General features: G+C 38.5%; 1 protein-coding gene across 5 annotated transcripts; it reads left to right on the plus strand.

The window, feature by feature from the left end:
* Positions 1–9,862: 9,862 nt before the first annotated feature.
* On the plus strand, positions 9,863–80,485 carry HNF4G (hepatocyte nuclear factor 4 gamma). 5 transcript variants are annotated; one of them, XM_032222783.1, is made up of 12 exons: positions 9,863–10,107; positions 29,363–29,522; positions 58,554–58,725; positions 59,161–59,208; positions 61,681–61,775; positions 69,669–69,775; positions 71,874–72,032; positions 74,476–74,563; positions 75,572–75,724; positions 77,026–77,262; positions 78,166–78,285; positions 79,867–80,485. In XM_032222783.1, exons 3-12 carry the CDS (start codon positions 58,580–58,582, stop codon positions 79,983–79,985), a joined length of 1,272 nt encoding a protein of 423 aa, XP_032078674.1. In that variant the 5' UTR covers positions 9,863–10,107; positions 29,363–29,522; positions 58,554–58,579; the 3' UTR covers positions 79,986–80,485. The 5 variants fall into 5 exon arrangements, with proteins under 5 accessions (XP_032078674.1, XP_032078676.1, XP_032078673.1 ...); XM_032222785.1 differs by lacking the exon at positions 29,363–29,522 and having other exon boundaries at positions 78,214–78,285; XM_032222782.1 differs by lacking the exon at positions 29,363–29,522 and having other exon boundaries at positions 9,864–10,107.
* Positions 80,486–144,179: the final 63,694 nt, after the last annotated feature.

Genomic DNA, 144,179 nt, shown 5'->3' on the forward strand with positions numbered 1-144,179 from the left:
GGTGTGTGTGTTTATTAATACCCAACCATTTGAGTGATATTGATTTATCTCAGCCCTAGGAAGGAGGCAATGACAAACCACTCCTGAAAACCTTTGTCAAGAAAATTGTAGGGACTTAATTCAGGCAGTTGCCATGAGTAAATACACAAATGAAACAAAGTATGCATTTAGCTTTATCTTATCTGACTGACTGTATGTTCTGCAGAATCACCATAAATGAAGGGTGCCAAATAAAATATATATTTTAACAATTGATTGAAATATAATTGCGTTCCTCATGTTACAATCATGAATCTTAAAAGCCAGCCCATTTTGGCAATCTTCCAAAGTATAACCAGATATGAATTCTGGAAGATTAATTCCAAATACATTTAATACTTTCAGCTGAACTTTATTGTAAATATCACTGAAATAACTGGCTCTTGTTTTATAGTACTACTTTAATTTAATTCATGACATCTCAGAGAATCATCTAAGAAGCTATTTGCCCCTGGAACCGTCAATGATTACCAATCACTTCCTTCAGGTGAGAAAATAGTTCTCTTTATCCTGTTTCCAAAGGCAATAGATACAAAATATCAAATTTGGTGGCTTCAGGTAAGATGGACAGTAAAGGACACTACTGACAAACTTAGCAACTTTAAGATAGATAGACTTCATCTCCCAAAATCCCCAGCCAGCATAGTTGGCTGGAGGATTCTGGGAACTGAAGTCTACCTCTCTTAAAAGTTAGCATGACTGAAAAACTCTAGACCCATTCATATGCCTTTATTGGTTTTGCAAATGTAATTCTCATTTTTATGTATGCATCTTTAATCTGAGCTATTTTGTCCACATTCATTTATTACTCATTCATTTTTGATACTTCCTTTTTTTTATTTAGCACGCAAACGTCTTAAATACCCCTTACCACCACACTTTTAATGCTTATTTTATATTTCTCCTAAACTGCAACCTAGTGCTAGGTGCCCACCAGCCTGGGGGGGGGGGAGTCAAAGAGAAATTGAGGAGGACAAATAAAGGGTTTCTTCAGGGCAGGCAGAGAATGTCTGCAGCAGTTTGCCTCAAGTGACTCCTGCAATTATTACAATTTTTTTTGAAGGCCTGCTCACATTGTGTACCCTTGCTTAAAAACTATTCTATTTAAAATCACACTGGTGAGAGTTGCAGTGTGACTCAACTAAAGGCGGGAGAAGGTTGTAGTATGTTTTCCATATACTGTGATATATGCCCAATTATGCCTCCTTATAAACCCTAAATCAGGAAATGCGAATTAATGTATTTTTGCATGCAGACAATTTGTGCTGTTGAGTGCAATCCCAAATAATTTGCAGTGAATATTAAATAGACTGTATAATACCGTAAGACTTGAGGGCTTTTGTCTGTCTCCAAGTCAGCCTGTAGTTTTCTTAGCAAGCCTTTCAAAAGTGGTCCCTAGGACTGAAACACGGGTGGTTTGCTGCTGGCGTTGCTGCTGGTTTGCTGCACCTGCACACCAGATTGCAAGCTGCGCATGTTTAGAACATGAAAAAATTACTAAAAAACATGCCAGCAACAGCAATGGCAATCGGGGTACCTGTTCGGGGGCATGGCCAGCCTGGGTCGCTGCCGGTTCTGCGACCAAGGGCAAAATAATACTATCGGTTTGCCTAAACCGGTGCGAACCGGTAGCAATCCACCTCTGGACTGAAAGAATGAGAGACTTTGTACCTAAGGTAGGACTAGAACTCACAGCATCCACATTGAAAGTTTTACTACTACCCCTCACTGGCTCTCAATCATGATTAGGGATCTGAAAATGAATGTATATGTTCAAGATGGTTATATTTCACAGGCAAAATGGAGTACAACTGCAAGTTCTACATAAATAGTGAAAAACTATGGCAAATGTATGAATCTGTGTACCTAAACAGAATATTTGCACTAGGGTGCAATTCCAATTTTTCTCCCTAATATATCTACAGAGCCCACAAGCCCATTTGGAAATAAAGACTACGCTTCAATGCTTGCTCTGAAGCTTTTCATTTATTTTAATTACAACTGTATTTGGCAAAAAGGTAAGGCAGGGAATTTTGCATACACTAAATTTAAATCTCGCATTGAAAGCAAAGTACTTTTGGTTACAATTAACATTTTATAATGCAGGGAATTGTATATTCAATGAGAAACACACAAGGTGAAAGTTCAGACGAATATGAAGTGCACTTTTTTTTTAACAAATACTTTGAATGCAGTCTAGATGATTTGTTTTTGTAATAGTGACCACTATGATTTCTCAAATGTAAGCCAAGGAATAAAAATCCCATGCGTATTGAGGGTCTGGAATATATATATTCCATCAGGCATTTCACACTCCGGTTTTGCCCATTTTCTGAAATATTACGGTAGTCCTTCTCCAAGATGGGCCTTCTCTAGTCATCGGTTTACTTTAAAGAAAGCTGGCCTGTAGTTTGCAAGAGTAACCACTAGATGGCAGGACTAGGTCTCTGAATATCTTTGACGGCTGAGTCTCAACGGCGCTGGGAGTGGGACGCATCGCCTGCCCTCCGGTCACACTTGAACTTACTGCTTTGAGGCTGATGAACTGCCTCTCTCGACGGTTTCACTTCCGCAGTTCACGATTTATAGAGATTGAGAGGAGCGCTCTCGCTCTTCCAGCCATAGGGAAGCATGCGCGGGGGCTCCTTTCCATCGGAACAGCCCTCTCCTCCTCGGGCTCAGATGCGCGGCATCAAACTTATGCAAATGCAGGCTCAGCTTCCATTTTATCCTGGAAGCCGGTCTTCCTGAACGGAGTGCTTGATATTGGCACCGTGGGCCATCCCTATGGGCCCCGGCAAATCCCAGGGAGATAAGACGAAGGGCGGGGCGGGGGGGTTCCTCATCCCTCTAAGTCTTGTGATCTCTAAGCGCCTCGGTTCTAAAGGGAGAGGCGCCGTTTTGACGGTCCTCGCGGCGCGAGTAGCAAGGCGTTAATTAGAACAGAAGAGCCGAATTCAATGCCATGTACCGAAGCGGGGAAATTGTGGGATTAAATGCCCCTTGACGTTCAAAGAACAAAGCAAAACATGGACGACGGGCAGAACAATTTGGCGTCTGTCTATAATGTTCGGATTGACTTCCTCGCCCATCGACCTCAGCTCGGGAGGCGGTGGCAAGGAATTGTGGGAAGTGCAATCTGGAGGCGCCGAGCTTGAAATATGAACGCTGTAAGAGCAATGCTGCCTCCTTGCACGGAGGAAAGGAGCGCTTGGGGGACAGAGCTGGGTTTTCTCCTTGTGCTCGACGAATCCGAGGATTCCGAGACGGGAAACTGTCGATCTAAGCCCGCTATCTGCGGGGTCAGAATTTTGTTTGAAGGCAAGTTGCCAACTGGGCTTGCAAGATTTGTTCCCGTGGGGAGGGGGGTCAGGGAGACCGTGGATTTCAGGTCAGCAGAAATGCCTGACTGTCTCCTAATTTGTTAATAAATATCTTGAGACGCAGAGGAACTGTGCTCAGATTTATGTCAGTCTCTTGGGGGGCGAAGGGGTGGGGGAGCCGCTCCAAGAGCCCTGCTGCAGGTGCCTGATGGTCCAGTTACTTCACGCCCCGGGTTGTTTCCAGCGCCTTCCGAGGAAAAGGCTGGGTTGGCTCCAGGGGCATCGCCGCTTTCAAGTTTCCCGCAGATAGTTGCCAAGGCACCCTCTCGGGTGTTTTGCCTCGGCTTTATTGCACCTGCGATAAGGGCTCATAAAAAGGGGGGGGGCTCTTATCTGCCGCCTAGCAATCCGCCCCTTCTGTACTGGCTGGGCAACGGTTCCCATCGCTTCAGTGGGCGAAAAGGTTAAGGTGGTGGGGAAGGAGAGGTTCCTTTCGAAGAAACTGGGAGAAAGGTATCTCGAAAAGGCCAAATGACCACTTCATCCCCTGCGTGCAAGCGAGTGGCTGGAGTCCCCGAAAGTCACACCACTGCCCATTTATTAGAGATACCACAAGGCTCTCCATTTGGGGTTTTTTGGGAGTATGCGTGTGACCCTTCGACAGATGTAACCAGCCTCTGGCAACTGTCTACTTTCAGATGAAAATCCCTCCCCTCGCAAATGTTTTCTTGCCAGAAAATATGGGCCGAAAGCGCCCCAGTCCGGGATAATTTTTGTCTCATGACTCCCCGGCAGCAATTCTGCAGGGCGAGCAACGACACCTCATCTTGGCCCACCTGACTTGGAAATCAAGTCTCTCCAGAACAAATATATTCGTCACCCCCGCACAGTCCAAAACAGTTCGAGTGAGCGTTGCGTTGCCACATCAGCTACCCAGTGTAGCCGCGCCAAGGCGCAAGAAACAGGCGCTCCCCCTCCCTCTCTCTGTGTTTGGCAGCTTCTCTCCCAACCGTGAGAAAGTGTCAGCTAATTTTTGCTCTTCTTCAATAATGGACCTCTTGTCCCTTCGGAAAGGAACGACCACAGAAAACGGGACGCCCTACGAGGTTAGGAAGTCACTCTCAGCGAGCCCTATAAATTAAATAACAGGGGCGATACTCCAAAGCCACTTTCCGTTCGTGTGAGCTAAAAGAGACCGTTTCCCCCTCCCACTGCCAGTACTTTTATTTGATGAGGAGGTTTCTTTGAAGACTTTGCCTCGCTCGCGCTAAATACTTGTGCTCCTCCTTCCTTCACCCACGGCTCTAGCTTCCCTCTGTGCTTTCACCCGTTAAAAGAGGGTGACTGTCCCCAGGATTTATGACAGCCTCTTGCCCAATCCTGGGTGATGGGGCTTACAAGCTCCTGCCACGTGAATACCCGGAATGATGACAGGGTGATGTGAACATACTTGGTAAACAGCTGGACTTCGACATCATCGTAATCTTCATCATGTCAGGGTCCAGCTGTTAACCGAGATCATGGTGGTGACGGTGATGATCCCGATTTCTCCTGAATTGCTTGAGGATTAAGGTGATTAATTTGGGTAGAATCGGTAATCTTTGTTTAAACTGCACATTTACAGATCTGTTATTAAAAGACGGGTGCTGGAATCGAGTTTTTAGAAAACCTATCGCAATTTCTTGGAATTTGGAAGTCAACTCTTTGGGAATCCGCGAGACTTTCTTCCAAATAAATGGGTTTTGAGAAAAGCTCACAGCCCCTTCCAGTTTTCCCAGTATTTTAGCTGAGCTTGGATGAGACTGAATCAGAGATGTGTAGGTTGTGCATAATATTATTCCGTTGGCCCTCATTAATTTTATTTCATGATCCGTTTGAAATAAAACAACAACAAAAAGATAACGTGTTGATTTCCTTTCCCACGAACTCATGAAACAAAAGAAGACGAGCACGATTCGGAATTTCTTGGCTGAGCTAACCAGGCATTCAGTTTTCAAATTACTTTTTTGGCGCTGAAATCGCAGCACTTTTCTCATCGGGGAAAGGCGAAGGCTTTGGCTTTGCTTCGGCCATTGGCCCTGAGCGCGATCTCCTTAGGCTCCCAAAGGCACGCGACACAACGCTCCCGGCGGAGCTCTTGCAGTCCAATCCCATTCGCATGAATTGACGCAACCGCCCACCGTTCAGCTTGCTGGGGTGGAGTTTAATTGCATGTAAGAGTGGCCCGGATGGCTGCCTTCTGCCGCTTGAGTTCGGCCACCCAGGCGCTCAAGTGCTGCAGGATAAGGCGCTCGCTCGACAAACCACTCCACTCCGAGGCTTTCCAATCTCGTAAAATAGACAGCTTCCCCTCGATATCGGGGTGGGGGGGTGGGGGGGGTGTTATCTCTCCACGTTTAGGATCTTGGTGTCGGTTCCGAATTACTAAAACCGGTCAGGCCTAAGCAACACTATTAACTGGAAGGGGGTGGGGGGGTTTTAGAGTCGCCTCCAATGTTGGGAGACTCCGTATCCTATGTGACCCTGAGGATTGGCCAGCGTGGCTTGGATTGATGCCAAAGGAATCCGTCACTACCCGGAGGCTGTAAATATTCTCCGAAAGTACCTTAGAAGCGGCACGCGAGGCAGAAACTGCACAGGGGGAAAGGTAGCCTTAAAAAGCACCTTGATGGAACCGCTTCAGAAGTTGAATTTGGTCTCCCAGTTGTTCTTCCATGGCATTTCCATTTCCCCATCTCTTAATTCGCTGCAAGAGATGTAATTCACCGCTCTAAAAGGCGTATTTTAAAATGTAACACACACACACACGTTTCCCAACCTGGAGACCTCCAGGCGTTTTGGGCTGCCATTCCTATAATCCACCGGAAATTATAAGATTTCATCCTACTTGTAGCTGGTGAAGTACAGCATATGTATAGCATACCATCTCCCTATCACAGATACCAGCTGAGTAGATCCATTAAGCTAAACCACAGTTCAGTTAACAATGGTTTGTAAAATAAGCAACAATTCGCCAAAGGGCTAAGGAATAAATCAGTTTACAAGCCATGGTTGAAAACCCCTCGCTACCAAAGCACATTTCGACGCGGTGTGTGACGCAGCCCCTTAGCACCGAGTGCAAATCTATGAATATTTATATGAACAATGATTAGAGCAGTGTTTCTCAACCTTGGTGACTTTAAGTCCTGTGGACTTCAACTCCCAGAATCCCCCAGCCAGCATAGCTGGCTGGGAAATTCTGGGAATCAAAGTCCACAGGACTTAAAGTCACCAAGGTTGAGAAACACTGGATTAGCTAGTGTTTTCTGAGCATTCGCAGAGTGTATTTTTATCCGACGACACCTCCACCTAGGGGCCTGAACAAATCGAATGGTCTGTAACTGTATAAGACTTTTTAAAATGAGGTTGTTTTCAAAAGAAGGCATCTCAAAAACCTCATGTTTTTCCACGAAGCAAACGCTCGGGCGGTTTGAAGTTTACATTACTCTTCATTGCCCGATTAACCCACGGGCAAAAAGAAGACCCCCCCCCCGTTTCTAAACCAGGCTTCCTTTCCCGCCTCTTGCTAGCCTGTTTACTTGAAAGTAAAGCTCAGCTAGTTAAGGGAGCCCGGTAATGTTCCAGCCAACCTTTACCGCCATGAAATTGGGAGGAAAAACCCCACACAACGGCATAAGTTAAAGATCACCCTCGGGGAGGAAAACCAGCTCTTCTATGCCCCGTTCTTCGCCTTCTCGTTTCCCACCCCTGGTGGATATTAGCCATGAAACTTCGAGGTGGCCCGGCCTGCTTAAATCGCCTCCGAAAGTAGAAGAGCCTGTTCGGGGTTTAATTTTGAAACAAAACCACAGGTAATCGTCGCTGGCAGTTACTGAGATTCAGCCAGGGGAGATCAAATAGCTGTTTACCGCGGCCGCTCCGGTTAGTAATTTCTGCTGCCGCCCAGTCAAGATGGGAAGGTGGGATGGGGGGGGTGGGTCGGGGTGGAGAGAGATTATTCACTGTAAAGCGGACAAGGCAGGTTTTCTGATTAGGCCAACTCCACAGCAATACTTCGAGATGAAGAGTGCTGTTAGACCGGAAAGCCTGCTTCATTAGAACTCGGGGAATAAAAAAACAAAAACAAAACCCGCGGGTATTTAATGCACACTTCACCTTTATTTTCCGTTCAAGTAAAACACACTTCTTCCTTTTACGCCGGCCATGCACATATTTCAGATGCGTTTTTCTGGATATCTACACAATATTTACGATTGCGGGGGGAGGAATGGGGGATTCAAGGCTGAAAATGCCCACCTAAACTCTCCTAAATTTCTCTGAGATTGCAAGACTTTTCACTTTCTTCCTTTTATCCCATTTGCTCTCGAATATGTCCGTCAACTGGTCTTCTGCTTTTATCTCTCCGCAAATTGTAGGGGATTTCTCCTGGTGGATCGAATGCGGTACCTGGCCCTTAGGAGGGAAATGATACTGTCCTGGTTGTGGCGTGACCTGCCCTGGGAAGCCCCAAATGCTCTTCTGCAGCTCCTGAAGAGGTGCCGCAACACCTTAGCAAATACCTTATCAGGTATCTTTCCAGCAGCAAAAGCCAAGCTTGAGCTGGCCAGATGAAAAATTGGGTTCATAGAAGATGCTAAATTTAATTGGCTTAGTTTGTGTTTAGTGGTGTGGAGCGAATCGGCCCGAAATGCGAGCCTCAACTAGTATGGTATTTAGATAAATAAGGGCAATGTTAAATCCTCTTCGCTAAAAGCTCCTTTAAGACTGACACTGAGTGGCAGCTGCTACTACCCTTTGAAGCATATGAGGGGCGCAATTTTGCCCCTGCTGAAGCCGCTCCGATACTTTTAAGGGTGGAAAGGTGGGGCCACACATTTGTATCCGTGCAGCGATATAAAGTATGTATTATGGCAGAGGGTGGATGACACCATAAATCATGTCGGAGGAATGTCACAGGGACCGAAACGCTGGTTTACTGGGGTCTGCATTTTGTAAGTTTCACCTAGGCTCGAGTTATTTTTTTAAAGCAGTCAAATTATTTTACTTGCTTATCCATGTCGTATCGAGTTGGTAATCAAGCGGTCGAACTTCGGAATCAGACTAATTAGGACCACCACACATCCGAGATGCAAAAATCAGGACGAGATGTTAAGAAAACTAGCTCTCCTACTGTCATTTAGGGGCTATGTGTGTATCTGCAGCATAACCCAGGGAAGTTAATCCTACAGTAGCTTTGAATGCCAAACGTTGGAAGACTCACCGATTCTGTCAAATCCTGATGCCAAGTACTAATCTAAAGACGAAATCCAAGCCCGTTTAATTCCCACTAAATCAAGCAGTGTGATTAACAGTTACTAGCTCTATCCTGGCTTCTTTTTAAATGTGCATCTCACGAAGGAACTGATATTTTTTTAAAAAAATAGGCTAGAATTTACATTTATTAAGTTTTAGCTATTAATAGGTTCGTTGGAATCTGGTCGTTCAAACCTCTCTAGGTCTGCGCAGATATAAATTCTATTAATCCTCGATGTACTGCAAAGCCTAGGCTTGTTGTAATTCGCTTACAAATTATTCTTATCCCACCCCTGGCAGGGGACAACTCTGGCTGGCAGAACACCTACGGAATTTGGGGTTCCTGCCCGCTAGCTCCGAATGGAGATGGGCAGCAGAATGGGCTCCGTCCAGCCTTGCAAAGCGCTGGACGAAACCCGTCGAGTCTCGCGTTTGATTACACAGAAGTCCAGTTTAGCATGTTCCTATGTATTAGCAGTCCGAAAGCGCGTCAAAGGGCAAGTAGAAAAATAGGGACCACATTTGGTGGGAAGGCAAGAGCAGTTTAGTCATGCCGGCCACATGACCACGGAGACGTCTTCTGACAGCGCTGAAACGGAGATGAGCACCGCCCCCTAAAGTCGGGAACGACTAGCACATATAGGGAACCTTTACCTATGTGTACAGTTATTGGTTAGACCAATACATGCCTGCCTTTGGATGCTATCGGCATTCTTCCTGCTACACGCACGCACCCCTCACGCTTTTGGTGTATTTAACGGAAAACTACTTTCAGGACAGGTAAAAGCCTAAGAGAAACCAGACAGGCGCCTAGCACCCTGGCCACGCCCACAGCTCCGTCCAGGAGGTCACTCTGCTACTCCTGCAGCCCTCGGGTAGTGGCTTCTTGGGCTACCCTCTGCAAAGCAACTTGGACGAAAATCTCAGGAGACGCCAAGAGTCTCACTTTCATGAACGCACACAGACCTTGTTTAACCCTCTCCCACCTGCGTCGCTTGGCAGCCCTTGGAGAGAGGTTCTACTCCGTCTAAGCACAGAACCGCTGGATTTTCCAGCCCAGGCGAGGCTCAACGTCGAGCACAAGGCGGACAGGAGCTCGTCCGTGGGGGAGGGGGGAAGGGGGGGGGGAATGGCTCCCGGCATAAGAAACTGAGGCCCAGCCGACGTGCGGGAAAGCAAAAAAACTTTCAGTTTTCCGTGTGCGCCTAGTTACTGTTTAACATCCCCACCCACGTTTCAGTTTGTTTAGTAAATCGATCTGAAAGCGCCTGCTGGGGCCCCGTCGCCATTAAGCCTGGTTCCTATTTTTATTTATTTTTTCCTTCCCTCCTCCGGGATAGATTTGCGCTCGGTGGCTGGGCGAGCGAAAGCCAAAGGCCCGCCGTGGGAAACGGAGGGGGAGGAAGCGCGGATAATGCTCCTCAGGCGTCTCTAAGCTGCTTCGCCCCGCCAGGTAAGTTTTTATTTCCGCCGGCGCCTCTCATAGAAAGACGAGAGCAGAGCTTGGCCGCCTTCGCGCCGGCGCCTTCGCCTTGCCCGGAACTACGAGGCCTTTCTGGTCCAGCTGGGAGCCGGCGGAGCTTCCAGTGCCTCTCGCTGCCGGACTGCTCGGCGGTGACAAGACGAGAAAGAAACGAGAGCTTGCTTTGCCTAGCCTAGCCTACCCAGGGTCTTGAAACGGCGGGACTCACTGCAGCCTCCTATTAGGGAACGAAGGCAGCCGGCTCTTGCTTCCCTTTCTGGCTAGAAGGGGTTGGATCCGCTTCTCTCTCAGAAAATACCTGCTCTTTTATACTGAAAGAAGTTTTAAGTCACTTGGGTTTTTAAAACAAGTTTTGGGGAGCTCCCCCGCCACCCCGATAACTTTATCCACTTCCGGTGGGAAGTGTTTCATACTAGATCAGTGTTTCCCAACCTTGGCAACTTGAAATGTCTTCTGGGAGTTGAAGTCCGGACATTTCAAGTTGCCAAGGTTGGGAAACACTGGAGTAGACTGTTAAGGAGAGGTTGCCCCATGATTTAGGCAGCTTCCTCAACAGTGCAGAGATTTCTAGTTATTCTCAGGGCGTTTCCCCAACTCACTGTAAATTGCACTGTGGTTAGGAAAGAATAATACAGTTGTGCTTGCCTCTACCTGAGATCCTGCAACAAATGTTGCCTCTTAGTGTTCTGTTAGGGGCCAATGGCTCAGTGGCTAGACACTGAACTTGTCTATCAGAAAGGTTCGCAGTTTGAATCCCTAGTACTGTGTACAGAGTGAGCTACCGTTACTTGCCCCCGCTTATGCCCATTCAAAAGCAGTAAAATGCAAGTAGAAAAACAGGGACCACCTTTGGGGGAGGGTAACAGCGTTCCATGCGCCTCGGCATTTAGGTCATGCCGGCCACATGACCATGGAGATGTCTTCGGACAGCGCTGGCTCTTCGGCTTTGAAATGGAGATGAGCACCCACTAGAGTCGGGAATGACACACAATATGTGCGAGGGGAACCTTAACCTTAACCTTAGTATTCCGGTATGCATTGTCCTGCCCCTGGTTTGGGCCTTGTTTCCAGATTTCGGCTTCATTGTTGTATATCTATTTCATTTTCTGAATTTACTAAATGCTGCTTGGATATATAGCAGGTGGTGGTATAATCCTGCATACTCCTTGCACTCGTTTTAGAATTAAGATTCTGCAGCCCCATATTTAGGGCAAAGAGGTCTAAATAAATAAAGGCACTGACAATTGAGGAAGAAAAAGTGAGGGACCATTACATTTGGTGGATCTAAAGTTATCCAAAATAAACCCTTTTCATAAATGATTATTTTGACATGCAGATCTTTCAGAGTTTGATTAATTCTATCAAGTTACTTCTATACATGATAGCACATTTGCATGAACCTCCTTGCTGTCTGATTATGGTTTTAAAAAGCAATTATAAGATTATTTAAAACAATATATTTTTAAAACAATTATATATTTAAAGCAATAACTAAAGATATTGTTTTTCACCATTCAGAACTACCTGTAGCCCAAAATGGCTGATCATTCAAATCAGTGTATTTCATTACCTCCCACTCACATACTTTTTGGTTACATTTATTTCCCAAAATAGTAAAAGCAAAACTGATTATTTTTCTCTTCCTGTTTGTCTTCTAGTTACAAAAAAAAGTGAGTTGGCTCCAAGTCTTATCAACTGCTTTTTAAGGATAACTAGAATATTAATACCCAGTATACATTATCTTCAATGTAACTCTTAAACGACTTCTAGAGGTTTGTCCCAGGATACTTAAGGGGTGCTATATTGATGTAGTATATGAATTATTTAAAGGAGATGGATGAAAGAGTAGATGATAAAAAGGCCCTGCAGATGCCATTGTCAAATACCTTTCATTAAGTCCTCTTCTTTTAGCCTGGTATTTCTCTTTATTTTGATTCAACCTTCATTTAAGGCCCTCGAGATCTTAGAGCGGTATTCTCTGCTTGTTCTTGTCACAACAAGTTTATAGCATAAGTATGTGAGTTTTAAAGGTGAGCGTCCCATTCTAGATAAGGAATGAGCAATGGGTAGGTCCTACCTCTTTGATATTGTTGACCTCAGTTTCATTGTCCTAATTCCCATGGACAATGAAGGCATATGGTGGGAATTGCAGTACCTCAGAATCAGGGGTTCCCATCCTGTGATTCCTCAGCCATCTGGGTCCTTTTTCATAATATTGTTGAAAGCACAAAGTACAGTTTCAAGATAGGAAATAGGTAAACTGTGGTTAGGCCATGAAATATGTATAAAACAATTTTAAAAACTTCAAAAGCCACTTACAAGGCCTTATGTCGTCCAATTAAACATGAATGCACCAATTATTTCTGCAAACAGGAAGAAAAGCTGTTCAACTCAAAACTCTAGTGAGACTTTTATAACTTTGTTAACTCGAAATTTACAAGTCATTCCACCTCTAAAAGAGGTTGATTGTAATGACAATGTTGGTCAGGCCAATCTATTCAATACAGTTTTAGTTCAGTTTTTGTGGATAGCAATGGTTGCAGTCCCCCATTCACAAGTTGAACCACAAACTGCTGAATATTAAATTTACAGTAGATAATGTTGAATTAGCATTATGGTAATCTAAAACTATCCCTATCCACAGGACCAGATGAATTATGTGCTTTTTTTTTCCTGAAAAAGCTTCCTACTGTCCTACCTGAACCTTGTGTACATTTTTGAAGTATTGTTTTGAACTAGTTCTCTGCCTGATCTATGGTCATCAGCTATAGTTTATACCAATCTTTAAAAAGGTTGAATCTAGACCAATCTCTTTGTGCTGTGTTACATGCAAAGTTATGGAATCAATTATAAACCAATCCATTGTTCACCACTTAAAGACAAACAAGTTACTGTTTGACAAACAGTTTGGCTTTAGGAAAAACTCATCCTGTAATTTACAACTTTTGCACTGTAAAACATCTGGACTATATGTCTTGATCAAGGTAAGCTGTAGATGCAATTTACCATATTTTTCAGAGTATAAGATGCACCATGATTTTTGAAGAGGTAAATTAAAAAAAAGTTTTGCACTCTGAAGGCTTCCCAAACCCTTTACCCCTGCATTGCAAACCCCTTTTTTTGCAAAAAAAAAAAAAAAAAAAAAAGAGCATGCAGAGGCTTTGGGAGGCTTGCAAAGGGGACGGCGTTTCAGTAGGCCAAAAATGCTGTATTCAGGTATAAGACACACCCAGATTTTCACCCTCTTTTGGGTGTCTCTTATATTCCGAAAATATGGTACATAGATTTTTGTAAGGGTTTTATTACAGAAGTACATGATAAACTGAATTAAACTTATGGCATTTCTTGACCTTTGCACAAGTAGATTGCTGTTTTCCTGTCTAATAGACTGCAGACAGTCAGAATAGGGAACTCGCTGTCTAAACCTAAATCAGTTAACAATGGTGTTCTGCAAGGCAGTATTTTCGGTTCCACACGTTTCTTGCTCTATATCAGGGGTAGTCAACCCTTTTTATACCTACTGCCCACTTTTGTATCTCTGTTAGTAGTAAATTTTCTAACCGGTTCCACGGTAATGTTGTTTTATAAAGTAGGGAAGTAACTTTACTTTATAAAATGTATAAAGCAGAGTTACAGCAAACCCCTACCGCCCAGCATGAAAGCTGGAACACCCACTAGTGGGCAGTAGGGACCAAGTTGACTACCACTGCTCTATATCAATGATTTGTGTGATCAACTTAAAAGCAATTGCGTCCCTTTTGCTGATGATGTAAAATTATTCAATACTACAGATAATTCTGCTGTTGCAAAGTGATCTCGACTATGCCACAAATTTGGCAACTTCAAATTTTGATTAATAAATGCTCTGTCCTACATATTGGTAAATGTAATCAGAATGTCAAGTATAAGCTAGGTGGAATTGATCTAGCAGATGACACTCACTTTTTCAAGGACCTACCGTAGGTGCACTTATCTCTGATGATTTATGCTTCAAAGTTCACTAACAGCATTGCTAAAAAAAAAGCAGTAAGAGTTGTAAATTTAATTTTGTGAAGCTTTTTTTCTGGAAACGTTGCTAATTAGCTAGACCAGTGTTATATTGTTCAACAGTTTGGCATCCCCGCCATATATCTGACATCAGTACAATCGAGCGGGTTTAGATGTTCTTCACAAGAAAAGTCTTGCACTCTTCTGTACACCATAGAATTCCCTATGCTACTAGGCTTGAAATTCTTGGATTCTTTGGATAACTTAGAATTGTCTCACTTGTGGCCAGACCTAGATATTGCATACAAAATTATACGTAGTAATGCTTTACCTATAAATGACATTTTATCATGTAATTGCAATAATACGCATGCGAAAAACTGCTTTAAACTCAATGTAAATCGTTCTAAACTTGACTGTAAAAAAATATGATTTCTGTAACAGAGTTGTCAAACTCTGGAATGCTCTACCTGATTCAGTTTTCTCAGCTACAAATTTCACAGTTTCAGTCACAAATTGTCTTCCATGGACCTTACTTCATACTTAAGTGGTTGTTAGTAGAAGGAGGTGTGTATGTGCACTAACGTGCCAATTGTCCCTGTTATTATATTTTTATTCTTTTATTCTTGTTCTCATTTTTGTTTTTTGTTTGCAAATTCTAATAAATAAATGAATAAATAATAAATAAATAAATAAACAACCCCCCCCCCCCAACTCTTCAAATTCAGCACAGTCCTCATGCATTATGTGCACCACACCTGCTGTATTAAGTGATTATTATCCACTTCCTGATCTAATCTAAATCATAACGTGCCTCTACAGTACCCTATTTTTGCACCCTTTCCACAACCACCTGCCATCTGATGATATTCTCTTTCTGGACTGAGTGACAACTTGTCCAGCTTCTGGAAGAAACACCAGCTTGCTTACGGAACTATTTCTGTCTTAAGGACAGCTCAGTTCCACCGTGCATGCACATGCACCTCCCACCGGCCAGTGATTTTCAGATCTTTGCTGTGCATGCGCGGGGGGGGGGGCAGCACATGCAGGCACGAGCATGCGAGGGGGTGGGGAGCACAGAGGAGGTGCAGCGCACGCATTGCATTACAGGTGTGGGCATCCGTGCCCGTGCTGTCGCGTGTGCCCGCACGCTTTCAGCACGCAATGACAAAAAGGTTAGCCGTCAGTGGCGTAAAGTTACCACAGTACTATTACTCAGTATTGCAATGAGAAAAGGGATACTGTCTTTTATAAAACTGACCAAGCAACTTTGCCCAAGAAAGACTCTGGATCTCATGTGGCATGTTGGTAACTCTGTATAGATACACAGTGTAATAAGCATGTCTAGAAAATTCCTGAACGTGAAAGAATAAGTTGAAAATAGAGGAACTCTGAATAAACATTTGGAGGAATACTTCGTTATTACTGTATTAATGGAATTTACTTTGAATTAAATGTATTTGGAATTTAGAACTGATGACATGAAAAAATAATTCCTGGTTCTCCAGTAATAATGTCTTTTATTCATATAGTCACCTATTTCTGAGGAATCTGGAGTTCTAAACTCCTTGTAGATAAAACCCATTCTTGTATATGATTGATCAGAAGCAAGTCCTACTGGGTTTAGTTTGGTTTGTTCCTCCAGAAGATGATTTTGCATTTCATGTAACATCAACAGACACAAAAGTAGACTATACACTATGAAATATTCAGGTAAAATGTCAGTTGTGGGGAGGGTGTTTTGAATGTTTTATTGATCATCCCATTCTCTTTTTCTCTTCTTCCTCTTGTTGCCTTTTGAAAATGTGTTTAAAGGGAGTTAAGATGGAAAAAACTTGAAATGTTCTTTTGTAACCTCCTTGCTTCCCATAATTCCTCTGTCACTCTGCAGCTTTGAGAAAGGGGGGAAAAACCACCACAGTTAGATGCTGTTTTCATTGCTTACTACTTGCTTCCCTGTCTCTTTCTTCCTGTCTCACAGATGCACAACAGTTCTGCCTGAGGCACACCTCATACACATTAAAAAAAAATCAAGCATAGGACAAGATCCCAATGCATCTATTTTTTTCAGAACATTGTCTTTCATTTTGTGCCTTGTGCAATTGGAAAATGGAACCATTTCTCTCTCCCCCCCCCCCACACAATGTTCATCAGACTTGATTAGGGATAGGAAAGCAGAAATTGTCTTTCCTCATTTAACACTGAGTAAACGTGGAAGAGCTGATCTGCTTTCAAATTAACAGAAATAAAGGTTGCATTTTCTACTGTGGGATGAAATCCCAAGTGATATGTAGAGGGAAATAAGCTATTGGCCAGTTATTGGCTGTTATTGTTGTCCTTCAAGATAGGTTGGGCCGGGAGTTTCTCAACTTCAGCAACTTTAAGATATGTGGACCTCAATGCCCAGAATTCCCCAGACAGCATTCTGGAAGTTGACATTTATGTATCTTGAAAGCTGCTGAAGTTGAGAAACACTGTGTTGGATTATAACTTCTGTCTTTTCAGTCTGCAGGGGATGATGGAAGTTTTAATCCTATGGGTTTTTTTGATGCCACTTTGCTGAAAGTGTTACTACTTTACGCTACTATCAAACCTCAAAGTAGCAGAAACCATGCCTTCAATTTTTAGTAGCATGGTCAGAAGGCCATAGATCTGTGGTGGTGAACCTATAGCACATGTGCCACAGATGGCATGCAGTGACCTCTCTGTGGGCATGTGAGATGTCACCCAGTTCAGCTCCAGTGCACATGCACATGCATGTACGCCTACCGCCAGCCAGTTGGTTGTCAGGTCTCTGCCATGCATGAGTGGGTGCGGGGCACATGTGAGGGATGCACACATGCATGGGGGATAGGATGCATGTGGGGGGCGGGGTGTATGAGCAGGGGCGGTGCACGCATTGCATTTTGGAGGTTCAGGTGCATACTTTGGGCATTCAGTCCGGAAAAGGTTAGCCATCACTGCCATAGACTCTCAGGGTTCCTGAAGAGACTTGGAGGGCATGGCGTTCTCATTTTGGCAATTGGCCAATGTGACTCCATAAGGTGTAGAAATTAAAGCTACTTAACTAATTTAATAAACAATGATTCAGTTGTAAGACGTTACTCTGTTGCACAAAAAACACAGCTATTATGAAAGTAGTCTCATTAGAACATCGCATCCCAAATTTTGGAATATTTTATTTATAAAGTTTCTATGTACTTTTTAATGCTATTCACTAGCATTAGTAGGAATAGCACCCTGGTAAGTAGTACTGAATTTCTTCTGGATTCTTCAAGTATATTTAAATCATTATCCTGTTTTTGTTTTGTTCTGCAGATTACCTTCAGTGTATCACCTATATAAAAAAGCTCAGTTGCATTGAGATTTATTTATTTCTATGTAGTGAGGTAGTATTTGATTGAAGAGTCTAACACTACAATGTTGGGAACAAGCAAATTCCAGAGAATTTAATGAGATTTATTGCCAAGTGAATATAGCAGAGATTCAACAGGTTTTAGTGGATGGAGAGGAACAGAATTATGGTGCAGAATATGCAAGGGTAAAATACATACAGACAGATTATGATTTTGGAGCATCTATATTTTGGGAGTTGGTCTTTATTTTTAAACTATATTAAACATTTTTTAGACTTAGACTACATTTTTGGACTTTCCTGATTCAGTACAATGAAAAATACTGTTTTAAAGAGAGCTTTAGTGCCACCAAAAATGCTCCTTACATTGGAGCATAGGATGGATGTTTTAACTATGAATTTATGCAGTGTCTATTTTCCTTTTTTACTGAGGTCCCCAGGTGGACTTAGGCAAACCATTATCTTGAAGCCTCTGTTCTCCATTCTTTAGCATGGAAGATGATAATGGTTTATTCACAGGGTTGCATTACATTTAGAAGTGTGCTGAATTCTTGAAAGGCAGTAATAACATACCATTCTGCTGTAATTTCATAGCTGCTGTTCAAGAAGGTCACTCAAAAACTTTTTTTTTTTAAAAAAGGCTTTTTTCTTGCTTTATTTTACTCATGGATTCCTGAAACAGAATTACTAAGATAAAGGGAAGTTGTTGATTTTCAGATCAACCAATAGATGATGTTACAGTGGCATATGTATAACTTTAATTGGGATTTTCTGTTTTCTAACAGGGCTTCCTTTTTCTTTTTATCTATCTATGCAAATATAATTTTATAACTTTTAAGAAGTGTCCAGGTTTATTTCCCTATCCAGGAAGGCTTTTTATTATCTGTCTTAGTGGTAGATGGGAGGTTTCTGGACAAAACCTATATGGCAGCAAGGAAATAAATGAATGAACGAATGAACAAACAAACCTCTGACCCATTGCTACTATCTGGTGGTCACCAGGATTTTTTATGATTGGTCAACCCAGGTCTGGTAGACATTTTAAAGACTGAACTTGCAGTTTAATACTGAATACTGAGCCAAATAATAAATGTATGCATATTTCTTTGGGTCTGGCTAAATGTAATGTGCAAATCCAGCACTTTTTAAACCATAGTTTTTGAAATCTGAATTCTATAAATGATGCTGTAATCAATACAGATTACTTATAAAAACTGAGGTGAAAAAAAAAATGAGGTGACTGGATGGAGTCAACAAACAATGACAATAAAAACTGTAGCTTAGCGTGTTGTGCGAACTAGACTATACATTCTAGGAAACATTTGAAACAAAACCCAGCATGGATTAATGTATATGAGTCAAACTATTTTCTGCTACCGAGATTTGTGCCTTCCTTCCCATCCTTATTTATGATGTTTTTTCCACTACTTTTTTTTTCTATTCCAGCTTGGTCACATGAATTTTGGCATCAGGATCTCGAAGGGCTTTGGGATTTGCAAACTGGGGCTGGAGGTTTTGTATTCCTTCTTAAGAATAGAAATGCAGGCAAGCCTCAGAATGTTTGCACCAAACATTTTTCCTGACTTCCAGGAAGCGTTGCCTCTCTTAATTCTGCATAGCATTGTAGTTCTTGCCAGTAGAGGAATTGCTGCAAATTTTTATCCCAGTCCACATACTCTCAGGTAAATGTATATTCAAATACCACCAGAGTATCTAAATCCTAGTCAATTCAATAGTTTTGCATGCAAATAAAATTCATAAGGTTACTTGGAATGGGAGGATTTTTGCAACAATTATATTAAAGCTATATACTAAACATTATGCTGAGAAGCTGTTGCTTTCTCATTTTATGACTAGTGTTTCAGAGAGTCCAGAAAGAGTTGTGAAACATTTAGTATTTCTAAAAATGCATTTTATTATTGCATAATTTTATTACAAATCCTAATCTATGGATTAGATGTACAGAGTAAATAGGTAGTATTCACTATGTTCCCATTTTTAATTGAATTATATTCAGACAACATTACTAGAAAATAGATTCAAGGATAGCTTGACAAGGAAATGACAGTGAGATGTTGAGTGACATGCCATAAAATGCTCATGTGTTAAGAAAAAATATGAAAAAGAAGTAGTGGGAAGCAGAGGAGAGAAGAAAGATAGGAAGAGAGGGATAGGAGAGAGGGTATGGGGGGAAGATGAGAATAGGGAGGAGTGGAATGAGGAGAGAGGAGAAGGAGAAAGGAAGGGGAAGTAGAGTAGGAAAGGATGATGGAGGGAAGAAAGGAGGTAAGGAGGGGGAGGAGAGAGGCAGAAGAAAGTGGTGTATGGAGAGCAGAAGAGCTAATAATTGTTTTTTATCTTTCTGGGAGTTGATGGCAAGAGGAACAGATGTAATTCTTACTTAATACAATATGATATTGGCTATGTAATAGTATACATGTGATTTATATGTTATGAAAATGGAAAATAATAAAAGTATTTCAAACTTCAAAAAAAAGTCAGAATTGATCTGAAAATATTAAAAAATAAGGTTCAAGATTGATGTAATTGGACAAATGCTAATTCATTGATGTGATTTCCTTATAGAATAACTGGCTTTTTAAACATGTTTCTAAATAAAACTAAATTTGTGCCTGTTGATTGGAAGAATATTTCTCTTCTACAAAGGTAGCCAAATAGAATGCAAAAATAATAGGGGTTTGCAAATTGGTTGCCGAAAGCAATGAGAATAATATGTGAGGATAAATGGAATACTTAGTAAATCAACACAGATAAGGTAAAAAGGTAGGCATGTGTGATATCATTTGGTTGTTTAATGTATTTATAGAAAATTGTAAGAATGCTTGTGATGACATTAGACACATCAGTTGGAAATGCAAAAATATGCATACTCTGTGGAGTTGATTAAGAACTCAAATGATTTGCATTGAGATTAGATGACATAACAACGAGTAAGGATCTAAAAATTAATATGTGAAAGTCCAAGGTAGTTGTCAGGAAAAATTGAAGAAAGGATTGCAGGTAAAAACAAAAAACAACAAAACAACAACAATAATAACAACAGCAAATAGAAAAACATGAATACTTTAGTTCAATGTTTATTAGAGATAGACAATCAATGGAAACATTTTACAGAATAAAAAATGTAGTATTTGTAAGGGATGTATGTTTATTGAAAGAGAAAATTACTGTGTTTAAGAGTGTTATTTTGCTTACTTTGTTATATATAGTTCAGAATTTGGATAAAGAGAAGCAGAAAGTAAGTTGAATGTAGCAGAAATGGGATACATAAAAGTACTTAAGAAGCATGTGCAGTAAAAGAAGAAGAGATAGAGTCAAGAATTCAAAATACATTATTTTTAGGGGCCATTCAGGGGTGGGTTGCTATCTGTATTACTGCCGGTTTGGTGCATGCAAAAATTTTGCATGTACACACGCACACTAGACACACACTATGCATGCATGCACATTTGTGCAAAATAGATCTGTACATGCGCAAAATGTTAAAAAAGAAAAAATAAATTTGTGCAATTACAGGTTGTCTGTGCTTGCACAGAACTAAAAATCAAGATGGCAGCCCCATAGGAGAACTGGTTCGGGGATGTGGCAGATCTGGGTCGCTGCCGGTTCCAGCAACCCAGGCTGCCAAACCACTACCAGTTTGGCTGAACCGGTCCGAACCAGTAGGAACCCACCGCTGGGGCTATTGATAGTTTGATCCTCCCTGAATATATCCAGTCTCCCTTTAAAACCATACAAACTGGTTGTTGTTAACGTAGCTACTAGCAATGAATATACACTTGGTAAAAAATAATGGCAGTGTAGAGAATGACTCAGTATTCTAATATTGTAAGAGAAAATTATTTGTATCATCTAACCTATATGTGATTTTAAATATAGCACTTTTGTCATATTTCTTTACCTTCCTTTGTTTCAAACAGAAAAACTCCAGTTGCTGCCATAGTTTTTTAAAATAAAATAAATAAAGAAGCCACGCCACCCCCTATTTTTGTATATTTTTGCTCCTTTTCTTTTTTTTGATGTGGTAACTGAATTTGTACCCAGGTCAAGTATGTACTCACTACAGAGTTGCAAAGAACATTATTGTATCAGTGAGCCTGTTTTTTAGTTTCTTTTCTAATGATTCTAAGCATTGATTTCTACCAGAGCTGCACATTGGTTGACATTTTCAGTGAGATGTCCACCCTGACTCAAGAATCCCATCTCATTAATGTATAGGCAAAATCTGCAATTTTTATGCTAACAGAGATTGCATTTGCCATTTAAAAGTCTACTCATTAGGAGAGATTTTTTAGGGTTCTTGCACAATTCCTCTTTTACTTTTTCCACTTTGAATAGTTTGGTACCCAATGCAAATACGGCCACTTCAGGGCTCAGCTCTAATTCCAGGTTGCCTATATGCAAGTTAAAAACACTTGAACTCAGCCTTCCATTTTGCATAACTCACCAATCTGAGAATTATCTGTTTATTCCAATTTCTTGTTCTATTAGCAGTCATGGCAGTTAATATTTATATAGAGAAAAATGACCTGATATAAGATTCTGCTAATACCCAAACTAAAGACTGATGAAAACTGGATTTTCCATCAAAGGAAAAGCAGTTCAGCCTATTTCATAGCTTAAGCAAGAGAAAATATGCAGAAATTTGAACTTGGATTTCACTATAATAGAACTTGTACTTGAGAAACAGCAAGCTGGAATTTTTATCATAGTTCTTGGATTTTTCTACAGTACAGCTAGTCCTCACTTAATGTCCACTTGTTCAGCGAGCATTGCAAGTTATGAATAAGGGGGATTTAAGGCAGGTCTGCATAGTTATGGCCATCACATGATCATGATTCAGGATCTTGGCATCCAGCCTACTATTATGGTATCACAGCATAACCATGATCATGTGATTGCCATATACAACTTTCATTGCTGGCTTCTGAAAAGCAGAGTCAATGGGAAACCTGGCAGTAGATTGGAAATGGCAGTCATTAACTAGAAGAGGCTGTGACCACATTGGATTTGGCAACTGGGACTGCTCGATCAGTGGAGGGTTGCAGGCAGTACAACCCGGTATGGGCGTACTGGTGTCTGCTGGGAGCACTGGGTACCTTTCCGGTATGGTGCTCTGGAGGGCCCATCCACCTGCCCATGCTCCTTACCTGTATTTGAGCTCTTCAGTGTGTCTACACACGTGCATGGAGTGTACGGCGCCTGTGCGACGCTCCGCCGAGCAGCTGGGGCATTGCGGAGGTATCACAGGAGGTAAGGATGCATGTGCGTGCTGCACGTGTGTGTATGTGTGCTGCACATGTGCTGCACCTGTTCATGTGGTGAACACAGGGCCCTGTTGCACTGTACCAGTTGCACCGAGATCCGGAACCCACCACTGTTCTGGATCTGCCATTGTAAATTGGTGCAGCTGCACCAATGGAGTTCCCAGTCCCAATTATCATTGGTAATGTTGATTGATTGATTGATTTTTATTTATATATTTATAAGCCTACATTGGTAAACAATTGGTCAGATAAATTTTAATTTTTTGTGTGATTCCAACTTAGTGAGAAAGAAGATGACAGCAGTTGACAATCTAGGAGAGTCCTTGTCCTCTTAGGCCATGGTAGCTAAATTTGCTCAGTGTCTTTAATGAGGGATTTGTCAGGAATTTATTGAAAATCTATGTATACAGTATCTATTGGTTCACTCAGACATCTCTCTCTCTCTTTCACACACTGTCTCTCCATATATATTACTAATAATTTAAACTCCAGTCTATATAATATGAATTTTCGGTCAGTCTAAGATTACAACTTTGGACCTGAGAGCAGCAAAGAATGTGATTTATCCGCTCACATAAAAGCAATTGAAAGGAAGGCTTTGGATGCTAAGTTGCTTGCTTCACAATGTTTTGGCTCATTGATCTTTTAACTTTATTTTTTTAGTAGTATTAATGGTAATTTTATAGGTAGGTTTGCAGTTTTAAATGATGATTAATTTCTTTCTGACATCTTGTTTAAGTGAAGCCTGTATGAGAATCCATCCTTGCATCGCAACTAAGCTGAAATAACAGGTAGAAGTTGTTCCCTATTACAGTGACATTAAGCATGAAGTAAAAGCAGGGTTGCATATCCAGTATCTGCTTTATGAAGCCAATTCTTGTTGCTACCTGATTTATTGTTCATGTAGCTACTTTATTCCAGTGCTTATGCACAACCCTACAGGATGAAAGGATTGTTATTGTTTGGCTGATAGGTGAATTTTCCTAGAACGTTATCACTCTAACATAAAATGCCATTCTTTAAACAAAGGAACACATAGCATTCTCATTTTATTTGTGTTATATTTTATATTAAAACTTAAAGTTCAATTTGATGAACACCAGATGCCCATACTGAACTTTGTAGTACACAAATCTAAGTAAATATTCTCAAGGTTGGGTCATGAATGCATTATTATTGTGAAATTCTGATATGATAACATAACTGCCATAATTGACAGGTGGATACATCAAAAGCAAAACACAAGTGTGCTAAATTTTTGGGTATTTTGTAGATATTTTAAAATATAATTCAATCACTGCGATCGAATCAGGTTTTCACTTTACATTTTCTTTCTTCCTTTTCCCCCCTTAAAGTTAAATTCAGGTTGGAATAACACATATAATGTCAAAGCTGAAATCTATCAAACTGAAAGAGCCAGGCTACATTTTCAACCCTTTTCCAATTGTCAATTTAAGTTAATTGAAAGCGAAAGGTCTCGGATTCAGGATTGGGCCATTTAAACACAAGCGTGCTGCTTTCATTTCGTAGAAGGGCAATCTCCCTGCACACACGTATTTTTAAAAGGTTCATTCATAATTCTCCCTTCACACTTCTATTGGAAATGACAGAATTCATTATTTTTGAGCTTCAAACTATTTTCCTCCAACTTGGGTGATGAATTGTATGAGATTTACTTCACAACATGACATGGCAGCCCTTGAGATTTTAAAATACTGTGAGCTAGCTGCCTGCCCTTTGTAACTTCTGAGGAGCAAGAGTAAAAGAAACTTTAGGCTGGCCCTCTGCGTCTTAGGATCTTAGGACGGATCACAAAGTAGTTTTAGGCCATCATGCGAACCATAATTTCAGAACCTTCAGCACCAACAACCAGAAGCTTTTGAGGGACAGGTTGTCCACTTTGTCCTGCTTTATTTCCATGGCAGTAATGAACCCAGCTAGTTCCTACTTTCCCCAAATATTCCAGTTGTATATTAATTGTGAAAAATGGCTTATGATTTGGTTTGGTATCTTCAAATTGTTCCTGAAAGATATGGATATGTAAATATATGTGTATAAACAATATAGAAGGCTGTATTTTTTAAGTCTGCCAACAACCGACTACTGTTAATATTTTGATGATGAATGTAATGGAACAAAATAGATGAAGTTTATCTCTAGGTTTTAAATCCATTTATATTGCCTTATTGCCAGTTTCAATTCTACAGAAACTTAAACATTTAACTTTATTTTCATGGCTATAGGTTATTTTTTCTGATTTTTCTTAAGGTTTGCATTCTATCTTTTGGACAGTCTAAAATTTGAGGGCTTCTAATGTGCCAAGGGTCCCAAAACTATTTCCACCAAGTTTCCTCCTCTACCTCTCTGTCTCTCATACACATACACATATACTTGAAACTGGAAAATAAATATGTTGCAAAGTTTCTGGACTGATTATTTGCTAAGCAAACAGGAATGCTGTTATTCTTATTTGCATTTCAGTCCAGCACTTAGTATAGGAGTGAAACAAGTCTCTACTTTACCACAGGAGCGTGCAGGTCAGACACAGACACATGTTCTAAGAGCTCTGAAAGTGAGACTTATTAGATTGTTCCAGATAAACAACTTAAGTATATATCAGTGAGCTGATTAACATAATTATGATTAGCATAAGTGCACCAGCATGCCTATCTTTCCTATCCTAATGTCCCCATTTATTTGTACCCCTTTCCTGTGTTCTTATTCATGTTTCCTCTTATTCCTGTTATCTTGTACATGAGTGACAAACTAACTAACTAACTAAATATTTTGAATACTGTAAATACTGTAAATAATATTCAGATTTTAACTGGGATATGACAAGACATATGTACTTCACAAGGCATTCATTTTGATTGTAGGAGCCAACTGGGAAGCATTGTGTATGAAACATTGTAGCAATTCGTCTCATGATGTTTGATTGGTAGCATTTCATTTCTTTCCTTCATAAAGGACAAATGAGGGAAGATATATGGCTACTCTTCAATTATACGAACCCCTCATTCCAGAGTACAGGTCATGGAATCACGATAATAAATTAAGGAAAACTTTCTAATAGTAAGAGCAGCTTGACAGTTGATTCCCCTGCCTCATTAGTGGGACATCTTCTAGCAAAATCTGAATAGACATTTGCAAAGGAAGCTTAAATTTGGATTCCTGCAATGAGCAGAAGGTTGGATTTAATGGCCATGTGGCCCCGTCTGACTTTATGCTATAATAATCAAAGTGATGGGCATACCTTGATTTTCCTTTCTAAATTTATCAAGTGTACAGAATTGGCTGGATTAGTAAAATAGAGTTGCCAATAACTAGACTTGGACAGTAATATTTCTTCCTGTGGTACCTAGCCGCGTTTCCAGATTTGGTTCTGGATGCTGTATCAGATCTAACATCAGATTAACAGAGTTTGAAGGGACTTTGTGGGTCAGCTAGTCGAATCCCCTGCCCAAGCAGGAGACCCTACACCATTTCTGACAAATGGCAGTCCAATCTTTTCTTGAAAGCCGCCAGTGATGAAGCTCCCACAACTTCCAAAGGCAAGCTGTTCCATTGGTTGATTGTTCTCACGGTCAGAAAATTTCTCCTTATTTCTAGGTTGAATCACTTCTTAATTAACTTCCATCCATTATTCCTTGTCTGGCTTTTGGATGCCTTGAAAAATAGTTTGACGCCTTCCTCTCTGTGGCAGCCCTTCAAATATTGGAACACTTCTATCATGTCTCCCGTGGTCCTTCTCTTCAATAGGCTTGCCATGCCCAGTTTCTGTAATCCTTCTTCATATATTTTAGTCTCCATTCCCCTAATCAACTTGGTTGCTTTTCTTTTTCTAGAATCTCAACATCTTTTTTATAGTGTGCCGACCAAAAATGGATGCAGTATTTTAGGTGTGGTCTTACTAAAACTTTATAGAGTGCTATTAGTACCTCACTTGATCTTGATTGTGTTGCGTCCTCCTGACTCAGCCAGCAGCCAAGCCACCCCCTGCCGCAACCTGATTGGTCCAGGCACGGTTGGCTGCCGGTGGGAGAATTGCGCCTCTCCCATTGGCTGGCCGCCTGACAGCTATCCATATAAATAGCTGTCAGGCGGCGCTGTCCCACGCGTGAGTCCTGAATAGTTGTTGCTGTTAAACCTGTTGAATAAAGTTCTGGAAATCACCTCACACCTCGCCATCCCTCTATTAATGCAATTTAGGATTGCATTGGCTTTTTTGGCTGCCACACACTGCTGGTTCATATTTAGCTGGTTGTCCACTAAGACTCTAAGATCTCTATCATAGTTACTGCTATTAAACCTGGTTTCACCCAGTCTATATGTGTACTTTTGGTTTTTCTTGCCTAAGTGTAACACTTCACTTTTCTTTACATTGAATTTTATTTTGCTAGATAATATATTAAATAATAATATTTCTTCCTATGGTACCTAGTCTCATCTCCAGATCTGATTCTGGATGCTGTACTTCAAGGAGGATTAAAACATACGAAAGAAACTTGGAGGATAGCATAGTATAGCATAGCAGGAAGAAATTCAATAGATTTAATCTAGGTCAGGGAGCTGACTTAGGATTTACTCAAGGCCTGAAGGCTGGATCTGGTCCATGGGGTACTTAGATCTGGCCCACAGGGCTGCCCTGGAAACAGTGAAGGATTGGTGCCTCTGCCAGTGGAAATGGAGGTCGGAAAGGCCTTCCCAACTGTGTTTTCAGAAGGCCATTGCAGCTGAAAATGGAGCTCATGAGGACTGCAAGCAGCACTCCCAAGCTCCATTTTCACTGGCAGAAGGATGCAGGAAGCCGAAGCAGCTAAAATGGAGCTCATGAGGGCCATGGATGGTACATTCCTTTTTCTCTGGCAGAGACCATCAAGCTGAAAACGGAGCTCAGGAGCCTGTTTTCCATGGCAGAGCACTCGGGCCACCATAGGCGCCCCCAACACAAGTGACGTCGAGAGCCATGCCCACCATGGCCACACCCACCTCAGCCCACCAAGGTCAAACACAACCCTTATATAGCCCTCACTGAAATCGAGCTTGATGCCCCTGGTCTAGATGTTAATGACCTAGTTAAGAAAAAAGTAAATTTCAGTTAAACTTTAGGAAACAGTTACACCACTTCAGCAATGAAGTTAGTTATCTTGGAAGATGAAGGTAGATTCATTTTTGCTAGGGGGCTTTATGTATCAACTAGATCAGTATTTCTCAAACTAGGCAACTTTAAGATGTGTGTATTTCAACTTCCAGAATTGGCTGACTAAGAAATTATGGAAGTTGGTCTCAATGCAACTTAAAGTTGCCAAAATACCAAGGAACATTGAACTAGGCATATCTTTTTGTAGAGGCTCTGCTTTGGATAGGGAAGTAGAAATAAATGTACTGAGTCTGAGTGCCATATGTAGTGCTAATGTTTCATACTATTTCATTCTGTTTTCAGTGAATCAGTCATAGCATCAAGTGTTTGGGGGTATCTGCAGGTTTTGATATATGGATTTTGCGCATACCTTTGCCTAATAGGTTTTTCCTATGCAATTTTCCTAAATATCTGCAATATCCTTTTTTTCTCATAGAAGCACATTTTATGCATATTATATTTACACAACCTTCTCAAATAAGTGCTGCTTTGCACAGACTTTCCTTCACAATAATAATGTATAGCAGAAGACCGTTTACTGTTGCTGCCTGTGATGTGGCTAAATACGTTTTGGAAAATTGTAGCATGTTGAGTAATACCCATAACTAGTCGTATCTGTAAGGCATGGCCATTGTGATAGGTGATAGGTGGATGAATCACACTGTTATAGCTACCATCTTGACTTCTTAAACCCTTGTCTTTTGCGTAGTTAGCTCTAGATACCCAGCATAGAGCAAGGAGGAAGTAAGGATGGGAATTCCAGGAGTTAAGTCCACACGTCCTAAAATATCCAAGGTTGAGAAATACTGGGTTAGTGATCTGGACTAGTTATATTCATTCATCTGTAATTCTCCATGCCTGTGAGCAATAGGGTTTGGATATGTTCATGTTGATGTCCCCAAATGGTTGCAGTACACATTCAAATTCAGCATCATTCATGTTCTTCAAGAAACAGTTTATAATACAATATTATCCCATGGCTTCCAACACATGACTCATTCTTTGGCACTAACTTGTTTTTTCCTCCATTTATGCACCTTCTAAATTAAGTTGTCCAACATTGATTTCTTCCAAGAATCTGCCTGTTTATTTTTTTTAACTAGCCCTGATGTATTTTTTTTCCTAATGTGGCTAAAGAATTATGTGTCTTATATTTTTAAAGAATCTAAATCTATCAGTACCTGGATGGAGGGTTGATGTGTGAGATGAGATAGGCCATTGACGATCTCCTCTCACTGACGAGAAGCATTTAATTCTGTTATTGGTATATGACATTCTAGATCACTGTTGAAAATCAATAAGCTGCTAAAGGTCAGCCTTACAGCTTGACCTAAATCCATTTAGAGCCACTTTATATACCTCATTAGTAATGTAATTTAAAGCTAAAATGCCTTACCCACATACTGTTATATAGTGTCATTAGTATGTTTATTTTTATTTTTCCCGTCACAGAGTGTCTTGATAACTCTGTACGTGCCCAGTGGTCTCTAGACACCTACATTTACAGAATAAATAGATCAGAGGTTTTTGCATTGTGGTCCAGAAAGCTTTTCCTGCTGGTTTGCAAACAACTGATGGATGACTTGATGGTATATCTTCTTCCTTATTTACAGTGAGTAAATTGTATTAGTAGAAACTAAAAACCCATTTAAATTTTTCCCTTCTCATATTATCTATATGAGTAATTGCAGTAATTTCAAAACAATTATATGCACTTTTGAGCATGAGAAGTGAGCTTATGCAGAAATGTCTGTCTACTATAAAATAATTCATAGTACAACTTAATAACTTAATAATACAAGAACATCTTTGCACATATCTAGTGAGTTTATTGAAAATTCCAAGGAAGTGCATCCTATTAAGAATCAAGTGATGATTAGCATTTTATGAGAAATTATTCTCTCTGCTTCTTCCAGATTATTGACGTATAATTAAGTTGGATAAAAAATGATTTCAGACATTTGTTTATTTATTGAACACGGGAATAAAAAGACTTATAGAATTTGAGTAGGTTAGCTTTATTAAGAGATATATTTGTTCCTATGAATTGATCATGTGTTATCACGATCATATAAAATCTTAGCAACCACACAGATACATTTTTTTTCTGTGATGATCTGTCTCTCAAGTAGCCCTTCTGATCATCTAATGGAACAGCCGTTGCTATTGTCACTGAGTCCACCCCCTAGTGCTTGTTGTCCCTTTCTTTTTCCTTGTCATAGCACTAGAGCCTTCCCAAGAAGGCTTTGAATAATCTCTAAAAGTACCCAGATGAACCATTATGAGCCCTGCAGTTTTCCCCAGTGGTGCAATTCAGGCCTAACTGCATACAGTCCCCAAACTCTGCAGTTAAAACTCACAGAAGTGCAGAGTTAAGGATGATATGGGGCATATGATATGGCTTTGAAAAAGCTGCTTATGAATGGAAAGCAGCTTGCTTTGAACCATTTATGCATTTCTGTTGAAATTTCCACTTTTGCAGCCCTGAAATGGCAGAAATATGCACTTCCCATGCCCCCCCCCAAAAAATCCAGAGCATTCTATATTAAGTTCTTTTGATCATATTTTGTTAAATGCCTCAAAATTCTTTTGTATAATTAGCTGGTTCATTATCTTATTGTGGATTCAATAGGTGCTCCATCTATTTTCCCCCAGTTGCCCAGCCATATTTATTGGATGTGGTTGCAGAAAATATTCTTCATTCTAACCTGCCATCTTCTAGATCCCTTTGACTACAGTTCCCACCATGTCCCATCAGCATGAATATGAGTGCAAACCAGGGAAGGTGTAGTTTAAGGCTCCTAAAAACACTTTACAGTGGTCCTTAACTTACAAGAGTTCATTTAGTGACCATTTGAAGTTATAACACCACTAAAAAATGACATGTCTTTTTTTCACTTGTATAACCATTGCAGAATCCCCACGGTCATGTAATCAAAATTCAGATGCTTGGCAATTGACTCATAGTTATGATGGTTGCAGTGTCCCAGGATCACATGACCACCTGTTGCAAACCTCTGACAAGCAAAGTCAATGGGGAGCCAGATTCACTTAACACTGGTGTTACTAACTTAACAACTGTAGTGATTCACTTAATAACGGTGGCAAGAAAGGTCATAAAATAGAGCAAAACTTTGTTTAACAAATATCTCACTTAGTAACACAAATTCTGGGATCAGTTGTGATCATAAGTAAAGAACTATATTTATCAGGGACAGGTTGTAATTGTTTTTAAAGCTAATCAGTGGATTTTGTTATACATAGCAAGTTTGTTCTACCATTTGGCAATTCTTCAGAACCTCAAGAAAGCACTTTTTTCTCCATTGACAAAAGTGTTTACCCTATGTGTGTAGGAAATGCTTTGGAGACTTTAGTTTTATAAGAACACATTATTCTGGAATGGAGGAAGGCTGATATCGTGTTAGAGAATTCATCAATGATCAATGATGCCAGTGTCTCATGTAATTGTAGTTGCATATGTTTTATTATTTTTCAAATAATTTTAATGAAACACAAAAATATGTGAGTATGCTGTATGCGTTGTATCTGACTCTGTTTAAAGTGGGAGAACAGAAGATTGTGTGATTAGCATTTCGAAAATGCGGGTATCATATTAGACCTGTTAGATGAAGAAATGGGTTTGTTCAGTGGTGAAATTCAGTTTTTTTTACTACCGGTTCTGTGAGTGTGGCTTGGTGGGCATGGCAGGGAAAGGATGCTGCAAAATCTCCTTTCCCACCTAACTCCAGGAGAGGGATTCTGCAAAATACCCATTCCCCCCCACTCTGGGGGGGGGGGGAGGATATTGGAGCCAGCCAGAGGTGGTATTTTCTGGTTCTCTGAACAAGTCAAAATTTCTGTTACTGGTTCTCCAGAACCTGCCAGAACCTGCTGAATTTTACTCCTGGGTTTTTTCTACATGGAGACAGATGTTTACATATTCTGGGAAATAGGTTGTTGCAAGGCAAAATTTATGAGGACAACTCCAGATTTGTTCTGCATCAAACAAATTTGCTGAAATCATTGGGTCTTCAGTTAAACTTCTTGACTTAGTAGATTCGGTCTAAGTATAACTCCTAGAATTTTCTAGGATGGAATTTAGAAATTCTTCCTGGCAGGAGAAAATATTTTTTGTTGGTTGCTTGTAAATATTTGCCAGTCATATCTGCTGAAACAATTGTCCTGATGGCCAATATCATGCCAAAAGAGCTGAACAGAGTGAGTGAGTGAGTGAGTGGATTATTTCAATAAAAGGTTGAATTATGCTATATCCAAGCCTTCTGGTGGCCAAGAAACTACTTGCATTGTTGGCATGGTGTTAGTCCATCTGTAGATTGTGCTAATTCAACATAATCGAGAATTCTGAAGCCCCCTGTCAAATACAAGTCACATTGATCATGAAATTAAAAAGATTAGGATGCAGCCTAGGTCCAGTCAGTTTAAGGTTGTTTCAGTCTCATTTAGGATTCAGCCTCCTGTCTGGATCCAGCTCATAGCTTGTGTATTTCAGTTCTTTCCACATTGTATTACCTGGGTGCTGAGCTAGCAATTGGTATTAACAATCTACTGCATTTGTAGGAGATCTCATTTTATTTAATCCTTTTGTTGTCATTCCCTCTGCAATAGCAAAAACAGCTGCATACTCCCCGAAGCTCAGGTTTGTTGATGAATCGAAAAGAATTTGCAGAACTTGCGAGAATGGGACTTATGAGATTGGTTGTGGTTGGCATTCTCATATGTGATTTCCCCCCCCTTTTTTCTTTCTCTTTTCTCACCCCCCATCCCCTTTTAATTTTGTTTGAGATTGAATTTTAGAAAGAGCTTTGTTCCAGGCATAGCTTTTGGCAGTGGGCTGCAGAGATGAGATTTCGTTGAATCATGTACGAACAGAAAATATGTGAAAATTGAAATGACAAGGTAGAGTAGCTTGGTTGTTGAAGTACATAAAATAACTAGGTTTGCAGAGAAATGAGAAGGATTGTATATGTAGGTGTTTGTGAATCTTGAGTCACAGTTTTTGTTAATATGCTTATAGATTATAAACATATAGTTATATATTATAAACATAAATGAATGAAATCTATTCAACCCCCCCCCCCAATAACTGTTGCAGGTATTTTATTGTCTGATGAAATGGAGCAAACAGTTGAAGAAAGGTGGATAAAATATTGATAAATATGCTATTTGTCAGCGTTTTTATTATTCTGTATAATTTCTACATCATATCACTGTGTCGCTTACTCCAGCGATAGGGAATTTGTACCTGGAAATAGCTTTCCCTGCACAGATCATCTGTTCCATGAATATAAAAGGTTTATATGAATGAATAAATTCTATTATTCCCAGCTTTCACTGAGCGCAGTATAGCAAAGTTGTAGACTGTGAAGTCTCCATTTTCCCCCCACTTTCCTCCTATTTTATAGACCTCAAAACTGAAGCATGAATCTGCATTTATGTAGGGTGTATTGCTATATATTTCAGCAGCGGTGTTAACAGATTCTGTTTTCTCAACATTTTCACATTTGCTATTAGGAATATGTAAAGCTACAAATGAGTGATTTGATTCAAAATATTTGATCATCATTTCTTCAAATAAACTTTTGAACCAATTCAAAGTATCAAATCAAATTAGGTGCCTCTGAATTACTTTGGAAAATTCAGAAATGATTTGGAGATCTGGTGGACTCTCTAGCCTTGAAGAGACTCAGACATTGCATCAGCTTTCCTCCTGCAAAGGGATAAAGTTGAGGGGGCAAATTGACTGGTATGGTAATGTTTCTTCATCCACCATTATATTTTAAATCTTCAGAAACATATGTTTATAAAGCAACAGGTCACCAGCATATGAATACATTCATATAGCAATAGCAGTATTAATCTTTATTAATTGTTTGATTTATCTTGAACCCATCTTAAAAAACTTTGGGTTGCTAACAGTACAAAACCAAACCAAAGTTGTTCAGGAATCAAAAGGCATGTATTTTGATCCAGGAATGATTAATTTGCGCAGTTGTACAAACCATGCAGCATATGAAAAATGTATTGAAGAATCCTTAGCTGTTTACAGTTCTGGATTTATTACATCACATTATCTATACTCATAATGGGCTACACAGGCTACACAGGCTTCTTTTTTGGACAGTTACCTTCTTATAGACTTTTGTTCTTCATGGTTCATAATGGTCAGTAGAAGGATCTAAATGGGTTGTTCCTAAAAAAGAAGAGAAAAGGGGAAATTGAGAGAAAATATGTCTCGGATATCTGATTTCCTTCCAGTTATAGTGGTAATCTTGGTGCGCAATGCTGGGAAAGATTCTTCTCTTGGTAGGTACATCTGGTGGAGATGTAGGAACTAACCATTTTGATGACAGCTTCTCTTCTAAGTGAAGTCAAGTTAGTTTCTCTTCACCTCATAGAAGTTGTGAAGTGAAGTATTTTGTTGTTTTGGCTGAGAGATTTCCAAAGGATTTTTGAAAGTCTTAACAATACATTATTTATTAGTCTATTGCTAGCTACATGCTTGCTAACAAAGTCTGGTCTTTCTCTTCAGAAGCTAAGTTGGATCTACCTCTGTAAGGTATTTTTTTCCCTATGTTCTTGATAATTTTACCCTACATAAGGTTCTGAATCTATATTTTGCTGCCCGCTTTCCTGAACCGTTCTCTGCTGGGTAATGGAGATCAAATTGCTGATTCCTGCAATTATTATCAGTGGGGAATTGTAATCGTTATCAGGATTACTGGGGTCATGTGGATAAAACTCATCTCCCATCCAGCTGGCCTGATCACAGAACTGCTGAGGCCTAGGGAAGAGAAAGGATTTAACATTACACATATCCCCTAGTGAATTCCTGTAGAAAAACATTGGTCTTTAACAGAATCACTAGGGGGAATGTGTGCCTGAGGCTAATGCGTCTCAGTAAGTCTATCTCTGACAGTATATGTGTGGTGTATGTCCTGATCCAGTTCACAAGGCCTACCCATCAGCCTCACACATTCCTTGATATCTTCGGAATGATTATCTGTTATTTCTTAAACTTTCTGAATATAAGGATAATCCTATACTGTGGTATGAGTTAGTATCTTAAAAGTACGGTTGATATTGGAAGGTTGTACATTTTAGTTAAAACATTAATTTTAATTGCTGGGAACTATTTTGGCATTTGTTAACTGTGGCATGCGTTTACATGAGCATTTTATCCAATGAATGCTGCTTTTTCTTCTAATACTCCCTTTCCTGTCTCTTTGTTTTGAAGGTTCACTTTTGTCTCTTATCAGGTTGTTTCCAGTTCCAAGAGAGGTGGGGATTTCTCAGAATTGAGACTTTATCAGTGTTTGCTTAGAACATATTGCTTTTCTGCCATAAAAATAGCTATATAGCTTACAATGGCTATAAACATATGGATCAGATTTTTTCCCCAAGCAAGCTTAATGTAATTTCTTCAATAAAGTCTGATAGGAAACTCTTTCAGTGATTATTTTCAGTATTAAAGCACTTACGATAATGATAATTATGATGGCTATTATTACAAGTTTTTAAAAACTGATTTTTATTAGGATATATTTTTTCTTCTTATATCACATACCAATTCTGTGATTTTGAGTCATTTTATAAATGGCCTCAAGATGCTTCCACAGATACAGACAGCAAAAATATTACCTATGTTAAGGCTTCAAGGAGCAGAAGAAAAGACACTTGCTTGGTAATAATCTGCAAATAACCAGAAAAAGAACTTTGCAAGGAACTTTTTGACCTGGGTTGAGTTGACTACATTAACTGCTTCATGGCTTGGAAGAGTGAATCAAAGGAGTATTTCTTCACAGAGATCTAATATCCAATGCTAAGTTTATTATTATTATTTTAATTCAATTAAATGATAAATTTTATCATATTTCCTTCAGCATCTTCAAAGGTTGTCTATTCAGAAATGTAAATAGAATGCAATTAAAAATGAATTGATATATTAAATTGTAAGTAAAAGAATATGCTTTAGTTAGTAATGTCTAAGCCAGATGTATTTATCTTCTAAGCAGTCTGCATAACATGAGGTTAGATAATAGCAGAGTTTGATTCTGAGGCAAGTAACGTATTAATTTTTTGCTAGTTAATAACATGGCACTAACCTCCCCCAAAATCTAAATTATAACATTTAATTCAGTTATGAATACGTAATATAAAGACTCAATTTCATTAATCAGGCTAAATTGTCAGTCAGCAAACAGTTTGACTTTTTAAAAAATAAATATATTTCTTAAGCGATGCAAATATAAAAGTGTGCTTAAAAGAAGTAACTCCTCCTTTGATTACACTGGTGCTAATACATGTTTTCATCACCTTACATTAAAATCTTATTGGATCAGAATTACTTTTTAAAATTTATATTCTGATTGAATCTGTTGGTAGATTCCCACTTTTAAAACATTTCTTTTGTTTATTTATATCCTATCATCATCAGGTTTTATAAATAATTCAAGGCAATGAACATATCTAACGTATGTCCCTCTTATACAGTAACAGTTCTATGAGTTGGGTTAGGCTGAGCCCAAAGGCAGATGTGAATGGCTCAGTCATCCATCTGGCTTTCATGCCTAAAATGGGCATAACAGGCTCCTGGTTTCTAGCCTGGTGCCAACCACTAGACCAGTGGTTCTCAATCTGTGGGTCGGGACCCCTTTGGGGGTCGAACGACCCTTTCACAGGGGTCACCTAAGACCATTGGAAAACACATATTTTCAATGGTCTTAGGAACCGAGACACCAATTTTATGGTTGGGGGTCACCACAACATGAGGAACTGTATTAAAGGGTCGCGGCATTGGGAAGGTTGAGAACCACTGCACTAGACCAAACCGACTCTTATTCCATTAATAGGATGGTGGCCTTAATCCACCCCCCCCTCTATGTATATGTATGTATGGCTATATATATAAATAATCCTGCAGCACAAAGAAAAAGAATAATGAGTATTATTAATGTATTATTCTACAGTATCCAAGAGACGTGTGATCCAATTTTGTGGTGTAAATTCTATGGTCTTTCTGAAGAGCCTAAGTAATTTCTCCAGCAAGGGGGTGATTGTCCATCGGTGGCCCTTCTCTACTCCAATATACTCCAAATGTCTCCAGAATTATGGACTCTATGGAGCAGACTTTGAAAGATATGGCTTACAAGGGAAATGGTCCTTACCTTGTCAACCTGGCTTTTTCTTCAGGTTTTTGATTCATAGATTTAGGTAAACTCTGTTGTTAGCAATTGTAATGTATCATTTTCCTCATGGTTATGGGCTATTGTTTTTAAGCATTTGGCTTTTAATTTCTGCATGCGGTCCAAAGTCACTTCTGTGGGATGAGTGGCCATATTCTATATTTATATTAAGTAAATAAACTTAAATAAATAAGTAGGAAAACTTCGCTGTAAGAATTGAAGTCTAGTATTACTTGATTTGTCCCTAATTCTCAATGCTAATTAATTTTATTATATTGATACTTCATAATAATTACTATAAAGCAATAGACAGGAAGTATAGGTTCTATCAAATACAGCATTTTAATAATGACCAGCCTTAAGATGATTGTTAAATAATACTGTATTTCACTTACATCTTGTTTGTTTCAGTTGTTATGAGACAGCAGAGTGGTTATTTTTAGCATTATAGCAGCAATTTCAGTGACATTCAAGCCCAGCCACTAAAAATCATTTGTTCATGAGTGACAATCAGAATTCTTTGGGTTAAAAGAGCTTCTTGAAATATATTTATCTATTTGCCTTTTCATTCTAGGCAGAGTTGAGATAGAATGATATGGATAAATGTTACTCAGTAAAATTGGTGGGGATTTGAATCTGGGTCTTCTTAGGCTAATAATTTAACTGCAGTTTTTTTGAGGGCTGAGATGGGTATGGAAAAATTAGTTATATGATATTCTTTAGCTACAAGCATTGCTTGGTTCCAAGGACTGCCATTAAAAAGCACAGCTATATAAACAACTTGGGATATGATTACTTTAGTGCATTTTTCTGGCTTTATGCCATTTTATTGCCCTTCTAATGGCTATTAGATTAGGTGTGTAAGACCTCTGGAAATGTACACATTGAAATGTACAAGAAAGTAAATGGTTCCCACAGAGAATCTCACTTTTCTTTACTACAGATGATGGAGAGACTAATTTACCTTGCATTGATAAGCCATATTATGGGTGATAAGTTTAAAAACAGGTTCATTCGTAGTTTTTATTATGCTCTATGCAGCTATGATTTTTAGTGCAGAAAAGGGACCCCACTGGGAGACTGACTGTTGTTGTAATCGAGTATTTTTATTTTTTCTTTAAAAAGACAAGGTAATGACATTTTTAATCCGAGTGCTATGAAAAGCTGTGCTAAATTACTTTTGACATTAATTTTTAAATAAATATATCTGGTATTACCCAAATAAATTTCAAAGATAAGATTAGCAGTAGTGCTTTCAAAAAACCAATGATAGCTTGGTAATTTTCAGCTTTCTATTTTGCATTCAGTGCAGTTCCTCCAGGGCAATAAAAGTAATAAAAAAAACACCTACCTGGTCAATGGAAGCTTTGCTTAGATCATTAGAATTTTGTTGGACCTGATTTACCACATTTTCTTTCTTTATTTAATGTAATGGATGCCTAGTAACTGCTATTCACCAAGCAATGTGCAGCCCATAATAAAACCATAAAAATACAAAAATAGAATTCAGAAACAGCACTAAGACTGCCAATATAAAGATGAGAGAACTAAAACAAGCTCGTACCAAGCCCTGATGTTCACAAGATTAAATGTTTCAAGGAATAAATTGGATTCTATTCATAAGTACAGTCATAGTGACATTTTAGCACAAGAGTACAATATATTTTAACAGTAAAATATATTTTACTGAGGCGCAAAAGCTTGTTTTGGGAAGTAGATGAATATACACTTTGGAAAAGAGAATCCATTTTAAGATTATTGCAATTACAAGTACATCATAATAATTAAAGCAGTTTTTCTGGCACAAGGTAAATGGCAGTCTAATGGAATAAACAAAATGATTTGTGCCTTTGATATGCATGTTTTATTTTAAATTCAAATAAGTTATTACATTTCAGTTACCAAGAATTTAATGCTTCTTGAAAATCATATTCTGTTCTTGTTTATTTGATAGAGTTCAGATCTGATGTGGGAACCTGGCTCAAGTTCTGCCATGAATTCAGTGTCTGGCTTTCAAGTTGATTGTTACATTTTTACCTATGTTCCATATGCATAAAATAGGAATAATAGTGATCTATCTGGGATGCTATGGTGGCAAAAGTAATAGAGTTTGAAAAATGTAACTCATATTATTAATATAACCATGATGATTTATATTATTTATAGATGTCCATGTTCCTTCTGATCTTAACCTTCTAGTGTGGTAGAGATGTGTAGTACAAATCAGTGGTGGGATTCAAATTTTTTTACTACTGGTTCTGTGGGCATGGCTTGGTGGACGTGGCTTGATGGGCATGGCAGGGGAAGGATACTGTAAAATCTACATACCTTCCCTACTCCAGGGGAAGGTTACTGCAAAATCCCCATTTACTTCCGATCAGCCGGGACTTGGGAGGCAGAGAATAGATGGTGGCAGGGCCAGTCAGAGACGGTATTTACTGGTTCTCCAAACTACTCAAAATTTCCGCTACTGGTTCTCCAGAACTGGTCAGAACCTGCTAAATACCACCTCTGGTACAGATTTGACACTGAAATAATTTCTGCTGCAGTGGGAAGAATCGAATGACATATGAAAAAAAAACAGTTTGAATTTGTTGAATTACTTTGGCTTAATGGATCCCAGTTCAGTAAATTACAGTCCTAATATTAGCTTTATGGAGAGCTAGGCAAAAATGTTAGTCTAATGAAGAACAATTTATTTAAGACAATTTTTGGCATCTTCTTTCTTCATTTATTAATACATAAATCCCTATCTTTGATGTCTTCTGATGTAGGACAGTCATGTTTGCTGGGATTGGAGATTATTCAACAGTGTTGGGGGCCAGAATCCCAGAGTCACAATTCTGGGTGAAGAAGGATAATAGGTAGCCAAGAGCACTATGCAATTCCTGATTCTAAAATGCAGTATATAGTACTTGATTCTCAGATGATAACAAAATGTTTGACAGCAAGATAAAATATAAAATAGAATTATTTATATCAACACATTTGGGACTTTTGACAGGGAACAATAATGAAAGTGCTTGAGGTCTCCTTCCAGGCACTCCAAAACTTCCAAGAAATAGGAGGTGGAAGAAGTATAAGGTACATTTGCTGCTTTGATTATTTATAAAAATAATAAAGGAAGTTGAAAATAAAAAATAACTATTTGAACAATTAGATCAATCAATATTTATCATTCAAAGCAATAAAACAAATAAGTAAAATAATAGTTCCTAGATTTATTTGATTTTTTTGGGGTTTCCTCAGAGACGAGTGGTCCTCAACTTATGATCACAATAGAGCCCAAAATTTCTGTTGCTAATTTTTGTGAATTTTGCCCCATTTTACGACCTTTCTTGTCACAGTTGCTGGCAAGTGAGTCATTGTAGTTGTTAAATTAATAACACGGCTGTTAAGTGAATCTGGCTTCCCCATTGACTTTGCTTGTCAGAAGGTCACAAAAAGTGATCACATGACTTTGGAACATTGCAACCGTCACATGACCATGTGATACCACTATAGTCATAAGTGTGAAAAATGGTGATAAATCACTTTTTTCAGTGTCACTGTAACTTCAAACAATCACTAAATGAGCTGTTGTAAGTTGAAGACTACCTAGGTCAGTGTTTCTCAACCTTGGCAACTTGAAGATCTCCGGCCTTCAATTCCCAGAATTCCCCAGCCAGCGAATGCGAAGTCTGGACATCTTCAAGTTGCCAAGGATGAGAAATACTGACCTAGGTAGTACACGGGTTTGAACTACATGAACTAAAACAAAACCCAAAAAATGCAAGGACAATAAAGATTAGCTTGTTACCTGATGAAAAATAAATAAAGTAGCTAGTATGTGCATGTGTCAAATTAGCATTTTAGCTCCAGGTCACATACTCTTTTAAAAGTCTGTAAGAATTCTGATACATTTCCTTGGTATAAACTTCAAATATATGATGCCTTGACTGCATTAAAAAAAAGAAGTAATGAAGAAATCATCTTCCTGTGTGAGCTACCTATACTCATATATCATCTTCAGAGTTCATGTTCCAGGTCCCTTGAGTGCTGAGATATTGTGAGGAAGTGGAAATAATCTGTAGTAGACCCATTGACTTTGAAGTATTTTTATTGAAGTATTTCTGGCACCATATTTACCATCTTTTTGATGCCAAACAAAAGCCTTTTTCTTCCTTCAGAGCATTAAATAGATTAATGCACAAATTTAAGATATATATGTTTCACAGAGCCTTTTCAACTATTCTGGTTTCTGCTTTTATTATTTGAATATTTAAATAATTTTGTTTATTCTGTGATAGAATTTAATGAATATTAAAAAAGTTGTTTTTTAATGTATTACAACTATTATATTATATTATAATAATGTAATGTATTATAAACTGCTCTTTGGAGAGCAGTTTCTAATTTTAATAAAGAAATAAATGAATACCTTATAAATTAGAAAGTTGTAAACACATTAATATTCAGGCACCAACTCCCCAAAATTGATACATATAAAAGGAAAACTAGTTCTTGGTATTCTGAATCTCTGGTTCACACCAGGTTTATATTAACTAATTACAGCCATAACAATTCAACAGCACTAAAAGAAAGATGTGTGAACTACATAATACTTGTAACAATTGTAACAATATTGCACAGCTGCATAATTCTTCTGTTGATCTTGTGCAATCCTAATAAATTTCCATAGAGGTTGGGTATAGTAAATCATTGTCATAATGTGACTATAGCTTGCATTCTTGGAATTGTTTGAACTTCTGTCCTTTCAGAATATATCCAATATAGCTTTCCAAGGATGTACCCAAAATTCTGGCAACCTGATATTTTGGATGATAAGAGAGAAGCACTGAGAACTCAAATCTTGATCATGTTGGTCAATATTCTCTCTCAAACCTCTTCAGAGCTCATAGACAGGAATGGTATTTAGAAGTATCAACATTATTTAAGGAAGGTTAGTTGTACATATTTCCAGACAACTGAAGACTCTTGGAAATGTCCAGAATGGTAAAAGCGAGAAAGAAAAATGCCAAGAAGGTCAGAGTGAGAAATCTCTACTATGTTAAGATTGCCTGCTGGTTAAAAAGGCTGCATAAGTGATCAGACAAGAAAAGGATCATTGCTCTGGTACATTGTGCGATTTCCTCTCAATCTGTCTATTCCTGACTATAGTGGTCTGTGCTGCCTGTATAAAAGCACAAATTTATAGCTAATGATATCATGCCATAATGTTTCCGAATTGAAAAATATTGAGCAGTTGATCATCATTTCAAAAAGAGAGTGATTTTTTTAACCACGGTGAAACAATCGTATTTGGGGACCACTATATTTTGTTTACATATTGGACTAACATAGAGGTATCTAGACAGGGACGTGCAGTCACTAGAGGCAGGGGAGGGGGGCCTCACCAGTCTCACGAGGAAAAGGAAAGAATTTTAAATAATTTTTTAAAAATAATTAAAAAGGCCAAGGTAGTTGCTGCCAGACTCCAAGTCACAGTGACTTTGAGTCTGCTTAATGTTAACTGTAGGGGGAGGCGAGAGAACTATGGGCCTCCTTTGCATAAGGAATTTTTCGCCTTTTAAGAGTTAAGCAAGGGTTAAAAAGCAAAAAAATTTCTATGCAAAGGAGGCACGTGATTCTCCCGTCTCCTGATCTTGGAGCAGCGAATCATGCCTTGCAGTTGAGCAGGCTTACGTTGGGCGGGTTATTTCGCTCTTGTCAGAAGAGACCGCACGAGAGCCGAGTCCGGGAGGAGTCAGTTCTTCAAGCAAACTTCAGGCTCGAGGGACCGCCTTCCCTCCCGCCGCTCAGTTTATTTTTTTGCAAAGGAGCTGGCGCTCCTGGAGGCTTCGGAGCAACAGCCGTGACTGTGGTGGGCTTTGACTCAGCTGGCTGGGTTTGGGATTCTACCACCCGGACGGGGTAGAAGGGGAAAGAGACTCTCGGGGCTGAAAACGCGGTGTCCTCCCCACCGCCCAAGCAGAAGGTAAGTGGGAACGGCGTGCTGCCTTTTTGGCCTCAGGCACATGTCAAGTTGCGGGTGGCCCTCTGCAGGCGCTCGGACGGCATGGCTGCCTGTAGTAGAAACTTTCGGGGGGGGGGGGGTTAAAGTCAAGGACTCTGTAAAAGGGCAAGTCTTTCAAAGTCTGTAAGACGCGGCGTGCGGCGTCCTTGTTTGAGTCCAAGATAAGGCAGAGTTAACCTCCAAGAGTTGCCTGTGACTGAGTTTTTCCCCCTTCTCTCTCTTTCGCTCTCTCGCTCTCTCCTTTCAACCCTCCACCTTGGACAAATCGCTGGCACCAAAATGTCTGCTTTATAGACTGGTGCTGGGAGATAGACCTTGATCTCGACCAGGTGAATCGTGAGGAGCAGGGAGGGAGGGAGGGGCTGCCTGCCTGCCTGCCTTCATGGAGTGCAAAAGAGAGAAACTGGTATGACTGAGGGTGGCAAGAGGTGCACGCCTGGGTTTTTGGGTGTGCTTGGTGTGTGTGTGTGTGAGGGAGTGAGTGTGTAAGTGAGTGAGTGCGGGGGGGAGGAGAGCCCAGAGTGGCAATCACTCACCTACTCTCCTCCCTGCCCCCGCCCCACACAGCTGGAGGGCCATGCTAGGGAAGAGGCCATGCTTCCAAAACTTCCTGCCCCTCTCGCTCGGCCAATGGGTGCCAAGAGCTGCCACCGCGACCGCCGCCGAGTGAGCACTTTCTCAGCCAAGGGACCGCAGGAGCCGCTGCAGCCGCTCCCCGGGGAGGACCTGAGCGCTCGCCCTCTTCTCCCTCACGGAGAAAGCGCATGCCGACCGGTGAGATGAGCGGGCCTCCACTTCAGGGCCCCGGCAGCAGGACTTTAAAGTCCCAACCCAGTCCTGCTCTATGGCGGACGTGGCACCGGGGCTTCGGCAGGGCTTTCGCACTTGCCTCACCGGCCATGAAGCTCACCGCACGTCTCTATATCTAGAAATACAGCAAGCTGCAGGATAATGTAAAATGAGCCCATGTTAGAATTAAATTAAGCAATTTACTTTTAAAAATGCAGATAAGTTTTATCAATGAATTCTATATTTCAATCACAAATTTTCTTCTGGTTATGAAGCAGAATTGATTTTTTGGACCACAGGATCATAAAACAAGATGTGGTGTATTAGATACACCTTCTTTATATAAGTAAAGCTGCCAATATAAAGTAGTCTCACAATTAACTGCATTTATGTTATATGTGTATATCTACGGAGTTTACATTTCGTTAGGAAGGACTGATAGTTTTTTAAATAAAATAATTGCTAATTTTTGAATCTTGTATTGCCTGCGTGGTGGAAGCAACCACATTTCCAAAGGTAAGCATCAGCTGCTTTCTTTGTTAAAGAACAAAACACCCCTATCTAAATGATGGTAGATTCATGGGGAGCTAAGTTTGGAAGGAACCAAAGGGTTGCTTCTTCCAGTGATTTACACTTGAAAGCAGTGTACAGCAAAAGGATACTTTTTCACCTTGAAATCTTAGAGAAAGAGAAGGAGTGAGTATTGACTTGGAAAAATGATAAAGAGGGTGGGGGATAATTTTATTCTCTACATATTTAGATGCAAAAGCTACATTTACATCTAAGATACATTGATTAGAACCACTTTTTGTTCTTCACATACTGTATATCAGTAACCTGTGATGCGGTGTTATAAATGTCAAATGCATCCAATATAAGATATATTAAAAGCATATAGAAAATATAAATATTAAAAGCCACATATTAAAAAAGGAAGTGGTGAAAAATATAATCTTTTATTAAGTTAAAGCCCAAAATTTATGGGAATTAAGAGAAATGCTTATGAACAAATATGCAAATATTTCTATGACATTTGTTAAAAAAATCAGAAACTGATGTATAAAAAAAGAATACACACCAAAGATTTTCAAAACAGAAAGAGAAATTGTCAAAAAGTATTAAGAGAAAGTATATGCGGGAAGTGGAGAGAAAACCAACTACCAATATATAATGCCATCTGATCGTTTATTTCTTTAAGGCATTTTCATTCCACTCTTCATCTAAAAATGCCCCCAGAGCAATTTTAATCAAATTAATGAAATAGAAGATTATTCACCCACAGGCTTATAAACAAAAAAAATGTATGATATCAAAGGGGGAAAAATGAAGACAGACCAAATAGCCAAGCTCACTCACTAGATTTATTAAATTGTAAGTTAAATTGTAGTACTTACCAGGACTGTTTGCGCTATAATTCAGAGAAAAAGGAACTTGATAAAACTGAATCTTTAGGGGGGCTTATAACAATGGCCTTGCTTCCCATCCCCTTTTCCCTTGCTGCATAATTTCTGAGTGTCATCTCTTTCAATTCTGCTACATTGGGCAGAAATTCAGAGAAGGCCTCTCCCAAAAACCATCAAAGACAAATTCATAAGAGAGAGAGACTGTGATAGTTCAGGTATATTGACCCCCAGTTGCACAGGGATTTATAGTTTATAAGCAGCATTGTGCATTGTGTTCATATATAGAACAATATGCAGTGGAATTGTTTTAACAAGGAATCACAGGAGAGCAATCATTCCCAGATATCAATCACACATTTTGAACCAGCTGAGATTCTTTTCAAAGTCTGTTCTATTACTGAGCTTTTCACAGGACTCCAATGTGTCATTATAGTCAGACACAACAGAACAAGCGGACAGAAGGCACAATAATTTTATCTGTGCAAATGTATTTCTGGCTAAGGCTGCCAGTTTGGTGTAGCAGTTAAGGCACAAGCTAGAAATTGAAAGACCATCAGTTCTAGTCCCACTTTAGGAATGAAGCCAGCTGGCTGACTTTGGCCTGTCACGCTGTCTCAATCCTAGGAAGAAGGCAGTGTGGCAAAATCTTGCCAAGAAAACTTCAGGCAGTCTCCAGGAATCAACACCCAGCTTGAAGACACCCCCCCCCCCCAATTTGGACATCAACCTTATCTGAGCATCAATGTTCAAGGCTTTGACTTCAAGTAGAATATGACTCAATCCACTCAGTCTGAATTTCTTCCTGTATCTGACTTTGAATTAACCAGTGAACCATCACATTTTTGTCTATTTGTCTACTGACATCAAACATGACTTTGGTTCAGAAACCTAATATCTTCAGCCTTATTGTGATGGTGTTAAATACCATCAAAGACCAGCTGGAATCCTGAGAGCCACAAGAGCCTGCAATTTTGCACTCTTTAACCACCACTTTCTGATATTATCTGCCAGAAAAGGACCAGAGCATCTGCAAGCAGGTTTTCCAAGTCCCAACTCAATAAATGTAGAAGGATAATCCAGACAAACTATATTTTCTGTTGTGACTTCTTTTTTCTGCAATCCTGCATATCAAATCTCCCCAACCTATTAGTCTCTACAAATGCTGAAAATCCAGGGAGTTTGTTGTGTATTGAAGAAAGTCCTCGCTGTTACGAATGACAGCTCGGAAGCAGCCAGGCGCGTCTTAGCCAATCAGATGCGCCTGTCAGTTGCCGAACTGTCATCCGCGCGAGCTGTAACACGAGCCTGCTGCCTGCTGTATAAAAGGCAAGCCGTTTAACAGTTAACTGCCTTGTTAGAGCAATCACCTTGCTGATTGCTACATTGTTTCAGCTGCTTCTGCTGCCGCCTAGCCGGCTTTCAATTGTTACATTGTTGCGAGTTTTGTTACAATCCTTCAGCTACTGAATAAACGGTTACAGTGTTTAAAAGAACCTGCCTGGTTTTTCAGTTATAATACTGGCGACGAGGATGGGATCCGTAACCTGAAGAAAATCAACTGCAATTTTGTTCTCTCAGTTGTTTAGAGTTCTCCTCACCGTCATGGCTGGTATGCCTACTTTTGCACCTTTTGGAGTCGGAGGTGAGACTTGGGAAGCATTCCTGGAAAGGTTTGAGTGCTTTCTGATCGCAAATAACCGCCAGGGTTATTCTCAAGTGCGAAAGTGTGGATTTTTCCTTACAGCTTGCGGTCCGGAAATGTTTGCCACCCCAAGGTCTTTTGCCGCCCCAAGAGCGGCTTATGACCTCTCCTGGCAAGAGCTCACAGATGGGCTTCAGGCTTACTATGCCCCTACCCCCTCCCAAATAGCAAGACGTTTTGCTTACCGCAGGCGCGTCCAAAAGCCTGCAGAGAATGTCAACCAGTTTTTGCAAGCTTTAAGAGTTGCTGCAGCACAGTGCGATTTTCCTGAGTTAGAGGCTAACCTTGCAGAACAATTTGTCTGTGGATTAAAAGACATTTTCCTCAGACGCCGGCTTTTGGGCAAGCCTAAAGTCACATTAGTTTATGCCATAGATGAGGCTCGCGCTGCGGAGTTGGCAGATTCGTCATCCAGCGAGATAGAACGTTACCTCGCGCAGATGACAGTTGCTGGCAGTTTACCAACGGGTCAAGCCTCAACGGCCTTGGTCCCTCCTCCACTACAACAGCCAACGTACATCACCAATTTAATTGATGAGCTTGCCCCTCTTCCAGACTATTTACTTAATTTACAGGTGGACAGGATTGGGGCACAGCCCCGCAGACAGCAACCGCGTCAGCAGCAGTCTATCAGCCGTCCACTTTCCAATTCAAATGCCTGTTTTAGCTGCGGTGGTCCGCATGCCAGGGCTTCCTGCCCCTTTAAGGCTGCAGAGTGCCGCCGTTGCGGGAAAAAAGGACATTTGGCCAAAGTTTGTAGAGCTGCTCAGCCTGTTACAGCTGCATCGTCTGCTCCTCCACCTCCTTATGGGACAGCTGCTTCAAACAGGAGTCCTAAGCCCCGCGCGTCTGCTCAGCGACAGGATGATTGCTTCAACGTCAAGCAAGCTGGCCTGCCGCTTCCTGATGTCTCCATCAATTCTTCCTCAGAGGGTACGAACAAGATAATTGTCACTCCATTGATCGAAGGTCAACCTTGCAACATGGAAGTAGACTCTGGAGCTTCCAAATCCTTGTTATCTTGGGACAAATTTTCTCTTTTGTGCCCCCATGTTAAACGCTGTCACCTTTCTCCTCCTGACTCTATCCTAAAGGACTATCAGGGGTCTAGCATTTCTATTGTTGGTTCCTATAATGTCAGAGTTTCTTATGGGCAGCATTGTACAACTTTGCCTGTTTTAATTGTTCTTAAGCCCTTGCCATCCATTCTAGGTTCAGTCCACTGGGTCTCTCAATACATGGAATTCATTCCATGACAGACACTTCTGCTGATGTGGCATTAGTTTTGTCAGATTACGCTGACATTTTTGATGGCCAGCTGGGCCGGTACAAGGGTAACCCTATCTCTCTCAACTTGGATCCCCAGGTTGCTCCCATCAGACTGAAGGCCCGCAGGGTGCCTTTTGCTTTAAGGCCCAAGGTTGAAGCCGAGCTCGACAAGCTCGTGGCACAGGGCATACTGGAGCCTGTCGACCATTCACCGTGGGAGACCCCAATTGTCATTCCGGTGAAGCCCGACGGCTCCATTAGGGTCTGTGCCGACTACAAATCCACCATCAACCTCGCCTTGCAAGCAAACCCATATCCAGTCCCTGTTGTACAACATCTGCTCCATTCCCTGGGGCAGGGTTGTATTTTTGCCAAACTGGATATGGCGCAAGCCTACCAGCAGCTTCCTGTGGATGACGATGCGGCGGCTGCCCAAACCATCGTCACCCACCGGGGGGCTTTCCGTTGTCGCCGCCTACAATTCGGCATATCCGTTGCCCCGGGGATTTTCCAGAGTCTCATGGAGCGGTTGCTCCATGGGCTCCCTGGAGTGGTACCATATTTTGATGACGTCCTGATCGCTGCAAACAGCCGATCAGACCTCATCAAAGTTCTAAGGAAAGTCCTCGACCGTTTCAGGGGCGCGGGACTTAAATTGAAACGCAGCAAGTGTTTCTTTGCTGTTCCCCAAGTGGAATTTCTGGGCTTCACAATTGACGCCCAGGGAATTCACCCTACCCCTTCAAAATTGGCAGCTATCAGGGACGCACCTGCTCCAACTTCCAAGGCGCAGCTACAATAGTTCCTGGGGCTTTTAAATTTTTATGCACCTTTCATTCCACACAAGGCATCACTGGCCGAGCCCCTGCATCGGTTGCTTGACCGATCAGCGCCTTGGCAATGGGGCAGCCGCGAAGCACAAGCGTTCGCAGCTGTCAAATCCCTGCTGACGTCAGATGCAGTCTTAGTCCAATACAGTGACAAGATGCCTCTGACTCTAGCGTGTGATGCCTCGCCCGTGGGTTTGGGAGCCGTTCTGAGCCATGTCCTGCCCAATGGTTCAGAAGCTCCCATAGCTTTTTACTCCCGGACACTGTCATCAGCAGAGAGGAATTACAGCCAAATTGACAAGGAGGCTCTAGCTGCAGTGTCAGGAATTAAAAAATTCCATGATTACTTATACGGGCGGCATTTCACCTTGTTCACAGACCATAAGCCACTCCTTGGGCTTTTGGCAGGTGATAAGCCGACCCCTCCTATTCTATCCCCAAGGATGACCCGATGGACGGAATTCTTAGCGGCGTACTCCTATGCCTTACGATACCGTCCGGGCAAGCAGATAGGGCATGCAGATGCCCTGAGTCGCTGCCCACTTCCATTGAAGGAAGTCAAACCAGTTCCTTGCCTTTCAGTTTTGGCAATTGCAGAGCTAGAATTGCCTTTGTCTGCTACAGACATAGCAGCCCACTCTCGGTCTGACCCTACTTTGGCAAAACTTCTTAATTGGGTCCTGAGAGGTTGGCCTTCTGGTACATTACCACCTCAATTCAAACATTTTAAAAACAGACAAGCAGAGCTTTCAATTCATTCCGGCTGCCTGTTGTGGGGTGACCGTGTGGTCATCCCAACGGTCCTGCAACAACAGATTTTGCAACGCCTTCATGAAAGTCATCCTGGGGTCAGTAGAATGAAAGCTCTTGCTCGCAGTTTTGTTTGGTGGCCAGGGTTAGATGCCGACATTGAAGCCTGGGTTGCCAAATGTGAGACATGCCAACAGTCCCGGCCTTCTCCTCCTTCCTCTCCCTCCCGGGAATGGGAGATGCCTCGAGGGCCTTGGTCTAGGTTACATATTGATTTCGCTGGTCCATTCCATGGGCAGGTTTTCCTTATAGTTGTGGATGCGTACTCTCGATGGGTGGAAGTATTGCTAATGCACTCCACCACATCTGACAGCACTGTGCGAGCTTTGCGACGGTTGTTCGCAACCCATGGGTTGCCAGACACAGTGGTGTCTGACAACGGCCCGCAATTTACAGCCACAACTTTTCAAACTTTCCTGGCTGAACTAGGGGTACGACATGCGCTGGTTGCCCCTTACCACCCGGCAAGCAATGGCCGAGCGGAAAGGGCGGTTAGATCGGCCAAGGAGGCTTTGGGCCGGCTAAACCGTGGTGACTGGCAGGCTAGGGTGGATGCTTACTTATTGGCACAGCATTCCACACCTTGCCCACTGACACAGAAGAGCCCCGCGGAGATGTTGATGGGCAGGCGCCTGCGGACCACCCTGGATAGATTGCATCCCGTCTATTCAGGAATTCAGTCTGGCAACCTGGGGCCTCCAACCCCATCCCGTTCTTTCCAACTGGGGGATCTAGTTTGGGCTAGAAATTATGGAGGGGACTTGAGATGGGTTCCAGCAGTTATATTGCAAATAACAGGACCCGTTTCCTATAGGGTTAACTTATCCGATGGATCCTCATGGCGAAGACACCTGGATCAATTGAGGAAACGGAAGACAGCAGCCGTAGCTTCTCAAGCGGATGTTCAAGGGTTTCAACCGCAAGTTCAACAAAATCTAGCCTGTGTAAATGCTCCTCCCATTCCAAGGGTTCCAGATCCTTATATACATAGCCCAAACCCCTCAGAGGCAGACTACCAGCCTCATGCCCATCCAGCATCATCTGCCACCATGTCTCATCCACACAGTTCACCTCTTAGTTGTGCAATTCCTCCACAATTACCACAAGGACATCGTTGCCAGGATCCGCCTGCAATAGAATTAAGGCGGTCTGAGCGAATCCGTCGTTCCCCTGCTTATTTAAAAGACTACGCGTGCTTGCGCACAGCTGGGGGGGGAAGAAGTGTTGTGTATTGAAGAAAGTCCTCGCTGTTACGAATGACAGCTCGGAAGCAGCCAGGCGCGTCTTAGCCAATCAGATGCGCCTGTCAGTTGCCGAGCTGTCATCCGCGCGAGCTATAACACGAGCCTGCTGCCTGCTGTATAAAAGGCAAGCCGTTTAACAGTTAACTGCCTTGTTAGAGCAATCACCTTGCTGATTGCTACATTGTTTCAGCTGCTTCTGCTGCCGCCTAGCCGGCTTTCAATTGTTACATTGTTGCGAGTTTTGTTACAATCCTTCAGCTACTGAATAAACGGTTACAGTGTTTAAAAGAACCTGCCTGGTTTTTCAGTTATAATAGAGTTGTAATCTAGAAATTAACAGGTAGGAGTAAACTATTGTACAGGACTACTGAGAAATAAATTATTGCTTTCAGTGAGGCTTTCTGGAATAGAAAAAAGAAAAAAAATCAGAATTAGCAATGTGTCTGAACATATTGTACAAGTGATCTGCCAATGACTTCGACTATTCATGTTATAAGAACTGACCTTTGATTAAGAATATTATTGGAATTAATCCAATCACGTTTTAGTATACTTTTTGGAATGCCAACTCCAATCTGGATTTTTAACATTGTGCTCCATAATGACACATGTAACTATAATTATCACTGTAACAACTGTCCTATCTCTCTTAGGGAAACTTTATTATGAAATTGTATGTTTCTCATGGATAAGATGTTTGTAGAACTTATCTAATCATCTATATAAAACGTTCATAATCAAGCACGAGTTTTGAATTACTGATTATTAATGAACAACTACTTACCTAACTATTCTTCAGTCATGAGGTTTAATTGATCTGGAAGTGTTCCTTTGGTGAGGAGGTGACAAATGTCCTTTTGAAAGAGATACTCAGGGCCAAATTGTAACATGTCAATCTTAGAACTGTCAATTGCTGCTTAATTTGATTTTCTCAGATGGTATGCTGAGAAGTAACCTTGATTTTTATTAGTTTGTTTTGAGTTTTATATCATGATCCATATACATGATTAAATGTAATAAGAACACAGGATAATTAGCACACAAAGACCTTTCATTGATAATGTTGGAATGCTTTCTGATAGCGTTCTTATCAACCAACTAGTTTTTTTTAACAAAACATTGTTATGTACTGCATATATATTCTTCATTTTAAAGTAGTATAATGCAAAAATTTTCCAAGAAAGGGCAGTTATTGTAGTTTGTATTCTGTGGTAGTTAGAGTTTTATATATTGTATTATTATTATGCTGTACACACTTTTTGTCAGCAAGTCACTGTTTCTTTTTTTGTGTAGAGCAAGGTGGTAATGAGTTTGTTGGTTGAAGCCAGAATCATTCCAATTCAAAATTAAGCAGGATTTTTTGTCCATAATCAAGCTTTTGGGTTAAGATGATTCCAGTACTCTTACTTAATAAGTACTGGTAGCTCACTCAATATTATATTAGATGAAATAAATGGACAAATGAAAGACTGAAAAATATTTTTATGCTCATTGGATAGTTAATACTTGTTTGATTAACAACTTCAGATATCTGAGACTCTTTTTTTTCTTTGAACAAGGTTCAGAATACCATGTTAACTATTAATGAGATGCAATGAATTAGTTTTACAGCTCTTTAAGGAGACTGTATTCTACAGAAAGTACATTGCCAAGTAGTGAATTGCTTAGTCTTTGGGCATTGTAATCTGTTGATAAATACTCACAGAAAATGGCACTGGGATTCTGATTTCAGGATCTAGTTGTAGATGCATATTGTAAGTGTATATTTATAGAATAGATGTACTAACAATGAAGGAAACCCGTTACTTTTTTTTAAAGAAAATGTTAAAATAAGAGCCTTTTTGTCCTAAGTTTATTTGAACAAATACTTATTTTTTCTTTTGAGAGGGAAAGGTCTCGCACTCTTTTCCTTTCTCTTCTAGGTAAAACCTAGAGTAACCATGGAAATAGAAGCATTTATAGTACATCTCCACACAAGTAGGATCCAGATATTTAAACCACTCACATTTCTTATGGTGGTATTGTGAAGCTGCTGCTATGTAACAAACGTTTTACGGGCTGTGACTGAGAACGGTTCCATGTTTTTGCAACTTACAAACTCAATGATAAACACAGGGTTGCGTAGGTGTGTGTAAAAGTTTGTAAAGGTGTATAATAAAAAAGGGGAAAGCTTGAAGTAGAATAAGAAATGCTGAATTAGTATGATAACTCCACCCATTGTGCTATGTTATGCAATGACAGTTAATATTTTGATTATCAGTCACTGAGGCCAAGGGAAAACAAGTGTCCACTGCATTTTCTGTACTGGAGAAACGGACGTTTTTCAGATTCATGTACAGTAATGAGAGTCTCAGACCCAATTCTGAACATGGATATGGCAAATTACTCTGAAGTCTTAGATCCAAGTTATGCTAATTTAGAATTTGAAACCATACAGGTGTTGTACAATGGCAATGGTGAGTTTGAATTATTGCATTTATGAATGGATGAGGAAGTAAAGGAGACCGGGTAATTCAGATGATGGGTTTAAAAAGTATTTTTGTCAAAATGTTTTTTTATTTAGATTTTGTTTAATATTCCTGAGTAAATGTATGCTAACAAATTAATAGAGCTTTGATTGTTGAAAGGTTTATAAGATATAACCTATCAATAAATCCTACCAATAATGGATTAATCCTATTTATGTAATTGGTAAGACTTTTATACAATTGACTTACATTTTGGGAACTGTATTAGATGAATATGAGAGCTATGTAAGATATTCATCTGTAATGAACCTTCTAGGAAATAATAAAACAAAACATACAGTAAAAATAATTTATTGAAATAATTTGATAAATTTACATATTATAGGAATCAAAAAACCCTACCAGTATAATATATCTATCATGTGGATGGAGGCCACTCTTTCCTAGCATTAGAGACTTTTCTGAAGATTTAAGTCTTTGCATAAGTGTTCAAAGTAGGGTAATTTAAGCCTAGTCATTCTTGCCTTGGGTAAGAACTTTGAAGTGAGTGATTTAATGCTTTTGTCCATTTGTTTTGTTGGCTGTCACCGGGATTCTCAAGTATATTTCCAACCGGGAGATTATGGCAATACTTTTCCTATCTTCTTTCTTCAAAGCCCAATTTTGCTGCTATAGAATGTCACAAGGAATACCACTTCTTGCATGATTCTGATCACAGATTATGTCTCCTCTTGCAAGTGCTAATTTGTAGCTGATTTCTTGACTGCTTGTTTCATAACTTTTGATAGTTGATCTTAAAAGGCAGAAGGTATTCCCCATTTTGATATCTTCATTGTTAATTATAAGGCTTGGTGTTCTAACTGTTGCCATTAGTTTGATATTTTATTTAATATTAGCCCCATTTTTCACTTGCTCCTTAACTTTTATTAGTAGAATTTGCAGAAATTTTACCTAGTGAGGTAGTGTTATCAACATAGTGCAGATCATTGATGTTTATTCTTCCATTATTAAAATCATGCCCATCTTCCAATTCAAATTCCTTCAGTATATGTTCATTGTATAGTTTGAACAACTGTGGGGAGAATATGCAGCTTTGTCACGTTCCTTTGGCAACCTGAGCAAATCTGTTTCATCATGTTCTGTCCAAAATGTGGCTTCCAGACCTGTATATAGGTTTCCTATGAAGATAATAATAAGATGTTCTGGGATTCTCATTTTTCTGACAACATTCCACAGCTTCTTGTTTTTTTCTAAGTCCTCTCTGAAACTATTAAGTTCCTTTTTTGAGGTTTTGTGTTTTCTTGGCTTTGGCTTTCATTCTTGGCAATTTCATGTTCTGATATCCAATTTGCTTTCTTCTCTTTCTTCATTTATGGCAGTGTCTTATGTCTTTTTTAGTCTCTTAATGATTTTATAAATCTTGCTTAGTCTGTTAATAACTTTTTAAAGTTAAACCCATAATTTCTATTGTTTTCTATCAATGAAGTTCCAAATTTCAGAACAATTCCTGATATTTTCTTTGAAAAATGGTAAGTTCAAGATCATATGAAAACTGACTGGCTTTATTCTTTAGTTTAACTTGGAACTTACACATGAGCAATTCATTGTCTGTTCCAGAGTCAGTACCTGACTGTGTCTTTGATGCTATTATTGTCTCCTGCACCTCCTTTTAGCAACAATACAATCAATTTGATTTCCATGTACTACAGCTGGTGTTATCCATGTGTAAAGGCATTATTTTGGTTGTTGGCTATGAAGAAATCATTGGAGTGGCAGAAATTGTGAAGTTAGTCTCCTGATTCATTTTGGTTTCCTAAGCTATGCAATCCAACTACATTTTACACTTTCATGCTCCAACTTTGGTATTCAGTCTCCAATCACAAGCAGCACATCATGGTTGCACGTTTGGTCAATTTAACATTGAACTTGATCATTAACCTCCTCTTTTTCTGCATCGGTGGTTGGCGCATTTGGAGCTTAAACTTGAATGATTGTCATATTAAAGGGTTGTCCACAAGTCGAATCAATATTATTTGGCCATTGATTGCTTTGTAGACAAGTAGTGTTCTTACTATACCCTTTCTAATTATAAAATCAACTTTGTTTCTTCTTTGTTTTTCACGTCTTAAGTAATAAACAGTGTGATTTTCTGACTGAAAGTGTCTGATCTCAGCCTGTCTCAATTCACTGATGCCTAAGATATCAATTTGTAGTTGTTTCATTTCATCTTTCACTGTGTTGAGCATTCGTGCTTCTTACATTCTATGATCCTACTTGTAATTCTATCTATGCAGCTTTGGCATTTCTTTCCCCATATGCCACCATCAGCAACTAGACAAACTGAAAGCTTTAATCTAGATACATCATAAACACCATTCGATCTCTGATAGATCCTTGTTTCTTCCTCGGTAGCATGTCAAGTGCCAGCCAACTGAGAGACCCATCATCTGGCACTACATCATCAGTCATTTTATATTTTCCGTTCATATGATTTTCTTGGTAAAATATAAGAATGAGTTACCATTGCCTTCTCCCATGCAGTATAATTTAATGTTTTTGCCATTGTTACTGATCATCTGTCCATAGAATCTTTCTATGTTACTGTTGCCCTGGATAGGTTTTTGTGCACTTTTGCTGGGCAGCTGGAACGACCCCTACATGGGAATATATAGCATACACAGCCAAAGTTCTTCATGCATTCCTCACATAAGCACCCACCCCATTATGATGAAGTAGCACAGCAGGATTTAGGGTGATGGAATTAAAGGCTACTCTGGAAAATATTCTTATGTCTGTTTAGATTTGATATATTTAACAGGCTGTAAAGTCCTATTTCTAGATTTCCAGTATGCAAACAATAGTCATTTATTAACCATGGTAAATCTTTGCAATTAGTTGAGATAATTTCTTGCTATTTGATTAGAGTAACTTTTAACTTTAGTTGGATTTGAATTGTAAATGTCTATATTTATTTTTTCCTTCCAATGCAATCATGACTGAGTCAGATATAAAGCAGATTAGGCAGATATGGCTGTAAGAGGAGACAAAAAAAGAACAAATGTTTGATTGAATTACTTTGTTATTCAGTAATGTTAGTTGGAACTTAATAATAATAACAGTAGACTTATACCGCTTCATAGGCCTTTCAGGCCTCTCTAAGCGGTTTACAGAGTCAGCATATTGCCCCCAACAACAATCCGGGTCCTCATTTTACCCACCTCGGAAGGATGGAAGGCTGAGTCAACCCTGAGCCGGTGAGATATGAACCGCTGAACTGCTGATCTAGCAGTCAGCCTGCAGTGCTGCATTTAACCACTGCGCCACCTTGGCTCCCTAAATAGTAACTTAAATAGTATTGTTGCACTTTTTAAAAAGGATAATTCTGTATTTCAAAATTAAGTAGCAAAATAAAAATAGAGTTGACCTTTCATTATCATGGTCAATAGTAACAGAGAAAATGTGTTCTGGTTATTTTGAATGGTGCACTCATTTTATTTATTTAAATATACCCATATTTCACATATATTTGACTTGCTGATTAACCAAATGAAAGAGATTTAACAAGAGATTGGAAGAATGAACAAAATTGTGGGCAGAATTAGAGATAAGCAACTCAAGCAATGTATTTTCCACTTACATTAATATAGTTTGATTAGTTATAAACTATTATAAACTAAATTTAGTATAAGATCAACATAATTCCAATGTAAATATTAATATGTGTACTGGAAACAAAAGTTTAGAAAATAGACATTGCAATACTTGAGACAACAAAATAAAAGATAAACAACAGGACAAATACAAAATACAAAGACCTGCAAATAGAGTAGAATACCTGTCACAAAAGAAAGCAAAGGTAAGTACAATAGTAAAAGGTACCTTGGTCTAAAAACATCTGCAGTACTGCCCTAGACAAATCTGGTGTGTAATCTGCAGGCCTTCCGGCACTCACAATACCTGAGCAAGTGGCATCTGTGGCCAGGAGAACCTTTGCTCAGTTTCAGGTTGTGTGTCACTTATATCCTTTCCTAGATGGAGAAGCTCTCTTTTAAATCTCCCATGGATTACTCTGGTAATCTCCCAGATGGATTACTCCAATGTGATTCACATGGGGTTACTCTTGAAGAGTATTTGGAAACTGCAACTGATGCAGAAAGCAGCACTGCAAATGTTTTGGGTATCCCTAGGATAGTGCATTTAATACTCTGCTATGTGAATTGCATTGGGTGCCAGTTTGCTTTCAAGTCCAATTCAAGGTGTTGATAATCACCTTTAAAGCTCATTCAGGACATGGGACCAGTATACCTGAGAAACCATCTTGTCCTAATTACATATACTTGTCCCATCCAATCAAGCAGGAGGGCATGCTATCAGTTTCAACTGGTGGGATCTAGGATAAGGGCCTTCTCACCTGATGCACTGTCTTATGGAACATTTTACTTCCAGAGGTGAGGTGAATCCTCACTCTTCTTTCGTTTTTTAACATAAGAGCATCAAGACTTTGCTTTGCCAATTAGCATGGAGGTCTGAAAGTATAATTCTCTGGGGATGGCTGGTACCCTAGAGTTACTCCTGCTGCTTTGTTAACCTCCTAGTCTTTTTAACTCATTTATCTTCACTTGTAGGTTTTGACCTGTTTTTAACTCTGTTTTTAAGCTAAACTTTTATTCATTTTTCCTGTGTATGATTCAATTATGCTATTGTAAACTGCTCAGAATCACTAAGTTGAGACAGATAGTGTATAAATTTAATAAATTTTAATAAAACAAAATAAATTCTAAGAGCAAATTAAAAAAGATGAGCTGTAAAATCTTCAGGATGGTAACATTTAACCCCATGCTGTGTTTCTCTTTCTTCCCTAGTCAGTGTTCATCTTCTAATTGTAGACTTTGTTCTTCTCCTTCCTCAGGCAGTTGCTCAGCAGAACCTTTCAACATGAACAGTACTGACAATGTGATTAGTGGCATTTGTGCAATATGCGGGGACCGAGCAACTGGCAAGCATTATGGTGCCTCTAGTTGTGATGGATGCAAAGGTTTCTTCCGGCGTAGCATACGAAAGAGCCATGTTTACAGCTGCAGGTGAGAGCAATATAACTGCTAAGGACTTCTTATTTCTCTGTGTTATGTTGACATATTTCTATTCTATCTTTCCTCCAAACCCAGAATGGAGCATATGGTGAAGAAAAAAGTAATATTGGAAGTGAGGGCACAATAACACAGTTGTGTATGAAAGGTACCAACCTCAGTCCCTGGTATCTATAATTAAAAATATTTGATTTGGGAGCTCATACAAAAATAACATAAATTCTAACTTAAAATCTGAAATTAAGCCATTATTACTAAAACTGGTAAAGCCAAAGAGCTTCAGAGTCTTTCAGGAAAGCTTTCTAGAGAAATTCTGGCTTTCATCATACATATCTTGGAATAATTCTAGAAAGTGGGTACAGAAATGATTGCATACCAGGCCCAAGCAACCAGAGCCACACCTAAACAATTTTATTGACTTCTCCCTAGGTTACAAGAATCTCTTCCAATTGCTTTCCTTTTTGTGGGAATGAGAAGGTAAAGCTTCCTGGATCTTGGGTGAAATCAAGCTTTTGTCACTTGTAGCAATGTTTCCAAATTAGATCCTTGCTTGACCCTTCTTTCAACCCAGCTGGCAGGTTCCCAATGAGAATGAATGGATATTGTTGCATAGAACATGCAAAGATAAATAAGGTAATCATATGATCTGAAGTATTGAGTCTTTCGAGGTCAACTAGCACTTTGAACTAAGCCTCAAAATATGCTGGTTGTTGAACAGGTTTGTCATTGGTGTTATAAATTTTAATTTATTAATTATATTTCCTGCTTTTCCATTGCAAAGAATGCTCAAGGGCATCACACATAAAGCAGATTGCAGTAATTATGTCATGATAAGCAAGTCATAAATGTCAAAGTCCAGTTTTCACAGAAGAGCCATAAGTGAAAAAATACTCAAAACTGGTAAAAGCACTGCTAATACATATACATCCAAAAGAGGTATTGACTTGAAGATCACTTCAAAGTTCATTTAGCAAAACCACAACATTGTTCAAGATATATTATATGGATTGTGTTTGGTGCTTACTAAAGTATTTAAAATGTGATTAAACTGGAAAAAAAGATAAGCAAAAGTCTTCATGGATTTGTACCATAGAGGATACCTAGAATTTATGTCTTTAACTTGACACATAGATAGATATATTAAGACTCATATTATCTGGAAATTGTGAGAGTTGTAATGCCTACACATTTGGGTAAAAACAGATTGGGAAAGGCTGCCAGGTTAGCATTAATATGTTTAACAAATGCCAGTTTTTTCCTTTTCTGAATTGGATATACTGTATATATTTGGCTGCAGGAGGAAAGGTGGTCTTCTAGTCCAATCCCCTGTTTAGGCAGGAAATCCTATACCATTTCAGACAAATGGTTGTCCAATCTTTTCTTTAAAACTTCCAGTGTTGGAGTATTCACAATTTCTGGAGGCAAATCTTTCCACTGATTAATTGTTCTGACTGTCAGGAAATTTCTTTTTAGTTCTAGGTTGCTTCTCTCCTTGATTAGTTTCTGTCCATTGCTTCTTGTCCTGCCCTTAAGTGCTTTGGAAAATAGTTTGACTCCCTGTTTTTTGTGGCAACCCCTGAGATATGTTAATATTAAACTCCACTCCAATTTTATTCCAATTTCCAATGTTAAACTCCATTCCATTTTATTCCCAAGTAGCACTTAATATAGATTTTGATCTTCAGAAATTATTCCTCTGCCAGCTTTCACTACTTCTTGTTGCCTTACTGTGCTTGTTGCCTTACTGTGAGTCCCTTGTTTTATTTTTTTAGTTCTCCTATCTCTGTTATTTTTTCCCCCTCAAGTATGACTAGATCTGTGCTACAAAGTGCCCTCTGGCATTTTGTTTTATCTTTTTCTCCTTTTTTGAGAAGGTTGACTAGGATTGCTGCCGAGGTTAAAATGCATTTTTGCCTCCACTATTACTATTGTAGATTCAGGTCTTCTTTTCAAGATATTTGTTATCTTGAATTTCTGGCTCAAGTAGTCACAATTTGTATGTGTTGCTGTGGAAAATGGTGAGTCTTTTGCACACATCTTTTGAGATTTCATTTATGGTGAATCAAGGATTATGTATGTGCCTCGTTTTACTGGCTCATTTAAAACACAATAGCTCATCTTTTTATACCACTCCTTACTCAAAATGATGCTCTAATGGTATTCAGTAGATAAAGCCCCATCTCACTCTCTCTCTGATCAGGATATATTCCTGTCTCTTTTATTATTTAAAGAAACTGCTTTGCTTTTCCCCATTGTTCTTACATGAGTTTATAACAGTGTCCTAGTATGAAATAATGATGTCAGGACAGGTAGCCTCAATGTGTCTCTGGCTTGAAATATTTGTTAATTCTGACGAGAGTCTCATTGACAGATTAATTCATTAATTTGCTCAAAAGATATATTTATCAATTGCTATTAATAAAGATAAATGGACCTTTTCTGATCAAAAGCAATATCTCTTGGATCCAGATCGTGGTACACATAATATGGAGAGACGATGCTTTAATCTTTTGAGTGGCTATTTTATAGAAGCATCATTTTGACCACTTGGAAACTAACAGCTAAAGTAGATAAGCCTTTATTTTGATCTAACAGGACTCATTTCTTTTGTTTTTTTGCTCCTGATCATATTCAACAGCAGGAACAGATCAAAGGGAGACCAAAAGAGTTATCCTAAGCATTCGTGAAACCGAGAGTGGAATTTATATGCCTTGCTTTCAGTAGATGATGAATAACCTAATGGGATTTTACTTGCCCATCAGAAGGAATTATTCCTGTTAGAAGAATGGCAAAGAGAAATGTTTCAAGTCTGATTAAAGAAAAAATAGTGGCGAAGGTTGAGAGTCAAAGACATTGTTTTGACAGTGCCCATTAATTGTTTCATTTGTGCTAATCAGCATCCTCCTGTACTTGTACTCTAATATATTTACCCTTGATTCTGTCCAACAGATTTAGCCGGCAATGTATTGTTGATAAGGACAAGAGAAATCAGTGCAGATACTGTCGCTTAAAAAAGTGCTTTCGTGCTGGGATGAAGAAGGAAGGTAATTAAAAAAAAATATCAGGAAATAAAATATGTAAGAATATGTACTAAACATTGATATATCTTAGCTTGAAGAGGGATTTTTTTAAAAAAATAGAAGTTTAACTATATCTTTTATACATTGCATTGTTATGCAATTTTTGTTAAAAATGTAAAAAAATTGTGTGGTAATTTCAAACATATATAAACATAAGATTCAATGTATCATAAGACCAAAATGCTTTTTCCAAAGCTTTGTAAAATAAATAGTAGTGAGAGAGAAACCTATTGTGATTTCATAGATTAAATGCTGAATTTAGATAGAAGATTTGAATTAATAGAGTCTCAGGAAATATCCTTTTAGATGAATTTTAGTGTGGCACTTCTTTTGGCTTCAGCTTTTCACATAAAAATTGAGAAACGTAATGGTAATTTATCAATTATGGTATGAATCATGCTATATTATTATTAATATTACTCTTACTTCTTTATAAAACATATTGGTTGTTAATACTTGTATAAATTATACAAGATCTAAAGAATGATTGATGGAACTAGATGTGAATAGTAAAACTATGCATAGAGAACCTTGCCATCTCATACATGAAAGAGAACTGTGTGGTTTGGTAGTACTAGTGGTAGTAGTAAATATTACACTTAGATAAGTAAAATATGTGTTTTACTGAATTATGAGCCACAGTGGCGCAGTGGTTAGAATGCAGTATGGCAGGCTACTTTTGCTGCCTGCCGTCTGCCTGCAATTTGGCAGTTCAAATTTCACCAGGCTCAAGGTTGACTCAGCCTTCCATCCTTCTGAGGTGGGTAAAATGAGGACCCAAATTGTTGGGGGCAATATGCTGACTCTGTAAGCTACTTAGAGTGCTGTAAAGCACTATGAAGCAGTATATAAGTCTAAGTTTATTTCAGCATGTAGAAGTCAAAGTAGGATTATGTGGCAAGATTGAAATCTGTGACCATAGACTGGATCACTGGGGTGAGAGGCTTGGTCCTCTGGCTAATCATATTTCTGAGTATTTACTGTACTTAGAAGTTTTTCCTAAAAATGAATGGCTGAATGAGGAAAAGTATACAAGAAGGTATTAAAGAGAATTGTGCAACAGATCTTGCTAAAGGCTCAACTCAGTGTCTCTTCACAGAGGCCTGTGAAAAGATAATTGCTAACAGTTTATCTTAATCTAGGAAAAACAATCCACAGTGGATTGATGGAAATTTCTTATTTTCTAAAATATAAAAGTGAGAAATTTCTTCCATGTTTGTTTCATGTCTATATAGACTGGCGTTCTTATAGCTGTATCAGACATTATGAAGATCACAGTTTTTCTCTCTGGAGTTTACCTTCTGCCCAGGCAACATTACAGGATTATCTGGTCATTTCAGAGATTACTGAAATCTCTCTGCCAAGAATCTGATAATGTCCGGCATAAAACATCAGGACCATATGTAAAGGTCCAGTTAATTAATCATGCCTCTTCACAAGAAGCACTGTCTTGGCATTAGAAAAGGGTCAAAGGATTTCAAGAAAGGTTGGACATAGTCCATTTGTGGCTATGTAGAGATTGTAGGCTTTGACTTTGCCTCAGGTTCTGCTACTTTTCTTACAGATGATGTTGTTAGTGTGCCAGGTTCTTTAAAGAAATATATACATGATTTCATGATCACCCGATTACTTTTGAAAAATAATAATGAACCCCTTCTCTATTTTCATGTAGTCTGAAAATATTTCTGGGGATTTTTAAAAAATTCTCAGACAAATTACTTGAGGTATTATTGTGCAAACCATCCGTTTTGATATTGAAGAACAATTTAGGTTTGACAATTCATTGCAAAATGGCTTTTCTCCAAAACACTTGCCTTAAAAGTAATTAAGAAGAGCCTCTGAAAGTGCAACTGGGAAGCCTTACAGGCAAAAAAGCTATTTAATATCACCTGACACCCCCAATTCTCACCAGATTGGAGCAAATCATTAATTCAGCTGCTTTACAGCCAACAGGGAAATATTTTATTCAGTCATTCGACTTATAAGGCCACCTCACCCATATAACAGTTATGGGCTATGAGCACTCCCCCCCACTTTAATAGCAGAAGAAGCTAGAAGGGAAGTTTTGAACAACAAACAAGAGGAAACTGGTTCAACGGTTTCTAGTTGTAGCCACAGAGCCTGTTTTTCATTAAATAAACAAACAAATAAAATTTTGGGGAGGGAAGAAAGAAATGACTATCCATGCCAGCTGCTCTTTGTATACAAGTCTAAAATTTAACCCTATTAGTAATTGAGTTGAGGAACATTTTGGATAAAGAGGAAGCTTATACATTTGCATCATAAACAAATACAAATCCCATCTGTTCTGAATTCTGTTTGGAAAAGTTACATTGTGGTTTATTTTCAAATCTAAATGAAATAGCAATACCAAAGCCATTAGTAAACTAAGAGTAATAACATTTAAATTTCTTTTTCAATTGCCATTGACATATTCAAAATAGAAATGTTGTCAGCTCAGTTTCAGATTATTTCTAGAAAACTGTTTAGTTTACTTATTCTGAGATGGTGCATGAGAGGCAGGGAGGACAGCAATACTTTATTGCTTAATTTCATATAGTGAAACCTATGCTTGCTTTTTTAGAAATAAGTTCCATTGAGTTCAAGGACACATACTGCCAAATACACATTCAAAATCACCTTGCCAAATGCCACCTTGCCTCTCCTCCAGATATGTGGATCTTCATTTCCATCATCCCCAGCCAGCATACATTGCTGAAACATCTTTGTAACACCCTGTTGTAGAAAGGCTGAAGTATAGAACAGCAACATCATTGTTTTCTTAAAGAATTTCAGATCTGTAAAAAGAAATTATCATGACAGTCTTCCAAATAGTCTCTGGACCACATTTTGCAATCTTTATTGTTCATCAGGACCTGATGCTGTACAATGGCTATTTGAGATTTAATCATCCGAAAACTTCAGTTATAGAATGCTCTTGATGGTTTCTTGATATTCCCATGACTCTATTGTTCTTCATCTCTTCCCTCTTTGCCTATCAATGTCTTCCCTACCCTTTATGACGGAAGGTTAACTTGAAAACTTGCCTAGGATGTGATGTGATGTACCATATGAAATTGAAGAAATTTAAGGGAGAAAAACTTTCCTGGTCATGAAGAATTATATCAGTGAATTCTATGCTTGTCTTTCATATTCTTTCCAGATTTCATATTTTAACAGCACTTCATGCTACAAATATTATTTCATGAAACACACACACATACAACAACACTTTCAAGATGAATGACATGCAAGCTAAGTATTTATTACTGGGAAACTTAAAAATTACATTTTCCTCCCCACACAGCCTTTCTATTTAGCTTGGCAAATCAAAACAGGTGAGGATATCTCTGGTATAATTTTATGTTTAAAGCTTTTAACTTCATTTTGTTGTTCAGGTGCTGAGTTAAGGAATGAGAAAGATAGCATTTCTCCAGTTAAAAAAAAAAACTAGGACATCATTCTTGATTCATGTCTGCATGATCATTTATCATTTAGTGTTTATCACTGTATGACGTTTCTTATTATGACCTTAATAAAAGGCCCATCAGAGAATGTCCTTGGCTAAGAATCTAGTGTGTCTTCACCATAAAGTGTGTTCATTCTTCATATAAATTGTGAATACTGTATAGTAAGCTGAACACATTTTTTATTGAAGCATTGGTGCTGCTTACAACTTCTTGGATGCAGATTGCTTCACTAAAAAGCACAAATAGATAACTGGAAATAAAATCACTGCTCATACAAAATGTGATAAGGTTCTGTATGAACTAAAAAGATACCTTTACTGGAACTATGCTTTTCTACCCTTGATATGCCCTTATACATAAACTCCTCCGTGGTGGGTGGGAAATGTAGCCTTATTCCTTTTAATGGATATTCCTTGCTGCAGTTTCAGCCTCTTCCTGTATATTTTTATATGATTATGGTCTCAAAAGTGCTTTTTCAAAAGGCAGCTGGACTGTTTTTTCTTGAGGAAGAGGAACAAATCATTTCATTTCTCATCCAAGAAACTTCATCAGTTGGTGGGGAGGGAGGGATGGAGGATAGGTACTGACAATTGAGATTGGCTGCTAGTGGTGGAAGGATAGATTCTGATTGGATGGTGGTGGTGGGAAAGGGACGGATTGTATTTCTTGCAATTAACTGGTCCATTCATGTTCTCTGTGAGAGCTCTTGAGGCCATCTTTGCCCTCTGGGTGTAATTGGTTGTGGAATGTTCTTGGCACTTTGGCAAAAGCTGCATTGTAGACTGGAGATAGATGGTGTTTTATCCCTCCCCCTCTGTTGAAGGAGGGCTGCTCAATGCAATGTTAACATAAATGGTCTATTTTACACCTCTTTCAAACTAATGATCCTCTCTATCCAAAATGTGGACTTTGCAGTCTTCAAAAGAGTGACTGTTGTCTTTTAAATGCAAATGGACGGCTAAATCTTGTCCTGATGGGTTTGATCTCCTATGTTGTGCCATGCACTTGTGAAGTGGCTTTGTTTCACCAATGTACAGATATGCACATGTCTCACAGCATTGTATTGCAAATATCACATTGCTCAATTTTTGTCTAGGTATTTTATCCTTGAAGTGGACAAACTTCATGAAATGCTATAGAGGAATACAAAAGTCCACAAAATAAATTGATCCCACAGCAAAAAAAAAAGTGAATGAAACTTATGCAAAGTCTTTCTTCTCTTTGCTGTAAAGAATCTAGAATGTCTTCAGGAAAAGGAGTCTGATGGTCACGAGAACTGAAAGGGAGGAAGGAATTGCCACCTTACCTGCTTTTTCTTAGGATAAATCCTGCATTATGTTTTAAATACTGAATTTAAATGTCTTAAAAATATTTTGAGAAAACCTGAATTTCATGTATCATTTCTAACATGTCATATGTGTTTAGTTAAGCTAGTTTGGGAAATGATGGAAAAATCTGTCATAAATGGTGAAAGTGGAAAGATTATATTGTGTACTGTATAGGAACAATGCAATCTGTTTCTCAGACTTCCTTCAGCTCTTGGCTTTCAACATGCTTTTATTTTTCTACATACCATGTTCTACCCACAAGCATGTAGGACTTCACAATAGTTTCTTGTAGTTATCCATCCTCCCTCCTTGATTAAAAAAAAATTAGCCAACATACTCTTGATGTACTGAGATATTTTTTTTAGTGGGGATCATTTTAGTTTTCTTGCTCTTTATTACAATATTTCTTTTCTCTGGAAAAAAATGGAATTTCTGCTGATACTTTTTTCTCTCTGTGTGTATATATGTCTGTGTCTGTTTGTGTATGCATGCACACATGAGGTAGAACACTCTAGAAATACAGATATATTTTTCATACATCTCTAGTAGTCACATAAAAGATGTATTTCAGCAAGTACAATTTGTCATCACAGGAAATTTAGTCTTCTAAATTTCTAAAGGTGAAACAGCCTTCTTTTGCTTGCACCCAATAGTTCTGTCTCTTGTGCCATGTGAGCTCCAGTTACTTGTCCCTCCTTCTGCCAGCCTAGCAGTTCCAAAGCATGTAAAATGCAAGTAGAAAAATGGGGACCACCTTTGGTGGGAAGGTTAACAGTGTTCCATGTGCCTTTGGCATTTAGTCATGCTGGTCACGTGACCACGGAGATGTCTTTGGACAACACTGGTTCTTCGACTTTAAAAAGGAGATGAGCACTCCATCCTAGAGTCAGGAATAACTAGCACATATGAGTGAGGCGGGCCTTTACCTTTACCTTCAATAGTTCTATATTGATTATGTAAGGGCCAGAATTCTTAAAGTATCCTATCAGTTTGATAACCTATAAAATCACATGGCTAGACTTTTTAAATGTTATAGAACACAGAAAAAGAAGATATGCTGGCTATTTAATATTTCAGTCTATGTTTCGGTGTTCTATGATTTCCTTGCAAATATCTTGGAGTTTTATGATAAAAAAATATTTACATGAGCCATTCAACATTAAATTTGGATAATAAAGAAAAACCAATGAATGAATCAACATTACAATAGCCACACAAAAATAGCTTTAAAATTTTCAGTTGAAAACACAGAGAAATATCCATTAGAGTAAATACTCTTAAATGTTGAAAACAAACAGCTAGGTTAATTATCATTGGAATAAAAAAAAGATAAAGAAGTCATTGCTGACAATAGGGGGTAGAGCTCATCTCCATTTCAAGGCCATTAAGCCAGCATTGTTTGAAGACATTTCTGCAGTCATGTGACCAGAATAAAGTCATGGAGCGCTGTTACTTTCCCACCAAAGTACTTATTTATCTACTTGCATTTATATGCTTTCAAACTGCTAGGTTGGCAGGAGGTGGGGTGAAAATGGAAGCTCACTCTGCCACTTGGCGCTTGGGTCTTGAACCAGGGCTGCCAGATTTCCAGCCGATTCCCAGCATCTTAATCACTGAGCCACCATGTCATCTTTTATTGGACTATAATTAGGTGCTACAACCAAATTATCCCATATCCCAACAAGTGTATTTCTGTTTGCAGACAGGCAATATCAGACATTCCTTAGCAACATGAATACAGATAAAAGCAAATCCTGGGTAGTGTCTCAATTCCTCTGGGGCAACATGTGGTATTCAGCAGGTTCTGACCAGTTCCGGAGAACCAGTAGCAGAAATTTTGAGTGCTTTGGAGAACCGGTAAATACCATCTCTGACTGGCTCCACCCCATCTATTGTCTGCCTCCTGAGTCCCAGCTGTTTGGGGGGAGAATGTGGATTTTGCAGTAATCTTCCCCAGGAGTGTGGTGGACATGGAGATTTTACAGTATCTTTCCCATGCCACGCCATGCCATCCCCACCAAACCACGCTCCAGAACTGATAGTAAATTTTTTTGAATCCCACCACTGCTTGGGGGCTCTCTCTCTCTCTCTCTACCTCTCTCTCCCTCCCTCCCTCCCTCTCTCTCTTTGCTTTTTACATGCAGGAATATTTTCTTTGGCTCTCCTCAAGAATTTCAAGTGCTGAGACAGAAGGTATAAAAAGTATTGGGTGGTGAAGAATTTATTTTGCTCCAGTTTGAAAAAGTGTAGATACAGAATATTTAAATCTATTGTAGGAGAAAATGATCAATTTTAGTGCACAATATCTAAGTTCAAATTTCTCAAAATAAGCCTTGATATGGTTGACTGCTTCCCCAACATATTCTACAAGTAATTTGCTTCCTTGTGAATTACATTCCTCTAAAATCTCTATTTTGAGATGACACAATTTCATTAAAATATTTTTTAAAAAAATAAACCCCCATTCAAATCTATTAGTTGATTAATTAAAAGGAAGTAGTTGTTAATTCTGTTACTAATGAAATGCAAAATCACTGTGTCTTTCATTTCTTCTTCAACATATTTGTCAACTTATTTCAATCTTTTTAAAATGAGTATTTCTTATGAATCATCTGTCACTAAGACAAATTAGCTTTCATTTATGTGCATGTCACCTCAGGTCTGTGTGCCTCTTAGCCTTCTAGAAATTATATGGACAAGTTTTCTTGGCATGCATACATATACAGAAGCACACCCTTTTTTTTTAAGAGTGCATGCACATGCCACACCCACACATGTGCCCCCCCCACACAGAACACAGCTTCCTGTGTTTGTTCACAGATAGTGTTTGCTCTAAGCAGAAATTAATAATTTAGGAACAATATATAGATTACAATTGCCAGGAATAACGATTAAAACACAGGTGTCATTCTTCTCCATGGCGAAATATGAGTAAGACCATCCTTAAATTTATATAACTTTGTAATACCACTTCAATGCAATTCAATGCAATTCTTTGCATGCAACCCAATATGAATACCTTATGTTTTCTTTTTCTTCCACTTCTCCTCTTCCTCCAGCTGTTCAAAATGAACGGGACCGAATAAGTACCAGACGAAGCACCTCTGATGGCAGTGCTCCTCCTTCTATTAACACACTGTCCCAGGCTGAAGTGCTTTCTCGTCAGGTATAGTAATCTACTATCAGTGCCTAAAGAGTCACCTCAATCTCTTGAATACTCTCGGAGTCCATTATTTATAACCATATCTATTCTTTTTGCATTTGTAATAACGGAATAAGGCAAGAAGGCTCTCTGAAGAGAATTCTAATTTTATTCAGCTTATTTTGTAATATCATTCAATGCACTTTTCACATTCAAAATAGTTAACTGAATGATTCAGGTGAGAAGGATACCATTATCGCCATCAGGTATAATCTGTAAGGAGTCCTTATGAAATGTTTCTCCAACCACTTGGAATATGCATGAAGAAGTCAGAGGGAGATCAAGGACTGCAACATCTACTCTAAATACTTTTGCTGTATTGGTGAAAATTATATTACCATAAAAGTGAGATGATGTGATATAATATACAAATCCTTACTATATAATACATAAACATCTTCATATATTTCAGTAGATAAAATACTTCTACTTATGTTTCCTTTTTCTTACTCTTTTTTTTGTGCCTGAACCAACAGACATCACATTTTCTTTCTAAAACATTTTGTTTTCCTTGAAATTGCTTTAGCTTTGACTCTCAGCTCATCAGGTTTTTTTTTCTTCTTCTGCAATCTTTTAGCTGTTTTTGAACAGTTGTTTCTATTGTACTGCATATGAACAAGATGGACATCTGTCAAACCTCCCTAACCAAGAAAGACACACAAATTTACTTCTAATCACTTTCCTTTATTGTTCCACACCTACAGTCAGAGATCTTAACCCAACTAAAGTAAACTACTCATATCATTAAAGATATATTCTGAGAACCTCTAGAGAAGAGCTGATTTAACCTTCTTTCTTCCTCCCAACCAAACAATCTAAATTTTGCTGTCTCTTATTTCTGCTCTTCCTCTTTGGAATCTGGAGCACATTTTGCCACAGTATCATCTCTACAGCTGCAGATGTCTTCAAAAAATACCCTAAAGCAGTGATGGCGAATCTTTTAACCCCAAGTGCCCAAACTGCGCATGCCCAAACTGAAAGTTGCATGTGTGTGTGTGCAAATGTGTGCATGCGTGGAAATGCATGTGCACAGACATATGCAAGCATGTGCATGTCCATTCACCTGCACGGACATGCGTGCACGCCCAGCAGAGACCCGAAGACAAGCTAGCTGGTGGCAGTGTGCAAGAGGTAAGATCTTTTTTCTTTCATGAGCTTCTGTTTTGTCATTTTCAGGAAAATAGAAGCTCATGAAAGAAATGCCACGGAGAGCTGAGCTGGGGTGATGGCGCATGTGCCAGCAAAGAAGGTTCTGCATCTGGCCCGCATGCCATAGGTTCGCCATTACGGCCCTAAAGTATGACTCTCTATTGAAACAGAGTTAATATGTAGGCCTGATCTTTGACCCCATTAAGAACTTTTTGTGAGATGATCATAATTTAGAACCATCATTAAACAAGTAGTTGTAAGTCAAGAACTATCTGTAATTATTTTTAATGATTAATGGTAATTGTTAACTATTTTTAATTGCTTTTATTTATTTTATTATTTTATTTTATTATTTTATTTTATTATTTTATTTTATTATTTTATTTTTTATTTTGTTATTTTATTTTATTATTATTTTATTATTTTATGTTTCTCTTTTTTTGTCTGTGCTTTAGAATTGGTTGATTGGAGGATTTTATAAATTCATCAAAAAGTAGATATAAAAGTAGATATAACTACTCAACCTTTATCTGTATCTTCAACTGTTATCTTCTTTCTATTTTTTTACATTCTTTCCCCTTATAGTTGTAAGTCCTTGACTTACAACTATTTTAATGAATGTTTTATATTATTCTGATTTATTATTTTTAAAATTGTGCTTAATAGTGAACAAGTAATTTAAGATATAATATATGGAGAATTGAAGCATATTAAATAATCAATATATGAGTTTTGAATAGAATTTCTAATATACTCAGAAATAGAAAGTAAATAAAATAGAATTTCTGAATCCTAAATAATACAGATTTTAACTTATTTAACTTTATTTATATCTACATTTATAAATGGTAACTTATCAAGACTGGTATAGTGTTTTGAATCTTTAACCAATTTGAATTTTTGTATCACACAGATTCCTCTTTCAAGTTTAAATGTTGGCACTACTGACATCAGTGTTAAGAAAATTGCAAGTATTAGTGATATTTGTGAATCTATGAAGCAACAGCTCTTGGTTCTTGTAGAATGGGCAAAATATATTCCAACTTTCTGTGAACTACGGCTGGATGACCAGGTATGAAATAATCAAAGCACATGTTTTAAACGCTTTCTCTCAGTTTGGGAAGAATATCATTCTATGATTTAAAATCAAACTAAGGATTTTTACATTTATATTCACACAGAACTGGTTATGGAATCTCAAAAAGAAGTGTGGTAGGATTCAGCCCTAGGGTAATGTCAACCAGGATAAGGCTCCAAAATTCTCTGTAACGTAGGATGGAGCCAATATATTTATCCAAGCCTTCAGTAGAAAGTCAAGGGAAAATATGATTGCTGAAAAAAAAAGTATGACTTTGGAAAATCCATTGTTGCTTTGCATTGTTATTTTTTTGATAAGAATTTGATGGAAGAAAATTGGCTTTTAAACTTGATTTCAGTTGAGAATGTAATTTGGTGCAAAAACTGCATATGAAAGTTCTATCTTTCAGTAGTTAATTGAAATCAATTGACTGACTTCCCACACTTCTGTGAAACTCCAAAATAAAGCATCATATAGAATTCCTATTATTTTCAAACTGGAAAAGCTTCAAAGTGCTGGAAAAAATGAAATTAAAAATAATACAGCTATATCACCAACTGTCAAATTATTCTGAAAAGAAAATTAAAATTCTTAAGCATGTTGAGAATTAGAAATATCTTTTTTCATGTTCCTTCCCACCCTTTGACACCCCCTCCCCCTTTGCCTTCTTCTGCCATGTAGAGAAAAAAGAAAATGTATGTATGAGAAAATATACATAGTTGTAACCCATGTGTTAAACTTGCATTTAGTTTTCATTCTGTGGCAAACCCCCCAGATTATTTCCTTTGCAAAGAAGGATTGGGAGCATGAATCTAGTGTAGTCAGGTGGAATAACTACATCAGGACTCAGGAGAGCAAGAGGGAAAAAATTGAATTCATGTTGGTGTGAAAAAACTATTGTTGTATCTTTCGTAGTCAACTATTGTTCATAGCTATTAACATTTGTACATCATAAATGAAGATAGCATAGAGCAAAACAACATAGAGCAAAAAAGAGATAGAAAGAAAGAGAAATACTAAATTTCAATTCAATTTAAAATTAATTAATTAATTATAAATAAATAATTATTTTCTGTTTATAAAAGATAAGTTAATGTAACTATATTCAATAGTTTAAATATTTTCCTCTTCTGGTCCAAGGTCATTTAGACCTTAGACCTTATGTTCATGTAGTCATTAATAAACTATGTGGAATTGATTAGGGCTTCTTAATAGGCAAAAGTACAGTATGGATATATTTTATTGTTTTAAAGGGCAGGAATGATTCAAACACCGTATATTTATTTATTAAACCTATAAGCCACCCATCTCTCTATCAAGAGCAACTCTAGGTGCCTCACAGTATATATCCACTTCCTGCCTCATTAGGTTATTTGTGATGAGTTTGAGGAGGGCCACATCCAAGATTTTATGGGCTTCAAGATGTTGTATGAATCTAGCTATTATTAGATCAGCTATCCACAATTAAGGTATTGCTTAAGGTAATATGAATTCAGTGCCATTGACTGATTTTCATGAGATATTTAGGTATCAAAAATATTCAAGAAATAAATTATCAGGAAAATGAATTCTTTAAAAGCAAAAAAATATTTTCAAATAGCGTATTTTCTGGAGTATAAGACGTTCGAAGTATAAGACTTATCTAGCTTCGGGGAGGAAAACAAGAAAAAAAATCTACCTCTGCCTCCCAGCAATTTGCCTCCTTGCAGCAAACAGAAAACAGCCTGTTTCAATTTCAGCTTCAGCACAATTAGCACAAGCAGCTGATTGTCAGTTGGATCAGCCTCTAGACCATCAGCTGTTTCAGACTACAGGGATTGCCATAGCCTATTGCCGCCGCCCCACACCCCATTTTCAGTCTCCGCATGCCCCATTTTTGGCCTCTGTGCAACCCATTTTCTGCCCATTCCGGATGATGGGGATCAGAATGTGAAAAATGGAGCACATGGAGACTGAAAACGGGGGGCGTGGAGGTGGCAATAGGCAATGGTAATCCCTGCAGCCTGAAACAGCTGGTGGTCGGGAGGCCGATTCAACCGACAATTAGCTGCTTGTGCTAATCAGGCTGTGCTGAAACTGAAACAGGCTATTTGCTGCAAGGAGGCAAATTGCTGGGAGGCAGAAGCCAAAAGGTGGGGGCCAGTGGGTGGGCAGGACTATATTTGGTATATAAGACGCACCCAAATTTTCAGCCTCTTTTAGGGTGGGAAAAAGTGTGTCTTATACTCCGAAAAATATGGTAGATTTTGGAAGTGAAGTCTCATTCTTCAACATTTCTTTTTCTGGGAAAGAAGAAGACTTTAAAGATAATAGGAACTGCCTAATCCTAATTCGGTTCTGATTTCCTTTAATGTTCTATTTTAATATTTTATTACATTTGTACATGTACATTTTGTACTGATGTTTTATCTGCTGTTTTTTTTTATATATATCTAAGGTTGCTCTGTTAAGAGCACATGCTGGAGAACATCTTTTACTTGGAGCAGCAAAAAGGTCTATGGCTTACAGAGACATCATTCTTTTAGGTTAGGTTATATTTATTTTGGCTTTTTATCAATAAAACCCTAACTATGTTTACTGAAAAGTATGCATAGGATTTCAGTTTGGAGTGTCTTAATTTGTATCCAGAATTAACAGTACAAAACAAAAAATGTTTACTAAATCCTGAAGCAGGACTAAAGTAAATATTCTTCATACTTTAAAAAGTGAATCAGAGTTTACTATTGCTACCATACATTATAAATTTTATTTTGCAGATGAAGTAGTTGAGGTTGTTGTTATTGCCATTATAATTACTCTGAGAGACATTTTACTTTGAGAAAAACACTCAAAATAGTACTGCTTCTGGACCTGTTTGCCTTTTCCACAAGCATGACCCTTGAAATGAGGGATTTCTCCTCATGATTGGCAGAAGAAAACATTTTGGCTCATTTCCCAATCTATTACATATGGTTTGCATAGCCTTTGCCTTATTCCTTTTCTCTGCTATTGGACATATTCCTTGGGGATAAAAATATTCATATGGCCCTGCTAGATCCTGCTGGTTCATACAGGAGCTCTTCTCTTTTGCCCCTAAAACTTAACTGAAAGTTGAAAAGTAGGTAATGTCTTAGTCTCAGCTTTGAACATACTGTATAATCACAACCTTCAGCAATTGACCACAGGCAAATGGAACATGTAGGATTTTGTTCTTCAGAGCAGTCAAACAAATGCTTTTGGGGATTCTGTGACAGGACATGAATTTGCACTGTATTTGCCTTTCAGCTGTTTTATATATAGATCTACTTTATCCAGATTTGACTCCAAAAATACACATATTTAGATAAGTACATAATTATGAAATGAAAAGATATTATATTTGCATGGTTATATAATTAAGCAGATTATTGGTGACATATAACATGTGGGAAAAACACAATGAGGTGTATTTTTTCATTCAAATTACTGTGGGGTAGGGGTGGAAATGGTAATTGGCACTGTAGTTTTAAGCTACATATATCATTAATAATTTTGACCTGCTTTTATTTCTTCAGGTAATGATTTTGTTATCCACCGCAACAGTTCTGAAGTAGAGATTAGCAGAGTAGCAAACCGAATTTTGGATGAACTCATTAAACCATTTCAGGAAATTCAGATTGATGATAATGAATATGCGTGCCTAAAGGCGATTGTATTTTTTGATCCAGGTATATTTCAGAATTTCATTTCCAAGTGTAACAAAAATTGTTGCTTTCTAAGTATAAGCAGAGATATTATAGGTCATCTAGTTTGTCATTTAGGTCTTGATATGATTGGGATCCACAGGATTTTACTTAAACTTATTTTGAAACGTCAGAGCGCTGGCTGGGAATTATCTGGACAACATCAGATTTATAATGGATATTTTAGGTTTTCAGAAAAACTTTAATCCTCGTGCCAGTTGAGAAATGAAAAGGTTTTATGACAACCCTGCCTTAGGTTGTGTCACCAACTCCTAAAGAAAAGACTAACAGAAAGCGAAGGCAGCTTTGGAAACTGATGAAGAGCAGGCGATACATTTTGCCCTTAAATTCCTAAGTGTGAGACCTCAGGGTTCCTTCCCTTGGCTGGCCTTGAGAGCTTATCTGTTGCCAGATTTTCTCTAACATATTTATTGCCACTAGCCATGGATTGTTCAAGATAAATTCTTTAGATTTAGTGTTCATCCTGCTGGCATCCTCGGCACATTCAGATGATGGTACGTATGTACGTACGTGCGTACGTACGTATGTATGTATATATGTATATATGTCTTTCTTTCTTTCTTTCTTTCTTTCTTTCTTTCTTATTTATTTATTTATTTATTTGTATTTCACCTTTATTGTTTTTATAGAAAACTCAAGGCAACATATATATTCAATGTTCGTTTATTTGTTTCCTTCTATCATCTGCAGCTTCATTCCAGAAAGTTTCAGAACTCTTTCCACATAACATGGCTTAATATTTTCTGTGACAGAAATAATACTAAAAATCTTAAATTAGAAAGCGCTTCTAAGCATGTGCAAGGTTGCTTTTCTTTGCTCTTTACAATCACATGTTATCCTATTAAGACGAAAGGATTACTTTCCAAACATAAACATTGCTGAGTTTTTTAATCAACGGATTCTGAATGTTGCCAGCACAGAGACTAGGATAACTGGGTCTTTAATGCAGTGGCTATTTTTTCAGTCCTCCGTACTTACCATAAAAGGAGGTTGGAAGACTGCCATTTTGTGTCTTTTTAAAAAAATAGAAACAAATTAAGGAAAAAGAAATCGTGATCAAACTGTCAGGGCTGGTATAATCAGGTAGCCCACTCCCCCACTTTTTTCTAGGTCTCTTTGAGGCTTTATTTTTTTTTATTCAGAACCATCATCTTCTTAGAGCCAGTAGACGCATCACAGGAGAGTCAGGAGAGTAATTCTTGAGATTCAGTTAAGTTCTCCAGTTATGTGTTGTATATTTATGTAACATTTCTCTGCATTTGAAGATGCAAAGGGACTGAGTAATGCAATGAAGATCAGGAACATGAGATTTCAAGTTCAAATGAGTTTGGAGGATTACATCAATGATCACCAATATGACTCCAGAGGTCGCTTTGGAGAACTCCTGTTGCTTCTGCCTACACTCCAGAGTATCACCTGGCAAATGATTGAACAAATTCAATTTGTAAAAGTATTTGGTATGATTAAAATTGACAGTTTACTTCAGGAAATGTTGCTTGGAGGTGAGTAAGTTGATTAAATTATGCTCATCTTTATTATGACTGGAGAAAAATCATAAAAGAATTATAGTAAATAATATTATTCAGGATGGCCAAATATTTGAATCAGTACAACATGGTACTGATTAAATCATAATCATACATTATGATGGATTTTAATTTTTGTTGTGTTTAAACAATGTTCTTCATCTTCATCATTATTATTATTATTATTATTATTATTATTATTATTATTATTGTTATACAATTGTATCACAGCGGCCAGTTGTTTCGCCAGATTTGGCATTGGTTACTAGTCGGTCCCCACCCAGGGGCCTAGGACGTCGTAACGTATTTTCGTAATATGCGTGCAGATCCAAGCAGTGCGGCTTTTTGCATTTGACTGATGGTGATTTTGTCAATTTTTAACTGTTTTAAATGTAATTCCAGTGCTTTTGGAATAGCACCCAGTGTGCCAATTACCACTGCAATTACCACTGCTGGTTTGTGCCATAGTCGTTGAATTTCGATTTTTAAGTCCTGGTATTTTGTGATTTTTTCATGTTCCTTCTTGGCAAACCTGCTATCACCTGGTATTGCAATGTCTATGATTGTGACCTTATTATTATTATTATTATTATTATTATTATTAATAATAATAATAATAATAATAATAATAATAATAATAATAAACTTAAAATTCTTCAGAGCTTCTAAGTTTATGAACTTCTTTTTCATGAAAAACACTGATCATCTGTGCTTTCATGTTTAGCTAATTGTTAGATTGAAGTTAACTTATACTGATTTTCATCTTTATCTTTTTCCCTGTAAATGGGATACTAAATTCCTTTTTGATTAGAAAAGCATACTTCTGATAGTAGCAACCCATTCACTTGAATTGATATTCATTTGATGACAATGTTGCAGGTACATTTAATGATGCTACTAATCTCCAGCCAATTCATCCTCATCTAGGCCAGGATCCAGTTACTGGGCAAACTCTGCTTATAAATTCAGTAACAGCTTCTGCTCATATGGAACAGATAGGTAAGTTGATTAACAATGGATCATTTGATCATAAATATAGTTAATTAATTAATTAATTACTAATTACTTACTTACTTGTTTAATTAAATTATGCTTAATTGATTAATTAATTATTCTTACTTTTAACAATAATCTCAAGGAATTTTCATTCCATAATTCCATAGATATTGATGCCGTATAGAAGGAAGAAATCTTTTTTCTTCAATGCTAGTCCAGAAATTATACAGAAACAGATCTCTATTTCTGCCAAAATGTCACTGAAATTGTTATCATGCCCAGACACCTTCCAAATTCATTATTTTGCTATGAACAGATAATTTTTACTTGCTTAGTAATTGCTTTCAACAATAACAATATGGCAGCCTTTTGATCTGCCAAATTGTGATTTAAATGATTGTATTTCTATTGCTTTATTGTCCAAATTTAATGAGATTTGGGTTTTCCCCTCCAGTTTTATAAAAAAATAATGTTTTCACATATAGTTTTGGTATTCATCAGGTAGTCATTTTCATTCTAGTATTCTTGGGATTTGAAATTCAAAATTTTGTTTCATTTTGATTATCAAATTGATTTGGATATAATATATCAGACAGTAAGGCTGTCTGATATAAATACAATTCACAATACTTGTTGATAGTTGATAGATGAAAAACAACCATCAGCTGCCAAATGTAACTGGAACTCTTAATAGGAAACAATGGAATTCACAATATATTTATAAATTTTAAGATTTCTGTATTTGGCATTACTAATTTTGCAAAAGTCAATCCTATTTGGAACAGTGTGCATTTTACTGTGATACTTCTGTTACTTCAGGTTCTTGGCTAGATCATTAGAGTCAATAGAATCAACAAAGAGTCAAATAGTGATATTATTTGGGTCATATCATCAAGATCATCATCATCATCATCAAATATCAACATAGTATTGCAATATATGCTGGGCAGTAATGATTATCTTATAACATAGTTAAGCTATTCTTGAGTGTTAGTTAACATTAGGGATAGAAATTATTTTGAGGCTGAGTCTACATTTTTTAATGTCTAATATGTTAAGGATTCTAGAAGATGAAGCATGATAGGACCTGAGTTAAAAATAGACAGATAAAACCTTTCTCTTTCTGTCCTTCCATATTGCTCTTCTATTTTTAGAATTCACATTTTCTTACACACAGAAGAAATCTGAATAAATTTATTTTTTAGGAATTTGCCATTGGTCCCAGAATTGCCTGCTTTTCATTTCTGTTTTAAGTTCGGGAGTCTTGTTGTGATTGTCATTTGCAAGCCATCCAGATTGCAGGGTAACTTAAGTTTAGGTTTAGTGGTTTAGTAGCACTAGATGGACCTTTGATTTTTTCAGTATTATTTCAGCTGATCTAGTGGAATTGGCCAACAGTCAGATTACTTAATTTTTGGATCATACTTCAGTGCTGTATGAAACTGTGTGAGCAGTAACAAATAAAAGTTGTGGTTATTTAAAATTCAGTTCAGTCAATGCTGGTTATTGCCCCCACGCCCACTCCACACTACTAGCACAGCTTTGATTTGATTATTGATAATTTCTTTTCAAATTCTTTTCCAGCAACTCCTGAAACTCCACTACCTTCACCTCCACAAGGTTCTGGCCAGGAATACAAGATATCTCCAAACCAAGTTACAGTCATTTCACAGCAATCACTTCCAAAACAAAAAACATTGTGATATTGATCAATGGTTCTTTTATATTGTAAGCACTGCATTAACAATCTTGACATTGACAAACTCAGGGTAGATAACTTTGATCCAGATAGAATAAAACGAGTTTTGTTTTTGTTTGTTTGTTTTATAATTTTTGCTCAATGCCTGAATTGAAATATTTGTGGATGTTAATATTTGAAAGCTGTGCCTTCTTTGCAATGCCTTTGAGCATTAATATGTTGCCCCTTCATATTATGTGTTAACTATTTAAAATGTGTACAGAATGCAAATCTGATTTCAATAAAATTACTAGATAAAATATAGAGATAATGAAAAAGTAAAGCAAGAAGTTTTAACAATTAATCTAAACCAGGGGTGTCAAACTCAAGGCCCAGGGGCCGGACCTAGCCTGGTGGGGGTTCTTAGACATGGCCCCAAGTGCTTCTTTCAGGGAAAATGGAGCTCAGGAGGGTCGCACTCCCAAGCTCCATTTTCGCTGGCAGAGAGTTGCAAGAGGCCTTCATAGTTGAAAACGGAGTTTGGGAGTCCATTTTCGCTGGCAGAGCACTTGGGCCACGACAAGCACACCCAACACAAGTGATGTCGATCTGGCCACACCACCCTGCCCCCACCCTGTCGTGGTCAAACACAACCCTGATGTAGTGCTCAATGAAATTGAGTTTGACACCCTTGATCTAAACAGTTATTCATTTTCTTGAATACAGAACAGAGGTTGACTGCCAAAATGTTTCCTACAAGGATTGGCATGATGACTGTAGGTATCATTGATGGACACCATGAACATAATAATTCAGGGGTGAGGTGCTACTACAGAAAAGGCTGTGACTGCTGATACTTGTTAACCAATGGATCCATGGAGCATTCATTTCTAATTAGGGATGGGTGGAAGCTAATTAAGGAGAGGAGCAACTTAGAAGTAAGGAGAAATTTCCTGACAGAATAATTAATCAGTGGAACAACTTGCTTCCAGAAATTGTAAATGCTCCAACACTGGAAGTTTTGAAGAAGAGATTGAATAACCATTTGTCTGAAGTGGTGTAGGGTCTCCTGCCTGAGCAGGGGGTTGGACTAGAAGACCTCCAAGGTCCCTTCAAACTCTGTTATTATATTCTATACTATTCTGAGTAGATGTGCAGAGGCTTGTAAGCTGTTGGGAAACAAACCTTTGTAACTGTTTGCCTTATGTTTTTCTGGGAAGCTTAAATGTTGAATTTTCCTGATAGTCTTATTCCACAAACTAACATGTACTCATCAGATTTGACTTCTAAGCACAGCCGATACCTTTCAGGTACTGATTATTTTAAAGGCCTTCTGATCCCAATGGGTAATATGCATCTTCCTTAATTTTATGTCCTCTACCAGAGGCTTGAGAGTATGAAGGTTCTGCAGAATATTTTATCTGTTTCTAACACTGTACTCTTCTGCACAGAGAACTCTGTTGTTGTTCCTTGGATCTGATGGAGCCATTGTCCATCTTAAAAAGCATAGCCCTGAATGCTCCTACCACTATCAGGACCACTTTGGACTTTACTTTTCACATCTTTGAGTCCTGTCACTTCTCCATCTTCTTGTAGTCCTTCTTGATGCTAGTGTCACTTGGCACTGCTATATCCATCACCACTGCTGTCTTCCGGTCCTTGTTTACTACCATAATGTCTAGTTGACTGGCATGTAGCTACCCATCTGTCTGGATCTGTAAGTACCACAGGGTCTTAGCTTTCTTACTGTCCACAATCTTCTGTGGAATCTCCCATCTGGACTTAGGAAAGTCTAGTCCATACACTATACAGAAGCTCCAGTATACAATGCCACCTGCTTGGTTGTGCTGCTCAGTATATGCTTTTACTGCCTGCCACTTGTACCCTGCTACTTTGTGTTGAACTGTTTCTGGGGTCTTTCTGTACAGTCTGCACCTTGGGTCCTATTTAGTATGGTACACATGGCTTGTAGGGATCTGGTGCTTAGTGACTGCTCTCATGCTTCTAAGATCACTGCCTCAGTGCTGTATTTTAGTCCAGCCCCTTCCAGCCACTGGTAGGATTTTCCAGTGACTGCCATCTCAGATACTTGTAGATGGTACATCCCATGCAGGATCTTGATTTGCCATGGGGCTTCTTCTGCTTGAACTTTTTTCCATGTCTGCTGCTGCCTCAGGCATTTTTTTAGCAGCTCATCTTTGGGTGCCATCTTCCTGATGTACTCATGCATGTTTGGGGTTTTATCCAGGACAATGGCTTTGGTTGTTTTACACACACACACACACACACACACACACACACTCACACTCACTTACACTTTTACATGATGTGAGATCCTGGTCAATGACCACTATAAAGAGATTGGCCCATCTGAAATTCAATGATTTTTTTAGGATACCAAAAAGTTTTTCCCCAATTCAGAAATAAAAAAAACACTTGTCCTTTTATAACTCTTTTGTATTATTACCTATTTTACACAAACCTTTTAAAAAAGAGTATATTGTAATTTATTGAGAAATGATTTATTTTATAAATGTAGAAATTATTTTTGTATGCCTAATTGTATACAATCACAATGACTAGCTTTGTTTCAAATAGTATTGTGTTAAGTTGTTTGGACTATGATGTAATGTATGAATGTAGGCTTGAGTAGCCATGAAATGGTTGCCGCAAATGTTTTTAGACTGACTGTTTTTCATCAATGCTCAATAAACATATATTGAAAACATATGAATGTGAAATGGGCCTTGAAGTAACTTTTTCTCCTTTGCATAATGTAAACAGTGATTTTTTTTTCCAGTTGGCTGTCATAGCTGTAAGCAAAAAAAGTTAAAACTTATTGAAATCAGATGAAAACCCATGTAATGGTTCTAAAGAAATCAGATGAGCTTTAATTAGACTAGATTCTTTCCTATGCTCTACTCTGTTCACTATACCCCCACCTCTGAAATTTCTAAGAAGTGGTCTTTGAGAAGAGTTATTTTCAGATCAGAAAAAGAATTTGTGATTGACAGGGTAATCTAAGCGAGTTGAAATTAGGAAGGAGATTTCATGGAATATTTAGTGCTAACTACAAACTCCTATTCACTCAGTGCAGCAAAGGTAGACAGTAGATGAACTTTTTATTCTTTTCAACACAATGTGAATATGAGGAGGAGATTAAGTAAAGGAATTCAGGATTTTGTTCATAAGCATGATAATTATAAAACTGAACAGAACAAGACCAGAGGTAGTATTCAGCAGGTTCTGACAGGTACTGGAGAACTGGTAGCAGAAATTTTGAGTAGTTTGGAGAACCTGTAAATACCACTTCTGATTGACCCTGCCCCCATCTATTCTCTGCCTCCAAAGTTCCAGCTGACCAGGAGGAAATGGAATTTTGCAGTAACCTTCCCCAGGAGTGGGGAGGGAATGCAGATTTTACAGTATCTTTCCCCTGCCATGCCCACCAAGCCATGCTACGCCCAGCAGCCACACCCACAGAACCGGTAGTAAAAAATTTGAATCCCACCACTGAACAGGACCATATTTTATGTAGGGAGAGATGCTGGTCAAAAGAAGTTTGAAAATTGATCATATTTATCTTGATTGTAGAAAAAAAGATTCCAAGAGCAAAAAAAGCCCTCCCTTTAGAGAAACCATTGATCCTGGGATTTTGGTAACTTCTCTTTTCCAAGCAAACCCTCCATTGTGCATCTAAACCTTTATAGTTTAATTAGTCACCTAATTTGTAAATTAATACATCTGAATTACATCACCCCATGTATCTTCTGTTCCCAAGCACTCAGCAATGTAATACAGGCAGAAACATAGACACACTTGGTGATGCAACACATCACATAGAAAATATGATCGCTTCAATTAGAAGCTACATACTACTTTTCATGTTAGGAATTAGAACACTGGAGAAGCAAGAGTGACATTAGTGCTCTGAGTGATGGCTTTCATTCTCCAACAGAAAATTGACCTCAACTGAGAAATATCAATTAAGGTGGCTTGTTCTGTAATGGTACCATGAGTGAACAGGACAGAACCAGGCAAACCCCAATTCCCTAGGGTTTATTTATTTATTTATTTATTTGCTGCCCATCTTGTGTTAGTAAAAGGTTTCTAATTGTATGGAAGGAGTAGAATCTAATTTTGATCCTAAATACCTGGGAAGAACTTAATTGAGCAAGTGCACTATTATATTTAACAGAAAAGTAATTATGTCACATGATGATCTTTTAATACTTCAGTGTAACTGCTGCTACTGGCTTATTTTGTGCATTGGATCTTTGATATATTTGATTTTTCTATTAGTTTTCTGAGCCATTTTTAGTTGGAAGACTGCAGAAGATATAAATCAGAGGATTTCCTGGAGGACTTTAGAGAATTGTAGTAAGGAAAGTGAAAGAACATCCTAACAACTACTGTATGCTCTTTTTTCTTTTTGAATATTTTAAATATTATAAATTATTCTAAGTCAACCTTTCCTGGTGCCCTCCAGGTACACAGGATTCAACTCCATCTTCAATATAATATGCTGGTTAACACTGGGAATTCTAGTACAACATGGTTGAAGCACATAACGTTGAGAGAAAACTGATTCAACTTATAAATTAAAGTTCCTTTCCTATAATATTTATTTCAGACACTGATACTAACAGTATTTTTTATTAAGAAAGGTATATATCAAAACGAGAAGCGGTCTTTTAGTTTAATTAGTCACATTATCTGTGGATAAGGTAATCTATATTACACTTCCACCAGAATAGAAACAAGATAAGAAGGAATATTAAAATGGTTACTACAGAGAACTCTAGATAATTGTGGAATGAAGGAAGGAAGGGAGGGAGGGAGGAAGAAAGGAAGGAAGGGATCACACTGGATCACCAATAGGATTCTTAAAGTTAGCATTTTTCATAGTAGTTTTTAAGTTTGAAGAATAAATTTGTATATTCCAGAAAGAAACATTCAAAATATCTAGGAACTTAAAAATAACACTGATGTCAAGTAAGTACATACAAAAATATAGCAGCTGAAAATTACTCCTGTATAAAAAGTAAGCTAGATTGAAAAGTTAGACCAGGCTAAATAGGTTGAATGCATACAGATTTCCATCAGAGTTGGAGTCGTCTTATTTTTCCGTTTAATATTTTCCCTGGCTTTTTAATGATATACTGTATTTTTCAGACTATAAGATGCTCTGGACTATAAGACGCACCTAGCTTTTGGGGAGGAAAACAAGGAAAAAAAATCTGCCTGTGTCTGCCTCCCAGCAATTTGCCTCCTTGCAGCAAACAGTCAGCTTCAGCACAGCCTGATTTAGCATGAGCAGCTGATTGGCGGTTGGATTGGCCTCCCAGAATACTGCCTATCAGGTTGCGGGGATCACCACAGCCCATCACCGCCATTGCTGCCCATCGCTGCCGCCTCCACATGCCCCATTTTTGGCCTCTGCATGTCCCATTTTCAGCCTGTTCCAGGTGGTGATCACCACCACGCACCAATCACCACTGCCTGGAATTGGCTGAAAATGAGGCACGTGGAGGCCGAAAATGGAGCATGCGGCCAAAAAAAGGATGCACGGAGGTCCAAAAATGGGGCACACAGAGGCAGAAATAGGCAGCGGTGATGATGGGCAGCTATGGCAATGATGGACGGTGGCGAACCCTGCAGCTTGGAACAGCTGATAGGTGGTATTCTGGAGGCAAATCCAACCGCCACTAAGCTGCTTGTGCTCAATCAGGCTGTGTTGAAACTGACCAGGCTGTTTGCTGCAAGGAGGCAAATTGCTGGGAGGCAGAGGCTGAAGGGTGGGAGCTGGAGAGTGGGTGGGGCTTCTGCAACATTTGCTCTATAAGATGCACAGACATTTCCACCCACTGTTGGGGAAGTGCGTCTTATATACCATAAAATATAGTACTTTGTGTTTCATTTTTTATTTCTGATAAACATTTGGAAAATAAGATTCCTATGACAATTTAGGGTATAAAACAAATGTGGCTGACTGGCATTCATATAACATAGGTTTTTGACCCTTTTTGTACCATCACATGCCCAAATTTCAATTCTGGGAATTAGAAATCAAAATACTCTGATGTAATGTTATACCAAGAACTCTAGTTTAAACTATAGAACTTCAAGCACCTGTGTGTGTGTGGTATACATTACTGCAAATATTCAATAAAGTAGCTTTGGACCCAGAAACAGACAATGTTTACAGTAAATAATGGTTTGCGTGAGCAAGGTATTGACTGAATGGCTGTGGCTCCAATTGTGAATTTTTTCACCTTCCTCCCCGAGAATATACTAGGGCAGTAACACAACAAATGTGTAGCCACACAACTGCTGAAATGAAATGAAAATGAAACTGGTGAAAAAAGACTCAGTGTACTAGCAATCTTGGCCTAAATCTTGAGCTAAGAAAGAAAGATAAACAAGTCCAAAACATTAATGACAAGAAGGTAGATATTTCAGGATCAGATATTTCAGGATCAACTTTCAAGATTATCTGGGAAAAAAATATGCTTAGCCCTCTAACTTTGCATTCGGAGAAAAATGTTCAAATGGTTTTCAGAAACTCTGCATTAATGAATTCACTAATAAATGTGTGTAGTTTTGGCTTATGAAGCTTCCTAAATTCAGCATATTAACCTTTAACAGTCTTGACAATGCCCTTAGTGAGATTTACTGTGAGTTATTTTTTTTTTCTAAATTGCACTGGTAAGGAATTGACACCCAGGAACAAACTTTGGGATGGACACAAACACACACACACACACACACACACACGCATGCACGCACAAAAACACACACAGATATTTGAGTGCTGTCTGTTTTTAATTTCTCCATTAAATTACTTACTTGCTTGGGAATGTAGAATATGAAGAGAGTATAATTGTAATATATTGACAGTGACTGTATACTAAATAATAATACACATTATTAAATAAAATAATACACATTATTTTGTTTGATCATATTTTTGGAGCTATCTTTACTAATACATTTTCATTTAATTAATTAAAATGGCAAGGTAGATCTAATTACCCTAAATGCATCTTTTAGTCCACTAATGATGATCATGTAATAATGCAGGGGTGTCAAACTCAATTTTATTGAGGGCCACATCAGGGATGTGCTTGACCTCTGTAGGCGTGGGTGTGGCCGGGCTAGGAGTGGCTGGGGTGGGTGTGGCCAGTAAGGCATTACTCATGTCAGGGGCACCTGTGGTGCCCAAGTGCTAAGGCAGAACTTCCCTCAGACCCTTCCTCACTCTCATTATAATCTCCTTCCTTCTTTCCTTCCTTCCTTTCCTCCCTCCATCCTTCCTTCCTTTTCTTCTTTTTTCTTCCCTCTTCATTTGCCTTTCTTCCTCCTTCCCCTCTTTCCTTATTTTTTCTTCCTTGTCTCTTTCCCTCTTTCCTTCTTTTTCGTTGTCTTTCCTCTTTACTTTTTTCCTTTCCTGTCCCTTCTTGCATGCTCAAAGGCAAAAGGGGAAACATTTTGTTTTGTTTTTAGTTTGTTTTGCTAGCCCTCTGCTAGCAAAAATGGAGCTCGGGGGGCTGCACATGCCCCTCCAAGCTCCGTTTTTGCTGGCAGAGGGCTGCAGGAGGCCATCGTGGCCTAAAATGAAGCCCAGGAGGGCCACAGCAGTCCTCCCAAGTTACATTTTTGCTGGCAGAGGCACTGTGGGCCAGTCCTTTGCTGTTTCCAGAGTGGCCAGATCTAAGCACCCTTTGTGCCAGATCCAGCCCGTGGGCCTTGAGTTTGACACCCCTGTACTAATGCAATGCAGATCAGGGTTATTTAGAAACATATGTGATGATGTCCCAGCAACTCCTCACAAGATTCAGGGTAAATATTTGATATGCTGTACATAGGCTTAACCCAATGGGTTGCATTATTGAGACCAAGCTTTTACTATAGAACTAAATAGGCTTGAAAACACCGATAGTTTGAAGTAGCATCAGGAAGAAACAGATTTGAAGAGGGGTAGTTGGTGGAATCAAATGGAAACAGTGGTTCTTTTTGAGCCCTGAGGTCCCTGGCCTACTTCTATGGCAGATCTCACCCAAAAGCCTAAAATCTATTTACAATTTATTATGGTTCGTTGCACAGTCAGCCAGATGTTTAGATTGTATTTGACATTGTTATCCATCTATCAATCCATTCCCAAGGACATGGATAGGCAGATGTGGACTTTCAATGGTGTTAAAATTATCATCTTAGGATGTAAGCTGTTCCAAGTAAAACTGCTTTTTGCCATTGACCAATGGTGATTTTGTCAATACCAATGATGTTCAAGTGATGATCCAATTATTCTGGAACTGCACCCAATTATTATTATTATCAAATTTATTTTCTGCCCATTCCGTGGTTCAATTTATTTCTTCTACGTGAAAAGGACAGATCTGGATATCTCTTCTTCCTGATAAATTAATGCAGCAGTTTTTATATTCTCCTTAATGATGGGCAAACTGACCCCATTAGTCGTCACGAGTTATAAATCTAACATTTTAAATTTGTATTAAAGTGCTCTGTGATATATCTCAGTGCAATTATGAATTTAAATTTAACGAATAATATAAGGTAGTCTGAGAGCTTTTGCACCATGTTCTTTTTTATTTTATCTCTTTAAAAGTAAAAGCCTTTCTGAGAAGCTAATAACTGGTGCTCCCACTGCATACTTTCAAATTGTGCCTTGAATGAGCAGGAAGAAAAGAAGGATGGCCCATAAGGGAAGCCATTGTTTCTCCTCTGCTACACATCCCATGGACACAAAATTAACATATTCATTGAGTGTTATTTCTAGGAACAGTTCTCAATCTATATTATCAGTGTGGTTTCTCCAGGGCTACGTTTTCCATCCTCCTGTGCATTGGTAAAGATTTTTATTTCAAGAAAGATATTATTTAAAAGCTTTTGGATCACCTTTTATTACTAAATGTTGTCTAAAATGATTTTTCCCTGTACCCATAAAGAACAGGGCAAGCATAAAAAAACCCGAACCACATCAATCCAGTTTTAAAATTGGGAAATTTCAGAGGATCATTATATATTGAAGTATGAGGAACAGTCCACTCACAAATCAACAAATATTATATTCTGTGCCATTGCTGATCTTTATTGCTATAGAAAAAAGTCAGTAGACTTTTTTTTAATCAATTGGTCACCGTTATCCAACAAAAATGCATGTTTGGATGATTTTGTTCAAAAACATCTCAGATAGTATTAAAAAGCAGAACGTAACTTCAGATCTGATGTTAATGTATAATTATTCAGATGTATCCTACTCAATCTTCTTTTTCTATAGCCTAAAGAAAGAGGCTTAATTCCAAAAAAAAAAAAAACCATTAAGCAGACTATTTTTGTATTTGAGTAAACATTTTTGTTCTGAATGAGAATGTAATGTTGTATTTCAAAGGCTCTGATGCACTAGATTGGAGCAGCAGAGTTATCTTTAATGCTTTTGTGGATTTCTCAAGGGAATAACTCCATCATTAAGGATACATATCCTATTTATCACCCTTATCCTCTACTATCATTTTTCCTCATTTTAATTCACTTTTTCATTCTATTCTATTGTATTGGTCTCTATTTTCAAAATAAGTCTTTTTCAAGCCTCTTTGGAAAATGTAAATGTGCAGTGTATTTAATACTGCTCTTATTAGTTATATCAGAAAATATCCTCAATAAATCTGTTGTGTTCTGTGATGTCAGTATAGCTTATTTGGAATTCTTCTGTAGCTTGTTAACTAACACCCTAGTCAGAGCCTTCTTATCCCATATTTTGGGTATATATTAATCTATCACAAAATCTTGTAATCTGTTAAGAATTACAATTTATGAATCCAGTGAGTTTAAGGGTGGTTCAGAATTTCCATTCTCCCTTGACACCTGTCTATCACTTCTACACCAGTTTAAGATCTTAGCACCATTAGCCCGTGTTTTATGTGTTTCCTTTTCCTTTTCAAACAGTTAGCCGAATACAAAACCTATGTTCTTTATTCATTTTTTAGCTTTGCAGGCAAAAACCCAAATGAAAAAGTTGCGCTGTGGATATGCATTAGGGGGAAAAAATTCAAGAGAACATTACAGAAGTGTACTTTGCTATCTGTTGCTAAGAAATGACGTACAGTACATATTGTACATAGTCATAATGTTCTTCCCTTTCATAGTTGGCAACATTATACAGAGTGTGGAAAGGAATGAAAATTAGTAAGCCAAAGAGAAAAACAAAACAAAAGAACTAAAGAAAGCAAAGGAAATATAATTAAAACCACCCACACAATTTACTAAGCCTTTTCATACTTTACTATCTTTGCAAACTATCTTTACATCCATCAAAACAATACAGTGCTCTGTACATTTCATTTTGTTCTTTGAACTTCTCATCAACTCCATCCAACCAAAATTGTATTGATCTTACACTTCTCTGGACCCCATTTATTATTCCTTTTAAAATTTGTTGTTAAATTTCACTGTATTCATTCTCTCTATATGACCAAATCATCTGCATCACGGTAACTCACTTTTTAGTTCCATCCACATTCAAACAGTATTTTTGCTCTTTCCTTTTTGGTTTGAGGAAATACACTCAAATATTCCACTCTCACTATATTCAATGTCTACATTCCTCAGGTACACCCAGCTGTTCTATATACTGTGTTTCCCCAAAATTACGAAATGTCCTGATAATAAGACTATCCCATATTTTTCCTGTGGGCAAAAATATACGCCTTCCCCCAATAATAAGACCCCTGGACAACCCCTCCTCCAGCCAGGCATAGCGCTACTCACCAACCTAGTGATATCCCAAAGGCGCAAAGCTGCAGGAGCCGTGGGGAGGGTGGCAAAGGTACTAATATTGCTTGACACCTTTGGGATACGGCTAGGTTGGTGGGTAGCGCTGTGCCCAGCTGGAGCAGGGGGTTGCTGAGAAGCTGCTCTCATGAGCAGCCACCCGCCAATGCCCCTTTCCAGCTGGGCAGAGCGCCACTCACTGATCCAGTAATATCCCAAAGGCGCTAAGCTGCGTTGCACTCTGCCCGGCTGGAAAAAGAGGTTGTGTGAGCACTTGTTCTGCCTCCAGCTCACGTGCCTCCCTGCCTCACTATGCCCAACTCTCCCTGCAGGGCTGGGCCAGAGCGCTGCTACCGCCGCCCTGCTGCCACCACTGCCGCCATGCTCTGAGCATAACTGGCTTCCAAACTCTGGAGATCCGCTGCTGAGTCTTCCAACCATAGCACATAGTCCCAGAGCAGCCACTGCCAGAAGACTTGGCAGCGGATCCCCGAAGTTTGGAAGCCAGTTATGCTTGGAGCATGGTGGCAGTGGTGGTGGTGCCCTGGCCCAGCCCTGCATGGAGAGTTGGGCATGGTGAGGCAGGGAGGCACGTGAGCTGGAGGCAGAACAAGTGCTCACACAACCTCTCTTTCCAGCTGGGCAGAGCACCACACGTCTTAGCGCCTTTGGGATATTACTGGGTGGTTGAGTTGTGCTCTGCCTGGATGGAAAGGGGTGTTGCCGCCCGGCTCATGAGCGTGGTCACCTCATGGTGTCTTTGTTGCAATGCTGCGACAGCGCAACACATCCGTTTGCCCCTGAGGCTGTGCCTGGCTCTTTGGGCGCCCATTCGCAAGAGAGCAGCCACCCGGCAATCCCAAACCAATAAGCCCCTCCCCCAATAATAAGGCCCAAGCAAAATTTGAGGGGGTCAAAAGAAAATAAGACCCTGTCAACAAAATTGACAGAAGCATTACTTTATATATAGTCATTTTTTATTGACATTAATTCCTATTCTAGCAATTGATTGATATACCGAGCTCTTACAAATTGGCTTGAAATGTTCCTCATAACAATATTTCTACAAATATTTACACATGTAAAAGTTCACCATTTTTCTATTTTTAGTAAACTTCTTAATAAGGTACTAATTTATCTACTTATTCTATTTGATTTTTCTAATTCTATGTAACTTGCAGTCACTCACTCCATATTCATTGTCAGGCACAGCTACTTTGGTCTTTGATATATTAATTTTCAGATCCACATTCTATAGTGCATTATACAATCATTGCAAATCTTTTCAGTTCTCAGAAAACATTGCATAATTTGCATGTCTCTTACATGTCCTGAACCAATAAAGCTGTAAAATCAACATAAGCATTCTTTACACATTTATCCACAAATACATTAAGACAAACATAATCTTTGTCTTATTTCCTGCTCAATGTTTTAGCATTTTGTATTATTGTATTGTATTGTATTTTACTATTCTCATACATGTTTTATTTCTATCATATAAAACTTTTATCAGCTTTTGATCCAAGGCTATTCACATATTATTATGCTATATTATATTACAAACATACAATAAACAGTCTTCTTTCAGTCATCAGGACAAATGTGGCCTTCACACATGTTAAATAATTTTCATAGCTAGACCATATGCAAGCTATTTCCATATTTTAAGATTTAAAATATTTAAGTTACACTATCTATGCCTGCAGCTTTAAAAAATTTCATGGCATTTATGAATTTCTTTTAACAATTTTTTTAACATTAACATTCATAACATTATTTTCAATTTCATTCCTCAACATACAATATTACTCTTATTCCATATAAATCTCATAAAAAGTTTCTTTCCACAATTTCCTCAGTTTCATTTCATCCCCCAAATTTTATCATTTTCATTTTTAATTTTATTCAGTTAGCTTGAGGCTTTTAGGTTCCTTCACCCATTTCAATAACTTTCTTTTTTAAAAAAAGAATTCCATCAAATTTGTTCTGCCTTTTCCTTTCCATTTTTGATATTAACCATTTCTTGTTCTTTTGACTTTGACTATTTGGAATATTTTTCTCTATATACATAATATGCCTCCTCATTTTTATCAGTTTTATCAGCTATCATTACTGTTGCATCCATGGCCCCTTTCACTTCATCATATTACCAAGTATCCTTTTTCTGACTTTCTATTAACATTGCTACTCATACTTCTACCATACTTTGTAACAATTTTTCACTTTGTTCTAATCATTTGCAACTATTTGTTTCCTTTCATCTACTTTTAGTGTCTCTGTCTATGTTTAAATATTTTAATACAGGTAGTCCTTGATTTACAACGATTCATTTAGTTCCATTCAAAGTTATATCAGCACTGAAAACAGTGACTTATGACCATTTTTCACTTACAACCAGTGCAGCATCCCAGTGGTCACATGATCAAAATTCAGACAGTTAGCAACTGACTCATATTTATGATGGTTGCAGTATTCCATATGATCACCATTTGCGACCTTCTGACAAGCAAAGTCAACAGGGAAGTCAAGTTCACTTAATAATCATGTTATTGACTTCATAACTGCAGTCATTCATTTAACAATTGTGGCTGGAAAAGTCATAAAATGGAGGAAAAGCTGGTTAACAAATGTCTCACTTAGCAACAGAAATGTTGGGCTCAATTGTGGTCACAATTGAACACTACCTGTTTGAGAATTGCACTTTCTCTTCAATTCTTGTACTTTCCTTTATTCCTTTCCTTTCTTTGATGTCCATTTTTTCTTCAAGTTCAGATGTTGAGAATAGCAAAAATTATCTCATATACAAGCCAACATATTATCTGCAATTTAAGAATGTAGAGGATTATGCAGTGTCCATGCATACTGATAGACTGTGTAAATGCACTGTTTATATAACCATATGGTTGTATTGTATAACATTCCAACTCAGGTCATCATACAGTTGCCTTATTGATTTGTCTTAAGGTTGCTTATGTTATTTAGGGATTATTTTAATGATTATCAGTATAGAAATGGTTCTTTAACTTGATCTAAATGGTTTTTTCTTTCAATTCTAAAACTATATTCTTTCTTTTTTGGTGTTGATATGATCTCATTATAATGATGGCTCCAGCAGGTGGAGAATACTCTACGTGATATGGACTTTTGTTTTGCCTTTCTGCTACATTTGATTAGTAAATCTATATCTCAAATGGGAGTAGCTTTTGCAGAGTGTAGAATGAGGAATAGTCGTCATGTGTTTGCCGAGTCAGACATGCGGGCAACAAGAACTCCAAATCTAGTTATAATTCAGAATCTCAGTCATAAACTTGTTTCTGAACTCCATTCTCAAACTCGTGATAGAAATATGACTTCTTTTACAGCTTTTATAATAGATTTCATAGTGCTAAGTAGCAAACAATAAGCACATTTGGACTGCATTCAAAAGCAAACCTGTTTCAATGAAAGTAGTTCATTAATTCCATGCTTTCCCATTTCCTTTTAGCTGAGCAAAGGCAGAAGAACATAAATCTGAGGAAGTAATTGCTATTCCACCTGGAATGTTATGCAACCTTTTTCATTAATGGAGTCTTTTCATGAAACAGTCAAGGAAACAAACAAAAGAAGAAAGAAAAAAGAAAAGCGAGGAAGACAGAAAAGCATTTTTTTTGCACATTGTACCTCGAAGTTTTATCATAGTAAAATTCTAAATGCTTCATGCAAACAAAAAAAATGCAGAATCAGGTCAGCTATACACGAATGTCAGTAGGCTGGATGCAAAATGCACTGCAGGCAGAAAAAGATGACATTTATCAGTCATCCATACATCAGTAACTAAAACAATTTTAGGGTTGTCTAGACAGGCATCTATTATTTCTTAAATTTAAAAGCTTTAGTAAAAAGACAACAGCAAATGCACTATTTATATTTGGGATTTTTTTTTTCTTCTTTCAAGAAAAACAAGACAGGCAATGGAAAAATAGCAGTTTTCAAACAGAAAACTATGGATTTGCTGATTTCTAGAAATATTTTTGACAGGAGGGCTCTATTTATGTGAGCAAATGTAAGATAATTTATTGCTTTATCTCAATGACAGTGGAAATCTATTAGACCAGTGCATATATTGTATAAGATTTTTTTTCTTTATACTTTAATGGATTTAAAATTATGGCACAATCCAGTTCTGAAATAAGCATTTGTAAGATACATTGAATTCCAGGAGATTGTTAAGGACATGGTTAAATCTTTCCACAGAAATATAAAGGAATTAATTTAGATTTTGTATATTATTTATTTATGATGTTTGCATCGTGACTTTCCCTTATGCATTCTTGCAAATTTTATCTTTGCAATATTTCTACAAAGAAAGTTAGACTGTGATAATTAATTTATAAACATGAAGAAAGGTTTGAGTATCCCTAATTCAAGTTTAATATTCTGCATTTTAATATCTTAGCATAGAAGCATAGTTTAACAAAGTCATACTGAGGAATTATACTACGTATCAAAGACAATGTAATATAACTGATAATCTTCCTTCTTTTATTCAAGTTGCATTGTCTTACTGTCAGCCTATCTTTCCTTCAGGTCATACAAAGTTGCCCGTAGGGTATGATTTAAAAAAAAGTTACAATGGGGGCTGTATGTCATACATTAAAAAACAGGCAGATCTTCAATTGCACCATTGTATTTCACATCTTGACTTGTAGACATCATCCCTGCAATGGATATTAGCTGCTACTGTCTGAATATAGATACTCAAAATATTATTGAGTTGGATTAGGTAAAATTAATGGGACATGTATGGAATTTATTCTCCAAGCTAACTTAAGGAAATAAGGCAAGTGATGATATGAATTAAATTGGTTGAAATGTCCTGGGAAGAATTAGGTAGCATTAGTCCAATAGATTGTGTAGAGTCTCCTATGTTTTATTTCTGGCCATTGAGGTATCCCCTGTCCCCATGACATTTAGCAGTCAACTGCCAAATCTTGCCAATTTGTCATTGGTTTTAAGATCACATTTTGCAATGAATTTTTCAAAGAAGTGTAAATTCAACTGCTGCTTCCCTGTAATAACATAGGCAACCATTCACCCTGCAACAACAAAAATCATCCTATGCAATCTTCTTGGGGCCAACGATAATGAGTCTTGACAGAGGAAGAATATCCTTTCATCTGGCAACTGTGTGCATGTGCACTCTGGGAACAGGCTCCAGCTGTTCATCTGCCTCACTGATGTCTGATTCTGAAGACAGATAACTGGCATACGGCTCTGGCTTCCTCTCTGCCTCCAACACAGAGCCCTCATCAGAGCCTTCTCCAGACTCCAGGACTGGCCCATGTTCCTCCCCACCTCATTGTCTGAATCTGTTGCCAGCTCCACTGGCCACTGGTGGGCCACAACGGATTCCTCAAAGCTTAGTAGTTCTTTACTGTTCATACTTCTTTCCCTTTTGACTTTAAGTTTGCATCTATTTCTAATTTCAAGACATAGTTTTGTGCTTTGTAGTGTCTGTGTCAATGTTTTCAAGTATGCAAGAGGTACACAAATCATATGATTTGCATATATGATATGTAACATATTAGCAAAAATTAATCATTTATATCAGGGCTGTCAAACTTGCAGCCTGTGGGCCGGATGTATCATGCGCTGGCCACATCCATGCCTGGTTTAGCAAAGGGGGAAAAAGTCATGATACATCCTGTGACGCCGCCATGATGACATGAATTTGATACCCCTGATTTATATTGTTTGGTCTGGAAGCTAAGCTAATCAGTCCTAGTTATTTTTCCACTATTGCCAATAAAGCTGATGGTTGGGTCCTTGTAGTCACCAGGTGTTGAATTTGACCCAGAGTTTGGGTCTTTAAAAACTTTTTCTGCTGTTTAAAATAGGTATGCTTTCCCTACCTAGTCATAAATTACACAGTGAAAAGCACTCATTTTGTAGGTTGATTTATAATAATGAAACTTAATTTCTAAACATTTCTAATATTGTCTGTTAGCCTAATAAATAAAAGATAAGCCTCGAAATAATAATGGCATACTTTAGGCCAAGCATTTTTTTTTAAAAAAATAAAGTGTTGTAAATCATCTCCTGAATCCCATCTCTTATACTGATAAAGGGAATGACCTGCCAACTGAGCACAACACTCTATATGATATATCCAGAAAATAAGTCATGGTAGAGAGAACTTCATGCTGTGTGATGGCGAGTGTCCTTCATATTCAGATCATATGGACAGGCTATTCAAAACACAAAAGGAAAACATTATGCTGTGTTATATATTATTGTTAGCTAATTTGAATGTTAATTCTGCTGGAAAATTGAAACTCGATCATCTTAATTCTTGCCTATGATTTAGTTTATGCAAAATACAAATTTTGATTTTAAACAATGCTTTGTTGGATAATACACATAGCCTAGATCATTCATAAAATTAAGTCACAACTGGTAGCATAACATAAAAAATGATGTTGTGATTCTAGAAAGAGTGCAGAGAACAGCAACAAAGATGATTAGGGGACTGGAGGCTAAAACATATAAAGAATGGTTGCTGGAATTGGGTATGTCTAGTCTGATAAAAAGAAGGACTGGGGAGACATGATAGCAGTGTTCCAATATCTCAGGGGCTGCCTCAAAGAAAAAGGAGTAAAGCTATTCTCCAAAGCACCTGAGGACCGGACAAGACACAATGGGTGGAAACTAATCATGGAGAGAAGCAACCTAGAACCAAGGAGAAATTTCTTGACAGTTAGAACAATTAATCACTGGAACGACTTGTCTCCAGAAGTTGTAAATGCTCCAACACTGGAAATTTTTAAGAAGATATTGGATAACCATTTGTCTGAAACGGCATAGAGTTTCCTGCCTAAGCAGGAGGTTGGACAGAAGACCTCCAAGGTTCCTTTGAACTATGTTAATCTATTAACAGTGCCCTAGGGTGTTGGAGAAGACTCCTGAGAGTCCCTTGGACTGCAAGATGATCAAACCTGTCAGTCCTAGAGAAGATCAATCCTGACCTACCTTCCTTCCTTCCTTCCTTCCTTCCTTTCTTCCTTCCTTCCTTTCTTTCTTTCTTTCTTTCTTTATTTATTTATAAAATAGTATTTATTAAATTTTCCAACATTTAAAACACAAAGCACAAATTTACACCTATAACAGCTTTTCCATATCAATATCAATATCTTTCATAACAATCCTATTTACAAAAATTCTAACTCTATATCGCTATCTTAAATTAAATCCTTACTTAAATTATAATAACATCCAATCACATGTTGATATATATTTCTTATACATTTTGCATTCTATATATTATACTTTTACATCTTATACCTTAAGTTTTACATTTACTCTCAAACCAGGAGTACCATCTATTCCAAATTTGATAGCACTAGGTTTGTTCCCTCTCCTTCATTTCCATCGACAGTGTCCTAACTGTTCTTTAGAAGGCCAGATCCTGAAGATGAAACTCAAATACTTTGGCCACCTAATAAAAAGGAAGGACTCCCTGGAGAAGAGTCTAATGCTGGGAAAGATTTAGGGCAAAAGAAGAATGGGACGACAATGAATGAGGTGGCTGGATGGAGTCACCAAAGCAGTAGGCATGAACGTAAATGGACTCCAGAGGATGGTAGAGGACAGGAAGGCCTGGAGGAACGTTATCCAAGGGGTTGCGATGGGTCAGACATGACATCGCAACTAACAACAACCACATCAGGCAAAGGCTTGCATCATAGAAAAAAAGCTTACTTTAATGGGAAGATCTGTGATACTTGCATGACACTGGATGACCAGGAGCACAAATGCATCATATATTGAAGAAAATGTAATGCTGGTTTTGTCAAAGAATCGTGTTCCTTGTCTCTCTAGCTTTCTCCCAGCTATATTGAACTACCTGCTTGCTCCTATCTTTTATTCCAAACAGAGGTATGGCCACACACCATACTTCTTGAGCAAGAAACCTTTGGGGATTGAATGGAAAAAAATGCACCTAGAGTGCTTTAAAAATGGGATGAATTGATATCCAGAGATGATGTAATGAAGTCATATTTGGCAATGCAATTTAGCTTTGATCCTACTTCTTCAATAATGAACTATATGGAACCTATGGATGTCAGAAAAAGAGCTGAGACCTCAATATTTATTCTGTGCATGACAGGTAATAGTTTTAAGGTGGAAGAGTTTCCAAAAATAACTATGCTGATAGTCTAATAATGGAGCTTTGAAAACATTAAAATTCAAGTGGAGAGTTGTCATATATCCTTGACCGAAGATTGGTACACTCCTTCTATCTGAGAATGTCATCCTCTTCCACCAAGCATGCAGCTTCAGGAGGGATGCACATGGAATGGTGAGGGAGGAAGGGGACATCCAGCTAGCCAATCAGATCAGCTGAATCAACCCTGGTGATCAATGGGGTGGCAGATGTCGCAGCCAGATTGCCCTCACATCCTGGAGAGTTGTCTTTTACTTATCAAAGACTACAGGCAATCTAGGAGGATCTGTTATGGGTACGGGTTGGTTCAGTGGTGAAATTCAAATCCTTTTTAGTACCGGTTCTGTGGGCATGGCTTGGTGGACATAGTAAGACCTGTTGGGCATGGCAGGGGAAGGATACTGCAAAATCTCCATTTCCACCTCACTCTGGGGCCATCCAGAGATGGCATTTGCAGGTTCTCCAAACTACTCAAAATTTCCGCTACCGGTTCTCTGAACTACTCAAAATTTCCACTTTTGTTGCTATGGTTGGGGTGGTTGCTATGGAGCTTGAGATTCCTGGAATCTTATACTCCATAGTGGGTTTCCTTGGAAGAAAAAAATTGTGGAGGTGACTTTTTGAAGTAACCTCTGATCTTTAATGTTGGTTTCCCTGTTGACTTGCTTATAGCAAACTGACAGGGAAGGTTGCAAATGGTGATCACATGTCTGTGACTCAATGCAATGTTATAATCTTGAGCTGGGCACTTGAGCACCCAAACCTTGCCTGACCACATGGACTGTGCAACAGCTGCAACTTCACAGATTTTTCCTAAGTGCCACTCTTCAGGAGTGTTGTAATTTTGAACCATTACGGAATGAGTAAAGGTGACTTGAGGACTAATTGTAATTTAAATTTTGTTCACTTCCTTATCTACAATTAGATTTGAATCTTTATTTCCACAAACAATATCTGTAAATTATTCAAGGCAGCGAACATATCCAACACACTTCTTCCTTTTATTTTCCCCACAACAAAAATCCCGTGAGGTCAGTTGGGCTGAAAGATTGGCTGGCCCAAAATCATTCAGCTGGCTTTCATACCTAAGGTGGGAGTTGAACTTAGGGTCCAGAGGCCCGGTTCAGCCGAACAGGTAATAATTTGGCAGGCCAAGTCACTGGAACTGGCAGTGACCCAGGTCTGCCATGCTCCTGAACCGGTTCTCCTACGGCATCACCATCTTGTTTTTGGCTTCTGAGCATGTGCAGAAGCATTTTTTAGTGCTACACATGCACAGGTACTGCTCATCAAGCGCATCAAATGCACACGGCATGTCCCTAAGGCAAACTTGTGGTAGCAGCAGCCAGAACCCACCCCTGTTAGGGTCTCCTACTTTCTAGCCTGGTGCCTTAACCACAAAACCAAACTGGCTGCTTTAGCTGTACTAGAGTACAAGTGGGATAACATTTGATAGCTGTGCCCTCACATCTTAAAACTGTAGTGAATAGGACAAAAATATGAAGAAATCAGAGTAGGTTTTTCACCCTTCCCACCCCAATTTGGGAATCGAATTCATTTATGTTTTTGTTTGTTTGTTTTCAGAGTATGCTAAAAATTATTGTAATGTGCATACTATTATTTATTCAAAACAGCTCTATGTTTTAAATTTATCTGTAATATAAAAGTGTCTTTAACACAATGCTTCCCATAAAAACAACAACCTGACATTCGTTTACAATTCCAGCAATTGATGAAGACAATTAATAACATGGGAGAATAAAATACTTTGGTATCAAAAACAATAAAGGGAATATTAGGTGGAACACTTCTACTTCTGGGTGGAAAGAGGAAACTACTGTATTAAAAAGGATAGCCAGATGTCAGTCAGCAATGCAATGCAATCCTAGGCTGCATTAACAGAGGCACAGAATCAAGATCATGTGAAGCACTAGTATCGCTTTATAAAGCCTTAGTAAGACCACACTTAGAATACTGCATCCACTTCTGATCACGATATTATAAAAAAGAGCTGGAAAGAGGACAAAACACAGAAACAAAGATGATTAAAGGGCTGGAAGCTAAAACGTATGAAGAACAGTTGCAGTAATTGGGTATGTCTAGTTTAGTGATAGGAAGGACTAGGGGTGACATGATATTTGAGGGTGACATGATAGAAGTATTCCAATATTTGAGGGGCTGCCACAAAGAAGAGGGGGGTCAACTTATTTTTCAAAGAGAGCAAGACAAGGAACAATGGATGGAAACTAATCAAGGAGTGAAACTACCTATAACTAAGGAGAAATTTTCTAACAGTGAGAACAATTAACCAGTGGAAAGGCTCGCCTTCAGAACTTGTGGGTGCTCCATCACTGGAGGTTTTTAAGAAAAGACCAGATGGCTACTTGTCTGGAATGGAATAGGGCCATGATGGTGAACCTATGGAATGCATGCCATAGGTGGCACACAGGGTATGTGAGGCATTGCTCTATCAGCTGGCCAGCGTGCATGCACGCACTAGTCATCTGACTTTGGCCTTCTTTGGAGGCCATTTTTTTCCCTCCCAAGCTTTTAGGGGCCTTCAGGAGGCTTCCCTGAAGGCTCTGGAGGGCAAAAAATGTACCTACGGACAAACCAGAAGTCACATTTCCCAAACTTCAGGGTTCTCCATAGGTCTGTTTTTCGCCCTTCGGAGCCTTCAGGGGCCTTCAGGAGGCTCTCTGAAGGCTCTCGAGGGTGAAAAAACAAACCTCCAGAAAAACTGAAAGTCATTTCCAGTTTGCTCATAGGATTGGTTTTTGCCCTCTGGAGCCTTTAGGGGCCTTCAGGAGGCTTTCCTGAAGGCTCCAGAGGGCAAAAACCAGCCATATGAGCAAACCGGAAGTGACTTCTGGTTTGTCTGCAGGTCTGTTTTTTGCCCTCTGGAGCCTTCAGGGAAGCCTCCTGAAGGCTCTGGATGTCAAAAATTGGTCCTACAGACAAACCGGAAGCCACCATTTCCAAACTACCAGCTTCCCCGTAGGTCTATTTTTCGCCCTCTGGAGGCTTCAGGAAATATAGCATTATGGGTGTAGCACACACACACACACAGCCCCCTTGCGCTCCCCCTGCTTTTGGTACGGGAGCCAAAAAAAGGTTTGCCATCCCTGGAATAGAGTTTCCTGCTTGTACAGGGGGTTGGACTAGATGACCTCCAAGATATTTTCCAACTCTGTTATTATGTCACTTGAAGCAGAACAGATGACTTCCAGGTACAAGTATGAATTTGTTTCCTATCACAAGATGCTGAGTACAATCATTTTTGGATAATAATGATTAGAGAAATACCTGGTTACTGCAGAGAAAAAGGGAGCTAAGACTTAAATGTCTCTTCTCAGCTCAGCAAAAATTACTTCATTATTGAAATGCACATAATATTAATGTTATTTATAGTCCAATTTGCAAAATCTGGGAGAACTACTGATTTAAATATCACCCCACCACTTATATTAAATCCATTGTTAAAGTACCAGGAATCTAAAATGCAAGTCAATTTTTAGGGTAATAAGAATATGGAAAATGAAACTAGCACATTGAATATGAATTGACATTTCCTCTAGCAACTACAAATGCATTTTTCATTGCTGTCTTATTTTTTTCCCCTTGCTGCCCAAATAATATTGGCTCCTGCTTCATAGATATCAGCTGTTATACCTTGCCTTTCAGTGTTTTCCTTTCTGTTGCTATCAAATTGGATACCCACTAGGTGGAGCTGCAACAATAGGTTTCTTCTATTTATGATAATAACTGGAAATGGTCATGAACCAATTTGGAAGGCAATGTTCATTTTAACAATTCAGATACACTCCTGTTAATTTGTATTTTATAAAGGTTGAGCAGCCTCCACTGAATGTCTTGTTAACCAGAGTTTTAAATTTGCTTCTAAATCTGCCATTTGGGCAGTTGAGAATAATGTTTCTACTCCCTCCTCTCACACCAGTGATTCCACCGTGCCTTTAAGAAGCATCCACGTGTGTGCATGTACATATATGAATGCATGCCTCCGCCAACAAGAGATGTGATTTTCAGCATAACCTTCTGTCTGGATTTAAAAAATAATTCCAGATATGCTTAAGATCTACACTAAAATGGAGCAACTGATGGTCTGTTCAGCTGCTCATTCATTCATATCCAAAAGAGAAAAAGAGAGGAAAAAACAATCTATGTAAATAAATAAAGTGGATATAATAATAAATAATAATAATAATAATAATAATAATAATAATAATAATAACAACAACAACAACAACAACAACAACAATATCAACAATATCAGATGGATACAATAATGATAAAAACAGCTACAATATGATTGTTTTCCTTTTTCTATTTTTATAAAAAACGAGGATAGGCTGTCTATTAACTGAAAGTAAAACATTGCATTTTGACTATTGATTCACTGATTAGTATAGCACCTTATTCTGCACATTTTGTTTGTTTTTATTTTAACAGGTAACAGTGAGATAGTTCACGATTCTATTTTATTTTTAATTAGCAGGAAGTCAAGATTAATTAGCATTCAGCCATGATTCTGAACACTGTATCCAAAGACTGACATGGATAAAAATGGAAAGCTTTGAATTCAAAAGGGCTTTTTACCACTGTCTTCATTTGCATGTATTTAGAGAGTCATAGAAAAATACATCTTTGTAGATGCCTCTACGCAAATACAAAACATTCCAGAAATAAATACAAATACATAATATTCCATAAATAAATCTAAGAGGACACCCTACTATTTTTGAGTTACCTGATTCTCAATCAACATCCCTGATTTAATGCACTGCTCCTGTCCTCCAATTTGGTCCTTACCTAAATGTGTTAGCTTTTAACAAACAACATGACTATTCGATTCACCAGCCACACTGGTGGGAATTTCATTCCAATTCATCTGGAGGGCATCGTTAGGGAAGATCGGCCTATTATTATAAAAGAGTAGGTGAATGAATATTGTTATTCTAAATATTACATCTCCTTACTGCTGTTCTGGATAGGATATAAAATTAGACTGATTTCTTTTTGGGCGATTCAGTGCATTACTGATTTCAGTTTGCTCTGGCAATACATTCTTCCACCTATGTGCTAAATCAGAAACCACTGCTTTCTTAGAGACATTTTAGATCAACTCTTCAGTACGTAGTAAAACTATTCCCAGGTGATCCCATTTCAGCCAACACATAAGAAAAGTGCATGATGTAGAAAAAGGAGAAAGAGCTGACAGTGAAACAGCAACAGCCAGAAATGAAGAACCCCAAAATTACCTGCACTTCTTTTTCTAACAGAATCACCTTTAAGCTGATTGGAGACTTAATCAATTAAAAAAATCTTAAAAAGCTAATACAATGCTTAGTTGTATAAACAGAAGCATAGAATCAGGTGAAGTATTAGTACCACTTTATAAATCCTTAGTAAGACCACACCTGGAATACTACATTCAACTTTGGTCACAAAAAAGATGTTGAGACTTTGGAAAAAGTGCAGGGAAGAGCAACTAGGATGATCACAGGTCTAGATACTAAAACATGAAGAACGGTTGTAGGAATTGAGTATGGATAGTCTAGAGAAAAGAAGGTTTAGGGGTGACATGATAACAGTATTCCCATATTTGAGGGGCTGCCACAAAGGGTCAATTTATTTTCCAAAGCACCAGCAGGCAAGATGAAAAACAATGGATGGAAACTAATCCAGGAGAGAAGTAGTTGAGAGAAGAGAAACTTCCTAACAGTGAGAACAATTAACCAATGGAACAACTTGCCTCCAGAAATTGTGGCTGCTCCAAGCACTGGAGGTTTTTAAGAAGAGATTGGAAAGCCATATCTGAAATGGTATAGGTCAGAGGTGGATTGCTGCGGGTACAGTCCAGTACAGGCGTATCGGTAGTGGCTTGGAGCATCTGAGAACGTACTGGCATGGTGGCTCTTTTGGCCCACTGACACTCTATGCCTTCTTTTATGGCAAACAGCAAAGTGTGCATGCACACAGCATGCAGTGTGTTGAATATGTTTGAGGGAAAGACGCAGGAGCCATGGAATCAGAGAGTAAGATGTTTATTGCAAGATGACTGCAATTCAAAACGTCCCTGCAACTGTCAGGGTATTTATACTCGAGCCCAAAGCAACTGTCAAATGACCAGCCAATCAGAGAGCTGGTAACAGGGAACATTTGCATATATAACATTCCTTCCCCCCAGTTATTTGCATACTCAACACTCCTCTAACATTTGCATATATAACACTCAGCGCCAGGCCTCGCTTCTCCCGGTTGTTGGTCAGCAGTGGAGTCAGCGTGTAAACCTTGCAGAAGGTGGAGCTGGGAGGCAGGCAGCTTTGTAAGGCAGGTGGCCTTGGGAGGTAGGCAGCTTTGTAAGGCAGGTGGCCTTGGGAGGTAGGCAGCTTTGTAATGCAGGTGGAGCAGCGGAGGCTCCAGGCAGCAGCAGCTGCAGACAGTTTGTATTATGCAGATAGAAAGCCTTGAGGAGACAGATGGCAGCAGCGGCTGCAGACAGGCAGGCAGTTCCAGCCGAGGTTGGCCTTCGCGGTCTTTGGCTCGTCCTTGGGGTTGGCGTGGCTCGTCCTTCAAGTTGGTGTAGATGGCTCATCCTTGGAGTTGGCGTGGCTCGTCCTTCAAGTTGGCGTAGATGGAAGGCTTCACGGTGGCTACTGCTGCTGCTGAGTGCATGCTGGCCATTGGTTCTCTGTTGTGGCTTTTGTGTCTGATTTTCGCGGGGATGCGACTGGCTTATTCTTCGTTGTTGTTTTCCAGGCTCTGCGGGAATCGCATATCCCACCTTCATCGCCAGTGTTGAATATGTTTGAGGGAAAGACGCAGGAGCCATGGAATCAGAGAGTAAGATGTTTATTGCGAGATGACTGCGATTCAAAACGTCCCTGTAACTGTCAGGGTATTTATACTCGAGCCAAAGCAACTGTCAAATGACCAGCCAATCAGAGAGCTGGTAACAGGGAACATTTGCATATATAACATAGTGCCTGCCCCAACAATCAGCTGGTTGTAGCAGGGGCTGTGATTTGCGCACTCGCACACAGCACAAGTCAGGTGCATGCGCAAATAGGCGCACAAGTGCGTGATCAGCATACCAGTAGTGACAGTAAGAGCAACCCACCACTGGTGTAGGACCAGAGGTTGAACTAGATGACCTGTGTCATGTTTTCCCCTGGACTTCGGAACATGAGGTGAGGTGAGGTGGGCCCCCACTTTCTTGGCCTCCTATAAAGAGTAAAAATAAGGCTCTGTACCCTTGAACAGATGATCATGCAGATATGTGGCTGGTTAGCGCCCTGAGACCCCTCTATCTTGCTTTTTAACATTCTTTGTCTCTTTAAATTTTACACACTGTTTTTATACTTTAATATTTTATTGTACATCCCCCAGAGTTTCTCTGTAAGGGATATAGGCGGTTCTTAAATATGACAGTTCAGACATAGATAAATCGATAGATAGATAAATCTATCATAAAGCCATTCATATAGATTCTTGGAATTTAATTGCACTGATTGGTTGATTATGTGTCATTAAATCATCCTAGATTTTTAATGACCGTGATTTTCTCCAAGATCCTGACCTGTTCTTTCAAGTCTCCCAACAGGGCACTCATCCCTTGCCAGCCTTCCCATGTAGACGAAACATGAAACATAACCAGCTGAGCTAATTCCGCTTTATTGTAAGGCTACATTAACAGAATCTTGCATGTCTAAGATAACAAATTAATTAATTAATTAATCTATTTATTTATATCCGATCTTTTTTAAATAAATAACTCAAGGTAGTCAACATACCTAATATTCTTCCTCCTCTTATTTTCCTCACAATGACAAGTATGTGTGGTGGGTTGGATTGAGAGAGAGTGATAAGACTAAGTCTCCTAGATGGATTTCATGCCTAAAAGAGGACTAGAATTCACGATCTCCCAGTTTCTAGTAGGGAACTTTAGACACTAGATCAAATTGACTCTCTTGCAAATCTCCCACTGTCTCTTTTTACAGCTTGACAAATTTGAGAGGATTCTTTTAGCGTTTCCTTCTCTCCCATTATGGAATTGTAAGATTCTCCTCTTATCAGATCCTTCCTTAGGCAAAATCTTTCCATCACCCCAATCTCTCAAGGTTATTCCCACATACCATTAGAAATGCCTTTGCAATTGAGTTTATTCATTTTGGCTGTTGGTCAGCCTCTTCTTTTTCCCAGCATTAGAGCCTTCTCCTGAGAGCTTCACCTAATGTGTTTGAAGTAGGATAATGTGAGCTCAGTCATTTGGGTTTCAAGTGAGAATTCTGGGTTTATTTCTTCAATGATCCATTGGTTTGTTTGTTTGTTTTTTGACTGGCTGTCCATGATATTCTAAGCAGTCTTGTCCAACACCATAGTTCAAAAGCATAATTACTGTTCCTATTCTGTTTCTTTAAAATCCAGCTTTCCATTTCATAGTGTCACAAAGAATACTGGGGCTTGTACAATTCTGTTCTTTGCAGGTATTTACATATCACAGTATTTGAATAACTTTTTCAAAGTTTTCATGGCTGCTTTAATGAGTACTACTAATCTCCAGTATATTTCTTGACTATTAGTTATCTTACTGTTGATGATTGATCCTAAAAGGCAGAAGCTATAGACCACTTTGATATCTCCATTTTCAAATCTTATTTGTTCAACCTGTTAACATCTTAGATCCTTTGTCTGTGAAGTTTTACTTCCAATGAAAAGCACTGGGCCATTCAACAGCAATCTAAGAGGTAGAGATATCTTGAAGGTTTAGGTTTGATTCTTCTAAATAGCTATATTCCACATATATTAATATGCCTGGGCAAGGGGCTCTAATGTCATCAGCAGGCCACATTCTTTAGTAGACTAGAGACTGATATACCTTATGTAGTTTTTTGTTTGTTTGTTAATAACCACTGTGAGGTAGGGTATATTTGTTGAATAGTACATTGTCTCCACTTTGGATGTAGCTCAACTTGAAGTACTGTAGATGAGTTTATTCAGAAAAACTGTATCAGCAATTTTTTTTAAAAAAAACCAGTTGAAATTATTTTAAATGTCATATTTATATATCTATATGCACACAAACAGTTTCTGAAACATGTTGCTGTGATCTGAGAAGAGGAGATAAATTGTGGTTCACAATGATTTTTTTTACAATCACTGTGGTATTTTTCCCCCAGCAGTCAATATCCGAAATAGCTGCTGGCTAACCAGTGAATTATATAATACTTAGATAGATACATCAGAGTAAGCTATAATTCACAAAACATTTTGATTTATGAATCATGGTTTATAGTTTAGTGTGAATCTGTGAATTATCCATTTGGTATATTTTATATCATGGTTAAGAAAATTCTCAGGATGGTTATTCATGATGAAATCAGAGTTGCAGTATAATAAATTATGGAGAGAAATTTAAAAAAGAACTGGCAAAGTGAAAAAAATTACAAGTAATCTGATTAGGATTAATAACAACAATTAAAATGAATACATTATCCAAAGTTTGTGTGTGGTATATTACATATAAGCTGGGTTGACAAAATCAAAAATGTGGAGGTGCTAGGCCTCCTGGAAAAGCAAAGGGAAATCATTAGAGCCATTAAAAAGCGAAAGTTAGAATATTTCGGACATGTGATGCAGGGAAAGATTGAAGGCAAATGAGGTCCAGGCAGAAGAACATCATGGCTTCAAAACCTAAGGTACTAGTTTGGACAAAACTCAAAAGCACTTTTTCATGTGGCTGCTGACAAAAATAGGATTGCCAACATGATTGCCAATGTCCAATGACGGATATGGCACAAGAAAAAAAAGAATTGTGTGTATGTATGGCAAAAACAAGTTTAATAGAGCAGGAAACAACCAACCTAAAATTTAAAATTTTACCTGACTCAAAAAACAGGGGAAACTGCTTTTCCAAATGTTAAATAATATTATTATGCAAATCATGAATAACTGAATGGATAAAAATGCTAGTTAGTAGTATGCCAATATTAAAAAAATACTGGAGTAGCCAATGGATTTCATCATGTAAGAAAACAAAAGAATACAAAAATCTAAAAGGATACATTATAAGTTTGATAAAAAAAAAATACAGAACTCCAGCAATCTCACCATTAACCTTACATTCAAATACTTTCTACTTGGGATAATAAAGTGCAAAAGCATATGCATGTATGGTAAATTCAGATTCCAGATACAGATTAAAGATACAGAAGGAATTATTCAACCAGATCTTTCATAGTGATATATTTACACATTAGCAGAAAAAGTGAGTTTGAGGGAAAGGATGGATTTTAAGAATGATGACAGAATTTGAAATACTCATACAAAATTAAGTTAATCATTGTAACATATACTTGTTATGAAAATATGATATGTCGACAAACATGCTAAAATATATATGGTAATGTAGATGTAAAACATTTAAAAAAATCAATGATACAACTATGGGAAGAATTATGGAGGAAAAAATCAAAAACTTTCATCTCAAGTTGTAACCAAGGGAAAAATTGATACAAAATATTTCAGAGATGGTACATAGCTTCGTTAATAATTTTAAAAATAAAGAAATTATACAATATGAAATGTTCAAAATGTTATGATAAGAATGGGACACTTTACCATATATGGTAGTTATACAACAAATAATATCTCAGCACAACTCACCGAGGATTTTTTTTAAATAATAAAAACAAACTCTCAAAAGTATTAGAAAAACATACATACAAAAAATACATACAAAAAAAAATCTATTTTTTTTAAAAAAAAACCATAATTGAATACCTAACTATTTTACCAGGATTTTTCCAGAACATATAAATACAAAGTATCATAATTTATTCAGATCTATAGTAATGGCTGCATGGATTAAATTTGGCACAAATTGGAAAAGAGACTGTAAGAGATGACTAAACTGAGTCCGAGGAAAGGGTAAGAATTATCAGCCTCAAGTCTCTTTATCTCCACAATAGATATAAGTCCAGCCCTCCTTGAATTTCATATCACCTGTTTGCTTTAACCCTTTGGCTATTTGCTTTGACCAGATTCTTGTAGATAGCATAAGCATGTAATAAACCTTTATATTCATTTTAATTGTCTGGACTTCCTGATTTTCCCATGCTTGACAGAGAGAATTTGTCAAGAAGTGCAAATCAAACTTATTAATAGTATACATTGATACTATATTTTCTTTCTTCTAACTCTCTTACGTGGTCAAACCTGATTCTTCGCCATCCATTTATGCATCCAATGGCATTTTGGAGTATGATTCATATTTTAATTCAGAAAATGTTGAAAATGGAGATAAAAATGAAACCAGAACTTTTCCTTTTGGGCTTAATAGAAAAAGAACTGGACAAAAAAAATTGGAACCTTGTTATTATATATGTTGACATTAGCAAGACTATTGTATGCACAAAAATGGAAGGACATGTCGTTCCTACTACAGACAAATGGTTACAGGAGTTGATGGAGTTGGCTGAATGGTAAAATTAGCCCAATCCATTTTCTCTCAGCTTACTGTGTCTTCTATAATAAGCAGATGTCCCTCACATATATTCTCTCAAAATCTAGGACAAAATACTATGCATTCGAACAAACCTGACACATGACTCTAAAAACTGACCATAAGTGAATAACAATTCCAAGTGAGCATAAGTGAGCATTATATCTGGGCAACATTTGCAGCATCAAGTTCAGCAAATCTTTCTACAGTTTACAAGAAAATCAACTGAATATTTCATATCCCTTTACATTCACAACAAATGGAGGCGTTGTATTCATTTTGCCCCTACGTTACATTATATACTGTTAATGTAAATACCTTAAACACTTTTCTTAAAAAAACTTGATATTATTCTTTGACATTCGATTTTCCTAATGTAAGTTTTAAAATCCAGATAGCTTAATGTAAACTAAAACAATCTCCCCCCACACACTGCCTGAATGCAACTTTTAGTACTATAATGTACCTTCTTTTTCAATTGCTACTTTGAAATCAGGTCCTAATGAAATTGTGTCAGAATTCATTTACATCTCTAATCCAGAGTTGTTTTCAAGTACATGTTCACAGACAATATTAGAACTGGATAAAAAATGAATTAATAAGTACAGGTCAACCAAAAAAAGACTAGACAAAAAAATGCACTGGAGTAAATTTTGAAAAATCAGAATAGATGATTATGGTTGTTTTTCAGGAGACAGGAGTGTGAGATTAATACATACAAAAGGAACAAAGAACTGGATAAAAATATTCAGAGCTCCCTCAGATATCAAATTAGAGGTGGCTTTTGTTTTATATGGAAGGCTTATTTTAGTTGGATGAGAAATTAAAAAGTCAGAGATTCAAAATATGATTCCAAAATTTGCATCTGATATTACAGCAGGAGAATTTTATTGTTACTTGTTCACTGTAAGTAGCACAATATTTCTACCCTCTTTCCAGATCAGCTTAGTCCAGGGGCGTCAAACTCGCGGCTCATAGGCCGGATGCGTCACACACTAGCCATATCCACTTCTATTTTAGCTAAGGGAAAAAAGTCACGATATACCACGCGATGACAATGTGATGGCATGAGTTTGATACCCCTGGCTTAGTGCATAAGTCACAGACTGTTATTTGATAAAACTGGAACATATTTCTCTTTCCAATCTTGGCATAGAGCGTTTGGCTCAAGTAATAAATTGGAAGGGATTGTTTAAAACTATGAAACGTCCTATCAAACACTGTTATGGGGGGGTTGTTAAAATTTTGGATGCCACTCTTATTTTAGCACATTTTCAGTTTTGATTTTTTTTTCTTTTGGTTCATTTGCATGTAAAGAAGAGAACATATTTTTTTCAAGCTGGTGTTGACATACTCAAAACAGCAAGTATATTTGAAATATGTGTAAAATCTCACAAGGCTCACCTAAGTCCTATAGAAAATGACAGGAAAAAAAACCTAGCAATCTCTTTACAAACCTGAGAACTGCATGCTGTAACTAAGTGCCTTACCAATAAGCTTGGTGTAGGCCATGCAAACAGCATAAAATGTGATTGTCATGGGTACTCTGTACATAATATATTCATCCCAAGGTGCACGTAGATTTTTACTATTAGCTTTAAAAAGATTCAACTGCATGTGAATCTGAGTGTAAAACATAATGGAAGAAGGAATGTGAATCAAAAGATGTAGTATTTAGTGGCACACTTAGGATGAATGCCAGGTGGTGCTTTGGTGCTGGAGATACATACACACAAAACTGGTACATTAATTTGTCAAACCAGTTTTAGGCATTCATCAGAGTTTCTCAGAATGACACAGCTGAAATGGAAATAGTTGGGAGCCACGAAAAAGAGGGTATGGGGCTTCAAGCAGTTCTAGGATACCAATAATCTAGAAAAATCATAATGGACATGCTAAGAAACAAGGTTACTTTTATTTTTATAGCATATTTTTTTCTAAAACCCTGTCTATGTTACATTTACCATTTTACCAGGCTAGTTAATTCTGCAGTGCATAGAGATTCTCTGCCTTTGTTCTAAGGTTTTGTTTCCAAACACACCCTTTATATTATTTAAGAGTCTGATTTCACTGCTGGCTAAGGATTCATGGGTAGTTGAAATTAGCAAAATAGATCTGCTTACTTGTGATGTTAAGGGTATAAATGCAGAGAAAGGATGAGGTTGCAAAAGGCCCAGTTCATAATGCAGGGTTTTATTTTAAGAGCAGTTAATTTCTGTTATATTTCAACTATGCTTTTTTACGTTTATACCAAATTGTTGGAAGAAATATCCATCTGGTTCATTTCCAAGCTGGGAGAAAGGCACTGGACACAAAATGGAGGCTGGAGCCTGATTGGGAAAAGGGTCCATTTAATGATGAAGCAGAACCACCAAGCACATGTGATTCTGGGTAGCTGACCACATGAAGTGGAAAGGGAGGGGCTTTTATATCTTCTCTTAGGCTTTGCACTTGAGCTTCCTGTTCCTGATGAAGAACATGCATTCTATTGGCTGTTTTAGATTTCCATGGGCCATGTAGGATTAACTAAGGGTCATAGCTGGCTCTGTAGGTTGTCTGAGAAGTTTGGTTGAAATTTCTGAGGGTGATGCAATGTCCTTGGGAAATTGTGCAATGTAGTGAGTTCTGTGTCTCCTATTATGTCCTGAAGGGTCATGTCTTAATCACATCATCCTGGAGATGAAGGTCTTTTGTTTTGTAGATAGACTGGCCCAATCTTTCTCAATGGGCACAAAATATCTGCTGGGGGAAATATGTTATCCTACCTTTTTAAATATTCCTCAAAATATTTCATTCTTTAGGGAGTAGGATGGCTTCCCACAATAGTTTTTGTATTTTTCTAAGTTCTGACTTCTAATGGTAGAAGTTTAAAATTTGACAGCAGTTAGAAGTGACCAGGGACAAAGACATCCAGGGAAGGAAGTAGCTAATGTATACCATTGCTTGAGATATTTATTTATTTTTATTTATTTGTTTTGTCAAGCGTGTATAAGATAATAGATATAAGTACATGCAAGATTGTGAATACATGAAATGAATACGAATAAATAGGGTTGTTAGGACGGGACAGTAGGCACGCCCCTTACAGACCTCTTAGGAATGGAGTGAGCTCAACAGTAGACAGTCTAAGGTTAAAGTTGTGGAGGTTTGGGGAAGAAACCACTGAGTCGGATAACGCATTCCAAGCATTGACCACTCTGTTGCTGAAGTTGTATTTTCTGTAATCGAGTTTGGTACGGTTTCCCTTAAGTTTGTATCTATTGTGCATTCATGTATTGTTATGGTTGAAGCTAAAGAAGTCATTGACAGGTAGAACATTGTAATAGATTATGTACTATGCTTAGATCAGACTGAAGTTGGTATAGTTCTAAGTTGTCTAAGCCCAACATTTCAAGTCTGGTTGCATAAGGTATTCTGAGCAGATAAACAAAACTAATAATGGTTTTATGAACAGACTGGGCAGAGTAAGGAAAGGAAAAGAAAGGAAAGCACAGAGGGTGGAGGAGGAAGAGACTGGTGTAGGTTCATACCTAATTAATAATTGAAAAGGTCTGTAGACTGCAATGGGAAGTTGAAAAAAAACTTTGTAGAAGGAAGCAATGACAAAGTAATTCTACAGTCTACATGGAAATCACCAGAAGTGAACCTTGGCTTGCAGTATATTTTATATTTTCATGAGCAAGTCATACAATACTAATTTGGCACCATTGTTTAAGTTAGAAGGCTTTCCAACTTTCACATCTTATAATTTCTAACTATATAACCATTAGACATAAAATAGGCAAGATCCAGTTTGCATCTTTTAATGGAACTGATCTGGAGTTACATTTTAGTGTTTAAATTACCTACATTTTGCAATATAATTCTCAGCTGAAAAATATGAATATAAATCTAAACAGAAATATGGTTTAGATAACTATGTGTTCAACAGAGTAAACACATACAAAGATATATTCATAACCAAGAACATGCAATTTTTACTGCACGTTTCTTTAAATAATTGAAATATTTGAGGATGGATGCAAAAATGAGAATAAATTTGAGGATTAAAAACTACCCTGGTCTGGGACATGTTTTTATTTATCACTCACAATTAGTCACTTCACCTGAACTAGTGATAAGTTTCATTCATACTAGAAGAAAAATGGACAGGAAATTGTGTTACTTTTTTTTTTGCCAGGGGTAACGGATTTCAAGATGACAGGCATGTCCACACATCTAAAACCTTTCCTCTTTTTACCTGTGTGCAATGCATGTGATGGATATCAAAAAGAAATGGGATTTTGATCATCCAGTTGTACTCACCATGTTAAAACCACTGACTATCATTGGAGATATGCCTGCTAGTGCCTCCAGAAAACCTGAACAACCAACACATCCCCTCAAGCTGTACAGATAGTCCTCAGCTTACAACAGTTCATTTAGTGACTATTCAAAGTTACATCAGCATTGAAAAACTATCCCTGAAGTATTTAGCACAATTGCTTTTTGGTGTACCTCTAATTTTAAGGAAACTTTATTTTAGTTGTTTAGAATTATGAGTTTTGTAATCTTTTAGAATCAGAACTGAAAAATAATATCAGCTCCCAAGGTTTTTTGTGATGAAAATTGCTGATAAGTTCTGTCTTGATGGTGGATGTTTTGTGAAAAAGTGAGATAATTTCTCACAGGCAAAATTAGTACTGAAACATGACAAGATAGGCAGATGTATTCATTCTTTCATACATATACTGTAAAGGACAGGTGAAATAAGAAAAACTTGTGTATGCTGTGCCCTACCACAACATGATGATAGAAAAACTGAAAAGATTACACGAGAAAAACTTGTCCAAACTTGCAGTGCTGAAGTGAAGTTTGAGCAAACCTCTCCTTCAAAAACAAACTTTCTACTTCAGTAGAAGCCCATTTTTATTGAAAGGCAAACTGTGAGGCTAAAAGCCAGTAATTTATCTACAGTCTTAATTGCAAAGCAGAACTGGAGATTGAGGTCCTAATATATATCAATTCCTTCCTTCCAATTCAGTTATCATTCTCATTTGAATGTTTGAATGTTTATTTAATTTGTATGCCTCCCCACTCCCGAGGGACTCTAACTGTATTAGAATTGATCCTCAAACTTTCATATGTTATCATTTTAAATGTTCAGTATACTATTTTTTTTAAAAAAAAATCTGTAATTTAAAAATACTCCAAAAATCCTTTAAAAAAAAAAGTTGCCTCCTCAGAACTAGCATCATTTTCTCCACTTGTGCTTATTCATGAGAGTAAAATAAATGATTTCCACTAAAACTGAACTACTTTGAAGAATCTTCTTATAGATTAAAATCCAAAGCTTGTCCCCATCATTTTTCACATTCATGTTCCCTCACACGTTTAAGCTTGTCTTGGCTACATCAACTAAATTTCCCTTGAAAGACTAAGAATCTATCGAGCCCCACTCAGTCACAGTCCAGGAGGAATTTCAGTCATTTCAAAAAGTCTCATTATATAAGATCCTTTTATTGCCTTCTATTATTTATCTTTCTTGCGCGATCACCTTTTCCTACCCCTTCTTCTTCTTAATTCAAATTAATCAGGTTGTGCAGTGAATAGTCCTTCTTTTCCATAGAAAATTCTTTTGAAAAGATTGAAAAGTCCTCAGAAATCACAATGCTCATAAAATGGTGGAGATGAGGGGGAAGCAGGAAACCTTTTATTCTTTTCCTTAGACTTCATTGACACTATGAAGTTTCACATAATTTGCAGACTGCATCTCATAAAATACTGGCAAAATTTATTCATTTCAAATTAAATAGATGTAGCACAGAGTAATCTTTCTCTATTAAATATGTCACTTTTTGCAATTGTTTCTTAATATCCCTCACAGCTTCCATCTAAGATTAGCACTTTCTTTGCGGCCACAGTTTCACTAACCTACTGAATTATTCACTGAAGCAGAACCTTCAGATATCAGGTTAGAAAGGCCTTGATTATGGCAGGAAGTGAACTGTATAAACCATTTTTCTTTTTTTTTTAAAAAAACCTCATAGAAAAACCAGAAATATGTACTAAATGTGCATTTTAAAAAGTTCATAATTGATAGGAATTTAGTCAGTTGTGACCTTTTGCATTTTGTTTACAATAATGTACAGTAACATTTGGACAAAGCTAGAAAAGTGTTTTTTTTTTTTTAAACATTCATATATGAGGCACAGATCTAAATGGAGTCACATGTAGATGAATTTTATTTGTTAGTTTAAGGTGGAAGGATACCGAGTGCATTATTTCTGAATGTGTCTTACAAGAAAGCTGGTTGTTTACATTTTGATATCCAAATTTTGCTCCTTAGCTAAATGTGTTCCACAACATTTTAACCCGCTGTGGCAATGTTATAAAACTTATAAACGTAAAACTTTTAACGAACTGTCGGCATGGGTCATTACTTTATGCCAATCAAATGCTGAAAAGCTGAATCAACCAAGAAAATAGTTGCTCCTTTTGCAGGTGTTAAAATAAAAAAAAACCTCACCACTCAGCTGATTGATGACGTACGTGTCCACAGATACCCAGGAATTTGAAATACAACTTTGACACAGAACAGGCTTAAAGCATCCACTTTCTGAAGGCACCACAATGGGAAGAAAAAGAGCATTCTGCTAATGTCTGCTAGAAAAAGCAAGTTTGAACAATAATTCATCTGAACATCTTTCAGCCTTTCAAAGATTTGTTGTACTGCAGAAGCTTTTGATATACCACGGATAACCAGTGACAAGAGCTGAATGATCAAGTAACCTCCTTTTTTCCATTTCTGTCTAAAAATACTTCAGAAATTAGATTTGGATTTTTTTTAAATTCCATGCTGCTGGATTGCCCAACACTAAAAAAGTAAACAACTATTTCTGGAAGGCAGAAAGAAGTGAGCTTGCCTTCTATTAATTCCCATTTGCCTTTAAAATGATCCCAGGGCAGTGGTGGATTGCAGGAGGTACACCCCAGTACGGGCATACTGGAGCCAGCCCAGAGCACCAGATACAGTTCCGGTATGGTGCTCCGAAGGGCCCACCTGCCTGCCCGAGGGCTTCTGCACTTCCATGTAGGTGCATACAGTGCCTATGCAATGCTCTGCAGAGCAGCTGGAGCATCACGGAGGTGCTTGAACGCCTGTGTGTATGCTGCATGCGTCCATGAGGACGCCGCCAGTCCTGTTCAAACCGTACCGGTTGGAACGGGGTTTGCAACCCATCACTGCCCCAGGGTATGTTTTTTCCCCCTGCTCCATTGCCAAAATACACATTTCTCTGTTGGGTTGCCTCTATTGGCTTGGGTTAAAGAACTTCAGTTTGTTGTAGGCGATCTTAGCAGCTTGTTGGCTGCTGAGCATTGGCGCAGTTGGCCCTTCAACTGAACCAATGCTTTTTATCCATTCTAATCCATTCTAAATCTGCCTTTAACAGCAGAATTTATTTATGTATTTATTAAATGTATATGTCCCTGGATGGTTCTCAAGTTAAGCAAACGTTCAAAGGACAAAAAAAGAATAACCCAAACAGCTGAAAAAGCTATGACTTTTGATCTTTTTAAAAACATATACTTTTTTCTTTCCTGGATTTGATTTTTATTCTTATGTCCATAGATTTTACTGATTTCCAGGTACATTGGATACAATTATTTCATTCCTAGTTTCCTAGCAACCTTCCAATATTTATATATACTACAGCAAATAATACAATAGCAACATTGACCCCTTGTATAGATTCATTGATGCTTGGAGTTCAATATTGACCACTTGAGGAACTCTGGTGTAAAAGATAAGGGAATAAGTGATTTACAAAACAAGAGAGGAAGGCAACTCTTGACTAAAAGAAAAGTAAGAACTTAATTCCATGATCATTAGTGAATTTACATACAGGATATCTGGGTACAAAGATGTGTATTTATTGTTGAAATTTCCTACACTCCCAAATAAAAAAGAAACAGAAACAAATCAATAAAATAAATAAATATTTGAATGAATCATTACTGGTTAAAATTAATTTTTAATAACATTATTTTAGTGACAAGTAGTCCTCACATTACAGCCATTCATTTAGCGACCATTCAAAGTTAACAATGGGACTGGAAAATAATTTATGATAGTTTTTCACATTGATAACAGTTGCAACATCCCCATGGTCACATAATCAATATTCAAACACTTAGCAACTGACATGTATTTATGATGGTTACATGTTAACCTTTTGTGACTTCCTGATAAGCAAAGTCAATGGTCAAGACAGATTCACTTAATAATCACGTTACTAACTTAACAACTGCAATTATTCACTTAACAACTGTGGCAAGAAAGGTTGTAAAATGGAGCAAAACTCACAACTGTCTTGCTTAGCAATGGATATTTTCAACTCTGTTCTGTTCATGAATCAAACACCATTTCTACACAAATTAGTCTCTTGCATGCGCACATATACCCAGAAAAAGAAAGGCAAAGTAGTAATCTGACCTTAGCAAATGTGAACCTATGAATACTTATTTATAGTAGGTCTCATTGAAACCACAATCAGATGAGTATACCCAATAATAGCTATGCTAGAGATTCAAAGCTGGCAAAGCTTTGGAAAGAAGCATTTTGCAAAGCAAATCTCTTCTTCTATGAAACATTAAAGCACCTGCTTCCTTGGGAAAGCTCAGTGTTACTGCTTCAAAGGATTTCCATAGCTGCCTGGTCATATGTGTATATTTGCCTGACAACATATGAAAGCTGGGAGAGAGTTCTTTCAAGTTTTTTCCCCTTTCTTCTTCCTAAGACAGATGAGATGATAAAGATCTTTAAGTTGGTCTTCAAGGACAAGGTAATTAAATCCCAATGAATTCAAGGTAAGTAGTTATCTTTTCCAAGATAAATAGCTACCTGAATAGTTCTAATCACTTTCACTCAGTGTGCTAGTCTCCTTCTCATGTCATATCCAACCACCCATAGATAGAGTATCTGTGTATCATAGCAGTGGTGAAATTCAGAAGGTTTTGACAGGTTCTGGAGAACCGGTAGCGGAAATTTTGAATAGTTCGGAGAACGGCAAATACCACTTCTGGTTGGCCCCGGGTGGGATGGGGGGTGGGGAATGGAGATTTGCAGTATTCTTTCCCTGCCACACCCACCAAGCCACGCCCACAGAACCAGTAGTAAAAAAGTTGAATTTCACCACTGTTTCATAGCTATGTTCTAGAACAATCACCCTCATTCAACACGTGCACACAGAAATACAGTGTTTGCTGAAATTTGATCTCAGCAAGCATTAGTCTGTGGTAAGGTCTTCATAAATAATTAAAGGAGGAGCAGGTTGGTTCAAACTGGAAGGAATTTGCTGTAAGAAATATATAATCTAAGTTAAAGCCTGAGTGCTCAGGATCTGGTTCCTTAACAACTAGGAATCAGGGGAATAAGCACTTCCATGGAAAAAGTAATTCGGTGGAAGTGAAGAGAAAGATAAATCTGCTGCAATTAGACAACTGAGGGGCAGTGAAAACATTTAGAATTAGGAACCTCGGGACAAAAATAAGAGACCAATCCCAAGGAGTAGAGAGGCAAAAATGAAACTCACAAGAATTAGAAAGGTTTAAAAGTGTCGGATGGAGCTTTGGGACAGGAATACAACAAGAAGAGCCAAGGTGGCGCGGTGGTTAAATGCAGCACTGCAGGCTACTTCAGCTGACTGCTAGATCAGCAGTTCAGCGGTTCAAATCTCACCGGCTCAGGGTTGACTCAGCCTTCCATCCTTCCAAGGTGGGTAAAATGAGGACCCGGATTGTTGTTGGGGGCAATATGCTGACTCTGTAAACCGCTTAGAGAGGGCTGAAAGCCCTATGAAGCGGTATATAAGTCTACTGCTATTGCTATTGCTATAAAGAATCTTAGTCAGGAGGCAGTGTGAAGAAAAAGGAAAAGGTTAAAGTAGACAGATGTAGTCTAAGACAGGGGTCCCCAAACTCTTCACTTCTTTGATCCATAAATGTTTATTATATGACAATGATTTAATAAATCTACTTTAACTAATACTACAGCAAATAATACAATAGCAACATTGACCCCTTGTATAGATTCATTGATGCTTGGAGTTCAATATTGACCACTTGAGGAACTCTGGTATAAAAGATAAGGGAATAAGTGATTTAAAAAACAAGAGAGGAAGGCAACTCTTGACTAAAAGAAAAGTAAGAAGGCGGAAAAAGGAAGATTTTCACCATGCTTTACTCTGCCAGCCAGAGCACTAGCATTTCTCTTTTACTGCCAGAGAAGAGGCTTGGGGCTACAGGGGTATAAAGTCTTCCTTGGCAGTGGTTAGCCAATGGAGGAGAAAGAAGCTGGAAGATTCTCTGGTGAAGAAATCACCCAGTAAATCAGTTGGGAGAGTACTGAGGCTCAGAGTCAGAAGAAGAAGATCAGATAGGTTGGATAGAGGAGCATTGATCAAAGTAGGTGGAAATTGACGGGAAAAAAGACTACAAGAAACACTACAAATTTGCAGACTCAGCTCTTGTTTGGGAGTCTTTTTTCGAGGAAAGGAAGTGAATCAATTTGTTAAAATATCCAGTGTGCTTTAAAAATTTATGTGGTACCCTTGACAGAATGAAGTACTAGATTCTCTGTAAGACAATTCAACAGAATAACATGGGGCTTCATCCACCAAGATTAGTAATTTAGGATCTAAAGTTATCTGTGTGATAACTCTTTTTGTCTGTGCATGGCTACTTGTTTGTGTGTGTGTGTGTGTGTGTGTGTGTGTGTGTGTGTTAACAGCAAGTGCTAAAGCTGTTCTTCCCAGTTCACAATTAGAGAATGATTTTTTAAAAATGAGTGCAATAAAATGGAGAACAGCCTCCTTTGGGTTGGTCGAAGATTTACCACCTGGCTTGGGAAAATGTATGCAGATATTTTATTTAAGCACCGTGTTTCCCCAAAAATAAGACAGGGTCTTATTTTCTTTATACTCATAAAATATGGCTTTGGCTTTATTATGAAGGGAGGGTTTATTGTTTTGGGGTTGCTGGGCAGCTGCTCTCTTGCGAGTGGGCTCCCAAAGAGCCAAGCACAGCCTCAGGGGCGAATGGCTGTATTGCACTGTCACAGCAGTGCAACACAACAGCCATGAAGTGACCACGCTCACAAGCAGCCACCCGTCAAACCCCCTTTCCAGCCAGGCACAGCGACATTCACTGACCTAAGGGTATCGCCAAGCTGTGTGAGTGCCTGTTCGCCACTGCCTGGCTCCCGCAGCTTGACGCCTTTGAAATGCCAGTGAATGATGCTCTGAACGGCTGGAGAGGTGGGGTTGAGTGAGCAGCTGTTCCGCTCTTGCTCATGGGCCTCCCAGCCTCCCAATACCCTGATCCAGCTCTCCCTGCAGAGCCAGGGTACCTCCACTGCTGCCGCTGCCGCCACTACTATCCCAGCATGGCTTTTTTGGCGGCTTCCAAACCGAGTCTTTCAGCAGTGGCTGCTCTGGACATATGCTCTATGGTTGTACACTCTGCCGGCAGCTGGCCCACAACCATAGAGTGTACGCCCAGAGTGGCCACTGCTGGAAGACTCGGTTTAGAAGCTGCTGGAAAAGCCATGCTGCCATGGTGGCGGTGGCAGCGGCAGAGGAGGTTCCCTGGCTCTTCAGGGAGAGCTGGGACAGGGCATCATGAGGCTGGGAGGCGCATGAGCGAGGGCGGAATAGTCATTCACACAACCCCCCTCTCCAGTCGTGCAGAGCGCCATTCACTGGCATTTCAAAGGCACCAAGCTGTGGGAGCCGGGTGGTGACGAACAGGTTCTCACGTGGCTTGCCGATACCCCTAGGTCAGTGAATGGCACTGTGCCTGGCTGGAAAGGGGGTTTGCTGGGTGGCTGCTCGTGAGCCTGGTCACTTCATGGCTGTTGTGTTGCACTGCTGCGACAGTGCAACACAACCATTCACCTCTGAGGCTGGGCCTGGCTCTTTTGGAGCCCGCTCACAAGAGAGCAGCCACTCGGCAATGCGATCACATTTGCCTCCCCCCAGTTCCCACAGCTTGGCACCTTCAGGATACAGCTAGGTTGATGAGCAGCGCTCTGCCTGGCCGAAGGTGGAGGGTTGTCCAGGGGGCTTATTTGCGGGGAGGACTTATATTTTTGCCCACCAGAAAAATGTGGCCTGGCTTTATTATCAGGACATGTCATATTTTCCGCGAAACACGGTATCTTAAGTGTTAGTTTCTCAGACCCTAAAATAATTCTGGTTAAAAGAGTGGTTCTATATAGATTCTCCTTGAGTTATTACCATGTGTTCAGCGATTATTCAAAGTTATGTGGACATTGAACAAGAAGTATTTACAAATAGTCCCTAAAATTATAGCCACTCCCATGATTAAATGTCACATGTCACTTGCCTGGCAGCTCACCTGCACTTATGGCCACAAGGGTCCTTCAACTTCCTCCACTTGCCAATCTCCCCTCCAACTTTGCTTTTTGGTCCTCAATTCTTCATGGCCCTCTGTGTTCCACCATCCCTAGCCTTTGCTGTCCAAGCATGTCTGACATGGCACTTTGCTAGACAGCTTTTAACTGCACAACACTTTCTTCCCAAGATGACTGATAACAGTTTCCTCATGACATTTGGGAAAGAAGATCTTACATGGCCAGAAGTCACCTCATGAAGGGCAAGTCCATATAAGTAGCAAGTGCAAGAAGATGGCGAAAGTCAGCTGGGGCAGTGTCAAGAGCAGTAGCAGCTGGCCTAGCCTGAGTTGAACTGGACTGACAAAAAGTGTGGTAAACTGATGGGCTGGGCTAGGGGGCTGCAGCTTCCTGCAGGAACTGCATATTTGTGCTGCCTTGTGGCTCAGGAGCTTCTTGCAGCTTCAAAACTATGCGCCAAGAATTTCCTTAGACATATGATTCTGGAGCTGCATGCTGCCTCACAAGGCCAGTTGCATGATGGCTGGAAGGGCAGAAATGGGGGGATGGAATGGGCAGGTGGGGCAAGTGGAAGTGGAAGCAGACCACATCCTTACATTGGAAGAACTGAGACTCATTGGCTGGGAAATATTCCAAGTTTGTATAGCTTAGATTGGGGTGGATTCTCAGCTAACAACATCAGCTTAACTATTTGGGTTGTAGTCCTTGACTTATGACCACAATTGAGCCCAAGATTTCTGTTGTTAAGTGAGAAATTTGTTAAGTGAGTTTTTCCCCATTTTATGACCTTTCTTGCCTCAGTTGATAAGTGAATCATGAGGTTGATATGTTAGTAACCTGATAAGAGAAACTGGTTTCTCCATTGACTTTGCTTGTCAGAAGGTCATAAAAGGGGATCACGTGACCCTGGGACACAGCGATGTTCATAAATATAAACCAGTTGCCAAGAATCTGAATTTGCAAAGGTCATAACTGTAAAAAAATGATCATAAGTTACTTTTCTCAGTGCTGTTGTAACTTTGAATGGTCACTAAATGAACTGTTCTAAGTCGAAGATTCAGTTGATGGAAACAAGATTGATGTCACTAAGTGATGCATTCATATAATGAAATGACAAAAAACCCAGATCTCAATTATCACCATAAATCAAGAGTTACCTGTAGTCTCAATTTAAAAGATCAGAATCATGCAGGCCATTATATTTCCTGTAACTCTATAGAAGTGGAAGTTGGATTTATAAGTAGAATATGAAGTATATCGATGCTTTTGAACCTTGGTGTTAGAAGCAATTCCTAAGGGTATTGTGGACAATCAAGGAAATAAACAGCCAAATAATTGAAAAAGAAAATCAGCCAGGGACGTGCAGTCAGGGGAGGCAGGGGAGGCAGGGCCTCACCACTGTCATCATGAAAAGAAAAAAAAGGTAAAAGAAAAAAGGTAAGAGCTGAGGTCAGGCTGAGCTACTTGCTGCCAGAGTCACCGTGGATGACTCTGCTTAACTGTTTAAAAAAGCCTCTAAAAAAGTGCCCTCTAAAGGAGGAGACAGGAGAATGATGTGCCTCATCTAGTCTGACTTTAGGTGTTTTATGATCACTTGAGCAGAGTTAAGCAAGGGTTAAAAGCTGAAAAATTCCTGACGTAGGTGAGGCACGTCGTTCTCCTGCCTCCTCCTGTAGAGGGTGCTTTTTTAGATGCTTTTTTAAACAGTTAAGCAGAGTCATCCACAGTGACTCTGACAGCAACTAGCTCAGCCTGACCTCACCTCTTGCCTTTTTCCTTTTACATTTTTTTTCTTTTCATGATGACAGGCAAGAGCAGAGTTGAAATCCTCTCTGAAACAGCTGGAAAAGGTTCGTGTTGGTTGGAGGGAGGGGAGGAATTCAAACTTCATCCTCAAGTGTAGATCCCTCCCCAAGTGTAGTTTGATTGCAGGCAGAGCCATGTTGCCTTTTCACACACACACAAACACGCACACGCACACACACACACACACACACACACACACACACACACACACAGAGGAGCTGCTTTCAAGCCATTGGAAAATATATCCAATCCAACTTCTGTGTTTGTGTTTGTTTGAGAGAGAGTGAGTGAGAGAGGGAAGGGGGTAGGAGACATAGTCCAATTCAACTTCTCTCTGTACATGTGTCTGTTTGAGAGAGCTGGGAGGGAGGGAGAGAGGATGGAAGGAGGGGGAGGGAGAAGAAAAAGAACGAAGGAAACTTTTTTGCAAAGGAGAAAAACAAATGCTGTCACTTTAAATCGCAACTGAGCATGCCGTGGAATTCTGGGAGTTGAAGTCCACAAGTCTAAAAAAAAATTGAAACCACCACTGTGTCAGTGCCTCACCAACCATAAACCTCACCGCACGTCACTGAAATCAACCCAGAGTTCTCACTTTTGTCACAAATAACCATGCTCAAATTATTCTACTTTGGACACATTATGTGAAGACCTAAATGTCTAGCAAAAGAGCTGCTGAGAAAGGTGGAAGAAGAGAAAAGAAGAGGACAACCATCAGCAAGGTGGATGGACTAAATTATGGTGGTGATGGGTGCACTGCTGGAAGAACTAAAATACCAGATTAGGACAGATCATAAAACTAACAATGACTTGATGACACATAATCAATCAAAACATCCAATTTAATATTTTTGATTCCCACATGATTTGCTTAGGCTGCTGCTACAGCGGAGTGCGTTTATCTATCTCAACTCTATCCATATAAGTCTTGTTAGGTTACTAAACTATTTTTTTTGTTTCTGATTTTCCATCACATGTTGAATGAACATTGGCAATACACACACTCAACAAACCTATTTGTCTTTCAAAAAGAGTTAAAAGTCACAATGCTTATCTAAAAGGCACCCATAAAAACCTCTATAACCAATTCGGTCTCTCATACATTTTTCATTTTCAACAGCCTCATCAATCGTCAGCAATATATGATTTCTCTGCCATTCACAGTTATTATTAAAACTGATAATAATGCAATAGGCAAAATTAGAGGTAAAAGGTAAGCATTTGACTGATCTTAATCAAAATGGCTACATATATACATTTGTGTGAGCACATTTCTCTCTTGAGAAGTTGTTTTTTGTTTTTGTTTTTAAATCCTGGCTTATCATTTGGAATTGAATGAGTTATTATAGAAAGAAGGGAGCTGTAGAAAAATTAAATTTCTACCATCCTATGCATAGTAGACTTTTTCAAAACTGGACTACTGTGCGTTTTCACTTAGAAAGGGCTGTAAAGAACTGTGAAGTGGTACATAAGTTATTATTGCTGTATAAAATAGGAAACAAAACATGACAATATGAATTCTAGTTAATGTTACATTTAACCTGTATTATGTTGTTGATAATTACTTGGATTAGATAAAAATAATTTATATAAGAAATAAACCCACACAATATGTGTATTTCCAAATAAAGCATTACTTGGCCTACTATATGCTTCATTGCCTGCATGCTTTTCTTAATATTTATATATTCCATTGATAGCAATATATTTGTGTTATTTCTGTGGTTTAGTATCAATCTTGAACTATAAGCATGGTCTAAGAAAAACAGTTCTTCCCTGAAGGTTCCCAGTAAGTAATATTAATTTGTTTATTTTTAATATTAGGTTTAATTGAAAACAAATATAATTATAAAAGGGAATGGCCATAATGCATTACACATGGATATCATGGTAATGATGATGGTAAAGATAATAATATAAACATTATTTCTGAACACATGTGTGGCTTGATAAAAAGACATAAGTCAATAAGTCAAGCTTCTTTGATTTATTGTTTTTGCCAGCTAATAGGCATGTCTTCCTTCAGGAAGCATTGAAGGTTTCCACAGCACTTTAGTTCTTCCATATATATGCATGAAAGAGAGTATTTCATACAGACTTAATTGCTTATAAATAATTTGGAATCCTTCACTAATGAAATGTTCAATACTGTGTGAAGAAACACACATCCTTAGAATATTCTATTTGTACAACGAAAACATGTGAACAGAGCAAATTCTCCATGGATTATAAGAGGGAATTAATGATCATTTGTATTCATCAAGTTTGTGACATATATATATATATATATATATATATATATATATATATATATATATATATATATATATATATATATATAATATATATATATATATATATAAAATTAATAGGAACACAGAATATGAGTCATGTTTATAAAACAAAAAAGCAGTTAAAGGAGTACAGTTAGAAAAATATTTTTGAACATCATGGTTATATGCATTAAAAAAGGACTCATTAGGTCAACTCTGTTAAAATTCTGTACCACAATATCCTAGAAGTAAAACTTTTTTTATCTGTAAGCATAAAATAATGGGAACCTAGCAACTTCTAGAACTGAATAAGTATGAGCTCTTAAAGGTAGACCAGACAAAAAAGCATACACTATGTGTACTAATATTAGTTTTATTGTAAGATTAGAATAACAGCATTTTCCAAGTCTAAAAGAACCTCTCCCCTCTCTTACATTTGTTCTCCAGAAAAGTAGGGAGGGTTCCTTCTGAGAAGCTTTCTTTAGTCCCATGATTCTTTCGGAGTTAGATTTTGCTTATTGAACCATTGTCTAGGCTGTAGCTCTTCCTTCTGTGTCCCAAGGCAATTAATATTATGATAAGCATCATTCACAAGATTCTTAGGAACACAGGAAGAAGAGCTACAGGCTTTCCTAGTCACCTTTTTACGTATTGGAATTACCTAAAGCACTTTTCCCTGTTTAGTTTCACATATATTCTAAATCTGTTTTGTTAGATCCAGCATTTTGATGAGAGATACTTGGATTATCTGATTAAGGCAGCTTCAGTGTGAACTGGGCATTGGATTTATGCTGAAATTATTTTAGCCAGAAGGCATCCATTTATGGTTTTAAATATTTCACTATGCATGGACCATCACATTAAATCATTTCAAAGAATTTATAAGAGCCAAGGTGATTACTTACGATTAATATTTTGGTTTTTGAAACTGTAAGCTTTTCTCACTTTATTTTCATGTTTTTGCTGTTTTTATATTTAATATTAAAATTAATTGCCAGTTATATTAATAAAACTGTTAAGTACGATTGTACAGTGTTGCCGCACCAAAACTAGCATGCTAAATGCATGATTTTGACATCCCTTTTCCTGACCCTCACATATATTTATGTTGAAAATGCACATGCATTTCGAACAGGCATACTTTGCTGAAGAGATTTCAGTTTATGAGAAGATAAAAATAAAGAGAAAGCCATGAGAGAAAACTTGCTAATTTTCAAAATGATTGGCATGGCAAATCATCAGACAGGTGGGATTCAAGAGCAAATTGAAGAGTTTGCCTCCATTTCTTGACTGCCCTGCTTTTATTTCCCATTTTATGCTTAGGTGGGCACTCTCCAAAACAAACCATTAGCTGGATACATTGCAGTTTTCCATCAGTTTTATTAATATAAATGCTGATTATGGATGTATTGACTCCAGGGATTCTTATAATTACATTAAATGCAGATACTTTACTTGGAAGCATGCTAATTTCTTAGCTACCATTTTAATTAGAAGAAACTAAACTTGTATCCTGAGAGTAAGCCAGTACACTTTAGGCACTTCCTTGTTGTTGGGATAAAGTCAATAATATCATGGCTTGTGGAATAGTATGAAGCATACTAGGGGCTTTGCTTGTATCTTCCCTTTCCTTTTTTTGCAAAAAAATGGGTGGGGGAGAGATTTTGAACAGGACCACTGGCCAAGAATTTGGAGCTCAAAAAGAGAGGTGAGGTACTATAATCGCATTTCAGACTTTTCACTGAATAGTCTCAAATGTGGATATGCAATTGTGTTAAGTCTCATCATCCCAGGGCTTATTTACACTGCAGCCTTAAGGAGTGATTTGACTGGGCTCATGCTGACTTGATTCTAAACTGATTTAATAAAATTTTGTCTAGACAGAGTTTTCAGCAATGCCTTGTAGTGTATTCATTCAGACTTCAGGCTGTCACATCGTCCCACTGAAAAATTCAGCTGCCTCTTACCTTTTTCTAGCAGGAAGGTGATGGCCAATCACTTAACTTCTGGTGCGTAGGTCCTATGTGATATATTCTGGATAGACTGTACATGTCTCTGTGTGTTTGTCTGTATATATGCCCACAGTTCAAAAACACAAACATTAAAAATGTATACAAAATCAAAACAAACTTATGTATATATATATATATACATAATTAAAGCATCAGATGGAGCATAACCACAAGTTTCAAAATTCAAACCACTGTCTTTCCTTTTCCCTGTTTTTCATGAACAAAGTTGGTTACAGCACCTGCTACGGCATATCTTTCCCATTAGCATTAGCATAGTGGTTAAAAACTGGTCTGTGCAGAACCTTCCTGGTTTAAAGCCAAACATACATATTTTATTTTTTCCGAATTACATTTTCATTTTTCTGAGCTCCTATAGCTGGGCTTTAAAATAATAACAACAACAACTCACTGGATTCCTGTTCCACATAACTGTTTTATGGGTTTTTCCGTAGTTTTGTTTGTTGCCTAGAGTCCACTACACCTGGGAGGCCAATACATTCAAATAAATAAAAGCTATGGAATATGAAATATTTGATCCAAAAGGTACTACAGTAAACTTTATACAGAAAAAAAATGATCAGGCTGTATTCTGGCCTCTGTGAAGTAGCCAAAAAATGAAAGAGTGACGTGGAAGACTATAAAGACAACAGACGAACCAGAGAGTGGGTTTTGTTGACAGGAGCAGGAAAACAGATATTTTGAAAGTCTGGATGCACCCAGACATTATACTGTACTGGCTGAGCATTGGATAAAACCATCTATTCCTGTATTCCAAAAACGACTGCTAGTCTGTACTGGTAAAGGTAATCTGGTAGTGCATATAAGGCCCTAGTCTTCTTCCACCATTTGTTGATGGTGCTTGCTTGTGAAAATCCAGTAAACATTGACAGTAGAAGAACCAGATTCAAATTTGGAATGAAAAAAATATCCCAGTGTTTTGAATAAATACAGTACAGGTGACATTAGTGTATGGTTTGGAATGAGACAGAAGTGCACAGAAAAAGTACCACATTTTTCAGTCTATAAGATGCACTTCCCCCCTCAATAGTGGGAAAAATGTCTGTGTGACTTATAGAGTGAATGTTGCTGAAGCCCCACCCACACACTGGCCCCACCCTTTGGCTATTTTCGACCTTTGCCTGCCCCATTTTTGGCCTCTGCATGTCCTGTTTTCGGCCTGTTGCAGGCAGCAGGGCGTGCTACCATCACTGATTGCCACTACCTATTGTCATCAATCTCCACCACTGTTTGCCATTGGTGATCTCCGCTGTGTGGAATGCCCCAAAAACGGGATGTGCAGAGGCTGAGAACTGGACATGCAGATGCCAAAAACAGGGTGCACGGAAGCAACGATAGGCAGCGGCAATCCTCACATCCTGGAATAGCTGATCGGAAGTATGCTGGAAGGCTGATCCAACCATCAATCAGCTGCTCATGCTAAACCAGGCTTCAATAACATGCTCAAGCTGACCAGGCTGTTTGCTGTTTCCAATGGATGCTGGGAGGCAGAGGCAGACTTTTTTCTTGTTTTCCTTCCCCAAAACTAGGAGGGGTTATAGTCTGGAGTGTCTTAGAGTGCAAAAAATATGGTAATTTGGAGACCTAAGAATAAATAAGAATAGTGATGATGTAGTGAGTTGAGTATATACTTAAGATAAGATCTATTTGTTTTGAATATGTAATCTAGAATCATTATATTCCTACTTACATATGGCAAAAAATGAATATAAAGGATTGAATAATTTGATGATTTATGATAAACAATTAAGGGAATTAGCAATGGAAATTGTATCATGTGGACTGTCATTGGTATATAGGAATCCATAAATTGATGAATTATCAATAATAACATTAATAAAGAGATTATCAGTTTGGGGTAGTGGTTAAGGCATCAGTCTAGAAACAGGGAGATAATTAGTTCTAGTTACATCTTAGGCACAAAGACAGCTGGGAATCCTTGGGTATTCTCTCTCAGCCCAAGTGGGGGGGGGGGGAACAATGGCAAACTTCTAACATTCCACAAAATCTTGTGAGGAAAACTGCAAAGATTAGTCTAGGCAATAATTCTGGAATGAAAAAATGATTGTAAGTCACCCCACTCCCCTCCCAAAAATAACCAATAAAAGACAACAAGACTTTCGAGTAGGCTTTTGTCTTTATTTTTTTTAACCAGAGGCCTTTGACATTTTTCTTAGTATTTCCTAACATTTTGGTCTTTGACCAAAAACACTAATTAACTTTAGTATTTCTTAGTCTCTTTCTGTAATCTGAATAGCTGGCTGAATAGGTATATATAGTAAAATGAATTAGCTTAAGTTATGGAATGTTTTGGGCAAGGATGGAATTGAAAGTTGGTTGCTGAATGCGATAAGAGCAGTATATGATGGAACTAAATCATGCGTGAGAATGAATGGAATGCTTAACAAATTGATTCAATACTTTGAGCAATGCATAGGACAAGGATGTTTGATGATCTTTTTGTGGTGTTTAATGTATTTACGAAAAAATACTAAAGGAATGCTTGCGGTGATGATAGGGGTGCTTATTTAGGGATGTGTGTATACATATAGTTTTGTATGCAGATAATGCTATCTTGTTGGCTAACAATCCAAATGATTTGCAATCAATGTCAAACTGTATGATGCCGTAAGGAGTATGACTCAGAAAATTAATGTGTCAAAGCCCAAAGTAACTGAGTTTGACAGGGAAAATGAAGTGAATGATTGCAAGAACAATGTTGAAAAACTTGATGAATGTTTGCATCTTTTTACTAAATTTGGGGAAAGGGATGTTTGTCTTGAAGAAACATAAAACAGATAGGTATAAGAGAGTGCTTGTTCCAGATTTTGTGGATGTGAAGGATAGGTGTATCAGGAGAAACATAAAAGTTGAATGCGGTGGAAGTGGATACTTAAGAAGTATATGTTATTAAACAGAACTCAAGTGGGTGCTGGGTGAATGTGGATTGAATACAAATGTAATGGATCAGTATGAAAAAGGTACATTGAAATGATTTGGCCATATATAGAAAATGAATATTGATTAAAATACTGGTGTAGGCTTTCACAGCTGTTATTGGTTGGATATCGGTGGACTTGGGATTTTAGTGACCATGATCTTGACTGTGGTTGCCTGTAGTTTGTTTAGCAGACCATCTTACCTCAGAACATGCCAGCTATAGTGGCTAAAGAGATGTCAGGAAATATATTGTCTAGATCACAGTGACTAAACACTGAAACCCAACACTACTCAGCATGATTAAATTGCAAAACAATATATCACTAAAGAATGAAAGAGTTATTTTGCTGTTGTTGTTACATATGGTATTGTTACATTAGTTTGGAAACCACAATGCTATTGCATATAAGTAAATATTCCAATTTACCAGCTCTGTTGTAGGACATACTTGTGTACTTCACCACAGGAGGATGAGTTAGCTTTGCAACAGAGAGAAAGATGAGAGGCTCTTCGTGGAGCATCATCCTAGGCCACCTCTCTTTCCAGAGCAATCTCATAAATGGACTCAACAACTGGGAAGATTCAGAGTCAGCAGGAATCTGACTGCCTGCATTAAGCACCAACTTGTCTCCCACTGAAGTGGTACCTATTTATCTACTTGCATATAACATGTTTTCAAACTGTTGGTTGATAGAAGCTGATAAAAGTAACGGGAGCTCACACCAACATACAGTGCTAGGACTCACTGGACTCACTGGTACATTCAGCATCATTAAGCCCCAGAGTCACATGCATCACTGAAGGAAAAGATTGAAGAACCACACATAGGAAAAGATTGAAGAACCTCTTATTGAAAACTGCCCATAATCACTTAACTCAGCTTAATGGTGTAGAAATTTGATAGGTGTATGTATGTATGTATGTATGTATGTATGTATGTATGTATGTATGTATGTATATAGATGTAGATGTAGATGATGTAGATGTAGATGTAGATGAAGATATAGATGTAGATATAGATATAGATATAGATATTGTATGAGTGAGCGACTGTGTATGTATGAAAGGACTGGGAGTACAGCCGGGTGCCTCCTCCACTGAGTGCTATTGCAGAAGTGGTAGGGGGCCCAGGCCTACCTCCTGTCCTAGAATGACTGAGATAAATGGCCTGCCGGAGAGAGCGGAGGCCATGGGAGGGGAAATGGGGTCCACGAGTATGGGAGTGGGCCGGAACATTACGGTCATGACGGGGAGGGGCAGGTACAATGGGAACTTCAGGGCTAGCCATTACCAGGGAAGGAGGGTCCGCTACATCACAGCGATCCCTCCTTCCGGCCCTGTTAGTTCCACTCCAGGACCAGATGGCAAGAGTGGTCAGGGCCCTGGTCTCAGGCTGTTGTTGCTAAATGCCAGGTCTGTGGTTCACAAGGCTCCCCTCGTCCGGGACCTAATATTAGACGAGGGGGCAGACCTGGCATGTATTACTGAAATCTGGCTGGGCCCGAAGGGAGGAGTCCCCCTCACTGAAATGTGCCCAGAAGGGTTTCAGTAATACATGCCAGGTCTGCCCCCTCGTCTAATATTAGGTCCCGGACGAGGGGAGCCTTGTGAACCACAGACCTGGCATTTAGCAACAACAGCCTGAGACCAGGGCCCTGACCACTCTTGCCATCAGCCACGTCACCAGCGAAGGGGTGGGGGAGTGGCTGTCATCATCCAAGGGTCATTAGTTCCTCGTAGGATCCCTGCTCCAGAGCTTGTCGGGTGTGAGTCCTTGTTGGTGAAGTTGGACCTTGAGGGTCAAGTGGGATTGTTGTTAATGTATCTTCCTCCCAACACCGTTGCAACAGCCCTCCCCTCGCTCCTCAAGTCAGTAGCCGAGCTGGCGATAGAGTTCCCCAGGCTTATGGTGCTGGGGGATTTCAACCTGCCTTTGCTCGGTGAACGCTCTGATGGGGCGCAGGAGTTCATGGCTTCCATGACAGCCATGGACTTGACCCAAGTAATCCAGGGTCCGACTCACTCAGCATGTCACACACTTGACCTCGTATTCCTCTCAGAGCAGTGGAGACGTGATCTAGATTTGAGGGGCATTAAGATCTTGCCCTTGTCATCATCTGATCACTTCCTACTGAGGCTTGACTTTCGGAAACCAATCCCCCACTGTAGGGAGGAGGAACCGATTAGGTGGTTCCGCCCCAGACGCCTGATGGACCCTATGGGATTTCAGATGGTGCTTGGAGAAATACCTGACGCTCTCGTCCACAGTCCGGTTGAGTCCTTAGTCGCTGCTTGGAATACAGCGGTGGTGAGGGCTCTAAACCGGATTGCACCTTTACGGCCTCTCCGAGGTAGTGGATCCAGGAGGGCTCCTTGGTTCTCCGAGGAACTCCGTGAGATGAAGCCCCCAAAGAGACGCCTAGAGCACCGCTGGAGGGCCAGTAAATCTGAATCAGACCGAACACTGATGAGCGCCTTTATCAGGACCTATCTCGTGGCAATACGGGCGGCGAAATGTGCGCATTTTGCCGCTCTTATTGCATCCGCTGAATCGTGCCCAGCCACCTTGTTTAGAATAGCCCGCTCCCTCTTGAAAGGGAGGGACGCGGACAACCCTTTACAGGGTAGAGCTGAGGAATTTGTTCAGTTTCTAACAGATAAAGTCGCTTGGATTCGGAGAGATCTGGACTCCAATTGCACGGTACCAGCCGAGGTACTTGGGGAAGGCCTTGAGCAGATTTCTTGGAGCGAGTTTCAACTTGTCGCTCCTGAGGAAGTGGACAAGGCCATGGGAGCGGTGAGTGCCTCCACCTGTATACTGGACCCGTGCCCCTCCTGGCTGGTCTCAATCAGCAGGGGGGGGTGACACACGGCTGGATCCAGATGATAGTTAACACCTCTCTCCAGGAGGGATCCTTCCCGCACCTTCTAAAGGATGCGGTGGTGAGACCCCTCCTGAAGAAGCTTTCTCTGGATCCAGCCATTTTGAGTAACTATCGTCCAGTCTCCAACTTCCCCTTTGTAGGGAAGGTTGTTGAGAAAGTGGTGGCCTTTCAACTCCGGCGGTCCTTGGATGAAACCGATTATCTGGATTCCTTTCAGCCCGGTTTCAGGCCTGGTTACAGCACAGAAACTGCTTTGGTCGCGCTGATCGATGATCTCTGGTGAGCCAGGGATAGGGGTTACTCCTCTATCCTAGTGCTTCTTGACCTCTCAGTGGCCTTCGATACCATCGACCATGGTATCCTTCTGCGACGGTTGTGGGAGGTGGGAGGCACCGTTCTTCGGTGGTTCTCCTCCTACCTCTCGGACAGGTCGCAGTTGGTGTTGGACGGAGGGCAGAGATCAACCCCTAGGCCCCTCAATTATGGGATGCCGCAGTGTTCGGTCCTGTCCCCCCTCCTATTTAACATCTACATGAAGCCACTGGGTGAGATCATATGCCGGCACGGGATTAAATATCATCAATATGGAGACGATACACAATTGTATCTGTCCGCCCCGTGCCAACTCAGTGAAGTGGTAGAAGTGATGTTCCAGTGCCTGGAGGCTGTCAGGGTCTGGATGGGAGCGAACAAGCTTGCACTCAATCCCGACAAGACTGAGTGGCTATTGATGCTCCCTCCCAAGGATGGTCCAGCTATTCCATCTCTTAGCCTGGGGGGGGTGAAATTATACACCCCTCACAGAGAGTTCACAATTTGGGAGTCCTCCTGGATCCGCAGCTGACACTAGAACATCATCTGTCGGCTGTGACCAGGGGAGCCTTTGCCCAGGTTCGCCTGGTGCACCAGTTGCGACCCTATCTGGACCGGGAGGCCCTTTGGATAGTCTCTCACGCCCTCGTCACCTCAACACTGGATTACTGTGACACGCTGTACATGGGGCTGCCCCTGAAGAGTGTTCGAAGACTTCAGCTAGTCCAGAATGCAGCCGCGCGAGCGATTGTGGGTGCACCTAGGTACACCCACGTTACACCTATCCTCGGTGAGCTGCATTGGCTTCCCATTGGTCTCTGGACACGCTTCAAGGTGCTAGTTGTTACTTTTAAAGCCCTACATGGTATCGGACCTGGCTACCTGAGAGACAGCCTCCTGCCAGTTACCTCCCAGAGACCTATTAGATCACACAGACTAGGCCTCCTCCGGATTCCATCTGCCGGCCAATGTCGGCTGTCGACCCCCCCAGGGGAGAGCCTTCTCTGTTGCTGCTCTAGCCCTATGGAAGGATCTCCCCGTTGAGATCCAGACCCTCACTACCCTTCCGGCCTTCCGCAAAGCGACCAAGACCTGGCTGTTCTGGCAGGCCTGGGGCTATTGAATTATCCAGCCCCATCTTATGTTATGAATGTTGTTGAATTTTTAACTGTTTTTTTGTTTTTTATATCCCTCTTTCCCTTCTTATTTGTAAGCTGCCCTGAGTCTTCCGAGAGTGGGCAGCATACAAGTTAATTAAATAATTAAATAATAATAATAATATAGATATAGATATAGATATAGATATAGATATAGATATAGATATATAGATATAGATATAGATATAGATATAGATATAGATATAGATATAGATATAGATATAGATATAGATATAGAGATAGAGATAGAGATAGAGATATAGAGATATAGAGATATAGAGATATAGATATAGATATAGATATAGATATAGATATAGATATAGATATAGATATAGATATAGATATAGATATAGATATAGATATAGATATAGATATAGATATAGATATAGATATAGATATAGATATAGATGATATAGATATAGACAGACAGACAGACAGATAGATAGAGATAGAGATCCCTCTGTGTCCCACACCTCTGGTGATTCTAGAAAAAATGTGCAAGGTCTATTTCATAGACAAAAGTTTGGAAAAGCACCAGGCCCAGAAGGAGTAACTCCCTCTTGCTTGAAAGTCTGTGTTCATCAAATGGCCCCCATATTCACCCACATTGTTAATAAATCACTGATGTGTTATGTTTCTTCTTGCTTGAAACACTCTATTGACCAAGAAATCCTCCATAAAGGAACTGAATGACTACATGGTTGCTCTGACATCTGTAGTCATGAAACGTATCCATCATCATGGATCTGCTGGACCCCTTGCAGTTTGCCTATTGCAAAGCAAATAGATTGGCAGATGATGCTGTCAACATCTTGAATCTTGCAACATCTGGAATCCCTGGGAACATATGTATGGTTTCTTTTTGTGGACTTCAGCTCAGCATTCAATACCATCATTCCAGAAAGTATTTACTCTAAACTGATTCAGCTAACTGTGCTTGTCCATACTTGTAGGTGAATTATAAGCTTTCTGACATAAAGAAACCAACAGGTGAAGCTTGTGGAAATCACATTGAATACCTGAACACCTAGCACAGACATCCCCCGGGGCTGTGTTTTCTTTCCATTATTCTTTTCTTGGTATACCAATGACTGTATCTGTAAGGATCCCTGTGTTAAAGTACTGAAGTTTGCAGATGGTACAAGAGTTATTGGTCTCATTTAAGATGGTGGTGAGTCTGCATATGGATGGGAGATTGAACAACTGGTCCTATGGTACAGCCAAAACAATCTGGAGCTGAACATGGTTAAAACAGTAGAGGTGAGAATGGACTTTAGGAGGAGCCCTCCTGTTTTACCATCTCTTACTATATTAGATGACACAGTATTAACTGTAGAGTCCTTCAAAGTTATGGGTTCTATAATCTCCCAGAATTTAAAATAGACACCTAAGATCAGAACCATTATTAAAAAGGAACAACAAAGAATGTTCTTCCTGGGTCAACTCAGAAAGTTCTGAGTTGCCCCAGGAGGTATTGATACAATTGTATAGAGGAATCATTGAGTCTGTCATTTGTTCTTCTACAACATTCTAGTATAGCAACCAAACAGGACATGTCAGACTTCAATGGATAGTTAGAATTGTAGAAAAAATGATTGCAACCAACCTGCCTTCCATTGAGGACCTGTATATTGCATGAGCCAGAAAGAAGGTTAGAAAGTATCCCTAACATCCTGGACATAAGCTATTTAAAACTATTTCCTCTCCTGGGGATGCTGCTACAGGGCATTGTATGCCAAAACAACCAGGCAAAGAGACAGTTTTTTTCCTTCCTGCCATCACTCTGATGAATACCTATTTCCCACAGTACTGTCTTGTGCCTAAGTATATTTATTCATGTAGTATGGCTGTATTACTATTACCCTTATCATCTATTTCACTACCTTCTCTTATTCGTATCATTACGATTATGACTATTCTTTTCTTTTGCATGTACATTGAGAGATTATGCACCGGAGACAAATTCCCTTTGTGTCTAATCACACTTGGTCAAATAAAGTATTCTATTCTATACCAAATAAACTTGTGGCTGTATGTAGCCAAAAAAGAGAGCCAAGCAATCTAAGGAATGAATGGCAATGTATGTAGCATTATATGTTTGTAACCAATGATGCTTTCCAAGGATAAAAATGTTTGGAGAGATCTAGTGAATGTCATGGGTAGAAAATAAATTAACCAATATTTCTTTTTATTTTCTTACTACCTTCCTACATTCTACATAACATTTCTGACTCAAAAGGTAACTAGTATGGTGAATATATAAAAATTAAGTTCCAGTTTGGGATACGTTGCTTGGTGAAAATCACCAGGTCTCCTTCAATTTTGAAAGATGACATATAATTGTGGGTTTAATTTGGTTTGGTTAATAATCAAACACCAACAAGTCATTGATGGCCACCCTTAACATTTTATTTATTTATATTAGGGCATTTGCAAATAGGTAGCTAATACAGAATATTTAATGGACCTCTGCTATAAATTCCCATCATAGTGTAAAAACAATTGATTGGTCACACATTGGGCTGGCAAGTTATAATGAATCTCATCAAGAATTCTGGCTTGTTTTATTTCAATGTCATATCAGCAAGTAGTAAAATGCTGAGGTGTGGGCTTTTTCAATCAATCACATTTGATCGTTAATTTCTGTATTCGCTTTACTCCCATATTTCTTTGGAGGATCTGCTTCTTACCAAAATGAAATCTCCATGCAGGAGACTTCATGCACATTGCAATAATCAAGGAAAGGCTGATAGACACGTTTTATATGGAGAGTTCTTTAGAAGATAATGTGTAGATAATAATATCCAGTATTTGGATTGGATGAATTCCAACTCTACAGTTCCATTATATTAGTCCAGAATGTATTAAATCACCATCCTGAGTTGGAAAGTCCCATCTCTTCATCTTTCTCCCTGGATTTTTGCCACAATTTCTAACCCTGATTATAACCCTGGAAATAGTTTCAGTAGGGTTCTCCATTAATGGTATAACCAGTGAAATGTAGTGGTTGGAAAATTTGCTTTTCACCATCTGGCATATTTGCTTCTAATTTGTACTTTTATGATGTTTTAATGCTGTTACTAATGTTTTGGCAAGGTGCCTAGATTTATAGAGTATAAAGACAGGTTAAAAGTGTCTTAATAAGAATACACGCTCATGAAATTTATATTTTTAACATACACTGGAGTACTCTCTGTATAGGAAAATCATAATGTAACACAGTGAACTTGAGGCCATCCATGATCCTAAATTAACATTTCTCATAGCTTCTATAGGAATCTTAAAGCCAGAAGGCAGAAAGCAAACTAATATGACACATAGTTTTCCTTTATTTCCGGGTAAAGGTTTACTTTCCCCCAAAACAAAACAAAAGACCTTGTTTCCACTGAATCAACATGCATGGAAAGGGAAAGTTCACGTTTGCTATTGCTCTCCTGCATGCTGAAGTGGTATGAGCCAGGAAAAGCATTATTAATTCATTCGTCAGATTACATAAATGGAGTCTTGCCTACAGAAGCTAGACCTTTCTGATTCTTTAGCTGAATAAAACGTTGCAAGGCTTACTTCATTTCATTCTCCATCTCTGCCTTGCTTTTCTCTGCATACATCCTATTCCTGGATATTTTTATTTTGTAAAAGAATACTAAATTAGTGTAGGAGTGCAAACAACTGATAATATAGTGCTTTTTGCATTCTTAGGGTATCGAGCAGTTCCTATTAAGGGCAATGTAAATTGTGTATTACATAAGCTTGTTACTGCATTGCATAACAGCTTGTCCTCCTCTTTTTTTGTTGATGATATTTTATTGAAATATTAAGTGGCATTTTTCTATTGCATTCCTAAAATTTCACTCTTTTTTATAAGTAATCACATTCCTATCTTACAAAAGAAATGTAAAAAGCACTATATTATTAGTGATTTGCGCTCCTACACTAATTTGGTATTCTAAGCATTGTTAAACAAAAATATTTTTAAAATGCTATAGAATATTCCATTAATATGTGGATATAAAGCAAATTCCAAAGTTCTCTTCAAAGTCTTGTTTTAACCCATCCTGCACATTATGGAGCCAATGTGCTATAATTTAGAGCTGCAGCATAACAGTAGAGTATGGATAGTATCAAATGCGTTGGGCCTGGGTGCACCAAAGTGATTTCAAGGACAGAAATGAAGCTCTATACTATTAGTTACTATTAATTACATTGTTGTGTCCAGAAAGAAGGCCTTCTACAGATCCTTTTGAAAAAGAATGAAAAAATAACCCATTTTCACTCATTGTTGCTGTGGTTAGGTGAGCTTGGCCACCTCTTTCATCAAGAAGGTCATCAGAAACAGTTACCTACAATTAAAAACAAGAAATGAGCAGTGGAGAAGGAATTGTTATCATGGCTTGGACCTCTTCTTTCTTCTTTATAGATGCTGCATGGACAATTAACTACAGCAACATACTAGTTGGGAAATTCTGGGAGTTGAAGTCATGTGATTTGTTGGGACCTAAAAATACTGTGTTAGATAAAGAACTGGCAGATTGTAAGGCAATGCATCATCCCATGTGTTTCTCTATTCAATTCCTCTTTCTCATAAGGAAAATTGTTTATGAGGAGAACCTACAACATGGGTGCCAATCTTGCATCATCATATTTTTGTCATGTGACTTTTGCCCTTCACTAAAATGGGGGTGGGCCAGTGTGTGACACATCCGGCCTGCGGCCTATGACCTACAGGAGCATCTCCTTTCAAAGGATAATATTACTCGGGCTAGTCTGAATCACCTATTTTTTTATCATATCATGATGATACTAAGCTGGCAGGAATAGTTAACACCCTAGAAGAGAGGCCCAAGATCCAGATGTATCTTGACAGACTTGAACACTGGGACCTATCTAACAAAATGAAATTCAATGTAGAGAAAAGTGAAGTCCAACACTTAGGTAAGAAAAACAAAAAGTACACATATTAAGCCTAAATGAGGCTTAATAGAAGTGAGTGTGAGAAGGATCTTGGAGTCTTAGTGGACTTTAGTGAGGTGCGCATTTGTGGTGGAACCGTGGGAACTTCATCACTGGAGGCTTTCAGGAAGAGACTGGACTGCCATTTGTCAGAAATGGTGTAGGGTCTCCTGCTTGAGTGGGGGGTTGAACTAGATGATCTATAAGGTCCCTTCCAATTCTGTTAATCTATTATATAATCTGCTATCAATCTGATACTTGGGTTATCTGGTTGTTTTTCCCCCTCCTTCTTCCTCTCTTTTTCTTTTTTGTATTTTTGGATAAAATGTTTGAAGGCAAGATCATGATAATGCTACCAGAGATCACAGTACTTGTATCCAGTGACTGGCTTGAAGTTTTAAGTTGTTTGATATTTCACCAGGTGCATCAATGAAATGAGCTACTGTTTACAAAAGTTCATGCCTTTCAATAAAATACAGTGGTCTCTATTTAGCAGACTCCTGATTTCTCTTTTATCTTTTTCTATGAATCTTTCACTTTTGCCTTTCACTCCTATTTTCACAAGCAAATCTGACACTTCCCTCACATCACCATACTTGGTAAATGCAATATTCCCTTTAGATTAATATGTTTAGGAGCAGGAGATTGATGCGCTATCCAAGCTTGTTTGCAAAAGAATAATTGCTTTCCTGTGTTTTGGAGAAAACATGTTTATTGGCATCTGTAGAATAAAATTGTTAATCTTTTGAACTTTAATGCTTTTCTGAGTCAGCAATTCCCACTGCTTTTAAGTTTACTTGTTGAGCCACAATTCCCCATTGTTTGTATGACCTGAGACTGAGATTGGGGTAATTAATCCCCATATAAAGCTCTCCTTGAAAAGTGTATGAATGCTCCAATTGATGCAAAATGCATCAGTGACGCTACTAACTGGTGCACAACAACAGGAAATTATGTTGCCTGTGTTAAAAGAACTCCACTGATTGTCAATTGTCTTATTAATTTAAAATGCTAGTGCAAAGCTTTAAAATTTTCAATGACATGGGGCCTGACTACCTGAGGGATTGCTTCACTTGTTATAAATGTATCCAGGTATTAAGACTGACAGGTAAGTTCTTCTGAAGATAGAATAGAATATCAGATTTGGAAGTGACCTTAGAAGTCTTCTAGTCCAACCCCCTGCCTAGGCAGGAAACCCTATACCACTTCAGACAATTAGTTATCCAACATCTTCTTAAAAACTTCCAGTGTTGGAGTATACACAATTTCTAGAGGCATATAAATCCAATAAACCTAAAACCTAACCTAACCTAAGTTGTTCCACTGATTAATTACTCTAACTATCAGGAATTTTCTCCTCAGTTCTAAGGTGCTTCTCTCCTTGATTAGCTTCCACCCATTGCTTCTTGTTCTACCCTCAGGTGCTTTGGAGAATAGTTTGACTCTCTGCCAACTCCTGAGATATTGGAACACTGCTATCATATCTCCACTAGTCCTTCTTTTCATTAAACTAGACACATCCAGTTCCTGCAACCATTCTTCACATGTTTTAGCCTCCTGTCTCCTAATCATCTTAGTTGCTATTCTCTGCACTCTTTCTAGAGTCTCTACATCCTTTTTACATCACTTAGATCCTCACTTTGAAAAGCCTCTTCATTAGGAGAAAACATGGAAAGCACTTCCTTGGGGCAATTAAGACATACGTATCTCTTTAAGTAGATCATTAAATATTGGTGACCTTACTATTTGTGTTTTTTAAACTCTTATTTCAGAATGTTTTCTTGCTTTGATATAAAATATCTTGAATAGCCAGTTTGAACCAGAAGTTGAGGTAGCAATCCAATGCATAAATAACAGTAATATGCAAAAGCTTACCTCTGTAAATCAGCTGTACATATTTTATGTATTTTTGTACATATCTGTATATGCCACATCTTTAATAATAGATCTTTGAGGCCAGTTACTAGCCAGGTAGGGATGTGGTGGCTCTGTGGTTAAGACGCTGAGCTTGTTGATCAGAAAGTTAAACAGTTCAGCAGTTTGAATCCCTAGCGCCACGTAATAGAGTGAGCTCCCATTACTTGTCCCAGCTTCTGCCAACTTAGCAGTTTGAAAGAATGTAAAAATGCAAGTAGAAAAATAGGGACCACCTTTGGTGGGAAGGTAACAGTGTTCTGTTCGCTTTTTGTGTTTAGTCATGCCGGCCCCATGACTACAGAGATATATTTGAACAGCGCTAACTCTTTGACTTCAAAATGGAGATGAGCACCATCCTCTAGAATCAGGAACGACTAGCACATATGTGCGAGGGAAACCTTTGCCTTTACTAGCCAGATCCATGCTTAAAAGAGTTGTCAGATACTTGGAATAGAGGACTTCTGATAACAAGTAAAGGAAAATAAGAAGGTTTTAAATGCTATATATGGCATTAAAGAAGCAAATCATATCTTGATTGTATGGTGACTAACATTTCTGGTTTACAGGACTATACAATTTGATTTATCCTTATATTTTTATTTTGCTATATATTTTTATAGTAGGGTAATGTGACATATTATTTTGACACAAATGTGAGATTAATCTGTTTTGGTTTTAAGGCTTACTATTAAAATTGGATGGATGGATGGATGAATTAGACCTTCTCGATTTTATAGCTGTGATAGATAAAATCAAGTCTCCCTTACCTGGAACTTTGTAGTACTTTGACTGGAATTCGGAGTATGCCAATAGTCCTGCTGGGTTCTGGTTTTCATTATAAAAACCATGAGCATCCTATTATTGTCTTAGTTGAAATTTTACTATCATTTACAGACTTCTAATCAAACATCTAATCATATTATTGTGGTCTGCTGGTTTCAAATATTTACTGCCACTACAAGCACCATTATTAGCTTGGTTGGCTGTATTTTGCTAAACCTCTGAAAGCAAAC

Source organism: Thamnophis elegans, chromosome 8, assembly GCF_009769535.1.
Source record: "Thamnophis elegans isolate rThaEle1 chromosome 8, rThaEle1.pri, whole genome shotgun sequence".
Classification (NCBI taxonomy): Eukaryota; Metazoa; Chordata; class Lepidosauria; order Squamata; family Colubridae; genus Thamnophis; species Thamnophis elegans.

What these genes read in the sequence shown, in the direction of transcription:
- HNF4G (XM_032222783.1), top strand. Translation starts at nt 58,580, where the DNA reads ATGAACAGTACTGACAATGTGATTAGTGGCATTTGTGCAATATGCGGG. An exon ending in AGCCATGTTTACAGCTGCAG is followed by an intron (nt 58,726 to 59,160) that starts GTGAGAGCAATA and finishes ACTTCTCCCTAG; the next exon opens with GTTACAAGAATCTCTTCCAA. An exon ending in TCAGGAAATGTTGCTTGGAG is followed by an intron (nt 77,263 to 78,165) that starts GTGAGTAAGTTG and finishes ACAATGTTGCAG; the next exon opens with GTACATTTAATGATGCTACT.